Consider the following 144,179-nt stretch of genomic DNA (forward strand, 5'->3'; position numbering starts at 1 on the left):
AAAATCGGTAACCGACGAAATATCGTAATCATTTTCCAACTCATACACGTGATACATCAGCAATAACAACTCAAATATCAAGATAACAGCAGCTATAACCATCGAACACAAGCTGAAAATCAGGATTAAGTACAAGCAACATGAATTCTTCGAGCCGATTTCGATATCGGAATGTAGAAACGTCGAAGAACATATACATAGCATCAATATCTGATATCTACCAACTTTTGAGCTTCAAAACATGCCGAAATAAAGCAAGACTTACATCAAATCGAAGCCCTTGATTTAAGGATTCCAGAACACTTTTCGGAATTGAAATCGGACGATCGAATCAAAAGTTACAGCAATTTGAAAATCGGAAAAACAAAGAGAAAGGAAGGTCTCGGCCCTTTGTTCAGAATTTTTCTAAAATTATTTGCATATCACATGTATACATGCTGAGACATCAATTAAAATCTGATAACAGCAAGCCAAATTGCACTTTAGCCCCTCAGTTCTTCATAAATTACAATTCGGTCCTCGACCCTTATTTTAATTCAATTTTAATCCTAAATAATTTAAGAATATTAGAATTTAAATCGAAAATTTAAATATTCCCAAATTAAATATACTCGGATTAAAATTAAATTATCTCGGATTACATTAAATAATCCTGGATTAAATTAAATAATCATGGGCCTTACACAACACGCTTAGGAAAGGAATGAACACATCTTTGAGTGATGAAGAGTACGAAGAAGAAGAACATGAAGATGAAGAAAGCCATATTGCCTTATCTGCCCTCATGAAGAACAAGAAAAAGTTTCAAGTCAATCCTTTAGGTGTTGACACCTGCACACCTGGCCGCAACATCTCCCAAAGGTCAGTGTGTTTGAATTCCTCCATTACTGATAATATGTGTGATAATGATACATGTGAAGAGATAATGTCCATGGAAGAAGCTCGGATGATGTTTGAAGAATTACATACTGATTGGGTTGAAAGGAATAAGATGAATACTATTCTTTCAAAGAAAAATTCTGATCTAAAGGCTGATGTGTCAAGACTGGAAGTCATGCTGAGTAAGAAAGATATGAAATTAAGTCAAGTGAAGGAAGAACTCAGAAAATCAAATGCTACTTTGGCCAAGTTTAATTCAATTACTTCCAAACTTGATTCTCTACTTATGATGGGAAGAGATGGTACGGATGGTTTAGGTTATGAAAATAACATATTTGAGGTTGGTAAAAGTTTGGAAGACCCTGTGTTTGTCAAGGAAAGTTGCAGTACTGAAAGCTCAAATAAAAGGCCTCGCCAATTGTCCCTCCAAAACCAAAGCCATAGCCTGCTGCTCCTTCAATGTCTAGAAGGAAACGTAAGTACATTTGTCACTACTGTCATAGACCTAGTCACATCAAACCGTACTTTTTTAAGCTGCAAGAAGACTACAGGTATAGATCTGCATCGAAGGTGTTGCCTAAGGTGTTGCCAACACCTCCCACAACATCTCCAGAAACAGATCTTATGTAAAAAAGGTTTGGGTACCAAAAGCTGATATTCAATGTCATATGATTTATACTGCTTTGAGAACTAATGTTTCAGGTGCTTGGTACTTTGATAGCGGTAGCTCGCATCATATGACAGGTTCCAAGAAGTTCCTTACTGATTATGTCGAACAGAAAAGTGGAAAAGTAACCTATGGAGGAGGATCAAAAGGAAACATTGTTGGGAAGGGAACTCTGAATGTTGCTGGTTTGCCTAAGCTTCGCAATGTGCTTCATGTTGAAGGACTAACCGCAAATCTAATAAGCATAAGCCAACTTTGTGATGAAAATTTGCATGTGCAATTTGATAAGAAATTATGCAAAGTTTTTGATGATTAAAATCTCTGTGTCATGACAGGTACTAGGTCATCCGACAACTGCTATCAACTCGGAGAAGAGATGGCTTGTAGGCACACAAAAGTTAATGAGTTTGATCTATGGCATCAAAAACTGGGTCATGCAAATTTCAAGACATTAAAGAACTTAAGTAAGTTAGATGCTGTGAGAGGTATGCCTAACTTAAAATCTGGTATTCCATTTGTTTGTGAAGCGTGTCAGAAAGGGAAGCAGACTAAGGTGTCACACGAGGTGTTTCCAACATTTGTGACAACACACTGCCTTGAGGTTTTACATATGGACTTGATGGGTCCAATGGATGTTGAAAGCTTTGGTGGTAAGAAATATTATTTTGTTTGTGTGGATGATTTCTCACGATACACTTGGATAAATTTTCTGAGAGAAAAATCAGACACATTTGATGCCTTCAAGAAACTGCTCACTAAGATTTCGAACCTATACAATCTAAAGGTAATCAAAATTCATACTGACCATGATAAAGAGTTCGAAATTTCTTCTTTTGCTAGTTTGTGTGATAAGAAAGGTATTTCGCATGAATTCTTTGCTCCTAAAACTCCACAACAAAATGGAATTACTGAAAGAAAAAATAGGACTTTGCAAGAAATGGAAAGAGTGATGTTGAGTTTGAAAAATATTTCAAAACGTTTTTGGGCTGAAGCCTTGAATACTGCATGTCATATTTCAAATAGAGTTTATTTGAGGAATGGCACTACTATGACATCCTATGAAATCCTCATGGGAAAGAGGACAAACCTAAAATATTTTCATGTTTTTGGATGTGTATGTCACGTTTTGAATGATAGAGATCATCTTGCTAAGTTTGATGCAAAAAGTGATAAGTGTATGTTCTTGGGATATCCATCAAATAGCCGAGCCTATAGGATGTATAACTTGACAACAATGACTATTTTTGATTCAATTAATGTTGTTTTTTATGACCTTGCAGATCTAAAGAAGAAAAAAGCTGAGGATGAAGTTAATGATCTGCTGGATAATTCTGGAAATTCAGATGTTGTCAAAGGAGTGTTGTCAACACCTCATACAAAAAATCCAGAATCAAAAGTTGAAAAGCTTACTGATGAGAACAGTGAGGTAAACTGTAGCACCTAAAACCCAATATATTAAATCACATGCATTAAATCAAATAAATATTATGATTATTATTTTTAATTTTAATCGATTTAAAATTCTTTATCTTAATAATTTGTGTAATGTGTGTGTGTGTGTTTGGCTTTCATGAGCCTATGAGGGCTCGGGTTTGGCTTTGTGCCTTTCAACTTCTAGTTGGTGTTTTGAACTCATGGAAATGAATTTTTAGCACTTGAACAAAATTTACATGGTGAAATGGAAAAATTCAGAATGTAACATATTGAGTTTGATCCACATTTATGGGTGTTTGATTGGTTTTGAGCCTCACTTGATGTTAGGCAAGTCACATTGTGTTCATGTCTTGAAATGTTGTAAATTGTATTGAGTTTGTCGCTTTTAAATTGAAGTTTTGGAAGAAATGGATGAAAGGAGTGGAGGGGCTGCCCATGGAGTGTTCATGGGTCTTAAACATGTGTTTTTATTAACTTTTGGGTGGATTACGAGGCTGGTTGTTAGAATTTTGGTTGGGTTGTTAGCTAGTAGTGTTTTGAAGGCATTGAGTTAAGTGCTTCGGTCAAAAAGGAGGAGTTAAGTAGAGTCGAGCTAAAGCCTTGTCCAAGGGCCCTAGATGGTCATTTAGGGATGCTTACAAGTTTCTTGGATGGGTTTTTGGGGTGTTAGGGCATGAGGAGTGAATTTGGTAAGCCATATCCTTAAGAGTGCCAAAACAGAATTTTTATCGTCGCGTCAAGTCTAGGGAAAATGGTTCTGGTGAAGTCGGTTCTGGAGGGCTGGACAGTGGCTACCCCTGATATTCTTAAATTATAAGATTTTAGGATCGTGTCGGTGTAAATTGGGCCTATTTCGGATAAAAATCAATTGGGTTACGTACGTTTTAAGTTAGAGTGACGAGAGCAGATTTTTTCCTTGTTTACGGGCTGTCCGGGTGTCTAAGTTTTTGAGTTGGTTTGGCCCATTATAAAAATGTAAATACTGGTTATTAGAGTATTTTAAGGCGTGTTTGAGGTGCCGGTTTGAACGGGACGTCTTTTGGATTAATATAGGATGAGTTATGGAATTTATAGGTTGACCGCTCGAGTTAGGACCTTGTGAGCGTAAACTTAAGTAAAAAGGGAGTAAAAAGGGAGTAAAGCTTTAAGCCAAGGGTGCTCCCCTACACTCCAATCATCCATAAAATTTATGTTGTGCTATCTTTTGAGTTTGCTTTGTTTACCTTATTCAACGCCATATATTCGCGTGTGTGATTTTAAATCTACTTAAGATTCTATTCCCGAAGCCTTGTATTAAAAGAATGTTGTAAATGTAAATGTTGAATTGAGAAATGTTAAATGAATGAAAAGTTAAAGTATGAGGTGAATTGGTTGTGACTTAGACGTGCAATGTTGGGTCGGGGGATGCCTCGGCTCACTTGCCAATTGAGACGTGTAGTACGGTGTTTAACGGGAGACATCCCGGCATCCCTACCAAATTGAGACGTGTAGTATGGTGTTTAACGGGAGAAATCTCGGCATCCCTACAAAAATATAGAGGGGCAATGTGGTGTTTAACGGGAGAAATCTCGGCATCCTTACCGGCATAGTATACTATAGCCATTGATCGATCAAAATCATAGTCACAATCGAGGATCTAAATTCACAAGTAAAGGAAAAGGATAAATAAATCATGAATGTTACTTTTAATTGCATATTGAGATTGTTTCTACTTCGGGCATGTTATTACATTTTCCGTTTGTGTGAATTTCATTGTATACTTAGTACTACTTTAGTATGATGCATTATTTTGAACCCTTGCTGTATTATTTAAATCTTGCTGGGCTTTTAGGCTCATTACTTTGCTCGGTGCAGGTTGTACTTTGTTGAGCATGACTCTTGAGTGGACTGCGATGCGGGCACGGCACATCCCTCCGACCTATGCTATTCTTCCGCAGAAGTTTATTCAAACTTAAATATTATGAAATATTTATTTTGTTTATTCGGTAAATGTAAATGAAATGATTTTTAAGATTTTTTTCATGGTATGTAAGGATTAAATTGTAATATTTTGATGTTTTTGATTTTGAACATTTTCCCACAGTTTCTCTTTTATTTATTCTGGTCTAGTTTATCTGTATTGTTGGTTGCTTTTGTTGTTTGCTATCTGTGTCAGATGGGTTTTAAAACAAACAGATGGGTCATGCCGAAATTTTTTGAAAAATCCGCATTTTTATTTAAGTTTATTTAAATTATAATCTTTAGGGTCATTTCATAAACGAAGCTGGAAAGAATGTTCCAAGCAGAATTCAGAAGAATCATCCAACCTCACAGGTCATTAGAGATGTGCATGGAGACTTGCAAACTCGAAGGAAAGAGAAAGTGGATTATCGAAAGATGGCAGGTTTGTTGTGCATGAGTTCTATGTATTCTCAGGTAAGATTCTCTTGTTTCGTGTCAAACATTGAACCCAAAAAGGTTGAAGAGGCTTTAAAAGATGAATTTTGGGTCAATGCTATGCATGAAGAGTTAGAACAATTTGTTAGGAATGATGTTTGGTACTTGGTACCGTGTCCTGCTCATGGTAATGTTATAGGAACTAAATGGATTTTCAAAAATAAAACTGATGAGTCAAAAAAACATCATTAGAATAAAGCTAGGTTGGTAGCTCAAGGGTATACACAGGTTGAAGGGGTGGATTTTGATGAAACCTTTGCTCCTGTAGCCCGCATTGAGTCTGTCCGACTTTTGCTTGCTATTTCGTGTAACATGGGAATGAAACTCTTCCAAATGGATGTAAAAAGTGCCTTTTTAAATGGGATCCTAAATGAAGAAGTTTTTGTGAAATAACCTAAAGGGTTTGAGGATCCGAATCATCTTGATTATGTGTATTGAAAAAGGCATTGTATGGATTGAAGCAAGCACCACGTGCATGGTATGGGAGACTAACTGAGTATTTGCTCAATATTGGGTTCAAAAGAGGTGAATTTGATAAGACTTTCTTTGTGCAAAAGTCTCAAGGTAATATCTTAATTTTCCAAATTTATGTGGATGATATAATATTTTGTGCTTCAAATGATAAACTTGTTGATGATTTTGTGAATTGCATGTCTTCTACATTTGAGATGAGCATGGTTGGTGAGTTAACATATTTCTTGGGCTTGCAAGTGAAACAAATGCATGATGGTATATTTCTGTGTCAAAGAAAGTATGCTAAAAATCTTGTGAAGAAGTTTCTGAATGACAACACTAAACACATGCGCACACCTATGGGGTCTAATGAAAAACTATCTAGGGAGGATGTTGCCGAAGGTGTTGACAACACCCTCTACAAAAGCATGATTTGTAGTATTTTGTATTTAAGTGCTACGAGACCTGATATCATGTATAGTGTTTGTCTGTGTGCTAGATACCAGTCTAACCCAAAAGTTACTCATTTGAAGGCCGTAAAACGTATATTGAAATATGTGGCAGGTACTTTGAATTTGGGTTTGTGGTACACTAAAGAAATCAATTCGAATTTGGTAGGGTTTAGTGATGCTGACTGGGCTGGGGATTTAGATGAGATAAAGAGCACTTCGGGATGATGTTTTTACTTGGGGAATAACCTAGTGTCATGGTATAGTAAGAAACAAAACTATGTCTCACTTTCTACTGCCGAGTCTGGGTATGTTGTTGTTGGTAGTTGTTGCTCACAACTTCTTTGGATGAATCAAATTCTAAATGATTATGGTGTTAAGAGTGATACTCCTATTGTGCACTGTGATAATTCTAGTACCATTGATATATCCAAAAATCCAGTACAATACTCTCGAACCAAACACATTGACATTAGACATCACTTCATTCGAGATTTGGTCGAGAAAAGCATGATCTTAATTGATTTTGTTGGAACAAATAACCAATTAGCTGATATATTCACTAAAGCTTTGGATTTCGGGAGATTCTCCAGTTTAAGAAAGTCTCTCAGTATGTGTGCATTATAGACAGAAACTAGATGTTGTCAGGAGTGTTGCCAACACCCTGTGACAACACATTTTCTTGCATGTGCATTTTTAGTATCTTAGGCATATTGCATTCATGCATTCATTCTGTTATGTGTTTGAAACCTTGTAACCATCTACTGGTCTTCACTCAGGATTCTGTGCAAAATATTTTACAGCTTAATATGGATTAATTGAAGAGTTCTGACTAAGTCACGAAGTAGTGGAGGGACGTTCGTGTATTCCATGATCTTGTCCCAAATGAAAAGTGACTTTGCAAAATCAGGATAAACAAAGAACAAGGATGGCTAAGCTTGAATTGAGTCAATAATCAAATTTGATTGATAATCAGAAGCAAATGGAAAAAGGTACCTAAAGGGGTCCATTGAAGATCGTTCCTTTAGTGTGCAGGCTACCACTTCTGTAAAAATAATAAAGTGGATATCAAAAGTTTTCAAAATCCTGAAGTGTTGCTGGGAGATGTTACCAACATCGTGGATAACACTTCATTTGTCAACATTTATTTGTGCATATAATTGCATTTTATTTTTTTTGTCACACTCTGTTTTAGACATAATTAGGACATGCATATTTTTTTTTATTATTTTGTGAATATCTTTGACCGAAAGGTTATGAATTCTGATCAAATAAAAAATTTGAATTTTGCCCTATCCTATGAATTTTTGAATTTGAATGTGATTGGATTTTGTATCAGTGGTGTTATATTCTGATGATGAGTTAAATTTGGAATTATTGGTGAAATATTTGGGCCTAAATTATCGGTAAGAATCGAAGAGATTTGTTTCCTAATTTAATTCGATTTGTTATCGTTTTGGAGTGTTACCGTTGGAATTTATTACCGTTAGAGGAGCTGTAATTCGAGTAAGAATAGGAAGGGTTGTGTGTGGTATTTATTTGGGTAATTATCTGCTTTCGGAAATATTCTTACCATCTTAAGCCTTCGAATTTCTCATAGTTCCTTTGTCCCTGTTTTTTATCATTCATCTGCCCTAAAATTTTTTTGAGTGTTTACTCTCGCATATTCAAATGGCAGGAAAGGGTTTTGATCCCCCAAGATATTCGATCGGAGATGGGCCACACGGAAGATGCTGCTGAAGGTGTGAAAACACCTCTGTCACCACACCCTCTGTCCGAGCAAGCTCTGATTCCTGTTGCTGAGGAACCTGTGCTCCTGGACTCCATCGCTCCAGGAGAGCCAAGCAATGAGATTGATGTGGAGAATCTGCCAGATATGTCCGTACTAAACAAGGTGTTTCCCACGAAACCCTTGACCCGTAGATCCAAGAGACAGGCTGGGTATAACCCAGATTATACAGCTTCAAAGAGATTCCGAGGAAAGGGTCAACCTTCGAGACCTTCTATGATGGATACAGAGTACTCTTTGGGTGATGACAGTGATAATGCTGATTACAAGCTTATACATCGCAAAAGAGGAAAAGCTAGTGCCATGGAACCCTCTGTTCCAACCATCCCTGTTCCGTTTGAAACTGAGAAAAAATCAAAGGGGAGTTCATCATCTGACAGTGCATCCACCGAATCAGAAATTCCATCTGTTGCTGCTGTTGTTTAGAAAGATGTTTCTGCATCCATTCCTGTTCCTGAGGAACCATCATATACTGCTCCTATTCTGTCTGATGATGAGGAGATGTCGATAGCCGAGTTCATGGCTAAAAAGAATAAGTCTGCAAGCAAGAAGCCTACGTCTGCTGCTACAGCTCCTATTCATGAATTTGATGATGAACCAGATGAGAAGATGCTCAAGGAATTTGCTGATAACCGCCCACAACCTTCTGAAAGTTCCAGCTCTGATTCGAGTAAAGGTTCATATGCTGAGGAGGAATTGGAAGAAGAGTCAGTTTCTGATGACTCTGATGAAAATAAGAAGGTGCTAAGGATGGTGTTGCCGACACCCTGGACAACACCTTGGGTGAAGACTATCGGGTAAATGAGTCTTATTCCTCTGCTTTTTATTCCAAGGAGATTGCTGACTGCTGGGATAAATATGCTGATAGAGAGTTTCTTGAGGAACACAATATTGATTTAGAAAGCTATCAAGCTCAGAACATGGTGAAGTTATTTGAGGTAAGGAACATGTTGTCCACTATTACCACTGCTGGTCCATATTGCAGGACACTTGTTCGTAAATTTTATTGCAACCTCACTGAAGCCGTGAAAGATCCCAGATATGTCAAGTATGGTAAAGTGTATGTGCGAGGACAGATTTTCTCATTTAGTCCTGCTGTGATTAATAATTTCTTGCGAACACTGACTGTTGATGATGCTACTCTGCCTTCTTTGGATGAGATGACCTCTGTCATCACAGGTGGTCAGGTCACTGCATTTATCTCACATCCTAAGAAATTGCAGGCTGCCAAGATCACTTCTCTATACTCTGTTCTACACAAGACCGCTGTCAAGACATGGACTCCATCTGGAAATTCCACTGTTGTGACAAAGCACCAGGCTCCAGTCTTATATGCCATTGGAACATGAGCAAATTTCAACTATGGCCGACTTATGTTTGACACAGACATGGCCTTTGCAGATTGTGCTCAACCAACATTGAAGTTGCCTTATCCATCCCTAATCTATTCTATGATGTTGTCTCGAGAGATTGAGAATGATGATGATGAGCTACATACTGAGTCTGGGGAATTACTAAAGATCGCACCTGCTTTACTCAAAGGAAATAGGAAGATAGACTTTCCTTGGTCTGATTCAGATGTTGTCGCAGGTGTTGTGGCAGGTGCTGCCAACACCTTCTCTGCCACTACTGTTTTTTTACTCCCTACTGCTGCTGAAGATATTGATCCTACCTTTATTCAAGATCAACTGTTGCATGCTGAGCAGAAGATTACACAAGCGAAGGATGATCTAGCCTATTACGAAGGGTTGAAAGCTCACTATGAGTCTCTCTTAAGTGGAGCTGGCCCTTCTGAACAAAAAGGGGGGAGAAGAAAGTGAAGCTGAAGAGGCTGAAGCTGATGACTCATCCGAGAGCAATCAATTTTAGTTTTGTTTATTTTGGTTTTGCTAGTTTAGTTTACATTTTTTTGTTTGGTCTTAGGTATTGTGTTTTTTCTTTGATCCTAATCAAAACTGTTTTTTTTTATGTTAGCTCTGATATGATTTCTTGTTTCTGTTTCTCCTTGCACTTATGTTTTTCTGATTTGAAGTGTTGTAGCTAGATGTTGCCAACATCTCGTGACAACACCTCTGATTATACTTAGGGGGAGAATCTATTAAGGGGGAGTTTTGATTAAGGTGGAGTTTAGTTGATCTGTTTGTGAATTAAATGTGTTTTGTCCAAAAAAGGCAAAAATGGGGAGATTGAAAGGAATATTTTATTTCTTAAAATCATCTTATTTTGAAAAAGATTTTATTTAATATCTTTTTCCTTTCTTGAACATGAAGTAATTTTAAATAAGTTATTTACTTCCTTGTTTAACTTGATTTGAGATATGATTAATTTTATCATAATATTTATTATCTTATCTCTAATGATTTAATTCCTTTGATTTGATCAAAAAGAAACAAGATCTAGAGTCCTATGTCTACAAGAAAATAACTACAAGGAATGATTCTAGTCTATATATTGGAAATAAAGACCGATTAATTAAGAGGAACGATATAGCTTCAAAATACGTACGTTGAGAAGGAGCTGAAGATTTGTCTGAAGCTTTGATCGGTCGTCATAACTTGAAGCCTTGAAAAACACTCGAAGATTGGTGATCAAGAAGTGTGCTGCTCGTGTGAATTTTGGCTTCAACATTTTTTTTTCTCCTTACTTCGTTTTCGTTATTCTATTCTATATAGAATGTTTTAGGAGAACTTTTTACTATTTATTTTCTCACTTGTTTTGATAAATTGATTTTTACAATAATCACTAGTTTTAGGGTTTGTAAAACTCTTTGAAAGTTTTCTAGTGAAGTTTTGCCCTGAGGCGCTGCAAGAGTATTTTATACTCTTGCTTAAATCATTTGAGTATGTTTATTGGTTGCTTGTTTATTTTATTTACGTTTTAATTATATTTTGCTGTAAATTACTCAAGGTGTTATTGTAGGTGTTGTCAACACCTTGTGACAACACCTCAAACAGTTTATGTGCAACCCAATTCCCTTACACAATCAAATTGATAACATTTGTATGTGATCTTATCTCGGGAACCCTCAATAGATTGAGCTCATCCTGTGATGACACACGCATTCAATATTATCATGGAAAAGGTAGGATCATGCCCTTTGAGTTATACATACATACATGGATTCGAGTTGGCTGAAGCATTCCTACGTCTTGACAAGCACATCCCGACGCCCCGATTCATCATGGATAGTCCCTCGGTGAAGCATTCCCAACACTGTGTAGCATACAAAAGTAGTAGATTTGAGACAATCAGTCATCTTCATCAACTCATCGAAGCTGTAATGCTTGACCCCGCCATCCAAATCCCGTGCTCGAACGATTGGAAAACTGCATTTTTTTGCATCGTTCAAAATTAATTACAAAGTAGAGAGAAAGCGGGACGGACGAATCTAATTACCTTTGGTTTTGGTATGCATCAAAAATATCTGGATGAAACTCGTAAACATGACGAAGTAAATAAGGCGGTCGAGGGCGGATCATATCTTTCTGGAAGCAATAAGACTTCCAAGGTGCTGATTTCAACCTCTCCATAAACGATGACTCATTTTCATCTTCCTCCTTCGGAGTTGAATTCAAATCCATACCTGCGTTTCCCTTTTCCCCTTTCCGCTTCGCATCTACTTTGGAGGGAAAATTGGGGAAAGGGAGTCCTCCCTAATTTATTTTAAAAAAGGGATTCGTATATCGATTTACCATTTTGTTCTTTTGTTTAACTATTATTGTATATTTTAACATATTTTTTTAATTTTAAATTATTTGCTCTCTTCATTTTCTTTTCTCTCACTTTTCCTCTCTTTCCCCTAAACATGCGTTATCAGACCCAATCACAAGTGCTTGAGTTTGACCAAAATTGGTTAAACCGCAAGCACAAGTGTTTGGGTTGACCTAAGAAGTTTTTGCAGCGCGCTGCGAAAAGAAGCAATGCGTGCCGCAGAAAATACATGCACACAAAAATCAGGTGTCATTAAATTCAGGATGCGAAACATAATGAGTTAGGCTGATTATCAATATTATAATACAGTTTTTTGTAAAACATTTATTTGTATTTTTAACTGATCTGTTTGTCAAGAAAAATTAGGTAGTGAAATAATTTTTTCGCTGTCAATTTCACAAGTTTGACCAATATTTACATAATTTTGATCCGTAATTACATAATTTTGACCAATGTTGATAGTACATGTTGCAACATATGGATCCACTATTTCACAAGTTTGTTTTATAATCGTATACATTTTAACATATGGATCCACTAATTTCACAATTTTGACCGATAATTACATAATTTTGACACGTAATTACATAATTTGTCCAATGTTCATTGATAATTGTACATGTTTTAACAATTTATCCACTAATTTCACGAGTATGTTTTATATTCGTACATGTTAACGTATGAATCCGCGAATTTCACATGTATGTTTTAAAATTATACTTGTTTTAACATATGAATCCGCTAATATCACAAGCATATTGACATATAATCGTATATATTTTACAATATGAATCCGTTAATATCACAAATATATTCTATAATCGTACATGTTTTTAAAATATGAATCCATAATTTGACAAGTATGTTCTATAATCGTATATATTTTAACATATGAATGAAACAACTCGATCTAATAAAATACTAGAAATTTTTTTAAATAATAATAATAATAATAATAATATTCCCATACATATATGTATAAACACTTAAAATAAACATTAATTAAAACTTGATATAAATGATGTTCAAAATACTTAATAAAATTCTCGAATCATGCAGTAATAAATTAATATCTCAACTAAAAATCCATAAACCATACATCCATAATAAAATAATATCTTCAACCACCAAAAACGTGTAAATGCGAAAAACTTGTTTTAAAGTACTGATAAAATATCATGACATAAAGCACGGATAGCATCGGTCACGGGTGCCGTATGCGTGTGAACTCATAGGCCCTCACCGCCGGTCGGAGCAACCGTGTCATCAACTATACCATCATACTCACCTGCATCATATAAGCATAGTAAGCCTAGAGGCCCAACATGTTTTATCTCATAATAACAAAGTTTAAAATCATGCAAACACATAATCATACTAATACATATAATTTACATGAACATGCATGCATGATCTTGAAAATAATGCATCATAAATATCTGTCATCATCACTCCATACATATATCATACATAGCATAATTGAGCATGTCATAATCATAAAAACTAGGTATGTCATATCCATGAATATGACTAATAATTGTGCCGACTGATCAGCCTAAAAGAACCAACGTACGTGGCGGTGAATAAATCACCTCTATGCCGATAGTAGAACTACCTCTGAGCCGGTGGTAAACAACCTCTATGCCGTCACATTACTTCAATTTTCATAAAAATATTTTTTATGCTCAATTCTCAATCATTAACACATCATAAAAATATTTCATGTATGCATGCACTTAAAATATGTCCGTAATATATATTTAATTAATTTTCATAATAAATATACTAATACTTAAAATAAACTTCATGCATAAATAAATTAAATATATATTCCGGACTTAGTTATTTTCCATGGGATTATCCAGATTGCTGGTCCCCTAAAATTAAGCTCATAAATTCTAAGACTGGCCCATTAGCTTAGTTTAAGCCCAAATAGCATATTTAAGTCCTATATAAAATTCTTGGCTCAATAACTAGCACAAGCCCAATATAAACAACTGAAGGACCCAAATATTACAGACTGACCCAATAATTTCTATTGGCTTTCAAGCCCGTGAAAATTATCGGACTCACTTAAATAAATATTTTAAGACTTAAATAAATATTTTAAAAGCCCAAATAATATTTATAATAATTAACTTGGCCAAAAAATAACACTTAATCTAATAATTAAAAATAAAAATACCCAAGCCCGACTAACATAACCCGGACCCAAACCCAAATAACTTGACCCGACATATTTTAGACCCAGCCCGAAACCAACATGCACAGCCTGTTTCCCTAACTCCCCCAAAACCTGCGCAGACCACTCTTTTTTTAGCGGCATCGGCCGCCTTGCTCCGGCCACCACCGGCCAGAGTACCACCACTTACGTCTAGCCAACATCAAGACCTTTCCAAAAAAACAACCAAAACCGTGACCTATACTGCACAAACGACCCAATCTTCCAAGAACCCTAGTCCTAGCTGTGCCCTGGGCGCAACCCTCACATTTCGGCCGTTCGGCCGCCTAGATCCGGCCATCACTGGCCGGGCAACTATCGGTAAAACCTTCCCCTATGTCTTAGGGTTCTAACAGAACTAGAATCACCCTAAAACATGCTCTGTGGACCAAGAACGAGCCAATCTCCCAACCTCGCTCAACCTGCGCGATCTGCTGTGCATCAGAAGCTATGGCTTCGGTTCCAGCCCAGCCCATTCCATACCCAAACCCTGATCAAGCTCGACCCTAGGGACCCTAAGACAACACCTGAGCCATGTACCAGCAACCTTGGACAAGCCATATAAAAAAATGTGAATATTAAGCCATTAAGAAGGCAAAAACGTGAACTGCTCATGCATGTGGCATCTTTTCTTCATCTAAAACACATACTCAATGCAAGATCATTCAAAACATGGCAAAATCAGTATAATACACTTATATGGTGAGCAAAAAGAGAATTCAAACATGCCTTCGATTTTTATTTGATGCTTTAATGCGTGTACGAACTCTGGGACGACGGATCTACAAAAACTCAATAAAATTTCTTGAAGTCGGCTATGGAGTCTTGTGTTTCTGCTGGAAAAATGTGGGGGAAGGTGGAAGAATATGGAGGAGGCGGCTAGAGGAGAAACGTGAGATAGAGAGGGATTTAGGGTAGAAAATTTAAGATAATTACATATATTAAGATAATTAGTTTTTATATCTTAATAATACATTTAATAATAAAAATATAATTCTGATAAAACTTAACCCAAATCCCAAAATTACATAATAAGAAATTTTTAAAAGTTAATAAAAGTCATTAAAATGACTTATTTTGGGTAAAAATGGGCACATATATTTATATAATAATAAATACTATAATTTTTCATGAAACAATATCTTAAAATAATATTTTAAGGCTCCTAAAAATTCTCATAAAATATTTTGGATGAAAAACTAATATCTCGTCCGTCCACGGTCCCGTTTACACGATAAAATTAATCATTTACTAAAAAATCTAAAAATTTCATAATTGCTCGTTAAATATTAAAATAAACTTTAAATCATGCATATAATTCACATAATATCACATAAAATTATTTAACCCAAAATTTTAATTTTTAAAATAATTATTTTCTTAATAATGCATGTGAATTTACGTAATCGAATTTCCGGGCGTTACAATGAATCCATAAATTTCACAAGTTTGATCGATAATTACATAACTTTGACTCATAATTACACAATTTTTACCAATGTTGACCTATAATCGTACATATTTTAACATATGAATCCCCTAATTTGACAATTATGTTCTAAAATCATACATGTTTTAACATATGAATCCACGAATGTATGATGAATTTAGATCCCAGATTAAACAATATGTTATCCTATTTCTAATGTGTAATATGTTTAACAATGATAGATGACCAATAATTTCATTACTCTTTTTAATTGTACAGTGAAGATTCATGAGCATTTGTCATAATATAGCTTTTCCAAGCACATCGATCACCTGATATTAAAGTTAGATGATAGACTTGTAACTGAGTTTATATTTTTTTTAGCCAGTAATATGTTTGATAATTGATGGACATTGTTTAATTTGTTTTGATATTTAGTTTTTTTAATTTCAAATTGATGAATTTAAGGTTTGATATATGATTAAGAAATATGATTTCTAATTCTTAATTTCTAGAGATCACACCAGATTCCTCTAAACTCTCCGGAGATCTTAGAGAAATTCAAAAAATGGTACAATATTACAGTAATCAGCTGTATGAAATACCTCGACAGATTGGAGAAATCCTTAAAAAACAAGAAGAAATTCTTGTAACTCTAAAGGATCTTCAAACTAAAATTATAAATCTAGAACATACTTCTGGTTCTAAAAAGGGAAATACAGGAGGAAGGTTACCACTCTCGTTTGGTACCGAACCTCTGTTACATCAGAAAGGTAAAACCAAAATAGTTCAAAAACCTTTAACTGATGATGAATTGATGATTAATCTTATAAAGACAGTATCAGAGAAAAACAATATCTGATGACTACTTTAGAAAGATTAAATCTCGAGGATCTACAAGATCTTGCGGATTCTTTTTCGAATCTTAAAGTAGTAGATCTAAAAATGAATTCTCCTGAGGGTGAACAACCCATAGGGAATCCCCCGAGATATGTGGTTAAAACAGAAGAAACACATAGTGAGTTCCATGTTGGAGAAAATTCACATACAGCAGGAACCAGGTCAAGAAGGAGTAATATACCAATACATCAAACTTCTTATGGAAAAACCGTTTTAGACCCGATACATCCTTATGGGGTTATGTTAAACCTGGATGTTCTGGACTTCAAAAACAGAGAAGATCTCATAGATGATTGGACATCAGCTATGAGAATAGCAGCAGGAACTTTAGATCTCAATAAAGAAGGATTTATCAAACTTCTGAAAATGAGTCTAATGGGATCTGTCAAGATAGCTTGGGAAATTACCATGCCACAAACCAAGGAATCAATCTTAGCAGGAGAATCACTTAGCGAGATTGGAGGAAGAATGACCACCCTTTTTAAAGCACAATTCATAGGAGTAGACTATTTCAATAATCAAGATACAGAAAAAAAAAAAAAAAAAAAAAGAAGATATACTCAAGCTATGTATAGCCTCGAGTTACATGATATCTGTTTAGTTGATGAATATATTATGTTATTCACCAAATACAGATGGAATTCGGGAGTTGAAGAAAATGTAGCCATTCAGCTATTTTTAGCAAAAATGCCAAGCCCATGGAGAGAAATGCTGATAAAAGAATACGTTCCAGGTAATCTTGATACTTTGGCAAGATGCACCTCTTTTTTGAAAGGAAAATTGGCGGAATGGTGTCATATGACAGCATTACAGAAGAACTACAAGAAAATAAGGGGTATTAACAAGCATACTCCTCTATGTTGTAGAGAAAATGATCTCCCTACGGTTATAGGGAATAAATCACAGGGATTTAAAAGGAAGAAATTCAAAAATAATCCCTACAATAAAAGAATGAAAAGTTCTTGGAAACCAAGAACATTTTTGTCCAAACAAAAGGCCAGATCTTATAGATCAGGTAGAAGAAGTGGACCTACAAGAACATCCCCGGCAACAAACTCATCACAAGGAAGGGGAAGAACACCATCTAGAAGAACTTTTAGAAGAACTCATACGAGAGCAAGTGAAAGTTTCAAGGATTGCAACTGCTGGACATGTGGAGCAAGAGGACATATATCTACAAACTGTCCAGAAAACGAGAAAAAAGGGAGTTAAACTCTTTGAAGCAACACCAGATATGGATGATGCGGTATTCTTTCAAGATCTAGTCCAAGTACATCAATTTGAAGATATCCCCTCAGATGAAAGTATATACGAAGAAGAGATATTGTTTAGCCAACATGAATCTGAATCAGAATCAGAATCAGAATCAGAATCAGAATAAAGAAGAAGTGTTTCGACACGAAACACAAGAAAGTTTGGCTGGATTTTTTAGACAAACCACGATATCTCATAATATGGTCCAAAGGATTATGAGAGAAAATCCAACATTACAGAAGTACCAAGGATTTTCGGCAGGACAAGTAGAGAGGGTCTTAAGCAACCTAGGGCTAAGACAAAGAAGACATCATTTGATTTACAAAGTATCCAGAAGGGAAATGGAAATCCCGATGGAGTTAACAAGTAATCAAATAGAGATGCAGTTAATTCCTTTTGAAGAAGTAAGAGAGGAATTGCAAAAGCTGAAAAGTGAGGTAGCAAGAACGATGTCTTGGATTCATATTAGAGCAATCCAAATAATGATCAAGGCAAATTTAAAGAAGGAATAGATTCACCCATAGATATTGTAGTATGTGATAAAAGAATGAGGAATATCCAAGATGCTGTTCTGGGTACGATCTCAGGAAATCTATGTGTAGGAAAAATTGTAGGAGTAATTTATCCAAGAATAGCCTACAATTTAGCTGACAGAGACTTTAGTCGAGCCTTGACGTTGCATCAAAACTTCAAGGAAAAAATATTAATAAAGGAAGGTAATAGACCATATTCTATTACTTATCAAATTTCATATGCTCTTTTTAATACGCATCATTCTGAATTATTTATTGGAAATGAGTTTATTAAAATTCCAGAAATCTTTGAAAAAGTTGCTCAAGCAATATACCCGAAAAAAATCGAGTTTCCTTTAATTCAGGAAACAGACATTCAAATACAAGATAAACCGATTCTATACAGAGATCTAAAAATAGAACCCCGAAGGTTATCTTTCCAAGGTGACCGAATGACAAGTCGAAGGTGGGAAAAATCTCCTATTCAGAAAATTCCACCAGAAGAAAAGGAGTTTTCAATAATAGGAAAACTTAGATCTCCAGAAGGATGAAAAGAAGTCAAAATAGTATTCGAAATTACAAGTCACAGGAACCAATTTCCTTGTAACTCGATTTACTAATTAATAAATATTGGAGAATTGAAAGTTCAAATCTGTGGAATTCCTGGAAAAGAAGTGGATCAGCTCATTCTTGGCCTAGAGTTTCTGGAGGACCATAAACCATGAAAACGCCTTGAAAAAAGAATAGAGTTTATGGCAAAAGAAAAGACTTGAAGGATACAATAAGAATTCTACGAGATGAAAAACCAATAGAATTGGATAAGGAACAATCCCTTAATCAGATTCGAAAACTCTGTTTACAAACAGAGGAAGAAGCAATTGTTGAAATTAGAAAGTCATGAACATGATTTACTAGAACGCATTGAAGAAGTAGAAATGAGTAACCATACTCTACCTTCTGAGGCCTTAGGAAAACTAAAGGTAAATAGTCTTAATCGGATTACTGAGTTACAACACAGTCTGTTAAAAATGGCGGGGCCATTTAGTAATCCCTTTGAAAAATGACAACAAGTCCTTTCTCCATATACATTCCAATAGGGATGTTGTATGAACAATATAAGGCTAAATATTTTGCAGCTTATATTGACTCGGGAGCAGGAATTTGTACAGCAAAAAGAGGAGTCTTCCCTGAAGAATGTGAAGAAGAATTGCCAAAAATTGCTGGACGAGATTTCTCTCTCAGAATTTTAATTCTTTTCAAAGGAATAAAACAAGCAGAGATCCTTATAGGAGGAGCAGGTCAAACACCTTGGTACAAGGTAAAGACACCACCAATCTATTTTCATGATACATGAGCTGATATCCTGTTAGGAAATAACTTCTTACAAATGTTTAAGAAGTACACACAAGACAATAAGTCAAAAAGACTTATGTTCACTACAATTTGTGATCATAAAATTATCGTTCAACGACTCAAGGTTACTTTTTATCGACAAATACCGCTAATATTTTGCAGCCAGCATGGTGATAAATGACAACTTTTTCATCCAAAAATGAAAGATCCAAGAAGGTTTGGAGAAACTATGTTAAAAATAACAATAGAACAAGAACTCCAAACAGAGGATATGGAGCTTCTCAAAGTAACTCTAAATCACAGAGACATAGAGTTAGAAAATAAAGTATCCCTTGAAGATGTCAAAAAGAGGCTCAAAGAAAGTTACAACGAGCATCCTTTGGCATGGTGGGATAGAAATCAACTCAAAGCCAGTCTTACTCTAAAGGAAGGTAAAGAGTAAGAATTCGTCAGATATAAGCCTATCCCAATGAACATAACAAATCAAAGGGATATGAGAATGATTATCAAGGAACATTTGGACCTTGGTCTAATCAAAGAAGGAGTTTCACCATATAGCAGCCCAGGTTTTCTGGTCAAAAATCATGGTGAAATAAAAAGAGGAAAACTCAGGTTAGTTATTAACTACCAAGGTATTAATAAAATCCTGGAATTTGATGGGTACTTCATACCCAGTAGAGAACATCTAATTAGCTGTGTACGAAATGCTAGAGTATTTTCAAAATTTGATTGTAAGTCTGGATTTTACCAGATTCGAATGAAAGAAGGAAGTAAGAAATTCACAGCCTTCTCTACACCACAAAAACATTATATCTGGGAAGTTATGCCTATGGGATTGGCTAATGCACCCCAAATATTTCAAAGAAAGATGGATAATCTTTTTAAAGATTATTTCAACTTCATTTTTGTTTATATTGATGATATTCTTATAGCATCAAAAAACATAGATGAACATATTAAACATTTAGATATTTTCTCTAAAATTTGTACACAAGAAGGACTGGTTTTATCTGAAAAGAAAGCAGCCATAGCAACAAGGAAAATTGAATTCTTTGGAATTGAGATTGATGAAACTGGAATAATTCTACAACCTCATATTGTGAAAAAGGTAAAGAATTTTTCAGATAAACTCAAAGATATAAAACAACTCCAAAGTTTTTTAGGAGTAGTTAATTTTGCAGGGATGTTCATAAACAATCTGGCAATGTATAGAAAGGTGTTTAGTCCTTTGTTAAAAAAGGATGCAAGGTTTATATGGACCGATGAATATACTAAAGGGGTGAACCAATTAAAGAAGATATGTAAGAATCTCCCAAAAATGGCTATATCCGTGGATGAAGATGATCTGGTGTTATTTACAGACGCAAGTGACGAATGGTGGGCAGCAGTTCTTACTAAGATCACTCCGGATGGAGAAATACCATGCAGATACTGTAGCAGTCTTTTTTTAGAATCTGAGGCTATCAGATGGCATATCAACGAAAAGGAATTTTATGCAGTTAAAAGGGCTTTCGAAAAATGGCCATTATTTTTACTTGCTAAAAAATTCACTTTGAAGGTTGATAACACTCAGGTAAAAGCTTTCCTAAGGAATAAGATTGAATCTAAACCTGAGAAGGCTAGGTTATTAAGATGGCAAGCTTTATGTCAAAATTATATTTTTGATATTGTTATTATTAAATCTCATGTAAATATTCTTGCAGATTTCTTAACAAGAGATGGAAGGTAGTGACGTAGATTCCATCATGAAAATGCAGAGGCATCTCAGGAAACACCTTGGGTTGCTTCAAACTGAGTTCAACCAACTTGTCATAAGTGTAGATATGGCGGGCAGGTTACAACAAGCTGATCGGATCAAAGTATCCAATCGAATCACAGGATGTATGCAAACTCAAACTCAACTATGGGATGCTATTCAAGGGCCAATTATGCGTGCCATAGAAAAACCACTGGTTTCTCAAAAATAAAAAATACAGCCACCGGTTATAAAACAATATGTTGAGGATTTTAATACTCAAGAAACAAGCACTAATCTATCATCAGCTTTTGATGATCTAGATAAATCAACAATTGATGAGGATAACTCATCAAGTCAACCCTCCGCCTCTGGGGTAAAAGAGGAAGAGATCAATCTTAGGCCCCACACTGACAAGGGCAAATCTAAGATTGATACTAACCCATCTATAATTTCTCCATTTCAGGTTTATCAACAAAGATGGGAGAAATTAAGTACAAGAAGTGAAATCAACCCGATCACTTGCAGGGTTGATGTTGCAGGAATATATCCAAGGGTTTGGCTAAAAAACAATGTCAATCCTAAGGATGTAAAGCTATGGTATGAATTTGGGGCTCTAGCCTCAGTTTATACAACTTCACCAGGCTTCCAAAAAATATCACAACTACCAAAATGGATTCAGGAAGCAGTCCAAGAAACATGGGCAAATAATGATCATTTGTCCAGAGAAGATGTGCTCGAGTTATACTTCTTTAGTGCTGCTCCAGAACCAACAGGGAAAGGATCACACGAGCCCTTTCATTTCATCAAGCTAAGGAGACCTGACATGAATAATCAAAGATTTATCAAGGATCCTATATCTGAAGAAATACCATTGGTGTCCACCTTTGGAGAAAATGAAATTTTAACCAGAAGGGCATGGGGTATTTGGGTTTGTCTCACCGAGATAGATAAGGTCAAGTTTTCGTTCAAATTTTATCAAAATTCTGTGAACGGATCATTCCTGTTAAACACAATGACAGGAAAAACTATGGCTTTTGCGGAAGAACTCTTCGAAAAGAAGAGAAACTTTTTGTGGAACAACAAGCTGCCGGGGAGTAAAGAAACTCGCCGAAAATTTTGTAACATGGCTCATATCGGAAGATGGTCAGAGAATATCTGCCCAGAATGTCCAAACCAGAAGGATCCAGAATTCGGAAAAACCTTCAAACCCCGAACGGATCGAAAAGATTTTTCCGAGACAAGCAAAGGTGGACAGGGACCACCAAAACCGCGTTTTCCCAGGGGCCCACTGCAAAAGCAAAAGATGCCCCGACAACAATAAAGAAGGCATGTGAGGAGAATAAATTCAAAAGAAAAAGTCAAGCATGTGACTCCACTAGTAAAAGATGTCATCGAGCATGTGACTCCCACTAGCAAAAGATGCCATCAATAATGGCATAAAGAATTCAAGACAGCTGTAAGATTTCCTGAAGTTTCTCGGTGAAACGAGTGGAACTTCGGCTATAAATACCGAATTTTAAGGAAGCTGAAGACATCGATCATTTTCTTCAGTTTTTTTACAAATAAAACATTGTAATATTTCTCTTTCTATTAAGTTTTACTTTTATGTATTTCAAGAACAAGACTACTATGAGTAGCTAAACAAGTTATCTCCTCTTTTTTAAAGGAGGTTGATTTATGTTATAATATGTTGTCTGAATAAATTTCCAAAGCTCTTCTCTATCATGTTATTTTATTTAAAAAATTAAGCTTTTACTATACGCCCTAAGGTAGAAAACAAAATAGGGCTGTGCTAGCTGCTGCTGACGGAGTTTGTGTCAGGAACCATCAGTTGCGATCGCGTGGTTTGGTTGTGAGGAACAACCTGTAAAACCCGGTGGACATAACCCTGCAATAGTGTGATCAAAGAGGTATTCTGCTTTAATTTACTGACGAAAGCATGATGGGATTAAGCCTTTAAATTTTAAATAGGGAAATAAAGGGTAGAATGAGCATTATTTAGTTTTAAGGACAAATTCAAGAAACTATTTAATGAATCAGGGATATATTTGGAACATGAAAAGTGAAAGGGATATAATACGGAAAATGAAAAAGATACAGGGATATATTTAGGAATTGTCCCTTAGTATCCACAATTTATAACATTATATCCGTTATTTTCACGATTATGCTATATGATTATACATGTTGTAACATATTAATCGATTGATTTCACGATTATGTTATATGATTATACATATTGTAACATATCAATCAACTAATTTCACGATTTTGTTATATGATTATACACATTTTAATATAAGAATCAACTGATTTCACTATTATGTTATATGATTATACATATTTTAATATAAGAATCAACTGATTTCACGATTGTGTTATATGATTATACATATTATAACATATTAATTGACTAATTTCACGATTATGCTATATGATATATATATATTGTAACATATCGATTAATTTCATAATTATGTTATATAATTATACATACTTTAATATAAGAATTAACTGATAACGATTATGTTATATTTATATATTTTTTTAAAATAAATACAATACATACTCTACGGTCAACCAAAAAAATATTGGTCTACCCATGGTTGACCATGGTCTACCAAGAGAATTCTAAGTCTACCATAGTTTATCCAGAACTCTGGGTTTTTGAGTCGACTCATGGAGATTTCTTGGCATGGTCTACCAATGGCAGAATTGTCTACCCATTGCGGAAAATTAGGACAACTCGCAGCAGGAATCAAATAAAGTGATTAATTAGTTTAACTAATAAAAATTTGATTTTAATTCTAAGTTAAATGAGTCAACTACTTTTTTTCAAAAAAAAATAAGTCAAAGTCTTTTTTTAAAAAAATTTCTTATAAACTAATCCTACTTTTCTAATCAGCCCCTCCTTTGGATGTAAAAATGGCGGACGAGGGAAATTTTGGAAAAAAAGATCTGATTCTAAGTTATTTAAAAAAAATATCCACAAGTCAATTTACTTAATTATATCTCCTTGTATTTAATTTCAAATACACTTTATATATTGACACAAGTACTCGTTTTTTTTTTTTGAGCCAACAAGTACTCGTTTTTCAAACACTGACATTTGGTCTATTTTTTTTTTCTTTTTTTTAAGATTGACCTCCCCTAGTGCAATTCATATCACTTGGAGAGGTCAATTTTTTTATAAAAAATGTTGACCAAGATTAATTTTCAAATTTCCCGATTTCATTTTTCTGAAAAATGAAAATAATAAGATTTTCATGAAAATGAAATTATCATACAAGTTAAATGACAAAATTGAAAACAAAATACAAGTTATAAAACTATAAATGAAAATTTATCGAAACATGATAAAAAATTTGAAATATATGCAAATTACATTACTTTCACCGTTAATAAGATCAGTTTGAAAAATATGCAAATAATAGAACAAAAAATGTAGTTTCATTTTGATGTTTAAATAAAAATGAGATGGTGTCCTCTACCTTCCACAACTTAACAAGAATGTTCTATGGTTATTTTTTGGTTGTATTGAAAAGTTGATCGTTCCGCACCTCAAACATTAAAAATTTTAATAGCTTTAGTTTAAAGATCGTATAGTATATTTTATATTGTTTGTGACCTTTTCAAAAAAGACAAAAAAAAAAATCCTTGTATGAAATATTTGCAAGAAATGAGATATCTGATAAAGGTTAAACAAGAGCCTTCCAAGTCAGGTCCTACAATTTATGTCATAACAAAATTTATTACAACATTCGTAAATTTCCCTCAATTATTATTAGTTATTTTATTATCTATTATATATATATATATATATATATATAATATAATATAAACGTAGAAAAAAATTTATTATCTAGAGCAATTTCTTTTAAACAAGTTCAAAACAGAGATTAAGAAATTATTTTTGAAGTATCCTTAATTCATCTCAATCATATGATTAATTATAAATAAAAATTATTCAATTATTAAAAACCTATTTCTTTCTTTGTTTAGTTATTGATCAATTAATAGAATTTTTTAGATCAAATTTGTGTCCCCTTATCTAAGCAAAAAATTAAAAATTGTTATGCTAAAAAAACAGTCTTCAAGATGTCCTCAAGATGTCCTCGTCCCACACTCTCAACTGATGTTAACCTGGCCTCATGTCAATCTTATAATACACTGAAGTACCTTGAAGCTGATCAAATAGATAACCAATGCGTTGCAGCGAATACTTATTCTTTATCGTTACTTGGTTCAACTTTCTGTAATTGATACATACGTATAAAACCATCATTTTCTTGACGGACAACACTGGAGCCCCCAAAGGCAAAATGCTCAGACGAATGTAACATTTGTCCAACAAATCCCACAACTGCTGTTGCAACTTTCCATCTCTGACAGTACCAAACGATAAGGTGCACGAAAAATCGGTGCCGAACCTGACACAAGCCGATCCCAAACTCAACCTCTTGGACCGGAGGAAACCCTGGAATCTAATCTGAAAAAACTTTTGAGTACTCGCAAACCATTGACAACTCCTCAAGAGTACTACTCTCTATGGACATGTCAATCGCATATGTAGTAGCCCAACATAATATAATCATGTGTATTGATAGTAAAGTTTATGGATAGATCGTATTTTATAAAAAGTTTATAGAAGATTTAAAATTTATGAGTAGTTTATATAAATCTTAAACACCAAATAAAATTTATTTTTTAAAAAACTTAAAGTCCATGAAATCTCATTAAATCTTAATATTTTTTGTAATAATTTAAATAAAATCCAATGAAATCTCATAAAATATTCATATTATTTAGAATCTCATTTTACCAAACATTGAAATCTCATCCAAATCATTGTGTTCACACACGGTAGGAAGTTCCACTCGTTGTGTCACTACGAATTTATAAAAATGCTTCTCATGATTATCGAAGTCATATACAGCTTTCGATGTACTAATTGTTTTAAATTCAATCAAGTATATGTTATTAAAGGACGCTGACAGTAATCGATTGATTCTCATATATAATATTATAGAAAGTGTTCTAAAGGACGATATGACCGTCTAAGTGGCGCTTAGATGCTAGATGATTGCTCGCCATTTCGATTTTTAGATAATTGTAGTTTTTGGGATTTATTGCGTTAGTTAGCCATATAGGTCACCTTATCGCCACCTAAAAGACTCAAAATCATCTTATAATGTTTTATGTTGTTTAAATTTTAATTTTAATTTTTTAGTATTCGAAGCACAATGAAAATAATCCACCGCGGGCAGTTGAACTCATCACTACCTATTAATAAGATAAGACGAACCACTTCTCCAACTGACAGATAACTCAACATTAATAGCAGGTCTAATTATGACATTATTTCATGCATAGAATATTGTGCTGGAGGAGATCCCTGTTAGGATACGACCTATACATGTTTTGATTGGCTAGAGGTTTCGAACAGAGCTTTCATCCGAATTTAATACATAAGGACCAAAAAAAAAAAAACACACTTATCCGAGAGAATCAGTAAGAGATCTTCTGTAGTTTGTTAGGAGGGAAATGCAGCATCAAGTCCTTCAACTCCCTAACAATGTCCCCTATAGTTGGCTGCTCATCCAATTTCACTTTCAAACAATCTATAGCCAGAGTAGTGATGCGCAAAGCGACCTTCTCATTTATGTTAAAAGAGTAGTCCACTGCTGAATTTTTGAGATCATAGTTGAGAATTATGGATTCATCCCATATTTCTAAGGGAAGGTCTGGGTATTGTTGTTTGTTGATGAGCTCCAGAAGTAGAATACCAAAAGCAAAAATATCACATCTCATGGACCAGGGTGGGCCTACAAACAAGAACTCCAAATGTGTTGGCATTGAAACATGGTTGGACTAATAATTGTGAATGCATCATTCCCAGGGATGTGATGGACGTAGAAAAAAAGGAAGGAGGATGTGTTGTGCTTTATCATTTAGTTGATGAAAGACTTGGATAATCAAATGCCTCTTACGTACTCTAGTATCTTAACAAAATCATAGAATGGTTAAACCTGAAAGGAACAAACTATGACCATCGGACAAACTCTACGATTTTGATACAAATGGTTGATTACGGATTTAAAGAATGAAAGAATGCCTTGACATGATAAATTATCCCCATCTATTGACATTTACACTAGTAGAATTTTCAGCTTTTACTTCGCCATCATTTACTTCGTCAATTAAGAATTACGAAGTAATATGTAACAATACACTTCAGTAATTAGACTGCCGAAGTAAAAACACACATTTTACTTCGGATTTTAAAAAACCCGGGCTTCACTAATAATTTTGTGTCATATTTTACTTCGGCATATTATATTTGATGAAGTATAAAGGTTAAAAAATAAAAATATAATGATACTTGCTGAAGTAAATAGATGAACAGATCCTTAATCTCCCATTCACCTTTTAACTTTCTTATATATTTTCTATCGTACGTACAGTGAAAAAAACCCATCGCCATCGATCTTATTTCTTCTTCAACCCTACGGCCGCCGCTTTGCATCTCCAGCCGTCCACCACCGCTAGGAACTGCTCGTCAATGCCGTAATTGGAAAGCCCAAGGTCTGAATCCTAGCAGCACTGGCCGGTTCCTCCAGGTTTGATGTCCATAGCCAGAGATCTATTTCTTGTTTTTCATTTTCTGTATTTCTCGCTAGTACCCGAGCAGCCACAATATTTGGCTCGTATCTCTTTCATCCGGAGACGAAATTTCAAACGGTTTGACGGTTTTCTTCCTTACATCAGTAGCTTCGTTTTGGGCTATGAATCACTGTTTTTTATGATTATTAGTGCCGACACCGAGCCTTTTTGCGAGCTGTTTCCTTCACGCTGTTTCACCTGCGATTTTTCAATGATTCCAGCTTTGATTTTGGTGTTTCAGACCATCTTTAGTCTGTATTCGATGTATAAGACAACTTCCAGTGGAGCCCCACCATTTTCCAAATTTTCAGATGTTGTCTGCATCGCATCGAAGATTTATCTGATCTCGGTGCCGAAATCAATGAGTTATTCTGCTCTCAAATACTAATGCTTTCTGCTTCTTGTTTACCTTAGTTATGGCAGCAGAGCTAGTTCGTGCATCAAAATTTGAAACCGAAGGTGAGCCAAAGAAAGTAAGGTAACTATTTTCGTGAACCTACAATTATATCATTCAAATTTCCATAAAAGCCATTCTGTTTTGTTACTTTTGGTAATGTCATTTTTGTTACTTGTTGTTAGGTTCTACTACTACACAGCTGGCTCTGGGGGTGCTGGCCCGACTATATTATCCACAAGCTTTTTACTTCTGGGAGAGGAAGTTCTTGCATACAACAAAGGTTGATGATCAAATATGAGTTCTTGTTTTCACCATTTATGCATTTAAATATTTAACTGATTTTAGTAATTTAATTGACAAGATAGAAGGTCAAATTAAAACCTTATAGCGGGATGCTTAACATTAATTTTGGACTTGGAATTGGAAAGAAGGATGTTTTTCTCTTGTAAGTTTCTGGAAAATCATTTTATTCTGGATTTTGAAAAAGCTTATTCAGGAAATTACTATCCTGTTATTGTATTAGAATGCATGCTATTTTATTATTTTTATACTAAATTCTACCAAGAAGCGACAATCATTAGTCAGTTAAAAGAATATATTCTTTCAGAAATTTGCCTGAGGGCAGGAGCATTCACGAGGTCTTTGGAGTTCCAACTGTTAGCGCTCGGTTTGGAACTTCACCTTTCTTCTGGAATTGGGGAATGGGAGCAATGACAGATTTGCTTCCACCTGTATGTTTATCAAATTCTGAAAATTGAGATTTTACATGGATTGATTTAAAATTATATTTCGGCAGTCATGATAAGTTTGCTTCCCAAATGGTATATGATATTATTCAACTTAAAATAGTTTTTTGTGTGTAATGTTATTGATGATGTAAGATTATCTAAATTGAATGCATTTATTCAAGATTTGTATAATCTGCAGGAATTCCTGAGAGACAAAAGTAAAGTCCAGCAATTAGTTCAACTATTTGACCCTTTAGTGAGGGCAGTAGATGGATTTGCTGGAGAGAAGGTGTCGATGCGAGTACGCTTACTTTTTTAGTATATCTCATGTTGTTTCAATTTTGCTCCATATGATCGTTTTGACATATTTCCCCTTTCAATATTAACAGGTTGATTTGGAGTGCTCCGAGGGATACCACAGAATCGGGATATTCAGCCACAAGAAACTATCTGTGTAATTATTTTTTATTATTTGTTCAAACCATGCAAACGGTTATAATTATTATTTTTAATTGTATCTTTGTGATTTTAGGTCAGTGGGATTTTCAACAGCTGCTTTTGTCCTAGCCAAGTTGTGGCTAAGGGCTTTGAGAGTCTCTTATTGTAAACAATCTTTGTTTAATATAATTTACATTCATTAATGACATTTTATTTATATTTCTTCATAATGTTATATTGTGATATACTATTGTTGTTTTGATAAAGGCCTTGAATATACTATAGTGTAAGTAAGATGAGATAGTGAATAAAGAGAGATCACTATCATGAAACACATCTTATAGTCACTGTATATTCTAAACAGTTCCTAGTCAATTGAGCCGTCCGCAAATAAGGATAAGGATCGCTCGAGATCGAGACTAGCATTTGCGATTCCAAGTACCACGTTTCATTGGTATGGAACATAGAGATGTTCAAGCATGCAAATGGATATTCATATGATGAATGATCGAACTACCCTATTCGGACTTTTCAAGTGGTTATTATTAATTGAGTGGATAAGTCCGCGATTTTGATAAAGACCTTGAATATACTATAGTGTAAGTAAGATGAGATAGTGAATAAAGAGAGATCACTATCATGAAACACATCTTATAGTCACTGTATATTCTAAACAGTTTCTAGTCAATTGAGCCGTCCGCAAATAAGGATAAGGATCGCTCGAGATCGAGACTAGCATTTGCGATGCCAAGTACCACGTTTCATTGGTATGGAACATAGAGATGTTCAAAGCATGCAAATGGATATTCATATGATGAATGATCGAACTACCCTATTCGGACTTTCCAAGTGGTTATTATTAATTGAGTGGATAAGTCCGCGGTTTTGGTTGTACACCATTAGTCCTTACTACTTGAAACATCATGGAGACTCTATATGCTAGTACTATACTTTGACTCGTTTACCGACTCTATGAGGGTCATCAGGTGTCGGGATTGGGTACAGTTACGACACATATAGGAGTCGATGCTTTGTTGTCAATGATTCACCACACGCTTGCGAGTGTGGATATCCTATGCGATCTGAGGAGATATTAGTATGACAAATCTCTGGCCAGAGTACTCGATGTGATTTAGGTTACTTGGTTTCCTAGTAGCACATGCGACGTCACTATTTGATCTTCAAGATGCATTGCATAGTTATCGAATCTCGAACGACTCTCGATGTACTAATGGTTGTTGATTCGATCGGGATATATGGATGAAGGGACCGTACTGTACGCTAACCAAAACCTACTAGTTCTTGCAGGCACTATCAGTGATACCTAGGGAATCATGGGGCGATGTTGCTAGGCGCTCTTACCATGATTCGATGGGTAAGTCGAAAATTGTTGTTTCGAATCACAAGGAGCTGTGAGCCCACGGCTAGCTGTATCCCTGAACCATTGAGGGTCACACAAGTAATGGATTACTAATCCCCGTTGAGATAGTTAAATTTAAAGTGTTAAATTTAGCGAAAGAGAAGTTGGACTTCTTAACTAAAGGGAGTGGAATTTCCTAAAATGACATAGGGATGGACATTTTTGGAAATCACTGAATTCAGATTCAGAAAAATTATCTTGACAAAAAAAGCTGCAAAAATGGTTTCTATGCACAATGGTGAAATTGGTTTATCATTCTCAGTCACGATGAATTTTGTATTAATTTCTGAACATGCGGACTTTGCTTGTCAGGCTTGAACTTATGACTAATGGGCCCTAAGGTGTTAGCAGCCCACATTATAAATAAGTTATTGCAGTACAGAAATTGAACACACAACCTCATAATTGACAGAGCAATTTTCGAAAAACCTAGAAGAGTTCTAAGGAGAATTCGAAAATCCTGTCTCCCTTTTGAGAGAGAATTCAGTATCTTATTTTTGGAAAATTACATTCTAAATTGACAGATCAAATCTGTAAATCTCTTCGATAAACAACTGATTGATTTCTAGTGAAATCAATTAGAGGGTTTTAGTTTTCTGTTCGTGGACCTAATTCAGGAGATTGATCGAGCGAGTCATCAGTTCCTGGGATTTACAACAAGAGCAGATTAATCTGTTGGTGCCCATAATCAAGTCATAGCTTGAAGAGGTAAAATATTAATTGCTATTATTATTTTACATGTTGATTTTAATCGTTAGGATTTGATACCCAAAATAAAAAATTTTAAACTTTCGCTGCTCCGGGTATCATATCACACTGATCTGAAAACGTGTTCCAACAGTGGCGTCAGAGACAGGTTGCTCTCAGATCAAACGATTAAAATTTATCGATTATACAAAATTTTTAAGCCTCGGGTTTTTAGAAACAAAAACAAAATTTTTAAAAATAAATTTGAAGGGCAACACGGGCAGTGATCGTCGCTGCCCAAGGGCAGTAACAGGCTGCCCATGCTCGGGCCCCACGTGGGGGCGGGGCTGCCCGGGAACATCCCGGGCAGCCCGGAAAATTAAAAAAATTATTTTTAAGAATTTTAAATTTTTGAAATTTTAGTTTTTGGTCCGATCGAAAATTGTTTTGATTGGTCCACGAGGCATTGGATCAAATTGTTTGAGTCCGAAACTTTTAAACTTGATTTTTGGATAAATTTGAATTTTTGGAAAATTTATAAATTTTATCCGTTAAATTAGATTTTATAAAATTAATTATTTGGTACAATTGATGATAAGATATGATCTTATGAATATATTAGATAAAATTTGATTTTATCTTTTTAATTAAATTGTCATTGCATGTTATCTAATGATTTAATTATTGAATTAAATATTGGATAAAAGGATGATCGATTGTCATGACCAATTTTATAGGTGTATGTTAGGTTGTTTACATTTGGTTTTATTATTGTTGTTTAGTTTTATTAATGGGCTTGGTTTATGACCCAATTTGATTTGTCATTTGTAATAAAAAGTGGGTCTGGTTTATGGCCCGTTCCCACCCTTAAATATGTATCCCCTACTTGTAATCGAAATTTATTGTAAATTTATTAGACTTAGTGGGAGATAAAGATTTGAAGACAATGGTGGGCCCAGCAGACAATAAAGACCGAAGAAATGTAAATTGGAAAGTCAATGTAATAGGATTGCATTGCATACTTGCATATCACCTAGGATTGGACTTAGACTCGTGATTGACAACCATGGGTCGAATAGTTATTGGGGTCGATCATCCTTTATATAATATATATGATATTATTGTTGTATGCATGTTTAGACTAAATTGCATGAATCCCGCAAGCATACAAATTATTTAAAGATTAGACAATTTTCAAAATTAAAATTTCTCATTTTAAATATGATTTAAAATTGATATCAAGATAAATAAAAGGAAATTTAAATATTATTTAAATGTTCCTACCTTCCATCAACGATCAATGTATGAGATGCTACCCGCGGGCACGGTACTCATATTATTGGGGGGGCCCGTTCGTCGAAAAACTGTACATTGGATCGACACATGTTGTAAGTTGGATGGAACTCCGATGGGATTGGCTCATATTATTGGGGATCCACATAGCGACCGTCCATCACAACTTAATATTGATGGATCATCTTGACATGTCACAATAAACAGCGTCATATTATTGGGTTCTTATTGGACATGAGGTAAAAACATGGGGTTGCTTTGGAAGCAATTGGGCTCTACCTTTTGAAAATTATGGTTGGCTGATATTATTCGGGACTATGATTTGTCAATTGGACTCCATGTTTCCACTAAGGAAACCGGTTTCTCGTTTTCACTAGAGGGTAGTGAAATCGTTAAAATAGTGGGAGTGAAATTCATAAAATAAATCTCACCATATTTTATGTCTTAGTAAATTAATTAAGCAATCACTGATTATTGTCTGTTTCTTTTCAGCATTTCATTACAATGAATTCGCGCAATCCACTATTCTCGATTCTCGAACAAAACAAACTGACTGGCGCAAACTATACGGAATTGTTCCGTAAGTTAAAGATTGTTCTAAGTTCGGAAAAGGTTTTCTACGTGTTAGAAAAGCCTCCTCCGAAAGAAGCCCCGGCTGATGTGAGTCCGGAAGAATTGGCCAAACTTGACAAATGGTGGGACCATGATGTCAAGGCCAAATGTTACATGCAGGCTTCGATGTCTGATGAACTTCAGAGGCGATTTGAGAATGCAGTGAATGCTGCTGACATTCATGATACTCTCAAGGAACTTTTTGGAGCTCAGTCAAGATCGGAGAGGTATGCCACCGTCAAAGAGCTCATGACATGCCGTATGCGAGATGGGACTTCGGTCCGTGAGCATGGGGTACACATGATTGGGCTCATTGAAAAGTTGGTAACACTCGATTCGACATTGGAGCACGAACTGAATGCGGACTTGTTACTTCTTTCACTTCCTTCGTCGTTTGATGGTTTTGTGATGAACTTCAATATGAACAAGATAGAGGCCACCCTTGAAGAGATGGTCAATATGCTTGTCACATATGAGGCCACATTAAAGAAGGATAAACCGGTATTTTTTGTTGGTTCCTTTTCTAACTCTAAGAAGGGGCCAAGTGGAAAGGGTAAGAAACGTTCTGCCCCACCTAAGAAAACTGTGCCAAAGAAGAAGAACAAAACAAATGCTTCAAACGTGAACAGATCTGAAGATGTTTGCCATCACTGCAAGAAACTCGGTCATTGAAAACGTAACTGCAAAGAATATCTCGAGCAGTTGCGAACTGCAAAGGGTATGTTTTACATTGAAATAAATGTTTTACTTAATACTACTTCTTGGGTATTGGATACCGAATATGGATCTCACATTTGCAATGATTTGCAGGTGATGACAAGAAGTCGTAAGCTTAGGATGGGTGAGACCCAGCTAAGACTCGGAAATGGTTCTAGAGTTGAAGCCAAAGCTATGGGAGACGTTTATTTAGTTTTGCAGAACAATTTTAAGTTACTTTTGTGAGATGTTTTATTTGTGCCAGATTTGGTTAAAAACATTATTTCTGTTTCTATGCTTGATAGAGATGGTTTTTCTTGCAATTTTGTAAATGATATTTGCAATATTTACAAGAATGAATGTTTGATTGGATGTGGACAACTTGAAAATGATCTATATAACTTAAAATTAAAAGACGTACCAATTAATTATGTTGATAAACCGGCAACAACAAATAAAAGGATAAACGATAGTCAAAACCCGACAAACCTTTGGCATGCTAGGCTAGGTCATATTTTCTCAAGGAGGATGAACAAGCTAGTGGGAGAGGGCATGTTTGATATGTCTGATATTAACTCTCTACCAACTTGTGAATCCTGTCTAAAAGGAAAAAAGACTAAAACTCATTTCAAAGGAAAACCTGAGCGTAATCAAAATCTGTTGGATTTGATCCATACAGATGTTTGCGGCCCATTTAGTATTGGTACTAAATTTGGTCACACCTACTTCATTACCTTTACTGGTGATTATTCTAGGTACGGGTATTTATATTTGATGAAATATAATTTTGAATCATTTGAAAAGTTCAAAGAATTCAAGGCTGAAGTAGAAAACAAACTAGGTAAAAGTATTAAAGCACTTCGATCGGATCGAGGTGGAGAATACTTAAGTACCGAGTTTTTGGGCTATCTAAAAGAGAATGAGATTCTCTCTCAGTGGACTCCTCCTATGACACCTCAGCTAAATGGTGTTTCGGAGCGTCGTAATCGAACATTGTTGGACATGGTTCGATCTATGATGAGCTTCAGTGAGCTTCCACCTTCGTTTTGGGGCTATGCGCTTGAAACGGCGGTATTGTTGTTGAAAAATGTCCACACTAAAGCAGTGAACAAAACTCCATATGAATTATAGACTGGCAAAACTCATAAGTATTCGTACTTGAGGATTTGGGGATGTCCTGCTTATGTGAAGCAGACAGTGGGAGATAAGTTAGATAGTTGATCTACCTTATGTTATTTTGTAGGGTATCCGAAGAATTCAATCGGATATTATTTCTATCATCCTACTGAAACAAAAGTGTTTGTTTCGAGGAATGCCACCTTCATGGAGAAGGAGTTCTTACTTGATAAGAAAGGCAAGATGATGGAACTTGAAGAAATTCGAGAAGAACCCGAGATACAAAATAACGATCCCACACCTGAGAAACCATTAAACGACACGCCTCTTTCTAGAAGATCCGAGAGGACTTCTAGACCTCCTATTCGATATGGTTTACTTCTTGAAGGGGATCAAAGTGAACCCGACATTGGATGTGATCCAAGAAACTTCAAGGAAGCAATTTCTGATGCGGATTCGAATTTATGGCTTGAAGCTATGCAGTCGGAAATAGACTCGATGAATACAAACCAAGTTTGGTCTTTAGTAGATCCTCCCGATGGAATTGTTCCAATAGGGTGTAAATGGATATAAAAGAGAAAACTTGGGTTTGATGCTAAGGTATTGACCTACAAGGCACGATTGGTGGCAAAAGGTTATACTCAAAGACAAGGTGTTGATTATGATGAAACCTTTTCACCAGTCGCAATGTTCAAGTCCATAAGAATCCTTATTGTCATCGCAGCTTGGTATGACTATGAGATATGTCAAATGGATGTGAAGACTGCATTTCTTAATGGAAACATTAAGGAAGAGATCTATATGATGCAGCCCGAAGGATTCACATCCATGGGAAGCGAGCATATGGTATGCAAGCTTCAGAGATCAATTTATGGTCTCAAACAGGCATCAAGAAGTTGGAACCAGAAATTTGATGAAACAATAAAGGACTTTGGTTTTATCAAGAACCCGGAGGAACCATGCGTGTACAAGAAAGTAGTTACGGATGCTGTGACATTCTTAGTGCTTTATGTTGATGACATTCTACTCATTGGGAATGATATAGGGATGTTGCAGTCAACAAAGATATGGTTATCAGGTAGATTCTCGATGAAGGACTTAGGTGAGGTGTCCTATATTCTAGGAATACAGATCTATAGAGATAGATCTAAGAGAATGATAGGACTCACTCAAGCTACCTACATCGACACTATATTGAAGAGGTTCTCTATGGATGAGTTCAAGAGAGGACATCTACCTATGTGCCATGGAGTTTCTCTATCCAAGTCTATGCCTCCCAAGACTGACGAAGAGATAGAGAAAATTACACACATACCATATACATCAGCCATAGGTAGTATCATGTATGGGATGATATCTACCAGACCGGATGTAGCCTTTGCTCTGAGTGTCACGAGCAGATATCAGGCCAATCCCGGTCAAATGCATTGGAAAGCAGTGAGGGATATTCTAAAGTACTTGATAAGGACTAAGAATATATTCATGGTTTATGGAGGAAGAGAATTGAAATTGGAAGGCTATACCGACTCTAGCTTCCAAAGTAACGTGGATGACTCAAAATCAACCTCTGGATTTGTATTCATGCTCAATGGCGGTGCTGTCTCTTGGAAGAGTTCCAAGCAAGACACCACAGCGGATTCCACCACTGAGGCAGAATACATTGCAGCATCAGCTGCTGCTAAAGAGGCCGTTTGGATGAGGAATTTCGTCCAAGAGTTGGGTGTAATTCCTGAAGTTGTTGGTCCAGTCCCGTTGTACTGTGACAACACTGGTACCGTTGCTCAGGAAAAGGAACCAAGGTCTCATCAAAGTTCCAAACACATACTGAGAAAATACCACATCATCCGGGAGATCGTGGAAAGAGGAGACATCACTGTCGAGAGAGTGGCCTCTGCAGACAATATCGCTGATCCACTTACTAAGCCCTTGTCAGGACCATTGTTTGACAAACATCGCGAAGCAATGGGACTACGTAGTATGACTAGTTGGCTATAGGGCAAGTGGGAGATTGAAAGAGTTGATGCCCCCACTAGCCAAGTTGTGACTAAGGGCTTTGAGAGTCTCTTATTGTAAACAATCTTTGTTTAATATAATTTACATTCATTAATGACATTTTCTTTATCTTTCTTCATAAAGTTATATTGTGATATACTATTGTTGTTTTGATAAAGACCTTGAATATACTATAGTGTAAGTAAGATGAGATAGTGAATAAAAAGAGATCACTATCATGAAACACATCTTATAGTCACTGTATATTCTAAACAGTTTCTAGTCAATTGAGCCGTCCGCAAATAAGGATAAGGATCGCTCGAGATCGAGACTAGCATTTGCGATGCCAAGTACCACGTTTCATTGGTATGGAACATAGAGATGTTCAAAGCATGCAAATGGATATTCATATGATGAATGATCGAACTACCCTATTCGGACTTTCCAAGTGGTTATTATTAATTGAGTGGATAAGTCCGCGGTTTTGGTTGTACACCATTAGTCCTTACTACTTGAAACATCATGGAGACTCTATATGCTAGTACTATACTTTGACTCGTTTACCGACTCTATGAGGGTCATCAGGTGTCGGGATTGGGTACAGTTACGACACATATAGGAGTCGATGCTTTGTTGTCAAGGATTCACCACACGCTTGCGAGTGTGGATATCCTATGCGATCTGAGGAGATATTAGTATGACAAATCTCTGGCCAGAGTACTCGATGTGATTTAGGTTACTTGGTTTCCTAGTAGCACATGCGACGTCACTATTTGATCTTCAAGATGCATTGCATAGTTATCGAATCTCGAACGACTCTCGATGTACCAATGGTTGTTGATTCGATCGGGATATATGGATGAAGGGACCGTACTGTACGCTAACCAAAACCTACTAGTTCTTGCAGGCACTATCAGTGATACCTAGGGAATCATGGGGCGATGTTGCTAGGCGCTCTTACCATGATTCGATGGGTAAGTCGAAAATTGTTGTTTCGAATCACAAGGAGCTGTGAGCCCACGGCTAGCTGTATCCCTGAACCATTGAGGGTCACACAAGTAATGGATTACTAATTCCCGTTGAGATAGTTAAATTTAAAGAGTTAAATTTAGCGAAAGAGAAGTTGAACTTCTTAACTAAAGGGAGTGAAATTTCTTAAAATGACATAGGGATGGGCATTTTTGAAAATCACTGAATTCGGATTCAGAAAAATTATCTTGACTTTAAAAGCTGCAGAAATGGTTTCTATGCACAATGGTGAAATTGGTTTATCATTCTGAGTCCGATGAATTTTGTATTAATTTCTGAACATGCGGGTTTTGCTTGTCAGGCTTGAACTTATGACTAATGGGCCCTAAGGTGTTAGCAGCCCACATTATAAATAAGTTATTGCAGTACAAAAATTAGACACACAACCTCATAATTGACAGAGCAATTTTCGAAAATCCTAGAATAGTTCTAAGGAGAATTCGAAAATCCTGTAGTGCAATCAATCAGAGAGTTTTAGTTTTCTGTTCGTGGACCTAATTCAGGAGATTGATCGAGCGAGTCATCAGTTCTTGGGATTTACAACAAGAGCAGATTAATCTGTTGGTGTCCATAATCAAGCCAGCCAGCCATAGTTTGAAGAGGTAAAATATTAATTGCTATTATTATTTTACATGTTGATTTTAATCGTTAGGATTTGATATCCATGATATGGAATTGTTCCATATAAGAAAATAAAAAATTTTAAACTTTCGCTGCTCCGGATATCATATCACACTGATCTGAAAACGTGTTCCAACAAATTCTGCCAAGAAACTCGTACTCTAAGTCTTTTGAACATTATTACCATGGTGACTGCAATAAAAACTCTGGTTTTATACTTGTACAAGTTTGGGCAAGGAGAGGGAGAAAGGAGGAAGGGAAGGGTATGCTGGCTTTTAGCAGTAAATTTACCTTCTAAACTTCCAGTGGAAAAGCAAAGAATAGTGACAAAAGATAGGCAGCTAAATTCATAAATAACAAACACAGAATGAAGAAATGGATGCACATACCGTCCAAATATTTCCGATCATAAACGTAAAGATTCTTAACGATCTCCTCATACGTCTCCCGGTGTTTGAAGTATGAGAACTGGCCAAAGTCATACACCACCGCACTTTTGTCCTACACGATGGCAATGATGATTAGGATCATGACAAGACTTACTGGCAAGCAAGAGCTTTTGTAAAAGGATAACAGAAACAACAAAAGTGACGAAACCTCAGTGAGCAAGATTGTTTTAGAATGGACACCGGAATGGACAAGTCCCTTGTTGTGAAATGTTTCCAGCACGCTTGCCATTTCATTCGCCACCTTCATTCTGTCCCCCCAAGTAAAGTTATCTAGTAGAAAGCAGCCAGAAAAGAGTTATCAAGAATGATACATTGGTAATGTTTGGGAGAGCTTCTAACAAAATTTTGACTCACAAACACTAGCATAATGTTGCTAGGAAAAATGGGCTCACAGACCACAAGGAATAATCTGGTGCAAAAGTTGACTCACAAACACACGCATTCAATATTATCATAAAAAAGATAGGATCGTGCACTTTGAGTCATACATACATACATGGATTCGAGCTGTCTGATGATAGGATTGCCAAATGAAAGGCAAGAAAAATTCCCACGTCTTGACAAGCATGTCCCGACGCCCCGATTCATCGTGGATAGTCCCTCGGTGAAGCGTTCCTAAAACGGTGTAGCATACAAAAGTAGTAGAATTGAGACAATCATTCATCTTCATCAACTCATCGAAGCTGTAATGCTTGACCCCGCCATCAAAATCCCGTGCTCGAACGATTGGAAAACTGCATTTTTTTATCGTTCAAAATTAATTACAAAATTATTGATTTTTTCCTCAATTTCCAAACTCTTGAGATGATCAAACTGAAAGAAAAAAGAAAAAAAAAAAAGAAAAGAGGAGAAAAACAAAAATCAGATCATGACATCTAACACTTAATAATATAGTAAGATAACATGTCATATCTCAACATCACAAAAAGAATTAAAAGAAAGGAAAAATTCTATATCTAACCTTCCAAAACTTAATAGTTTTGTCATTCGTGGAAAGGAGAAAGAGTGCACCATTAGCTGTCTGACACCATCGAATCTTATTGATTTTTTCTTCAATTTCCAAACTCTTGAGATAATCAAACTGAAAGAAAAAATTTTTACGCGATGTTACTGCAATTAAAAATTCCTCCCTCGGGGAAAAGGAAGTAAAACGATGAAAGTAATCTTTAATCAATTTGTCCATTTGAAAATGGAAACCTCTCTGTTAATCAAGGCCTGAGCATTTGAAAAAATGATAAAATCTCAAAGGTAAACCCCATATAACGATAATTTGACAGTGGAAATTTTAATAAATACCTCTGGGTCATGGCTCTGAAATTCAGTTTTGTACCGAAACTCTGGATGTCTAATTGGATAGTCCATCATCTCTAAATCTCTACGATTCCCACCACGCTGCAATTTAAGCTAGTGAATATAATATATCTTTTTCAAAATGAATATGTCACCAATGAAATCAAAACATCAAATGTTGATCTTACCTCTTTCACGTCAGTCCTTTCAAATAAGACCACCCTTCCACCGCGGTCACCAGTAGCCTGATGATCACCAGTTTTGTCGAATTCTATCGCGGATATGATGTCAACTGTCATAAAAAAAATATAAAACAAAACAAAAAACAAAAGCACGGTCATGAGTTGCAACCCTAAAATTTGCAGTCGGACAGTTCCTATTAAATTATAACACAGCCAACCACTGGAAACATGATTCAGCAAACATTAAAAATATTCATACAAAACTGCTGCTATCATTGCTCTCATCTACCCAAGAAGAGGCACAAAGCCATAAAATAAGGGCAGTGTATCTGTACACTTTTCACTAAGTGGGAAACTGTAAGCCATGTAAAATAATAAAAGATTAAAATCTATAAGAAATTAGAAAAAATGTATTCGCATATCAAAGATAAAAAATTGGGCAAGAGGCTTATTGAAATTGAACTTCTTGAACTGCAGAATACTTGTCCTCACCGTGTCTTAAACAAATGACATTTCAAGTTATTTCAGGTTTAAAAAGTACACAGTAAAAACATGCACTTAAGAAGTCAGTAAAATTTCCAACTTGTCTTTCGAACAGTAGAAATCCAATTACGTATAACCATGAAATTTACAACACCATCATCACGTGTCTCAGCTTAAAAATGTGTGCAATTCTTACCATATGTGCAGATCGCAAGTTATTTTTGCAAAAGACAGATAATTAAAATCTATTGCTGATCCCAGTCCATTTAAGAATGATCAAACCTAGAACATAAGATCACAATTTTTCTTGTCGTTCCCCTACTCATTGCTCCCTCTACACAAACCAGTATCCTAATTTGAACCCACCCAAGGTATACACTAAACAGCATGACACATGATTGCAAATTAAATGACCCTGTAACAGTTGATAAATGTAGTGTACAAACGAAAAAAAAGAGACAACCTTCCCTTTTATGTGGAAACAAAAGTATAATAGAGTAAATGAAACAAATCCAGCTTAATATTAATAAATATCCATGGTGGTTCCTTCTACTGACCAGTATATCTATTCGAAATAAGCGTAGTATTCACGTTTGAATTCCATTCGAAACTCGAAATTTTTAATTTTTGTCTCGAATTCGAACAGGCTTAAATAAAATTTGGGGAACGGACTCAATTTATTTATAGCATACATGTAAAATTGAAAATGACGAAAACGAGGCAGTATTGGCCTAATATAAACGAGAATAATGCTAGATTTACAATCAATATATCGTATAGTGATACTTGCAACAATTACACCAGATTTTTATATAATATCGTGATATTTTATATTTAATATACCGTTAGATATGATAAATTAAAATTTTATATTAAATTTTTTGTGCCGTTGATCTATAAACTGTGGCCCAGAGCAACAAAGGCCCAGAACGAGACTACAGCCCAGAATGGTTGTCTGCGGTAGAGCATCAGAAGGGCTTAAATACTAAATTATTATGTCCAAAAATTTTATTGTGGGCTAGGATTCCTTTTTATTTTTATTCTTTCTTTTTCTAAGCCCATGACGAAGAAATATTTGGGCCCATGATCCATGTCTGCGGTAGAGCATCAGAAGGGCTTGGAGCTTACAAGGAGAGCAAAAAATGGGAAGAAGAATACTGAACGACGCCTTGAGAACCATCGTTAATGCAGAAAAGAGAGGTTTTGCTTCAACTGAGCTGAACCCCATCTCTAATGTCATGGCTTCTTTTCTTCAAATCATGAAATATAGAGGTATACTTGTATCTATTCTTGTTTACTGTTATAATTGATTAGCGACTCTGTATGCGTTCTTTGTTGATTTTGATTGGTGCCGATTACTAGATGAGCAAATGGATTGGATTCGTTCTTTGGACTGTTTCTAAAAGTTGATGCTTTTTTCAGATTTTTTGTGAGGGTGTGTTTGAGATTGGATTTTAGTGAAAATAAGAGCCGATTAAACGAATTTGATATTCTGAGAAACTTACTATTCGTATCCCTTGAAAAAGATTTTAAATTTCCAATTGGCAAACGGAAGGAATTAAGTGTTTATTGATTCTGCTTTTGTCTCACTTTCCCATCACTGAATTCTTAATCCAGTAGAGTGTGATGATTTTGAAATCACAGGATACATTAAAGATTTTCAAGTGCATGATCCACAAAGGGTGGGGAGGATAACTGTTGAGCTACTGGGGAGGGTTAAAGATTGTCGGGCTCTCACTTATAGACAAGACATTAAGTCTCAGGACATCGAGAAATACAAAACCCGTGCTCTTCCAACACACCAGGTTTGTGTGTTTTCCTTACATTTTTAGTTCGAGTGATTGTGATTGATTAGATTTTGTCATACCTAATGGAATTACGGTGAAATTGTGGGTTTTTTTTGGAGTTTGATTCGGTGTAGATGTTTTCTATATATTTGGTAGAATCATTTAGATGACCAATTAAATGAACTAATGACAGCGGGGAAGTGCATTTTTTGTTTTCTTTTAGATTACCAATTTCATCCCTTTATGACAGTTTCTAACATTGGAGTTGGAAGATTATCTATTAAGCACCTTTGTTGTAGAAAAAACGATATTATTTTTCGAGTTTCTCATTTTCTTGGTCTAAATATGATGTATGATGGGACATGGGTTATGGTTCTCAGATTAAGAACGAAAGGCTCTGACTTTTACTGTTTGGCTCTCGATCATGCCAGGGAATTCACTTGGTTTTGTACTGGGCTAGGTCATCCTGCAGAATTTAGTGACTCTGGTTTATTGCTCATGGATAAAACATGACTCTTCATGTGAATTTATCATATATACATCATATTTAAGCTATCAAATAATGTCATTCTTGCAATGTTATTAATCTTTAGTTTCCTGGTGTATCTGTTCACTTTTGATCTTTTTATAAAAGTTATTATCATGTTATTCTTGTATGAGGTATGTCTGCATCATGATCATCAAGTTATGAGGAAACATGTTGACCATCCCCAAGTTATTTTCTTCGCCTGCAGTGGGGCTATGTTGTAATCACAACTCCGAATGGAGTCTTGGATCATGAGGAAGCAATTCGACAAAATGTTGGTGGCCAAGTGCTGGGATATTTTTACTAGAGATCTGATAGTTGCTGGGAGAAGTTGAAGTAGAAACGGCAAGCCCCAGCCCTGCTTTCTTGACGTATTTTGTTCATTTTTTGAACATTAAATCATGTGGAAGCTCCATGGTCGTCAAAATATGTTTCGTCTTCCATTCACTAGCTATTTATCTGGATTATGTATTTCCGTTTGCAAATGTAGTTCGAATTAATACAGTTCTTTGTTTATTGGTGCACTGCGTTCAAGATAGCTAATACTTTTCGGCCAATAAAACAGTGAATCTTGTGAGAAGTGATTCATGGTGCTTGTGTTTGAGTTTAGTGCATGGTGATTGTTGGGCATTGTTTGGAGCAATTGTTGCAAATTTAGTTCCAATGCTGCCATGGTATATTTTCAAGTCTATAATCATATAGTTTTTTTCATGCGATGGATCAAATGGTTGAAATGTAAAGCATGATCTTGTAGCAGTTTGAGCTGTTTTTTTTTCAAGAACAAATCAGGAAACACATGAAGTGTGATATCGGGATTTGCATTGATTTATGAATTTATTTTTACCAATAACTCATCAATAGCAAAAAAGATCTCTTACAAGTCAATTTTGTAAGACAAATTTTTTATTTGAATTTTTATTTGAATATCTTTAAAAATATTATTTTTATGACAAAAATATTGTTTTTTATTGTAAAATAATAGTTGACTGGTAAATATTTATAAATAAATATTCTTGAGACAGTCTTACAAACAACCTACTTAAAAATAGTAGTAATGTTTATAAATTTGCGTTATTTGTGAATGAATATTTTTGTGATAATTCTACAGATTAATCTTTCTTATACATTTTTGGCATATTTTTACGTGAAAATTGATTCTGAGTTCCATCGGAATTAAATAATTTTTAATATTAAAAAAATGCTTAGTGTCAAATAATAATAATAATAATAATAATAATAATAATAATAATAATAATAATAATATAATTTGTGAAATCTTCTTAGACGCCTGAAAATTAAATTGTATATATAATATGATATGATTGGGAAGTTAAATCCATCTTAGTCAATCGAGTCGGCCAAAGGAAACATTACCCACCAACCCATCAAGGATAAGTGGAAAAATTGCTAGATAGCGAGGCAGTTGGGACTTTGAAATTTCAAAATCTCATTGTTTTATTTCAAAAGGGCAACGTCCAACGAATATGTTGCTAGAACAAGTGCGGCGCGTGCGGGAGAAAAAAATATCATCAAGAGGTTTTCAGGGTTCTAGAAAATATTTGAACTTAGTGAAAATTTCTATAAATCACTTATATATTTTTTTTCTAATTACTTGCTTTGTTGAATACTCTAGAATTCAGTAATCTACATCCAAAACGACTCGATTCCAATGATCTAGAGAATATCAATGAATATTTCATATATGAGTTGTGGAAAGTGAACCACCACCATAGGATTAGATTTATATTATTCGTTAATTCATAAGTTGAGTAGTATATATTGGGAATACATAAATAGAAACGAGAATAAAAACTGCAATAGTATATCTTTCGTTGAGCAGTTGAAGGCTTAATACGTAGTGATTCGTTACATGATCACGTATTAAACATACTTAGTCATGCAATGGATTGACCTCATAAGTTTTCAATTGCTGGAAAGCATAGACAATCACATGTCCAATATGTGTCAACACACATCCCAAACTCAGGAGATATGCATTTGTGTAGGTAAAGTAAAATATCCTTTGGAACCAGATGGCAAAGCAAGAACAAGCGTCAACTGTCAAGATATCTTTGAGAAATTCTCAATAAACTGTCGATAGTACACTGCTAAGCCCAAGAAGCTACGGATCTCGGAAGTGTCGTCGAACGTGACCAGCTCAGAATAGACTCTATCTTACTCGGATTTATTGAAACAACATCTCGAGAAATAATATGACCAAGAAACACCACTCGGACAATCCAGAACTCGCACTTGCTAAACATAGCGTGCCTCTCACAAAGAATCTGCACTACGACCCTCAAGTGATGCACATTGTAAGACCTCGATTCTAGTCGGCTAATATCGAATAATCAATAATTAAACATCATTAAATAAAAGCCAAAAGAAAAGATTTTTTTTTAAAATGAACAGTGCCGCGCTCGATCCTAGAAAATTCCAGGATCGAGCGCGCCATATTCCTGAACTCTCTGCCGAGAAAATAATAAGTGTCGCGCTCGATCCTATAAAATTTCAGGATTGAGCGCACCATCTGATCAAAGTTACTGCCTCAAAATAAACAGGGGCCGCGTTCGATCTCAGAAAATCGTAGGATCGAGCACACCCTGGGATCAGAATTTTTCCAGAAAACTGAACATGTTTCAAATCTCAAATCAACAATTCAACTCAATCTAATATCGATCTAACATGCTCAATTCCGAATCCAACAACATGTAATCAACATAAAAACTTCAATATTCATCATTCATAATCAATTCTAATATTCAACAACGCTCGAGTTCTAAACATGCTTTCAAAACATAAACTAGATTGGAATGCATTTCCAATTCTAACTCGAAGTCCCACTTCTATTCTTCATTCTCGTTCTAACTCTGTCGTCTCTGACTCGATCCTGCCCCATATGTTGCCAAGTACACATACAAACAAAGACAACAGCCGGATAATTCGGTGAGAATACTATTTCCAGTAAAAGAGACAATCATGCACTATCAGATAATCATTTCAAACAAAATACATCAACTTCCAGATATTCAAATATCAATCATGCAATTCCAAGACAAATCCAAATGCAATGCATGTCTTTAAAACTCTGGGATTATCAAGTCTGGATAATCAAAAAGTAAAGGTTCTCTGCTCTTTTCCTCTATTGGGATCCCGAGGATGAAATATCACACAAATCACACCGACTCTCCCCTCGAGGTGGATAGTGCATATTTCAATCCTCTAGACTCTGAAGCAACTATATAGAGTTAAGTCGGTCATTGCAGTAAATCTCCTGCCAATGCCCCCTACTATAGTTCTCAGAACGTCTAACTCAAAATGAAATAAAATCCATTGGCTCAATATGAATGCAGTACAAATTATAACTCATTCAATAAATGCAAGTAAATCAATTAACATGCAAGTATGTGATTTTTCCGGAACACTCGAATCAAGTCGGATTCGAGTCACTCGTTCCATTCCAGTATAAGTCATCTTATACCTCTTCTCTCTGATTGACGTAGTTGTAATCCGAACAAGTTACAAGCACAAAAGGCTCAATCAAACATCATTCGATACAAGTCAAGGAATAGAGTAACCTCGATACCAAACCTTGATCACTTCTTCAACGATTCGAAAGCTGCCAATTCTGAATTCCACGATCTTCAACTAATATGTACGGAGATAAAATCAATCCAATAACAATCCATTCAAAACAAGTAAATCCCAAAACTCAAACAAAAACTCCCAAAATTCTTAAAAATTCAAACCGGCGGCATAACGGCTATATTCTGATCAAACCGAAAACGCAAACAGCATAATATCAATCCAACAAACTCAATTCAACCAACAATCAACCAAAACAAACTGATTCCAGCAATCCTAAAATCCCATTTTTCGAATAAACTTCCAAAAATCATAACAATTCCGAACGACGCTCTTTTTCAAAACCGACAGATAATAAACGATCAAAACTCTGCCAAGAACAATATACTCGAATCTCGAACGATTCTAACAACATTCAAAAAATAGAATGAACCTGATCGTAGAAAGACTTACGATAGAACGAAGCTCTCGCAGCCGTGATCGCTAATCTGCCTTCAAAAATAATTTCCAACAGACGGATCGAGCTCGGGAAGAAATCTAGCAGCTCAAAGGGATGTACATGGCGTCTGGAGAGGGAGGAGGCGTGAGGGAGGTGATGAAGAATGAAGAAAATCAAGTCAAACATGATTAAATATCTAACAAAGTCCAAAATTGCATTTTAGTCCCTGAAAAATCCGAAATTTGCAAAAAGGACCCTGATCAAAATCAAGTCGGCTCTTGAACTCTGGAATCGCCGATTATCTCAAATAAAGTCAATTAATATAAAATAGGGGCGTTACAATTCTCCCCCTCTAAGAAAAGATTTCGTCCTCGAAATCAAACACGGTTCCAACACGAACTCTGTCTCCCTAATACTCCTTCAAGTCCGTCGATCAAAAGTCGACTCATTCTCGTCAGAATAATATTCCTCTTCTCAGTCACAATCCAAATCATCTCTGGTTCCAACTCAAGGCATACATCTAAGTTCGACTCTTCTGATCTGGCTGTCCGTCGTTCTGAGGATATCGAACTGAATAAGTTGAAATCAGAAAACAAAATCTCATCAAAGTCCTTGCCAAAAGAACGAGTGCATCAAGGATCTCTGTCTAAACTGACAGACTTCGGCAAAACATGACATCTGACGACCTCTGACAAGATATCAATCCTCTGATCTTGACTGAAAGTCATTCTGTACGGAATACGGTAGCAGATTCCAACAAACGGTCAATCGAATCAAATAGAAGATAAAATAATAACAACTCAAAACATCAGTTGCTGCATACAATTCCTCAGATATAGATTCGCAGTCAAAAATCTCATACAATCTACCCCTCTTCTCTGCCTCCAAATCAGTTCCGTCTACAAAAACATTTACTCCAACTCTTAAGATTAGAAAAGTTCACGGAAATCTCCTCGTAAGACAATAGATACAGATCTTCAAATCACTAAGATCATTGAGAGCTCGAAGTCCAGATTCAGACATTGAGTCTCGAGCGTCTTCAGTGTCTCGATGCATCAAGCTAATAAGTGATTCTTCTGAACAGTAGTATACCCCAGCCTCAATAAGAAGAAGTGTAAAGTACTTATAAGGTCATCAATACAAGAGAAATAAGGGATAAAGAAGCGCTGATAAATCTCTTCTTCAACAATAAGAACTGGTCTCATAAGATGGAGTCTAAACAGAAGAACATAATCTGCAGAGTAATCGGCTTTGCAACGATAAGAATTCCCCAAAAAAAAAAATCTGCGATAGAACTCATAAATCTTCAAATTTCAGGTAATAACGTCAATCTAGATCAATACAATTCGGTTCTAGTCTTGAGGTGATCCACCGAAATTCCATCTTCAGATATAAAAGATCGAGGAAAGGCAACTCGATCCCATCATAAATCATAAGTCGGTAGAATAGCATAACTGCCTGGCATGCAATCTGTAAACAACTCTCAAAAAGTCTGAAATATCAGTACGACTCTTCGAACGGATAAGGATTCATTGATAAGAACAGTCCCGAATTCATCTAAATATCTCTGAAGGATTTGACTCCTTAAATTCCTGAATGCTGCAGGAGCGTCTGTCTAATCAAATGGCACGACAAAGTCAACGCGTCGTACCTCTACATGAGTGCGGTCTAAGGAACACTACTTCTTAATTCTCAACTGCGATGTCCCGATCTCAAGTCGTTGCTAAACTAACCTCATGACTCGGAGGAAATCCAGAAATCTCATCTGGAATACGTCAGCAAACTCTCTAACCACTGGTTTATCAACCAATTCGGGCTAGATTAGAATATCAATTACAACAAAGAGAATTCCTCCGCACATCTCTGAAATCAAACAGTCAAAAGTGTCTGGGCTGAAGACAGACCTGATAGCTTCTTCGAATTCCACCAATTTTGCAATACCTGGAGTTGATGAGCTACTAATCGGATTCTTCGGTCATCTAAGTAGTCAAGAGAGTCAACCACTGATCGATTCTTCTATTCAACTTATGCCTCCATCAGCATTCTCAGTAGTAGTAGTACGATTTAGATCATTCGAAGGAGTTGCTGTTGGTTGTCGCCTGTTCAAACTCTTCAATAAGACGATTCTGATAATTCTAGATGATAGGGACACAATTATCTCCATCTCACAAATTCGGTGCCCAAAAATCTATGTTCGATAAGCTCATTCTACTCCAAAGGTGTTGAATATCGGATCTTAATCTGATTCTCATTCGCATCTCAAACAACCTCTGCTCTGCTTGCTCAAGCAATAGAAATTCGGATCCGAGATGAAATACAGTTCATATCTCAAATAATTCATGCTTTACAATTCAAATCACAAAATCATGTAATTCAATTAATTCTCAATTAATAAAGCATGCTCGCATGGTATTTAAATAAATCAATTTAAATAACTCAATCACATGCGAGAATTCAATTCATGCGGACTCGATCTACCCCGCTCACTTCTAAATTCAGTCCAAGATCTTATCGCTTTGATACCACTTAATATGAGATCTCGATTCTAGTCGGCTAATATCGAATAATCAATAATTAAAAATCATTAAATAAAAGCCAAAAGAAAAGAATTTTTTTTTTGAATGAACAGTACCGCGCTCGATCCTAGAAAATTCCAGGATCGAGCGCACTATATTCCTGAACTCTCTGCCGAGAAAATAATAAGTGACGCGCTCAATCCTATAAAATTTCAGGATCGAGCACACCATCTGATCAAAGTTACTGCCTCAAAATAAACAGGGGCCGCGCTCGATCTCAAAAAATCTTAGGATCAAGCGCACCCTGGGATCAGAATTTTTCCAGAAAACTGAACATGTTTCAAATCTCAAATCAACAATTCAACTCAATCTAATATCGATCTAACATGCTCAATTCCAAATCCAACAACATGTAATCAACATAAAAACTTCAATATTCATCATTCATAATCAATTCTAATATTCAACAACGCTCGAGTTCTAAACATGCTTTCAAAACATAAACTAGATTGGCATGCATTTCCAATTCTAACTCGAAGTCCCACTTCTATTCTTCATTCTTGCTCTAACCCTGTCGTCTCTGACTCGATCCTGCCCCACCTGTTGCCAAGTACACATACAAACAAAGACAACAACCGGATAATCCGGTGAGAATAATATTCTCAGTAAAAGAGACAAACATGCAATATCAGATAATCATTTCAAACGAAATACATCAACTTCCAGATATTCACATATCAATCATGCAATTCCAAGACAAATCCAAATGCAATGCATGTCTTTAAAACTCTGGGATTATCAAGTCTGGATAATCAAAAAGTAAAGGTTCTCTGCTCTTTTCCTCTATTGGGATCCCGAGGATGAAATATCATACAAATCACACCGACTCTTCCCTCGAGGTGGATAGTGCATATTTCAATCCTCTAGACTCTGAAGCAACTATATAGAGTTAAGTCGATCATTGCAGTAAATCTCCTGCCAATGCCCCCTACTATAGTTCTCAGAACGTCTAACTCAAAATGAAATAAAATTCATTGGCTCAATATGAATGCAATACAAATCATAACTCATTCAATAAATGCAAGTAAATCAATTAACATGCAAGTATGTGATTTTTCCGGAACACTTGAATCAAGTCGGATTCGAGTCACTCATTCCATTCCAGTCTAAGTCATCTTATACCTCTTCTCTCTGATTGACGTAGCTGTAATCCGATCAAGCTACAAGCACAAAAGGCTCAATCAAACATCATTCGATACAAGTCAAGGAATAGAGTAACCTCGATACCAAACCTTGATCACTTCTTCAACGATTCGAAAGCTGCCAATTCTGAACTCCACGATCTTCAACTAATCTGTACGGAGATAAAATCAATCCAATAACAATCCATTCAAAACAAGTAAATCCCAAAACTCAAACAAAAACTCCCAAAATTCTTAAAAATTCAAACCGGCGGCATAACGGCTATATTCTGATCAAACCGGAAACGCAGACAGCATAATATCAATCCAACAAACTCAATTCAACCAACAATCAACCAAAACAAACTGATTCCAACAAATCCTAAAATCCAATTTTTTGAATAAACTTCCAAAAATCATAACAATTCCGAACGACGCTCTTTTTCAAAACCGACAGATAATAAACGATCAAAACTATGCCAAGAACAACATACTCGAATCTCGAACGATTCTAACAAAATCCGAAAAATAGAATGAACCTGATCGTAGAAAGACTTACGATAGAACGAAGCTCTCGCAGCCGTGATCGCTAATCTGCCTTCAGAAATAATTTCCAATGGACGGATCGAGCTCGGGAAGAAATCTAGCAGCTCAAAGGGACATCCATGGCGTCTGGAGAGGGAGGAGGCGTGAGGGATGTGGGGACCTCGGGTTGCTAATCTCGTTTTAGGGCAATTAATGATTAATTAAATAATTAATCAAACAATTAAAGAATAATACATCAAGAGCAGAATTTTTTTTTCCTTCGAATCTGCTTCTAATCTTTTGTACTTTAATTCACTGAAAAGAATTCTTTCTGAGTTAATTTTCTCCTTAATCAAGGATCTGTTGAATATTCAACTTAACTCAGAATCGCTTCGCTATCTATTTCATTTGATTAAAGTACATGGAAAAAAAAAATCAAACTGATACTTCCTTAACTTGGATATGTGGAACAAATCAGATCCATCATATCAAGCTGAAAAGAAAATCATCAATTCTGTCTACTCATCTGTATTAAATTATTGCATCATCATCTATCATGCAATATAAACAGATATTTCAATACGAACAAAATAATCTTCAGTTTCAGTTCATCGAAGAAATAGTTTCATTCTTCAGTTCAATTCACACAGTCTCTTTTCTGATACAGAGGTGATCATATAATAAACTTTCAGCTATCATGAATCTATTGCACCAATAATAGACAGGTCAAAACAAAATAAATCTGTTACCTGAAATTTCATTCTCAGGTGCAATTTCATTCTGATTCTCTGTATACTTCTGGAATAGAAATTATAGCTAAATACGTGTTTCTCTCACACACTATAGCATCTTTACAATTTCAGTCCTTTTGCTTCATCATTCAGCTTCAGTTCTATTAAACAAGACTATGTCTTTCATAACATGTTTCAGTCGTCAACATTTATTCAGACATATTCTTCGAATTCAAGCCATAATTAAACAACTCAATCTTGAGCTTTTTCATCATCTCCAATTCAAAGAATTATAATAGGCTTGAAAATCTAATAAAACATTCTTCAATACTCAAAATATTCAGCTTCTAAAAGGTATATTTTTCCCTTTTCATCATTTCTATTTGTTGTGGCAAAGAAACATTAATAAAACTCTGTCCCAAGCACTTACCAACAAATAAATATACCTCTATTTTGTCAGAATTTCTTTGTCAAAATCTATCAGTTGGTTGCTAGGTCTTGAAGTTGGTAGACAGTCAATCTAATGCATCATTCATCGGTATCTTCTAGATATCTGAACAACTGATCAGTGCTTCAGAACAACTTCTACCTGCAATACATCTATTCATTCGCTGATATTCTGTTATGTTCAATCAGAGATATTTCATTCAACTGAGCAATAATACAGTTCTATTCAATCTGACCATACCATTCTGTTTAGTCTGACCATACAACTCTGTCAGTTTGGGGTGCTTACATCACCCAAAGAACAATATTCTCTTCGATTCTGGGTGCTTACATCACCCGGAGAAATTCTTAGAATAACATCGATAAGAATTTGAAAATTTACAAATTAGTAAATTAATCAATTCAATTTAAAAAGTAGATCCAGAGTACATGCAATTTATTAAATTATCGAATCAACTATTGCATAATCATGCAATACTATAAATGCATGTAACTCACTCTACCCCGCTCAGCTTCTATCTCATTCCAAGAAACTTACGCTCTGATACCACATTTTTACATCATATAAACGGCTTCATCTTGGTAGTTTCACAAATTATTCTTCCAAATCATGATCTCATTTCAATTTCTGGAGTTTCTAAACTATCACTGAACTAATCTGGTCAACGATTTGCAACTTCATCAGAAACTTTTTGTACGTTTAACTTCGAAAACATACTAATTCAGTTACATCTAGTTGCTTTATCTTCTGATAAAACAATTATTGGATGAATCCCAAATTCATTGTTGTGCATTTTCTTCAAAATCTGATATTTTTTTTCAGAAATATCAATCACAATCAGATAATCAATCATAATAGAATTCATTCATTCTTATCTGAGGCTTCAATTCATATCTCTATATGGCATTCTGTACTGAATTCTCATTGCTTCAGTTTACATTCTGTGTTTCTTTAATCTTCTAAACAGTTTTGGATTGCTTTCAATCAAAAATCATTTTGATTGGTCATATATTCATCTGAATATTCAAACCAGAATACACAAAATCTGAAATCAATTGATCGAATGCCTGTTTCGTTCTTCATTTCTATTTCTCAATTAAATTCTAATAACTTGATCTCATCTCAATGTGCTTTAATCCTTCAAAATCAATTCTCACTTAATTTGGATTACAGCAATTCGGACTGTTTTAGTATCTATCTCGATACTCAAGCACATAAATTCAAAAGATCAATCAATCACGCATTCATCTCTTCTCTTCGTTCTATTTCCCAAATCTCAATTGGAAATTCTATCAGTTACAAGTCATAAATATTATAATATACTAAATGTATACATCAACCAATCAGTAACTCTTGAAATTCATAATCAGGAAAACTCACTTAAGTCAAGGTCATCCACAGAACAATAATATGAATGACAATATGCTAAGTGAAAACAACTCACTAGCATCTCAACTCAAGATGAGTAGATCAAATCAGACTCTATAAAAAAATAAGAGTCAATCAAAATCGATTGAGGTCGGTACCAAAACCTCAAAATCAATATCAAGAATTTCAAAAATCATGATTTTATGATGTAATAACTTCAGTAAAATCAAATAAAAGACTCATCTGTAACTGATTTTCATATCATCATCTATTTTGTAAACCTCAAAAGCAGTAGTCAATTCACAAACTCATCAATTCTCTGATAAATTCCAGGTCACAACTTAAACTAAAGTCAAGAATCTTACTGAAATATATCTGCCATATCTACTCACGGCATATCTTTCAATTCTGGTTTAGATCATGAACATATCTAGTGCATTGAATATACTTATTTCAGAACATTTCTGTAATCAAACATCATATATCGAACCGAAATCACAGAATCTTAATTCGAGATTCTATATCATCATATTCAATTGCACATTATGTTCTTACTGATCTAATTTAATCGCTTCTTATCATCGCTAACATTTCACTCATATCTCAATTCAATCTTTGGTTATCAAAACTGATCCTAAAACATCAACCGACAGCGTAGCGATTGAAAATCGGGAACCGACTCGGTATCGAATTCCTTTCTAATCAATTCAGTCATTCGTATCACTTATATCAGCTGAATTCATCATTCAATTCATCATATCAGCAGCTAAATATATCAAATGTAAGCTGGACATCATAACAAGTTCATTCCTTAGTTCATTTTCATTCCAGTTTCGATATCTAACGGCATACGAATTCAAGAACACAAACATCAAGTCATAATCTGATCTCTACCAAATTTCGTTCTTAAAAACATGCCAAGATAACAAAATACTTACTTAAAATCTAAGCCCTCGTCGCAAAGATTCCAGAACATCTTTCAAAATTGAAATCGGACGAGCGAAACAAAAGTTATCGACGTTTGAAAATCGAAAAGCAAAGGAAATGGAAGAGGGTTCGAGCTCCTCTTTTCTCATTTCTGAATTTGATATTGACATACACGTATCAAGGCTGAGTAAGCTTCAGAAAATCGGATATGTATTGAATATTTGCAATTTAGTCCCTCAAGTCTTCATTAATTGCAATTCAGTCCTCGGCCTTCTTTTAATTCAATTTCAATCCAAAATAATTTAAGAATATTAGAATTAAAATCGAAACTCTAAATATTCCCAAATTAAATATACTCGGATTAAAATTAAATAAATTTGGATTAAATCAATAATCCCGGCCTTTTGCACTTTAGCCCTCGAATCTTCGATATTCTCCAATCAACCCCTGATCGGGTTTCATCTTCCAAATACATCTTCAATAATTTCCGAAATATGGAATTTAATCTTAAATCCCATAAATATTCAAATCGAATATTTATTCTTTTAATTTAAGAATTCTCGGAATTTAATTCTCAAAATCCGTAAATTCTCAAATTAAATATTTAACGTTGGTTACTGATTTTCAATCGCTACGCCGTCGATTCGAGTTTTTGGACCATTTTGATAGCCTATATCTGAGTTGAAGTTGTTATCTAGATGTTATGAATGTTATAGAATTTTTATTCTTCAATTTCAGTCGAGTTTGAAGGCCAACAATTCAAGACGCCGAGTTAAACCGAAGAAGAAAGAGTTGAGCTTTGAAATGAGTTTGATTGACGATCGATTAATGGTTTTGATTCGTTTTTGAAATAATAGTCTTGAATGAAGTTTGATATGAGTATTTTGGTTGTTATATTTTAGATTGAAGAGTTCAGAACCGAGATATTAGAAGGTATAATGACGACATCGCGAAGTAGGGTGTAAAACCCCGTTTTTATCTTAATTGAATTTATTTGAGTTAATCAGAGATTACAGAGTTCCCGAGCCGGTTTGATTTTGATCAGGGTCCTTTTTGCAAAAATTGGATTTTTTAGGGACTAAAACGCAAATTTTGATTTTTATATATTATCTACACATGGATTTTAATTTGGAGAAGCCTCCATCTTCCTCTCCAACCGTGAGCCTCCATTAGAGCCGCCCCTTTGGAGTTTTGAGCTTTCAGTTTTCCTCCCGAGCTCGATCCGTCCGTTGGAATTTATTTCTGAAGGCAGATTAGTGATCACTGCAGTGAGAGCTCTGTTATATCGTAAGTTCTTCTTCGATCCGATACATTCTAGTTTTTGGATGTTGTTAGAATCGTTTGAGATTCGAGTATGTTGTTCTCTACAGAGTTCTGATCGTTTATTATCTGTCGGTTTTGAATTAGAGTGACGTGCGGATTTGTTATGATTTTTGGAAGCCATTTTCGAAAATGTGGATTTTGAGATTGATGGGTTTGCTTTGTTTTGGTTGTCTTAGAATTTTTATGAGGTTATATAGCCGTTATGCCGTCGGTTTGAGTTTTGGGTTTTCGAATCGTTTTTGGTATTGAGTGAAGCCTTGGCTTGTGAATGATCGTGGTTGTTGATCAATTCTTGTATTCGTACAGATTCGTTGGAGTGTGTCGAGCCCTGTGTTAGCAGCATTGTTCGTCGAGAGTTGGATGAAGAACGGTAAAGAGATTTCCTTGAACCGTTGTTTGTTGTTTAGGTTGTCTAGTTGTTGATACAATCTTTTGTTGTAGCTTGTACGGAGTTGGATCTACGGCATTGAAAGGTAAAAGCAATCTTTGTAGCGGGATAGCATACTCGGGACAGTTGGTTCTCGAGTTTTCCTTGAAATCACATATTGTATTGATACTGGTTCTAGTTTATGGAACCTGTATTTTGTTGATTATTTGAATGAATTATATGGCTAAGTTCCTTTTGTTTCCATATGCATTCATATTGAGCCAGCACTATTGTTTTGATGGGCAGAACAGCCTTTTGTTAGACGTTTGGGAGCTATATTCGAGTGGCCTAGGACGTAGTCGTTGCGCCTAGTGCTAGCATACTCATTATAGTTGCTCAAAGTCTAGAGGAGTGGGATACGTGGCACCACCTCGATTGGGAGAGTCGGTGAGTCGTCACGTGATCTCATCCTCGGGATCCCAAAAGCACAGCAACAATCCTTTGTTATCAGATTTGATATCCCGGTTTAAAGACATGCATTTCATTACGTTGTTATTGATTTTGTTTTTGTCTTGGAAGCATGTTTATTGTTGTATTACTTGATATGTTGCTTTTACTGGGATTATCATTCTCACCGGTTATCCGGTTGTTGCTTTGTTTTGTATGTGTACTTGGAAACAGGAAGGGCAGGATCAAGTCAGCATAGACCTGGTTAGCGTCCAGAGCAAGAGATAGAAGTGAGACTCGTTTAGAATTCGAATCAGCATGTCAACCTAGTTATGTTTTGCGATCATGTTTAGTCATTCGAACTTCTCGTATATGTTTTGTAAGCAAGAAACGATGTAGGTGCTATCGAATTGAATGTTGCTCTCCCCTAAACCTTTCTTGTATTGTTATTGGAATATCAAATACTCTTAATGCAAGTGTTTAGGTTTTGATTGAGTTTATTACAGTGCCTTAACTTTTCTGGGCGAGGGGACGGCGCGGGCGCGCGATTGTTGGCGCGGGCGCGCGGCCTCTTTGCGAGGTATGAGCGCGGGTGCGCTGGGATTTGCGGGGCATAGGCGCGGGCGCGCTGATGTCAGCACGGGCGCGCGAGCCTCCTTTTAAAAAAAATAAATATTTTGGGTTCTTGATTACTTATCGCTTGTTGTCTGATATTAGTTGATTAGAAACGAGGTCTCACATTAAGTGGTATCAGAGAGTTAAGATTCTTGGTCGAACTAGAGTGAGCGGGTAGATCGAGTCTGCGTGTATTGGCTCCTCGCATGTGTTTGAATTATTTTAACTGTGTACTTAATTCCACGCGAGCATGCTTTATTATTGAGAATTATTGAATTACATGGTTATGTGATTTAATTTATAAAGCATGATCTACTTGAGATATAACTGTTTCTGTTACCGACTGGTATCCGGTATTCCAAGCGGTTGTAAGGGCACTGATTGTAGCGATTGAGATATCTCGTGTCCTAACCTTTGATTATCAGATGGGTCCTCGTCGAGTGATAAACAGAAACACACCGCCAGTTATCCCTGCGACTGAGCAAGCTAGCACTGAAGTTGATCAGTTGGATGCTTCAGCGACTCCTATGGAAACCTTGCTGAAGAGGTTTCAGTCGTTCAATCTGCCGTTGTTGATGGGTTCAGAAAATCCAGTTGACTGCGAGAGTTGGTTGGATGATATTGATCAGCTTTTCGATTCCATTGATTACACAGATGACCGCAGAATCAAGTTAGTCATTCATCAGCTATGTGGGGTTGCTAAGAGCTGGTGGATCATGACAAAGAAAGCAATGGAGAGTAGAGGTACGGAAGTTACTTGGACTCTTTTTAAATCTGAGTTTTATAAGCGGTTTTTTCCTATCTCGTATCGTAAAGATAAGGGAGCAGAGTTTGCCAACCTGAGGCAAGGGAATCTGAACATCGAAGAGTACGTGGCTAAGTTTGATAGTCTGTTGCGTTTTGCACCGCTAATTGCCGGAGATGAAGAAGCTAAGGCAGATCAGTTCATCAATGGTTTGAACCCCGACGTCTTCACGTTGGTAAACACCAACAGGCCTTACAACTTTGCGGATGCTATGAATTACGCAAAGGGAGCGGAAGCAGGCTTGTGGAGGCAAAGAGGTAACCAGGTAGTACCTCAGAAACAGAGGCAGTATCAGAACCCACCATCTCAGTATCAGAATCAGCCACCGCAGCATCAAAACCAGCAGCAAAGGTATGAAGGTGGAAACAGTGGGGGGAACAGAAAAGATCAGTACAAAGCAAGAGGTAAACAGTTCAAAAGGCAGGGGAACAGTTCGTCTAGTTCCAGTGGTTCGAAGCAATTCGGTTCAGGACAGAGTTTTGGATCTTTAGCCATGTACTGCAGCAAGTGTGGGGGAAGACACTCACCGGATCAGTGTGTGGGAGTCTTCGGTAATTGTAACACCTGTCAGCAACCGGGACACTTCTCTAAGGTGTGCCCTCAACGTAACAGAGATAGAGCTCAGAGTGGGAGTTCGTCTAGACCTGCAGCTCAGCCGGAGAGGCATTCGTCTGCAGTGCACTCTTTCCAACCTCAACAATAGTAGAACAGACAGGGAGGTAGCACTAGTGCGAACCAGCCTCCGAGACAGCAAGCACGAGTCTTTGCTCTGACAGAGGATCAGGCTCAAGCAGCACCTGATGATGTTATAGCAGGTAACTGTTCGATTTTCGGTTATTCTGCTTATGTCTTGATAGATACAGGTGCTTCCCAATCCTTTATCTCTGAGAAATTTGTGTTATTGCATGCTTTGCCAACTGAATTGATGCCTACAGTAGTAGCTGTTACTTCACCTTTGGGTGGAGGAATTGTTTCTGTCAGACTAGTTAGGAACTGTGAACTTTGTTTTGAGAGAAATTTGTTAGAATTCGACTGTGTTGTGCTTGGGTTGTCAGATTTTGATTGTATTGTCGGTATAGATGCTTGACCAAGTACAGGGCAACAGTTGATTGTTTTCTGAAGGTTGTCAGGTTCAGACCTGAAATGGCAGACGAGTGGAAATTCTTTGGTAAGGGTTCTCGATCTAGAATTCCTTTGATTTCAGTGTTATCTATGACTCGTTTGTTACAGAGAGGTACAGAAGGATTTTTGGTTTATGCGGTTGATGTACTGAAATCTAGCCCAGCTTTGGTCGATATACCAGTGGTTAGAGAATTTGCGGATGTGTTTCCGGAAGATGTTCCTGGATTGCCGCCTATTCGATAAATCGAATTCAGCATTGACTTAGTGCCAGGTACTCAACCTATTTCAAAAGATCCTTATCGTATGGCACTTGTTGAATTGAGAGAATTGAAGGAACAACTTGAGGATTTTATTGCCAAGGGATACATCAGACCTAGTGTATCGCCTTGGGGTGCTCCGGTGCTTTTTGTTCGGAAGAAGGATGGTTCTATGCGGCTCTGTATTGACTACCGCCAATTGAATCAGGCTACAGTTAAGAACAGGTATCCTTTACCCCGAATAGATGACCTTTTTGATCAACTGCAGGGTTCTTCTGTCTACTCTAAGATTGATCTGAGGTCAGGTTATCACCAGTTGAGAGTGCGAGAGGAAGACGTTTCTAAGACCGCATTCAGAACGAGGTATGGTCATTTTGAGTTTATAGTCATGCCGTTCGGTTTGACTAACGCTCCAGCGGTTTTTATGGGTTTGATTAACCGTATCTTTCAGCGTTTTTTAGATGAGTTCGTCATTATCTTTATCGATGATATTCTTATCTACTCGAAGAACCGTACTGACCATGCAGAGCACTTGAGGACCGTACTCCAGATTTTACGAGCTGAGCAGTTGTTTGCCAAGCTGTCTAAGTGTGAATTCTGGTTTGATCGAGTTGTCTTTCTCGGTCATATTATTTCTGAAGATGGGATTTCTGTCGATCCCAGCAAGATTGAAGCGGTTATGAATTGGCCTAGACCTACTTCAGTGCCGGAGATCCGAAGCTTCATGGGTTTAGCTGGTTATTACCGTCGTTTCATCGAGGGTTTCTCGTCTATTGCCAAGCCTATTACCCAGCTGACTCAGAATAATGCGCCTTTTGTCTGGACTGCAGATTGTGAGGCTAGCTTTGTTGATCTGAAGAGGAGACTGACCAGTGCTCCAATTCTTTCTATTCCGAAGGGTACTGGAGGTTTCACAGTCTATTGTGATGCTTCTAACCGAGGCTTGGGTTGTGTTCTTATGCAGCATAAGCATGTGGTAGCGTATGCATCGAGACAGCTGAAACCGCACGAGACTCGTTATCCGGTTCATGATCTTGAACTAGCTGCGATCGTCTTTGCTCTGTAGATCTGGCGTCACTATCTTTATGGTGAGTCTTTCGAGATCTTTTCTGACCATAAGAGCCTTAAGTACTTGTTTTCACAGGCAGAGCTGAATATGAGACAGAGAAGATGGTTAGACCTGTTGAAGGATTTCGACTGTGAAATCAAGTATTATCCGGGGAATTCGAATGCAGTTGCAGATGCCTTGAGCCGAAAGCTATGTTCTTTATCTCTTACTACTATTGGTGTTTCTCAGTTGATCGATGATTGTTGCACTTCTGGTTTAGAGTTTGAAACAGATAGGGAGACTATCAGAGTGTTTGCTATTCAAGCCGAACCGGAGTTGTTTGTTGCAATCAGAGAAGCACAGAAGTCTGAGCCGAGCATTCAGGTTTCAGTAGAGAAAGTCAGATCTAGGCATCAGTTTGAATTCCAGGTTAGAGATGATGTACTGTATGTGAATAACCGTATTGTTGTGCCTGATATTTCGGAGTTGAGGCAGCGTATTCTTCGAGAGGCTCATTGCAGTCGGTTTAGTATTCATCCTGGAGGTCTTAAGATGTACAACGATCTGAAGATTCAGTTTTGGTGGAAGGGAATGAAGAGCGACGTAGCGAGGTTTGTATATCGGTGTTTAAATTGTCAGCAGGTGAAAGCAGAACGGAAGCGACCAGGAGGTCTGTTGCACAGTCTATCTGTTCCTGAATGGAAGTGGGATCACATTTCCATGGATTTCGTCACGAAGCTACCACGGTCCGTTCAAGGATACGACGCCATTTGGGTAGTGATCGACCGATTGACGAAGTCTGCGTGTTTTATTCCGTACAGGATGACGTATCGTCATGATCAGATGGCTGAGTTGTATGTTAGCAATGTTGTGAGACTGCATGGTGTGCCAAAGTCGATTGTTTCAGACAGAGATCCTAGATTCACTTCTCACTTCTGGCACAGTCTTCAGGGGGCACTTGGTACTCGATTGCATCTGAGTACAGCTTATCATCCTCAGACCGATGGACAGTCAGAGCGGACTATCCAGACGTTAGAGGATATGCTGCGAGCGGTAGTGCTAGACTTTGGCACTAGTTGGCAGGATTCTTTGCCTCTTGTCAAGTTTTCTTACAACAACAGCTTCCAAGAGAGTATCGGTATGGCGCCTTTTGAGGCTTTGTATGGTAGAAAGTGCCGATCTCCGTTGTTTTGGGATGAATTGTCCGAGTCACCAGATTTGGGACCGGAGATGCTTAGAGATATGGCAGAGTAGGTTAAGATCATTCAGACCAGAATGAAGTCAGCTCAAGATAGACAGGCGAAGTATGCGAATGTCAGGCGTAGACCTCTGAGTTTTGATCAGGGAGACCGAGTCTTTCTGAAGATTTCACCTTTCAGAGGCACTGTCAGATTCGGTAAGAGAGGGAAGTTATCTCCGAGATTCATCGGGCCGTACGAGATTCTCGAGAAGATAGGCGATCTTGCCTACAGACTTGCACTTCCTCCGTCTTTATCTGGTATTCACGACGTTTTTCACGTCTCTATGCTGCGAAAGTATCAACCAGATATTTCTCATATCCTTCAGCCTGACGAAGCCGAGTTAGACGAGACTCTGAGCTACTTTGAGCGACCGATTCAGATCCTTGATCGGAAGGAGAAACAACTCAGAACCAAGTCGATCCCGTTAGTGAAAGTGCAGTGGAGCCGTCACGGCGTTGAGGAAGCGACTTGGGAGACAGAATCTGACATGAGACAGCGATTTTCGGAGTTATTCGGATGACGTGAGTTCTTATTACTGTCTTTAGTTCTTATTTCTAGCTTATGAGTTGTGGTTCTCGTTGATTTCGAGGACAAAATCTCTTCTTAGTGGGGGAGAATTGTAAAGCCCCGTTTTTATCTTAATTGAATTTATTTGAGTTAATCAGAGATTACAGAGTTCCCGGTTTGATTTTGATCAGGATCCTTTTTGCAAAAATTGGATTTTTCAGGGACTAAAACGCAAATTTTGATTTTTATATATTATCTACACATGGATTTTAATTTGGAGAAGCCTCCATCTTCCTCTCCAACCGTGAGCCTCCATTAGAGCCGCCCCTTTGGAGTTTTGAGCTTTCAGTTTTCCTCCCGAGCTCGATCCGTCCGTTGGAATTTATTTCTGAAGGCAGATTAGTGATCACTGCAGTGAGAGCTCTGTTATATCGTAAGTTCTTCTTCGATCCAATACATTCTAGTTTTTGGATGTTGTTAGAATCGTTTGAGATTCGAGTATGTTGTTCTCTACAGAGTTCTGATCGTTTATTATCTGTCGGTTTTGAATTAGAGCGACGTGCGGATTTGTTATGATTTTTGGAAGCCATTTTCGAAAATGTGGATTTTGAGATTGATGGGTTTGCTTTGTTTTGGTTGTCTTAGAATTTTTATGAGGTTATATCAGTATTGAACTGCTGTCTGCATTTCCGGTTTGTTCAGTTTATAGCCGTTATGTCGTCGATTTGAGTTTTGGGTTTTCGAATCGTTTTTGGTATTGAGTGAAGCCTTGGCTTGTGAATGATCGTGGTTGTTGATCAACTCTTGTATTCGTACAGATTCGTTGGAGTGTGTCGAGCCCTGTGTTAGCAGCATTGTTCGTCGAGAGTTGGACGAAGAACGGTAAAGAGATTTCCTTGAACCGTTGTTTGTTGTTTAGGTTGTCTAGTTGTTGATACAATCTTTTGTTGTAGCTTGTCCGGAGTTGGATCTACGACATTGAAAGGTAAAAGAAATATTTGTAGCGGGATAGCATACTCGGGACAGTTGGTTCTCGAGTTTCCCTTGAAATCACATATTGCATTGATACTGGTTCTAGTTTATGGAACCTGTATTTTGTTGATTATTTGAATGAATTATATGGCTAAGTTCCTTTTGTTTCCATATGCATTCATATTGAGCCAGAACTATTGTTTCGATGGGCAGAACAGCCTTTTGTTAGACGTTTGGGAGCTATATTCGAGTGGCCTAGGACGTAGTCGTTGCGCCTAGTGCTAGCATACTCATTATAGTTGCTCAAAGTCTAGAGGAGTGGGATACGTGGCACCACCTCGATTGGGAGAGTCGGTGAGTCGTCACGTGATCTCATCCTCGGGATCCCAAAAGAACAGCAGCAATCCTTTGTTATCAGATTTGATATCCCGGTTTAAAGACATGCATTTCATTACGTTGTTATTGATTTTGTTGTTGTCTTGGAAGCATGTTTATTGTTGTATTACTTGATATGTTGCTTTTACTGGGATTATCATTCTCACCGGTTATCCGGTTGTTGCTTTGTTTTGTATGTGTACTTGGCAACAGGAAGGGCAGGATCAAGTCAGCATAGACCTGGTTAGCGTCCAGAGCAAGAGATAGAAGTGAGAATCGTTTAGAAGTCGAATCAGCATGTCAACCTAGTTATGTTTTGCGATCATGTTTAGTCATTCGAACTTCTCGTATATGTTTTGTAAGCAAGAAACGATGTAGGTGCTATCGAATTGAATGTTGCTCTCCCCTAAACCTTTCTTGTATTGTTATTGGAATATCAAATACTCTTAATGCAAGTGTTTAGGTTTTGATTGAGTTTATTACAGTGCCTTAACTTTTCTGGGCGAGGGGACGGCGCGGGCGCGTGGCCTTTTTGCGAGGTATGAGCGCGGGCGCGCTTCCTTTGGCGCGGGCGCGCGAGCCTCCTTTTAAAAAAAATATATATATTTTGGGTTCTTGATTACTTATCGCTTGTTGTCTGATATTAGTTGATTAGAAATGAGGTCTCACATAGGGACTTTGAAACTCAAGAACGACTATTTTTGAGTTGGTCCATAAAAACCACATACTTGTTTATGTTTTTGATTTGATTGTGATGTTGTCGATCCATCCCAGGTAGTGGATCTTTAAATTTGAGTTGATATGATGCTATATTGAATTGATTCTATGCCAAGGTTGCTGTTAACCTTATTTGCGAGTCGGTTACGAACTCGTTAGATGGATATCTATGTCAAGATCATTTATGAATCTTGATGGCCTCGAAGTTATATGAATCAGTTCTTATGTGAAGCGTTAATTTATTCTATTTGTTGAGTCGAGTTTAAATAGAGTCGATATGATTTATTTAACGCTTTCTATATGTTGGTTATACTGAGATTGATTTCTCACCGGAGTGTATCCGGCTGTTGTCTTGTTTTGTGTGTGTGCACGACAACAGATGGGGCAGAAGCTGGTCATCGACATTATTGACAGTTAGGTGAGAGTCTAGCACGTGAGGACTTGGGTTGTAGATGAAGTTTTGAGATCTAAAAGCATCAAACCTTAGAACTTGTTGGTTTTGGAATGCATGTATGAAACTTGAGATAGTTTATGTCGTTTATCGTTATTTAGCGACTTGTTCGATGTAACAAATACATGTATAGATGTTTGAGACCTTGTTTATGCTTATATGTATGATTTGGACCTTATATACATGTTTTAGACTTGAATTTGATAGCTTGGAATGGATGGAAAGGATCAAGAATGGCTGCTGAAAAACAGGGTGAAATTCTGCCCAGGAAGCGCCCGAGCTGCAGTTTTTAGCAGCCCGAGCGCGAGCCTTCTGTTTTAGGAAAAATCAGGGGCGCCCGGGCGGTAGTTTTTGACCGCCCGAGCCCACCCCCCCTTTTGGAAAAAAAAAATTTCTTGATCCTTATTCTTTCCTTATTAGATTAATGATGCTTATTCATTAATTGCCCCTTAAGATTTGAGATTAGCAACCCGAGGCCCCACACAAGAACAACATACTCGAATCTCGAACGATTCTAACAACATCCAAAAAATAGAATGAACCTGATCGTAGAAAGACTTACGATAGAACGAAGCTCTCGCAGCCGTGATCGCTAATCTGCCTTCAGAAATAATTTCCAACGGACGGATCGAGCTCGGGATGAAATCTAGCAGCTCAAAGGGACGTCCATGGCGTCTGGAGAGGGAGGAGGCGTGAGGGAGGTGATGAATAATGAAGAAAATCAAGTCAAACATGCTTAAATATCTAACAAAGTCCAAAATTGCATTTTAGTCCCTGAAAAATCCGAAATTTTCAAAAAGGACCCTGATCAAAATCAAGTCGGCTCTTGAACTCTAGAATCGCCGATTATCTCAAATAAAGTCAATTAAGATAAATCGGGGCGTTACAATTCTCCCCCTCTAAGAAAAGATTTCGTCCTCGAAATCAAACACGGTTCCAACACGAACTCTGTCTCCCTAATACTCTTTCAAGTCCGTCGATCAAAATTCGACTCATTCTCATCAGAATAATATTCCTCTGCTCAGTCACAATCCAAATCATCTCTGGTTCCAACTCAAGGCATACATCTAAGTTCGACTCTTCTGATCTGGTTGTCCATCATTCTGAGGATATCGAACTGAATAAGTTGAAATCAGACAACAAAATCTCATCAAAGGTCCTTGCCGAAAGAACGAGTGCATCAAGGATCTCTCTCTAAACTGACAAACTTCGACAAAACATGACATCTGATGACCTCTGACAAGATATCAATCCTCTAGTCTTGAATGAAAGTCATTCTGTAGCAGATTCCAACAAACGGTCAATCGAATCAGATAGTAGATAAAATAATAACAACTCAAAACTTCAGTTGCTGCATACAATTCCTCAGATATAGATTCGCAGTCAGAAATCTCATACAATCTACCCCTCTTCTCTGCCTCCAAATCAGTTCCGTCTGCAAAAACATTTACTCCAACTCTTAAGATTAGAAAAAATCACGGAAATCTCCTCGTAAGACAATAGATACAGATCTTCAAATCACTAAGATCGTTGAGAGCTCGAAGTCCAGATTCAAACATTGAGTCTCAAGCGTCTTCAGTTGTCTCGATGCATCAAGCTAATAAGTGATTCTTCTGAAGAATAGTATACCCCAACCTCAATAAGAAGAAGTGTAAAGTACTTATAAGGTCATCAATACAAGAGAAATAAGGGATAAAGAAGCGCTGATAAATCTCTTCTTCAACAATAAGAACTGGTCTCATAAGATGGAGTCTAGACAGAAGAACATAATCTGCAGAGTAATCGGCTTTGCAACGATAAGAATTCCCCAAAAAAAAAATCTGCGATAGAACTCATATATCTTCAAATTTCAGGTAATAACGTACTGAGATAGGACAGGTGACTTGGGGAGATTTCTGTCAGCAGTTTCAGAAACTGTATTTTCCTCCAGCTGTTCGCCAGACATGATCGATGGAGTTGCTTACTCTGAGGCAAGGATCAATGACTATTGATCAATATCAGCAATGATTTCTTGATCTGCTACCTTTCAGTCCTCATATTAGTGACAGTGATGCATCGAAGTATGATATATTTCTGCAAGGCTTGAACCAAGATATCTACTCACAAGTTGTCGTCTGTGATGATTCGACATCTTATGAGACTTTGGTGAACCGTTGCCGTCAAGTGGAGAACAATAATAGGCGGGCACTGTTGATGATGCCAGGATAGCCTAGTGGATCTTTTGAGCCTAGGGAACAATCTGTTGTGCAATCTGGACCTATGTCTTCTTCTACTACTATTACTTCGTCTGGTTCTCATGGTTCACGAGGTACATTCCATTTCGGGAAGAAGAAGAAGGAGGAGGAGTTTTGCAGCCACTGTGGTGGGAAGCATCCTGCAGCTTCGTGTAGGAAGGCTACTGGGGCTTGTTATATTTGTGGTGAGCAGGGACATCTGCGGAGAGATTGTCCTCGGATTATGGGTTCTGCTAGTGGATCGGGATCACAGGTTGGATCTCAGGCTTCTACTTTTCCACGTCAGCAGCCAGCACCACAGAGTTCTTCTGGTTACCATCCACAGACTCAAGGGCAGGTGTTTGCTCTGTCTCAAGACCAGGCTACTGAGGGAAGCGATCGCATGTTGGCAGGTACCTTTTTGTTATGTGGTATTTCTGCACTTGTTTTAATTGATACTGGAGCATCACATTCCTTTATTTCAAGTCGTTTTGTTAAGAGACATATATTACCTTATTTATCATTAGATATGGATTTAGTTGTATCTACTCCGCTGGAGCAGGAGGTAGTAACTAAGCGTCTAGTGATGGGTTGCCTTCTAGAGTTTGAGGGTAATATGTTATCGGCTAATCTGATAATATTAGCGATGGCAGATTTTGATTGTATTTTGGGAATATATATGCTGACTTTGTATCACGCTACTGTGGATTGTTATCAGCGTTTGGTACAGTTTCATCCTGTTGAGGGTGATAGCTGGTATTTTTATGGTGAGGGTGCGCGACCTCCGATACCACTTGTTTCGGCTTTGAAGGCATGTCATGTCTTAGAGTCAGGTGGGGAGGGCTACCTCATCTATGCAGTTGATATGTCCATGAGTAGTCCAGGTATCGATCAACTACCGATAGTCAGTGAGTTTCCTTATGTATTCCCTGATGAGATTCCTGGTTTTTCTCCGGTTCGAGAGGTTGAATTTGGTATTGATCTAGTACGAGGAACTACGCCTATATCCTGAGCACCTTATCATCTGGCACCGTTAGAGATTAGGGAATTAAAACAGCAGTTGCAGGATCTGCTTGATAAGGGATATATTCGTCCGAGTGTTTCTCCGTGGGGAGCACCTGTTTTGTTTGTCAAGAAGAAGGATATATCGATGCGATTATGTATTGATTACAGGCAGTTGAATTGTGTCACCATCAAGAATAAGTATCCTTTGCCGTGGATTGATGATCTGTTCGATCAACTACAGGGTACTTCTGTCTACTCTAAGATAGATCTGAGATCGGGATACCATCAGATGCGGGTACGAGATTCAGATATTTCTAAGACTTCTTTTAGGACCAGATACGAGCATTATGAATTTTTGGTGATGCCATTCGGTTTGACGAATGCACCGACAGTCTTTATGAATCTGATTAATCAGGTATTTCGAGAATATTTGGATAGATTTGTCATCGTCTTCATTGATGATATTCTTGTCTATTCTCATGACAAGAATGAGCATGCACAGCATCTGAGGATTGTTTTACAGACGTTATGAGATAAGCAGTTGTATGCGAAATTGAGCAAGTGTGAATTCTAGCTTGATCGGGTAGTGTTTCTCGGTCATGTGATTTCTAGTAAAGGGATATCTGTTGATCCTAGTAAGATAGAGGCAGTGCTGAACTGGTCTCGTCCGACGACGGTTGCTGAGATTCATAGTTTCTTGGGTCTAGCTGGTTATTACCGTCGGTTCATCGAGAATTTTTCACAGTTGGCCAGGCCTTTGACTCAGCTTACTCGAAAAGATGTTACCTTCATATGGTTCTCGGATTGTGAGGAGTCATTTCACGAGCTGCGTAGACGTCTTACTACTGTACCTGTGCTAGCTCTACTTTCTGGATTAGGAGGTTATGTTGTCTTTACTGATGCCTCTGGTCAGGGGTTAGGATGTGTTCTGAAACAGCATGGACATGTTATTGCCTATGATTCTCGACAGTTGAAGACGCATGAGAATAATTATCCAGTGCATGATCTCGAGTTAGCCTCCATTGTATTTGCGCTCAAGATCTGGAGGTATTATCTTTATGGCGAGAAATTTGAGATATTCACGGACCACAAGAGTCTTAAGTATTTATTCACTCAGGCGGAGTTGAATATGCGACAGAGACGCTGGATGGATCTTTTGAAGGATTATGATTGTCAAATCATATATCATCCAGGTTTTGCTAATCTTACTGTTGATGCCTTGAGTCGGCAGGTGAGGCTTTCTGCACTTCAGACTAGTGAAGTATCTCATATGATTCAAGAATGCTGTTCATTGAGTTTTACGCTCAAGCACAGGAAAGAGAGGAATGAGATTCGATTGTATACTATTCTATCTGAGCCAGCATTGTATTCTCGGATCAGAGATGCTCAGATATCTGATGTTAAGACTCAGCGTTTGGCATGTCTAGCTAGTGGAGTTAATACATCTGGATTCCATTTCAGGCAGATGGTTTATTGTGCTTATCTAATAGAGTGGTTGTACCTAATATTGCGGAGCTCAGGAACGATATTCTTTCTCAAGCTCACAAGAGTCGATTATCAGTTCATCCTGGAAGTATGAAAATGTATAAGGACTTGCGAACCAGATTCTGGTGGAAAGGGATGAAGCATAGTGTTTATCAATTTGTTTCGAGATGTTTGGTTTGTCAACAAGTTAAGGCTGAACACCGACGACCAGGTGGATTACTGCAGAATCTTGAGATTCCCGAATGGAAGTGGGAGCACGTGACTATGGATTTTGTCACCCACTTGCCTATGACTTCACGTCAGTGTGATGCTATCTGGGTCGTTGTTGACTGTTTGACGAAATCAGCACATTTCATTCCTTACAACCGGGAGTATTCTTATGATCGCATGACACGCTTATACATCCAGGAGATAGTGCGATTGCATGGGATTCCAGTGAGTATAGTTAGTGATAGAGACTCGCTATTTACCTCACGTTTTTGGAGTAATTTTCACCAGGCGTTGGGTACCACTCTGAGTTTGAGTACTGCATATCATCCAGAGACTGACGGGCAGTCAGAGCGAACGATTCGTACATTGAAAGATATGCTACGTTCTTCTGTCATGGACTTTGGCTTATCTTGGCAGAATCAGTTACCTTTGATCGAATTTGCCTACAATAACAGTTATCATCGTAGTATTGATATGGCACCTTTCGAGGCATTGTATGGTCGACGATGTCATACTCCATTATTCTGGGATGAAGTCGGGGAACGACAAGTTGAGGGTCTTGAGTTGGTGCAGCAAATTGTAGACAAGGTAGATTTGATCAAGCGAAGGATTAAAGCTGCTCAAGATCGGCAAGCCAGTTACACTAATATTCACCGCAGGCCACTTCAGTTTGAGCCTGGTGAATATGTGTTTCTACAAGTATCACCTTTCAGGAAGGTGATGAGGTTCGGTGTGAAAGGCAAGTTGTCACCCCATTTCATTGGGCCTTTCCAGATACTGAAGAATATTGGAGATGTTGCTTATCGTTTGGCGTTACTGCCATCTCTTTCCAGTATACATAATGTTTTTCATATGTCGTTACTTCGACAATATATAGCTGATGAATCACATGTGATTCAGTCTACTGATTTTCAGTTACAACCAAATCTGTCTTATATTGAACGACCACTCCTTATCCTAGACAGGAAGGAGAAATTTCTTCGAAACAAGACTATACCACTTGTGATGGTACAGTGGCAGCGCCGAGGCATTGAGGAAGCAACTTAGGAAACTGAGAGTCATATGCGAGCAGAATATCCTGAGTTGTTTGCTTTGTACTTTTGATTACCATGTAAGATGTAATTACAGTTGTTGTAATAAAACATGGTTGGATGTTTTATATTGTTATCTTGATTTGTCTTTAGATGTTATTTCGCGGACGAAATATCTAAAGGTGGGGAGAATGTAGTAACTCAGACTTCATTTTAAGATAATAATATGTTAAACATGATTAAGGGTTAGTAATTAACCAATCTCGGAGTGTAACTGGACTTCAGAAGAAAAATTGGGCTTTTGACTTTTGGGCCGGATCGGAAGTTTCGAACCCAGATCGGAAGCTCCGATCCCAGTCACTTCAGAAGCCGATCGGAAGCACAGAGATCGGAAGCTCCGATCCAGGAACGGAAGTTCAGATCTCCAGCTGCCAGCAATGTTCGATGACTCAGCCACGAGTTTTGACAAGTGTTGAACGTAGAGCAGATCGGTAGCTCCGATCGCCCGATCGGAAGTTCCGATCCCGACGTGTCACGCATGCACGGATCGGAAGCTCCGATCCAAGTTCGGTAGTTCCGATCGTGGCCGAGAATTTCTCCTATAAATAGGGGTCTCCGGAGTTCATTTTTAATTACGAATTTCGAGTTTCCTTCTTCAGTTATATAGTGTGAGTTATACACTTGAGGGCCCTATCGGTTATAATAGAGGTTCTGGAATAACCAAGGTGTGGTTATAGTCATCCGGGACTAGCGACTCCAAAGGGCTATCTACGGACGAAGGTATGGTCCGGGAATCTATTTAAGTTTTGGGAGTAATTATTAGCTTAGTTAAGGCTTATAGAACTTGTGTAGTGATACAGTGAACTTTTGAATATAGGCTTGGAACCTAGGATCTATTATACTTGAACTAGCCTAGAGGTACGTACACATTGACTGAGATTGCCAGCGAGTATACATGTTTATATGTTGCATTTATTTGACATTATTATATGGCATGATATATGATTTACCGCTTTCTATACTCATATGTCATGTGCATATACACGTTGAGTCTATACCTTGTTATACCTGATTATAGAGCCGCTTAGCTCTATACTCGATAGTCTATCACTGAGAGTACCGCGACGACAGGGACATTTATGTCTGACTACTCTGGTGTACTAGACGAGTGTGGTTGCACCCAGAGGTTGATCCGCGCGGTGGCAGCACTCATGTGGCGCCGGTATTGAGCATGACTTTTCAGATGACCCTTTACCAGTCATCATGTTGCATGCATTATATACATATGTTTACTCATGTTTATGTACTGGGCGTTAGCGCTCACGTCCTAGTTGTTATCTTGGACACCTTATTTCACGGGGCAGGTCGCAGGATGGACGGAGCTGGTAGTTCAAGGCAGGACTAGGGAGCAGGGTCCTTGAAGAGTTAGTTATACAGCAGGATTCGATATAGCTGTATAATGTTTACTTTTAAGTTTTTCGATATGATTGTATTACTACAGTACTAAGCCTGGACTTGTTTTACTAAGCTGATATGTAAATTATGGATTTTGTTTCCGCACGTTTTACTCTGTTAAGTATTTTGCTGTATTAAGTTTAATGCATGCTATTAGTTGCCAGTTATTAGGTGATTCCATGCAGGGTCACTACAAGAAATACGTTGCATTATTTGATATATTTATCTATCAATTTATATCGAATGAAAAAGTGAAATATGTCATGTATTTCGAGTTGAATTCGATGACAAGAAATTATTGGAGAAATATTAAGATGAATAAGAATAATTATATATTTAAACTTAAGCATTTAGGCGATGGGTGACCGTCCGTCTACCGCTTTTTAGAACACTGATTATATACATTTTTAATGATACTAGTAAAAGTCACGTGCGATGCACGTGAAAATACTTTTTATTATCAATAAACGTTAATAATAAATGAGTTGAGATGAAAAGAAATAAACATGTCTTTAGTTAATAATCTCATGATATTTTAGTAAATATTAAATTCAATGTAATAGAATATTTACAACATGTATTATAGAATGAGTTCGAGAATCTTTGTTTAAAAATTTTATATATTAAAATTCTAATTAAATTTATAGGTGTTACAAATAATGGTTTTAACAAATAATATAATTTTGTATAAGAACGTTAGACATTAAGAAAAATATACAATTTGATGTTATGACATATTTAATAAATAAAATTTAAGAAAAAATATAATAAATAATTCATGGCATTGAAAAATAATTTTACCACTACTGATTTTGATTAAATAATAATAATAATAATAATAATAATAATAATAATAATAATAATAATAATATAGACAATGCATTATAAACTTTAAATTAATGTATTCATTGAGGAGAATTAATGACTTCTGTGGATTTTAGAAATTAGTGATATTCAATCATGACTTTTATATACTCTATAAAAATCTAGCGATATTCAAAATATATATTTTTTAGTTTTAAAAGTCAAGTAATATTCAAACTTGACTTTTAAAAACTCTAAAAAATGTCTTTGGTCTAACCCAAAGATTTGTATGAATTTCTAAAATTAAAACCCATAATTTTTTTTTCTTTCTCACATCTCCTCACTCCTCTCTATCTCACTTTCTCTCATATTGAAAATGTATATATATATATATATATATATATATATATATACATTTATTTTATTTATCTTCATTTATTTTTTTTCATTATTTTCCTATATTTTTTGGGATAGTTTAAAATAAAAATAAAAATATTATTCAAAACTTTGAAATTTTTGAACAATTTTGTGCTTTTTAATTTATGATTTATACCAATAATTATAATATTTAATGATAATAATATATGATTCAAAAAATTATAACATTATTTAATTCAAATATTTGAATATTCGGATAAAATATATGATAAAAATTAAAAATTAAATTTTTATGATATAATTGATAAAAAAATTTATAAATTATAATTTTTTATAAAAATTAACTTTACACAATCACAAATTTTTTAGTTTTTAATTTTGTTACATTAATATATATATATATATATACATTTAAAATAAATGAAATTCCTTTTCATCAATAAATTAAAAAAATATGTCAAATTTATTATTTATGTCAAATAATTATTACTTCAAAGAATTATAATAAGATGCATTAAAGATACAAATTCATTAATTGTATGAAAAGTTTACAAATCTCTATAAAAGTCATGCGAAAAGTCTACAAAGAATCCACGAAAATCTTTTTGTAAATCAGTGAGATTCTATAAAAGAAATAAAAATCCTTCAACTCCACAAAAGTCTATCATTTTAAAAAGTCACTAAAAGTCATTAAAACACTAGTTTGAATACATCCCACTAAATTATAGCATATTTATTTTTTATAACCATTTTTTCTTATTTCACGATTTTTTCGTTCGCCATCCATTATTTATTTTTAAAAAATAGTTTTCTCATCATCTTCAATAATAATTTTTGTGATGTTTTTTTCTAGGAAAAATTATTTTTTTGGTCCTATATGTTTGTCACTTTGCGATTTCAGTCCTTTATATTTTCAGATTTCAGTTTTAGTCCGCTATCTTTATTTTTTTAGCAATTTTAGTCCTTTTTCCGACGTGTCGCTGACGTAGTACCAATTCAGTGCTGATGTGGAACTGACGTGTACAGTGCCACGTAAGCATTTTCGAATAAAAAAGACCGAAATTGCCAAAAATCAAAACATGCAGGACTAAAACTGAAATGTGAAAACATAGAGGACCAAAATCGCAAAGTGACAAACATACCGGACTAAATTTGCAATTTTTCCTTTTTTCTATCAATTATTTTCATTTTATATCTATATTCATTGATTCTTTTGTTGGATTATGTTGAAATAAGATCTTTGCGAGATTATAAATAATTTCATTGTCTCCAACCTCTATTCTTGTGTTATTGTCTTCAATTACTTGTAAGTCAATACCGTTAATGATCAATGTGTTATTAGATTTTTTTATTTTTAATTTCATGCTATGTTATTAGAAATCCACTGTTGTAATAATTTTTGTTGCTAATTTTTTGCTCGGATTTTTAATGCTTTTAATTAAAAAAGTTAACATTCCATCTTTTATTTCAACTGTCTTTCCATTTTAAAAATAAATATATATATATTTTTAGGGGAAATAAGTTTTTGGTCTCTTGTAAATATTTTTCTTCATTAATTGCAAGACTATCTCATAATTTTTTTAATGGTTTAGCTTTTATGAAGATGAAAATTAGTTAAATTTTTTTATTTCAAATTTTTAATTTTGTCATTTATTTCAATTGTCTTATCCATTTTAAAAATAAATGTATATTTTTTAGGGAAAATAAGTTTTTGGTTTCTTGTAAATATATTCCTTCATTAATTGCAAGACAATGTCATAATTGTTTTTAATAGTTTTAGTTTTTATGAGGGTGAAAATTAGTTAATTTTTTTTTAATTCCAACTTTTATATAGATGATATGTGTGTTGGTGTGATTTTTATCTATTATTTTGGATTAAAACTTGACTCTACTTGAATTGATTTATTTCAACATTAGTGTGTAATTTAATTAACATACTAGTGTCTGTTGCACACGATGTGTGCATATACATAATTTTTTATGTTAATTAATTTTCATCTCAAGTTTCATCAATCAATTAAAAATTAATTAATTAGAGGGTCTCTACTATAATAATAATAATTTTCATTTCCTTTTTTTAACGAAGAAAATAAATAATAAATTGTAAAATTTAAAAATAATAAAAATATAATGTTTTTCTAAACAAATATTCACAAAAAATATATATATATCTTATAAAGTAAGTGTTATTTTTGTAAATAAAATAATATTAAAGAGCACAAAGTGAGCTTTTAATGACTAGAAAAGAGGAAACCATATAAAATAACTATTTTGCCCATTAATTTTGATTTTATTGAAAATTAAGTTAGGAGATAATGGTAATTTCAAATCAAGTTTCAACAATTAATTGAAAGTTTGTTAATTAGAGGTCTCTACTTTAATAATAATAATAATAATAATAATAATAATAATAATAATAATAATAATAATAATAATAATAATGACTTTTACAAATCTAATATTTGTATATATTTAAATATAAACTCATGATATAATTATTTATCTCAATAGGTCATTACACAAATTAAAATATATAATATTTTGTTAAAAATATGTTTATTCAGTCTACAAACAAATAAAAACCAAGTATTTGATGTTTTAATCTTTTAAGAAATTGAATAATATTGAATTAATATTTTGTGAAATTTTTTTAAAATATTTGTGGAAAAATATATCTTTACTTTATCTACAAGAAAATAAAAAACAAAGTATTTTGGTATTTCAATCTTTTTAAAAACTGAATACTTATCTAATATGCACACACTTTGTCAATTTCGACCTTATCATAATAATCGATTTTACATATAATATAAATATTGTTTTACGTTTATGTCCTAACTAAAATGTTGTTTTTACTTTTATAACCCTATATATTTTTATATGTTTTTACTTATAGTGTAAATAAAAGGACAAAGTTATTTCACAATGGTAAAAATTTAACATTTTATTCACACTTTTAGATAGATAGATAGAATAGATAGATAAATAATAGATTTAAGGAATCATGAGACGATCCTGGTACTACATAATCTTACAATAATTCAAAAGATCTCATCACTTATACGATTTGTTGATTCTATTTCCAACATGATGAAATTTATGTAAATTGGAGTGGAAAGGTTCTCATAAGTAGTCTCCGAAGTACAATGAAAAGGGCAGTTGAACTCATCACTACCAATTAACAAGATAAGACGAACCACTTCTCCAACTGACAGATAACACAACATTAATAGCAAGTCTAATTATGAAATTCTAATGATCAATATTTCATGCATAGAATATTGTGTTGGAGGAGATCCCTGTTAGGATACGACCTAGACATGTTTGATTGGCTAGAGGTTTCGAACAGAGCTTTCATCTGAATTTAATACATAAGGACCAAAAAACAAAAACACACACTTAGCCGAGAGAATCAGTAAGAGATCTTCTGTAGTTTGTTAGGTGGGAAATGCAGCATCAAGTCCTTCAACTCCCTAACAATGTCCCCTATAGTTGGCTGCTCATCCAATTTCACTTTCAAACAATCCATAGCCAGAGTAGTGATGCGCAAAGCGACCTTCTCATCTACGTTAAAAGCGTGATCCACTGCTGAATTTTTGAGATCGTAGTTGAGAATTGTGGATTCATCCCATATGTCTAAGGGAAGGTCTAGGTATTGCTGTTTGTTGATGAGCTCCAGAAGTAGAATACCAAAAGCAAAAATATCACATCTCATGGACCAGGGTGGGCCTACAAACAAGAACTCCAAATGTGTTGGCATTGAAACTTGGTTGGACTAATAATTGTGCATGGGATGTGATGGACGTGGAAAAGGGAAAAAAAAGGAAGAAGGATGTGCTGTGCTTTATCATTTAGTTGATGAATGACTTGGATAATCAAATGCCTCTTACATACTCTAGTATCATAACAAAATCATGGAATGCTTAAACCTGAAAAGGAACAAACTATGACTATTGGACAAACTCTACGATTTTGATACAAATGGTTGATTACGGATTTAAAGAATGAAAGAATGCCTTGACATGATAAATTATCCACATCTATTGACAGTTACCTGTGCAAATTCTGCCAAGAAACTCGTACTCTAAGTCTTTTGAACATTATTAATATGGTGAGAGCAATAAAAACTATGGTTTTATACTTGTCCGAGTTTGGGCAAGGAGAGGGAGAGGAGAAAGGAGGAAGGGCAGTGTATGCTGGCTTTTAGCAGTGAATTTACCTGCCAAACTTCCAGTGGAAATGCAAAGAATAGTGACAAATGATAGGCAGCTAAATTCATAGATAACAAGCACATAATGAAGAAATGGATGCATATACCGTCCAAATATGACGTATGTAAAATGTAAAGTTTCTCAATGATCTCCTCATACTTCTTCCGGTGTTCCAAGTATGAGAACTGCCCAAAGTCATACACCACCGCACTTTTGTCCTACACGATGGCAATGATGAGTAGGATCATGACAAGACTTACTGGCATGCAAGAGCTTTTGTAAAGGATAACAGAAACAACGAAAGTGACGAAACCTCAGTGAGCAAGATTGTTTTAGAATGGACACCGCAATGGACAAGTCCCTTGTTGTGAAATGTTTCCAGCACGCTTGCCATTTCATTCGACACCTTCATTCTGTCCTCCTAAGTAAAGTTATCTAGTAGAAAGCAGCCAGAAAAGAGTTATCAAGAATGATGCATTGGTAGTGTTTGAGAGAGCTTCTAACAAAATTTTGACTCACAAACACTAGCGTAATGTTGCTAGGAAAAATGGGATCACAGACCACAAGGAATAATATGGTGCAAAAGTTGGCGTGGTTCTCCTCCTCCCACATAGTCATATACAACCGCCAGTCGCCTTTCGCAATGGAATCCAATCAAATTGACAACATTTGGATGTGATCTTATCTCGGACACCCTCAATAGATTGAGCTCATCATGTGATGACACACGTACGCATTCAATATTATCATGAAAAAGGTAGGATCATGCACTATGAGTCATACATACATACATACATACATGGATTCGAGTTGGCTGATGATAGGATTGCCAAACGAAAGGCAAGAAAAATTCCCATGTCTTGACAAGCACGTCCCGACGCCCCGATTCATGGTGGATAGTCCCTCGGTGAAGCGTTCCCAAAACGGTGTAGCATAGAAAAGTAGTAGAATTGAGACAATCAGTCATCTTCATCAACTCATCGAAGCTGTAATGCTTGACCCCGCCATCCAAATCCCGTGCTCGAACGATTGGAAAACTGCATTTTTTGCATCGTTCAAAATTAATTACGAAGTAGAGAGAAAGCAGGACGGACGAATCTAATTACCTTTGGTTTTGGTATGCATCAAAAATATCTGGATGAAACCCGTAAACATGACGAGGTAAATAAGGCGATCGAGGGCGGATCATATCTTTCTGGAAGCAATAAGACTTCCAAGGTGCTGATTTCAACCTCTCCATAAACGATGACTCATTTTCATCTTCCTCCTTTGGAGTTGAATTCAAATCCATACCTGCGTTGGGTTTCCCCTTTCCTCTTTCGCTTCTCGACAAGAACGAGGGAAATTTTGGAATAAAGGGATCCGATTCGATTCTAAGCTTTACTTAAATACACAATTATATAGACGGCGTTGAATGGAAGTATTTCAAATCACTGAATTTTAAATGCATTTTTGTTGTTTAGATAAGTAGCACCACAAACATCAAATCCACTTCTTTTATGTTTATATGGTAATTCATGGTAGTTAGGATGGATTTTAAGTTCATCCAATAAAATGTTGTAAATAATTAAGCTATGAATTTGATATTTCTCGATGTTTCATGGTTAACACTAAAATTATAATCGAAATCCATCGATTTGAAATACTTCAATTCAAACCCAACCTAAGGCTATGTTTGATACTAGTGATTGAATGTGATTATGGGCTTTTTTTAAAATAATCTTATTTTTGGTACAATTTTAATTAAACCAACCGAATCTGTCACGGGAAGGATAGGGGTGTACTCAACTAGATAAAATAAAACCTTTTACTACCTCAATATTAATAAACCATACATTAATCATCTACGTTAATTCCTAGAATGCCCCTTACCCTAACCCAAAAAAACCCACCGTTCTCTTCGCTTACATTTCATTAATGGACCAAAAAAATTTTGGGTGCTTTGAAATTTCTTCTCTAACAGCTGCGAAATCTTCAGAAATCGGAGGAGTTCTCATCCGGCTAAAAATCACACATTAATGTCTTTCTGTCTCGGCAAATTATTGTGAAAAACTTTGTTTAATTTATTTTTGTATGGTGTCGCTAGGGTTAGGGAAAAATACCGAAATGCCGAAAATACCGTCATACCGTACCGAAAAATTTACCGAATATACCAAAAAATCGGTATACCAAAAATTTCGGTACGGTATAATACCGTACCGAAATTTTTGGTATCGGTAATGGTATATAAAATTTTTATTTCGTTATACCGAATATACCGAATTTATTTTTTTAAAATTTTTTTTCACGGTATACCAAAAAAAACTCGGTATACCGAAATTTTTTCGGTATACCGAATTTTTTTTATTTCCAATACGGTATTCGGTATCAAAATTCTCCATACCGAAAATTTGGTATACCGAAAATTCGGTATGCCGGTATAAAATTCTTCATACCGGTATGGTATGGTACGGTACGGTATACGGTAACCGATTTTCGGTACGGTATACCGTACCGACCCACCCCTAGGTGTTGCAAACATGAAATTTGGTTCCTGGTTTTTGGCGGAGGAACTATGATTTCGTTTTTCTCTCCTTTTTCACTTTATTTGTTTGCATTCAATGCGTTTATCTTTTTTTTTCTGAAATATCTATTTTTTATTGCTTTGTTTAATTTATTATGTTGCCTGTGCAAATGAAAATCTCATTAAATTTCATTATCAGGTTTGAAATTGCTGTTAAGTTAACTGTTATATGTGGAATTCAATCTTCTGCACAATACTGTAGGGTAGGTTTTTTTTGAAGTAATGGAGGAATCGTTGGGGAAGAAGTTTTAAAAAAAAAGGCTATTAATTTAATTATGCAATAAAAAATAAAGGGGTATTTTTGGCAAAAATATTTTAAACCATTATTTAATTTTATTCCTAAAATTCAAACCAAACACAATATAATTTTCAGCACAAATTACCAATCCTTATTTATCATATCTTTTATCATTCATTTAATAATCATTCAATAATCCCATCAATTGAACCAAACATAACCTAAACAGCATAACACATGATTGCAAATGAAATGACCCTAATGATCAAACCAAAAAAAGAGAGCCTTTATATTTTATATTATATTAATTTTTATAACTCACAACAAGTAGTACTGATTTTAGAGGGTGTTTGGCAGAGCTTAAAAGCTCTTTCAAACAGCTTATAAGTTGTTTTAGAGCTTTTAAGCTCTCAATATTTGTTTGGCAAAAAATTTTAAAAACAGCTTATAATCTGTCAAAATAAGCTGTTTGGTAGCTTATAAGCTGTTTTTAAAAAAGTAAGGGGGGATGTACTTTTTTCAATAAGATCTTATTTTAATATTTTATCTCTCTAAAATATCCTTGAATATTTTCATAAATCTCCATCATATCCTCTACCCATTAAATATTAAATATTACTTTTAAAAAAAATAAAAATCACATAAATTTTCTAAAGTAAAATATTAAAACAATTTTATATTTTTAATACTAAAACTATTTTCGTATATGTATAACTCGAAACATTACTTTCATATAATTATACCCTTTTTGGTAATTTTGACAATAAAAAGATATTATAATACCAAAATATTAACATCTTTAAGTTGTTTAAAATAAGTTTACCCAAATACTTTAACAACTTATTTTTAAAATAAGTTCTAACAGTTTATAAGCTCGTAAAACAGGTTTTAAGCTCTAAGAGCTTATAAGCTATTTTTAATAAGTTTAGCCAAACACCCTCTTAGTTGGTAAACAAATCAACTCGAGTTTAAGATTAATAAAAATTTATGGTGGTTCTTTCTTATTACCGTTATTTCTACTCGAATTAAGTGTATTTACCTTCAAATTTGAAATCAAAATTTTAATCTTTTTGGCTCGAATTCGATTTAAAATAAAGTTCAAGTTCAGTTCAAATATTCGAATATATTCGTGAGTTATTCAAACTATTGCTCAAATTTTAATATTTAGGAATGTTCAAAAACTTGAAAAGTTTGAAATATATATAATATGTAATTATATTATATTATAAACTTCAAAAAAACTATATTATTTTGATTCGAATTCAAAAAAAAATTTAAACATGTTCGAATTCATATCAAACCGGCTTAAAAAAAACTTGGAAACGGACTCGGTTTACTTACAATATATCCATGTAAAATTGAAAATGACGAAAACGAGGCTGTATTGGCCCAATATCAACGGTGGCCCAGAGCAACAAAGGTCCAAAAAGAGAGTAAAGCCCATAATTGTCTTCTGCCGTAGAAAATCAGAAGGGCTTCGCTGACGCACAAGGAGATTAAAAAATGGGAAGAAGAATTCTGAACGACGCATTGAGGACCATCGTCAATGCATAAAAGAGAGATTTCGCTTCAACTGAGCTCAACCCCATCTCTAATGTCATGACATCTTTTCTTCAAATCATGAGAACCATCGTCAATGCATAAAAGAGAGGTTTTGCTTCAACTGAGCTCAACCCCATCTCTAATGTCATGACATTTTTCTTCAAATCATGAAATACAATGATTGCTCTAGAAATTTAAAATACAATCAAAACAATTCTGGATGTTCATAATGCATCTCCCAAAGTCGTTTTCTCGGTGCCTCGACTGTGCATTCAAAATCATGACCAGAGAAATGCATTTATTCCAAAGTACCTTGTACTTTCTGTTAAGAATTCTAAGCGGTCTCTCCACGTATGAAAATCGTGTTCTAGCTATGACCTCTCATCTTCAATATACTGACGGACTAAAGACATGTGAAACACATTGTGAATAATAGAGAGATATGGTGGTAACACCAAATGACATGCCATATTCCCAACCTTCTCGAGTGGACCAATGAATCTAGGTGCTAAATTGTCTTTCAGGCCGAATCTCTTCACCTTTGGAAAGGCGATACTCGCACATTAAGCTTTGGAAGTCCTGTCACTTTTAACATTCATTTGACAACAATTATTTCTTTTGCACCTCTACATAGGTCACACGTCCAATATTTTGTTCCACATAATCAATGGAAAACTCATTTGACCCAGTCATGTGACGTGAACTACCACTGTCAAAATACCTATGCCCTGAAGTGTTAGTTGTTAATGAAGTATAAATGACAAAACAGTTATGTTTCACCTTTGGTGCCCTCCCCATTTTACCAGAAGATTATTTCTTATTGGTGTTGTGACTGGTGTTGCCCAACACCGGATACAACACTGGCCCGACATCCCACTTCATTTAGTATTTCTTCCACTTCACTAGGTAGTGGACACGGTGTTGTGAACCTGCGTGTCCCCACACGACGAACAAAAGAAAGCGACGAGACATTCTTCAACTGGAACTTGAAGTTTTCGATTGCTTTATCTTTAGAATTCTCTTCTCTCTCTCTTTCTCCTTACTTATATATGCAACAATCTCCTCTTCATACACATATATAATTTTTTCGCTTTTAAAGAGTGTTATAAGATGGAAACAAAAATATTTAAATCAAAAGTGATTCTCAAAAAATAAGAGATAGTATAATATATAAACCCTTAATAAAAAGATAATAATCTGATGATGTCGATTTTTTCCTCCGGGTTCGGTCTGGTAGAGTAGATCTCCAAATCTTCAATAAACCGGGTCGGTTCGGGTTCCACGTGCACTGCACAGACAAAAGCTGAGTTGGGGGGCGCCGAAAGTGTTTTTGGCGTGACCCCTCCGATGCCTAAGTCAGTGCTCGAAAGTGAAACATCTTGACTAAAAGTAATAACAAGGGAATATGCGTGCGTGAGTGTGTGAACAAGAAGTGAATAGAAGAGATGAATGAATAAACCATGAATCATAATTGTATTTATAGGGGCTTGGAGGGATAGGTTACCTTGTCAAGGTAGAACATGTTTTAGAGTAGGACTCTAATTGATGAGTCTGAAATCATATCAAATCTTGGATTCATAAGATATTGTCCTTATCTGTTGCGGATCTTCATGTGTCCGAGAGTACTGAAAGGTTCTAGATATTGGGCCCTTCCTGGGCTTGGGTCGGGCTCCAACCATACCAGTTAGGGCTCAAGCCCATGAATTTATAATCATGAGCTCATTCCCTAATAGGGCCATCCCAGACTGGGCTTCTCATAAAATAAGACTAGATGGGCCTCAAAGTATATTTCCAAAAATATGGATTATTGGGCTCGGGTCGGATTAGACTCGTATATTTTTTAGGGGCATCAATAGTACCTCCCCCTACTGGTCTAAAAGAAGTATGAAGTTTTAGACCATGTGGTCTGGTCGGATCCCGAGCCCATGTAATTTTTATATTAACCAAGTACAAGTAACATTCCCGAACCGGATGGGCTTTTGATGGAGGCCACGAGTTGCGTGGTAGGTGCCGAGCTTGGTCGTATTTTGAGATAACCACGAATGACGTGGGTTTACATATTGCCGAGCTGGTCGGGATTTTGAGATAACCACGAGTGGCGTGGGTTTACATATTGCCGAATTGGTCGGGCTTTTGAGATAACCACGAGTGGCATGGGTTTACATATTGCCGAGCTTGTCGGGCTTTTGAAATAACTACGAGTGGCATGGGTTTATATATTGCCGAGCTGGTCGGGCTTTTGAGATAACCACGAGTGGCATGAGTTTACATATTGCCGAGCTGGTCGGGCTTTTGAGATAACCACGAGTGGCGTGGGTTTACATATTGCCGAACTGGTCGGGATTTTGAGATAACCACGAGTGGCGAGAGTTTACATATTGCCGAGCTGGTCGGGATTTTGAGATAACCACGAGTGACGTGGGTTTACATATTGCCGACCTGGTCGGGCTTTTGAAATAACTACGAGTGGCGTGGGTTTACATATTGCCAAGCTGGTCGGGCTTTTGAGATAACCACGAGTGGCGTGGGTTTACATATTGCCGAGCTGGTCGGGCTTTTGAAATAACCACGAGTGGCATGGGTTTACATATTACCGAGCTGGTCGGGCTTTGATTTTTACCACGTGTGGCTTGGTGAGTGCCGAACTGATCGGTCTTTGATTTTGACCACGTATGGCGTGGTGAGTGCCGAACTGATCGAGCTTTTGTAGTTTGCCAAGTTGTGTTGGGCTTATAAAGTTTCAAGTCGTAGAGTAGTCCTTAGTGCTAAATTGCATGCCCGATGTGATATAATTGGGTCTTACTGCAAGATTGCATGCCCGATGTGATATAATTGGGTCTTACTGCAAGATTGCATGCCCAAAGACGTAAAATAACCCAAACAAAAATACATGGGAAGAGAAGTCCAACAAATTTGATCACAAGAAAACAAACATGTAATTTTGATAGTAGAAGATGCCTCAAAATATTATTAATAATGATAATAAATAATAATTTAATAATTTAATTCAAACATAAAGATGATTGAAATACTTATCTCGTTCATGCATTGTCGATGACATGACTTTGGATGTATAACAAGATAACATCTTCTATTCTTTGATCAAAGAACCAACTTGATTTAGGGATCAAAAATTGATCTTCACCGTCCATAATGTGTGCCAATATTTTTTTAACTCATGATAAAAATTTCAAATAATTTCAACGGTTAGATTTTTCAGAATGACTTTTTCAAGAACACTGCTCAGAAACTATGCAAGCAGATTGTGTTGCAGCTCGGCGGTCTGAGCCACCTTTCCCCAAGTCCCAAAATTCCGATCATGATCTTCACTATCCAGATACTAGATAACATAATTATAAATACTCATACCAAATTTTAATGCGATCCGAAGGTTTATTTAATTCCAATGATTTTTGCAAGGTTCTGATGCGCAAGCCATGCGAAAATATACAGAAACTGTGCGAGTGCGCAACTGCTGTTTGGATATCAAAATCCCATTGTAAAGCCTCCATTCATAATCTCCACCGTTCAGATCCTAGAAAACATATTAATAAATATGTCTGCACAATTTGAACTCGATCCGACGGTTCAATTAATCTTTATGATTTTTGCAAGTTTCTGATGCGCAAGCCATGCGAAAAACACATAGAAGCTGTGCAAGCAAGCAGCGTTTGTTTGGCGGTCCAGATCTGATTCTACAAGATACCAATCACAATCTTCACCGTTAATATCGTAGAAAACATATTAATAAACATGTCTGAAAAATTTGAACCCGATCTGACGGTTCAATTAATTCCTATGATTTTTTAAAGTTTCTAATGCGCAAGCCATGCGAAAAACACATAGAAGCTGTGCTAGCGAGAAGCGTCTGTTCGGCGGTCCAGATCTGATTCTACTAGTTACCAATCACAATATTCAACATTCAGATCCTAGAAAACATATTAATAAACATTTTTGCAAAATTTGAACCCGATCCAACGGTTCAATTAATTCTAATGAGTTTCGCAAGTTTGTGATGTGCAAGCCATGCGAGAATCCGAAATTTGTTTCTTCTCTTGTACTCAACATCTTAGCCCTTTGTTTTCAAATTCCCACAGACGGCGTCAATTATTGATGTCGATTTTTTCCTCCGGGTTTGGTCTGATAGATTAGATCTCCAAATCTTCAATAAATCGGGTCGGGTCGGGTCGGGTTCCACGTGCACTGCACAGACAAAAGCTGAGTTAGGGGGCGTCGAAAGTGTTTTCGGCGTGACCCCACCGATGCCTAAGTCAGTGCTCGAAAGTGAAAGAGCTTGACTAAAAGTAATAACAAGGGAATATGTGTGTGTGAGTGTGTGAACAAGAAGTGAATAGAAGAGATGAATGAATAAACCATGAACCATACCTGTATTTATAGGGGCTTGGAGGGGTAGGTTACCATGTCAAGGTAGAACATGTGTTAGAGTAGGACTCTAATTGACGAGTCTGAAATCATATCAAATCTTGGATTCATAAGATATTGTCCTTATTTGTTGCAGATCTTCATGTGTCCGAGAGTACTGGAAGGTTCTAGATATTGGGCCCTTCCTGGGCTCTGGTCGGGCTCCAACCATACCAGTTAGGGCTCAAGCCCATGAATTTATAATCATGAGCTCATTCCCTAATAGGGCCATCCCAGACTGGGCTTCTCATAAAATAAGACTAGATGAGCCTCAAAGTATATTTCCAAAAATATGGATTATTGGGCTCGGGTCGGATTAGACTCTTATATTTTTTAGGGACATCATAATCTTTATCATCAGAGATATTAAAATTCTAAGTAAGACAAAATATCTAAAATAAATTTTAATTAAACAAAAATAATCGAAAAAATTTTTAGAGTGAATTGTGAATAAATTCTCAAACCCAAACATTTCTTTCTCCCCACTCCTTACCTTTACGATTCTTTCTATTTAGTATCAGAGCTTTAAGTTAATTATTCAGACATAATATTATTCGTTAAATCATACTTTTCTTTGTTAAGGAAAAGATTTTCAACAAAAAAATGATTTCAAACGAAAGTTTGAATCAGATGGATTTCATTTAAATGAAATCTTATAAACAGGTGAATCTATTTAAAATAGATTCCTTACAACAGGTCTTAATTAAGCAGGCTCTGGGTTTGGTAGGCTCTAAAGGGATTAAGAAATATGATTTGATTTATAACTCCCAATTTCTAGAGATTACCACAGATTCCTCTAAACTCTCCGGAGATCTTAGAGAAATCCAAAAGACGGTACAATATTACAGTAATCAGCTGTATGAAATACCTTGGCAGATTGAAGAAATTCTTAAGAGGCAAGAAGAAATTCTTGCAACTCTAAAGGATCTTCAAACAAAGATAGAACAAATCTCTGGTTCTAGAAAAGGTAATACAGGAGGAACATTATCACTCTCGTTTGGTATTGAATCTTTGTTATATCAGAAAGGTAAAACCAAAATGGTACAAAAACCTTTGACTGATGAAAAAATGATGATCAACCTTATAAAAGCAATATCAGAGAAAAATAATATCTGATGACTACATTAGAAAGATTAGGTTTTGAGGATCTACAAGGTCTTGTAGATTCATTTGCAAATCTTAAAGTAGTAGATCTAAAGATGAATTCCCATGAAGGTGAACAACCTACAGGGAATCCTCCAAGATATGTAGTTAAAACAGAAGAACCACATAGTGAGTTTCAGGTTGGAAAAAATTTGCATCCAGCAGGAACTAGGTCGAGAAAGAGTAGAATTTCACTCCACCAAAATCCTTATGAAAAAAATATTTTAGATCTGATACATCCTTATGGGGTTATGTTAAACCTCGATGTTCTGGATTTCAAAAACAGAGAAGATCTTATAAATGATTGGACGTCAGCTATGAGAATCGCAGCATGAACTTTAGATCTCAATAAAGAAGGATTCAGTAAACTGCTAGAAATAAGGCTCATGGGATCAGTTAAGATAACGTGGGAAATGACAATGTCTGAGACTAAGGAATCAGTCTTAGCAGAAGAATCCCTAAGTGATATTGGAGGAAGAATGACTACCCTATTTAAAGCACAATTTATAGGAGTAGACTACTTCAATAATCAAGATACAAAAAAGAAAATAAGATATACTCAAGTTCTGTATAGTCTCGAATTGCACGATATCTGTTTAGTAGATGAATACATTATGTTATTCACTAAATACAGATGTAATTTGGGAGTTGAGGAAAATGTAGCTATTCAACTATTTTTTTGCAAAAAATGTCAAGTCCCTGGAGAGAAATGCTTATGAAAAAATATATCCCATGTAATCTAGACACGCTGGCAAGACGAGCCTATTTTCTTAAAGGAAAATTGGCAGAATGGTGCCACATGACAGCATTACAAAAGAACTACAAAAAAATAAGGGGTATTAATAAACATACTCCTCTATGTAGTAGAGAAAACGATCTCCCAACAGTAATTGAAAATAGATCACAGGGATTTAAGAGGAAGAAATTCAGAAATAATCCCTAGAATAAAAGAATGAGGAGTTCTTGGAAACCAAGAACAGTTTGGTCTAAACAAAAGGCCAGATCCTATAGGTCAGAAAAAAGAAGTGGACCTACAAGAATCAAGATTTCATCTCCAGCAATAAGTTCGTCTCAAAGCCAGGGAAGAACGCCATACAGAAAAACTTTCAGGAGAACTCATATGAGAGCAATTGAAAGTTTCAAGGATTGCAACTGCTGGACATGTGGAGCAAGATGAAATATTCCAACAAATTGTCCAGAGAATGAAAAGAAAGGAGTCAAACTCTTTGAAGCAACAACTGATATGGATGATGCTGTCTTCTTTCAAGATCTTGTCCAAGTATATCAGTTTGAGGATATTCCCTCAGACGAAAGCATATACGAAGAAGAGATAATTTTCAGTCAAGAAGGATCTGATGATAGATCAGAATCAGAATAAGGAAGAAGTGTTTCGACATAAAACACATGAAAGTTTGGCTGGTTTCTTTAGTCAAACCACAATATCTCATAATATGGTCCAAAGGATAATGAGAGAAAATCCTACTTTACAGAAGTATCAAGGATTGTTAGCAGGACAAGTAGAAAGAGTCTTAGGAAACCTGGGGCTTAGACAAAAAAGACATAATTTGATTTACAAGGTATCCATAAGGGAAATGACAATCCCTATGGAGTTAACCAGTAACCAAATAGAGATGCAGCTAATTTCTTTTGAAGAAATAAGAGAGGAATTACAGAAATTGAAAAATGAAGTAGCGAGGACAATGTTTTGGATTCATATTGGTGCAATTCAGATAATTCTCAAAGCAACTTTTAAAAAAGGAATAGATTCACCCATAGATATCGTAGTATGCAATAACAGAATGAGGAATATTCAAGATGCTAATCTAGGGACTATCTCAGGAAATTTATGCGCAGGAAAAATTGTAGGAGTTATTTATCCAAGAATAGCCTAAAATTTAGCTGACAAAGACTTTAGTCGAGCCTTGACGTTGCATCAAAACTTCAAGGAAAAACGATTAATGAAGAAAGGTAATAGACCATACTCTATTACATATCAAATTTCATATTCTCTTTCTAATACTCATCATTTAGAGTTATTTATTAAAAATGATTTTATTAAAATACCAGAGATTTTTTGAAAAGTTGCTCAAGCAATTTATCCATAAATAATCGAGTTTCCTATAATACAGAAAACAGACATTCAAATTCAGGATAGACCGGTTCTATACAGAGATCTAAAAATAGAACCCCGAAGGTTGTCTTTTCAAGACGACAGAATTACAAGCCGAAAATGGGAAAAACCTCCTATTCAGGAAATTCAAACAGAAGAAAGAGAGTTTTCCATAATAGAAAAACTTAGATCTCAGAAGGTTGGAAAGAAGTCAAAATAATATTCAAAATTACAAGTCATAGGAATCAATTCCCTTGTAACTCTATTTACTATTTAGAACAATAGGTAAAAGGAACTTACCAAAGACTAATAATTAGGTGAATTGGAAGTTCAAATTTCTGGAATTCCAGGAAAAGAAGCGGATCGATTAATTCTAGGCTTAGAATTTCTGGAAGATCATAAACCATGGAAACGCCTTGAAAAGGAATAGAGTTTATGACAAAAGAAATAACTTGGAGAATTCAATAAGAATTCTACGAGATGGAAAACCAAGAGAATTGGATAAGGGACAACCCCTTAATTAGATTTGAAAACTCTGTTCACAAACATAGAAAGAAACAACTTTTGAAATTAGTAAATCATGAGCATGATTTACTAGGACGCATTGAAGAAGTAGAAAGGAGTAACAATACTATACCTACTGAGGTCTTATAAACATTAAGGCTAAATAGTATTCATCGGATTACTGAGTTACAATACAGTTTACTAAAAATGGCAGAGCCATTTAGTAATCCCTTTAAGTAAAATGACAACAAGTCCTTTCTCCATCTACATTCCAATTGGGATGTTGTACGAACAATACAAGGCTGAATACTTTGCAGCTTATGTTGAATCGGGAACATGAATTTGTACAGCAAAAAGAGGAGTCTTCTCAAAAGAATGTGAAAAGTACTTGCCAAAAATTACTGGACGAGATTTCTCTCGAAGAATTTTAATTCTTTGCAAAGAAATAAAACAAGCAGAGATCCTTCTGGGAGGAGCGGGTCAAACAACTTGGTACAAGGTAAAGACACCACCAATCTATTTCCACTATACATGAGCCGATATCCTGTTAGGAAATAACTTCTTACAAATGTTTAAGAAGTACACACAAGACAATGAGTCAAGACAAATTATGTTCACTATAATTTATGATCATAAAATTATCGTTCAAAGACTCAAGGTTGCTTTTTATCGACAATTGCCGATAATATTTTGCAGTTAGCGTGGTGATAAAGGACAACTTTTTCACCCCAAAAATGAAAGATTCAAGAAGGTTTGGAGAAACAATCTTGAAAATAGCAACAGAACAAGAACTCCAAACAGAGAAAATGAAATTTCGCAAGGTTACTCAAAATCACAGAGATATAGAGTTGAAAAAAAAAGTCTCCATCGAAGATGTCAAAAAGAATCTCAAAGAAAGTTATAATGAGCATCCCTTGGCATGGTGGGACAAAAATCAACTCAAAGTCAGCCTTACTTTAAAGGAAGGCAAAGAGTATGAATTCGTTAGATATAAGCCTATCCCGATGAACATAATCAATCAAAGGGATATGAGAATGATTATCAAGGAATATTTGGACCTTGGTTTAATTAAAGAAGGAGTTTCACCATATAGCAGCCTAAGTTTCCTGGTTAGAAATCATGGTGAAATAAAAAGAGGAAAACCTAGGCTAGTTATTAACTATCAAGGTATTAATAAAATCCTGAAGTTTGATGGGTACTTTATACCCAGTAGATAACATTTAATAAGCTGCGTACGAAATGCTAAAGTGTTCTTGAAGTTTGATTGTAAGTCTGGTTTTTATCAAATTCAGATGGAAGAAGGTAATAAAAAATTCACAGTCTTCTCTACCCACAAGGACACTATATTTGGAAAGTTATGCCTATGGGATTGGCTAATGCACCCCAAATATTTCAAAGAAAGATGGATAACCTTTTTAAAGATTATTTCAACTTTATGTTTGTTTATATTGATGATATTCTTATAACATCAAAAAACATAGACGAACACGTTAAACACTTAGAGATTTCCTCTAAGATTTGTAAACAAAAGAACTGGTTTTATCTGAAAAAAAAAGCAGTCATAACAACAAGGAAAATAGAGTTCATTGGCATTGAGATTGATGAATCTGGAAGAATTCTACAGCCCCATATTGTGAAAAAGGTGCAGAATTTCCCAGATAAACTCAAAGATGTAAAACAACTCCAGAGTTTTATCCGAGTGGTTAATTTTGCAGGGATGTTCATAAATAACCTTTCAATATACAGGAAGGTGTTCAGTCCTTTGTTTAAAAATGATGCTAGGTTTATATGGACCGATGAACATATTAAAGGGGTATACCAACTAAAGGGTATATGCAAGAAACTTCCAAAAATGGCTATACCCGTATATGAGGATGATTTGGTGTTATTTACAGATTCCAGCGACGATTGGTGTGCAGGAGTTCTTACGAAGCTCACTCCAGAAGGAGAAGTACTGTGCAGATACTGTAGCGGCCTTTTTACAGAATCTGATGGTATTAGATGACATATCAACGAAAAGAAATTTTCTGCAGTTAAAAAGACTTTTGAAAAATGGTCTTTATTCTTACTTGCTAAAAAATTTACCTTAAAAGTTGATAATACCAGGTAAAAGCTTTCTTAAAGAATAAGATTGAATCTAAACTAGAAAGCTAGATTATTAAGATGGCAAGCTTTATGTCAAAATTATATTTTTGATATTGTTATTATTAAATCTCATGAAAATATTCTTGCAGATTTTTTAACAAGAGATGGAAGGCAATGACGTGGATTTCATCATGATAATGCAGAGGCATCTTAGGGAACACCTTGGATTGCTTCAAACCGAGTTCAACCAGTTAGTCATTAATTCTGAAATGGCTGGCAGGTTACAACAAGCTGATCGGATCAAAGTATCTAATCAAATTACTGGATGTTTGCAAGCTCAAACTCAACTATGAGCTGCTATTCAAGGGCCAATTGTGAAGGCTATAGAGAAACCATTGGTTTCTCATAAATAGGAAATAATAAAACCATTGGTTTTACAAGAAGAAAAAAATACAGCCACTGGTTGTAGAACAAAAGGTTGGGGATTCCAAAACCCAAGAAACAAGTGCTAATCTATCATCAGCCTTTGATGAATTGGATGAAGCAACAATTGATGAGCAAAACTCATCAAGTCAATCCTCCGACTCTGGGGTAAAAGAGGAAGAGATCAATCTTAGGCCCAACACTGACAAGGGAAAATCTAAGATTGATACTAATCCAGATATTATTTCTCCATTTCAGTTTTATTAACAGAGGTGGGAGAAATTGAATACAAAGAGTGAAATCAACCCGAACACTTGCAGGGTTGATGTTGCAGGAATATATCCAAGGGTTTGGCTAAAAAACAATGTCAATTCTAAGGATGTAAAGCTTTGGTATGAATTTGGGGCTTTGACCTCAGTTTATACAACATCACCAAGCTTCCCAAAAATATCACAGTTACAAATGGATCCAGGAAGCAGTCCAAGAAACATGGGCAAATAATGATCATTTGTCCAGAGGAGATGTGCTAGAATTATATTTCTTCAGTGCAGCTCCAGAACCAGCAGGGAAAGGATCACACGAACCCTTTCATTTCATCAAGCTGAGGAGACCTGATATAACTGGTCATAAATTTATCAAGGATCCTAAAATTGAAGAAATACCCTTGGTGTCCACTTTTGAAGAAAATGAAATATCAACCATAAGGGCATGGGGTATTTGGGTCTGTCTTACCGAGATGGACAAAGTTAAATTTCCGTTCAAATTCTACCAGAATTCTATAAATCGATCGTTCCTGTTAAACAAAATGACAGGAAAAACTATAGCTTTCGCGGAAGAACTCTTCGAAAAGAAAAGAAACTTTTTGTGAAACAACAAGCTGTCGGGGGGTAAAGAAACTCGCCGAAAATTTTGTAACATGGCTCACATAGGAAGATGGTTAGAGGTTATCTGCCCAGAATGTCCAAATCAAAAGGAGCCAGAGTTCGGAAAAACAATCAGACCCCAAACGGATCGAAAGGATTTTTCCGAGACCAGCAAAGGTGGACAGGGACCACCAAAGATACGTTTTTCAAGGGGACCATTGCAAAAGCCAAAGATGCTCCGACAACAATAAAAGAGGCATGTGAGGATAATAAAGCTAGAAGAAAAAGACAAGCATGTGACTCATCCACCAGCAAAATATGCCATCAATAATGGCATAAAAAGACAAAAAAAATAGCTGTAAGATTCCCTGAAGTTTTTTGGTAAAACGAGTGAAATCACAACTATAAATATAGGTGTTCAAGGAAGCTAAATACAACAATCATTCTCTTTAGTTTTCTTTAAAATAAATTGTTGTAATATTTCTCTCTCTATTATAATAAGTTTTTTTTATGTATTTCAAGAACAAGGCTACTATGAGTAGCTAAACAAGTTGTCTTCTCCTCCTCAAAGGAGTTGATTTATGTAATAATATTATGTCTGAAAAAATTTCCTAAGTCTCTTGTTCTTCCATGCTCACATTTTATAATTAAATTTATATACCATACGCCTTAAGGTAGAAAACGAATTAAGGCTGCGCTGAGTGTCAATGAAGGAGATTGTGCAGAAACCATATGTTGCAACTACGTGGTTAGAGTGTGAGGAGCACTTCGTAAAACTTGGCAGATATGATCAGACGACATTATGGTCAAAGAGATATTAAAATTTAATTCATTTTACGGAAGCATGTTGGACCCTAATCCTGAGTATATCGACTCAAAACCTTGTGTAACCAATAGTTCTTCATGACATGAACTGGTTCGATAGGTAAAACAATGTCAAGTACGAAAGATTAGTTAAATCATTTTAAAATAAAAATTGGGGACCATTAGGGAGTGAAAACAAAAAAATTTGAATGTAGGGAGTTAGGAGAAAGTTATGTTTGGGTTTGAGAATTTTTAAATAATTACCCCAAATTTTTATGTCTTTGAAGAAATATATATTTTCTTTTAAGATCGTATGTCCTGAATAGACTTGTTTGTCATTTTTAACAAACTTGTTATATTTACTTACCAAGCATATCACAGACTTGTTTCTCATTTTAAAATTCCAATTGCTGTCAAATTTATCATTATGGCCCATTAATCCACTAAAAGCCCAATAAATTAGGGTTTGTTCCACGTATATTATATATATATATGTCGTCGCTGCTTTCTTCTCAACAGGTTCTTAGTTCTCTTTCCTTCCTCTCATGTAGGCAGCCTTTCTCAGCTTCTCTGTAACGATTTCGGCGTCCGTGGCTTTCTTAATCTCTGCAGTTCTTTAACGATTTCACCTAATCGTACTCCGTTCGTTAAAGAACGACAGAATAATCAAAATCTATTATTTTTTTCAAGATTGGACAATTTTATTTGATTTATTTTTTTCTATTGGATTGAGGGTATGATTCGACATAGTCGTGTTTGCTTTTCATACAACGAAAATTCATATCAGAAAGTCTTCTTGTTTGTGTATTCTTCTTGTTTTATTGAAAGGGATGACAATTTTTCCCACGGGTTCGGAGATCCGCGGGTAAAATCCGAAACAGGATGGGTATGGGCGATATTTTTTCGGTATGAGTTAGGTTTTAAAGATTTTTAGAAATCCCCAAATCATATTGGGCGAGTATGGAAATACTATCTCCATCCTTAAACCCTCTCCGATAATAATAATAATAATAATAATAATAATAATAATAATAATAATAATAATAATAATAATAATAATAATAATAATATTGAAGTATGAATATTTTTAATTTATCAAATTTGAATAATATATAAATTATAGTAAATATTAAAATTAAAAATAATAGTATTTATTAGTTTGTACTATTTCTAAAAAAAATTCATTCAATTTAAAAATAATCTTGATTGATAGGAATATTTCTAATTCAAGATACTGCGATGAATGTTAAATTTTAATTTTACAATCAAAATTTTTACACCAAATTTTTTCATGTATTTTACAATAAAATTGACTAATAACATATAAATAAATAAATAAATAAATAAATAAATAAATAAATAAATAAATAAATAAATACATTCGGGTAAAAGTACGGGGAATAGGATCAAGTCCCCGCGGGTATGGGGATGGAGAATCCCCGATTGAAAATAACAGGGAATGGGGCGGGTATGGGGACCGGTTTCGTATTCATGGACAAGGACGGGGATGAGGAAAACATTTGACTTTGGTGTACGTATTTCTTGTGTTTTTACCTTTATTTCTTGCAAACTACCTGTTCATGCATTTGAATTTTAGTGTACGTGAACTTATGTATGGTTTTTCCGCAGAATGATCTGCGATTAAACTTGAGAAACATTAACAAGATTTTATTGGTCAAAGTAAAAATTATATTTTTCCCCTCGTTTTCTTGTCTTTTTGGCATCGCAATGGTAACCATGTCTGATTCTCAGATCTTTCGGCTGCTTTAGGCCGGTCTTTCATTTCTCATCCCTTCTTTTCCAAATGATGTTTGTACACATCAGTGCCGTCAATGACTCTGGTATGACAGATTTACTAAAGGATTCACACCTTCCCCTACTGCCCCAAACTACAAATCACAATAACAAGATTTCGAAAAAATTCTGTCACGTGTTTTTAGTGTCGACTATATATTATTTGAGACAATTTGCAATATCTTTTGCACGAGAAATTGTGGTATGGTGGCAACATCGGAATCCACCACATATGTAGCCACCACAGGTGGAGGAGGACACAGAGATGAATAGAGTTGAGGGTGCCCATCAGAATCTGAGAATGCTCGTAAAAGAGACCAATGATTACATTGCCTTTATTGGCACAAGCCAAGTCTTCACAGCAGCATACAATATAGGGTTGATAGATGAGGAGAGGCTTTTGGATTTAACGGAAGACTTAATAGTTTGACTAATGGATTCAAAATTATTGAGAAATATTTGGATCTAAGGAGGTAGTTTAGGTACTTCGTTTGTATTCCCCTTTGTATCACTTTTAGCGGTATTTTATGTGAGACCTCGGTTCTAAACATATAATCTCGGGATAAACGATAAATAAGCATACAATATCTAAGATTAAAAGCAAAGGAAAGTTTTTTTTTTTTAAAAAAAAAATAGTTCTCGCTCGATCGGTAAAACATTACCGATCGAGCGGCCCATTAATTTCCAAGTCTCTGCCGAGACTTAACAAAGGCCCCCGCTCGATCGGTAAAATCTTACCGATCGAGCGGGCACAAAAATGCCCGACTTCCTGTCTCAGTTCAGGGGTGCTCGCTCGATCGGTAAGATTCAACCGATCGAGCGGCACAAATCTGCAGAAAAGAAAACAGATTATTCGATCCAATCAACTCCAACTCTTCTAAAATAAATTCATTCAACATTCATAAATCAATACAAGGTAGTTATAGAGTCATACAATCTCAAACTAATAGAACATGCTTCAGTCTAGCTTATTTAATGCAATAGAATTCAATACAAGTTCGAATACAATCTAAGTTCGATTACGTATACGAATTCTACAACAACAAGGCCTCACTCTATCAACGCGTCCATCTAGCCATGCGATCTCTGACTCGGTCCTGCCCCACATGTTGCCAAGTACGCATACAAACAAAGACAACAACCGGATAATCCGGTGAGAATACAATTCTCAGTAAAAGAGACTAACATGCAATATCACACAAACATATCAAGTCATGATATGAATTCATTCCTCATATAATCAATTAATCCATTCAAGTACTGAATTAAAATGATATGCATGTCTTTGGGTTTCAAAAATTATCTGTCAAGATAATCAAAGGAATTTCTTCTTGTAAATTGGGATCCCGAGGCCAAGATATTCCCACGACTCACCGACTCTCCCAATCGAGGTGAATGCGGTATACCTTGCATCCTCTAGACTTTGGAGCATTATAGAGAGTTATCCAGGTCATTGGAGTTCGTCTCTACTACCAACGCCCCTCAACTATAATCCCCAAATCGTCTATTTCTATCTGAGAACGAATCAATAGCTCAATATGAATGCATATTTAATCTCATGCATTATAAATTCAAGTAAGCATTCAAACATGCAAGTATGTGATTTTCTTCTAGGACACTCGAATCAATCCGGATTCAAGTTAATCGTCCTATTCCATTACAAAGTTGTCTTATACCTTATTCACTTCGAAGGTACTTCAATATGAAAAACAATAATAAGGATAATAATCAATATCCTAACAAATTCATTCAAAACACAATCAAACTTCTTCGATTGATAAAAAGACAATCGATACTGTACCGACTTCAATCTTCCAACTGACTAAAGTTGCTATCTCGCAACTCTGCTGACTTCAATTCAATCTATCAGAAGAAGTCAATAAGGATCAATATCGACATCAAAAGCTCAATCAAACTTGATACGATCAAAACATCGAAACGATATCCAAACTCAAACTGACGGCATAACGGCTATAAACTGACCAAACCAAAAACGCAGACAGCAATTCAACAATCCAATAAACTCATTTCAATCAATACATATCATTTCCAATATAATCCCAACAGATCTCAAATACAAGGATTTTGAAAATCACTAAGAAAATCATAACAATTCCAATCGACGCTCTATTTCGAAACCGACAGAGAATAAACGATCAGAACTCTGCCAAGAACAACATACTAGCAACTCAATCGATTCTAACAACATCCCAAAACTAGAATGTATCTGATCGTAGAAAAACTTACTATAGAATGAAGCTCTCGCAGCCGTGATCGCTAATCTGCCTTCAGAATTAAATTCCAACGGACGGATCGAGCTCGGGAGGAAATCTGGAAGCTCGAAGAACATGGGAGGCGCTACAATGGAGGGTGGAGGCGATGGGGAAGGAGAAGAAGTGATGAGGAGACTAGTAAAGGCCTCCAATAATATAACAAATCCACAATTTGCGTTTCAGTCCCTGAATTTTCAAAAATTGCAAAATAGACCCTGATCAAAATCAAGTCGGCTCTTGAACTCTGGAATCTCCGATTATCTCAAATAAAGTCAATTAAGATAAAATCGGGGCGTTACAATTCTCCCCCTCTAAGAAAAGATTTCGTCCTCGAAATCAAAGCGGTTCAATCTCCAAAGAAAGGAGATACGCTCCCCAGCTGCCAAAGGATTATTCTCTCAGTAAAAACTCTAAAAAAGCTGCTCCAATCAAACTCCGATTCTCAAATTGCTTCTTCAAATATGTATCGGCTCAATCACTGCCACAACTGAAATGGTTGGGCTTTGGAGATGCTACTCTGTTCGGTCGGAACTCTGAATCGGTCGCCTCAAACAAACTGGCTATTCATCAAATTCTGTCTCAGCATCAAAAGAAATCTGAAAATTCGACAACAAAAGACGTGAAGTACGTCAAGAATACCCGAAAGATTATGGAAGGACGAAGTCGTAGAATTCTTAGAAGAGCTGAAGGAGTAAAAGCCAGTAGGCGAGATCGCCTAACTCCTCTAAAATCTCCTAAGACTCGGTCAATCTCGGAGATGATTCCCCTCTTCTCGAATCAGACCAACTATCTGAAAATAGAATTCTTATAAGTTATTCGGTCTCTCAAATCAAAAATAAAGAGATCTGCGTCTGAATTCGAAAACTTTATTCATCTAATCCAAGTCATCTTCATTCTAGACAGGAATCTCCATCTGTCTTCTATAAAAGTCTCGAATCAACTCTGGTCCCAAGTCAAGGGACTCAGAAAATCATCCCAATTCGAATGAGATTCTTATTTCTTCTCGTACAACTCCCCGAGGAGAACGATATCACGATACTCATCTGATATCTGAGGGTACACAATTCCTTAAGAAACAAGAATTCTGCCAACTAGTGCTTCAAGTCAAGCACTCAAAACTCATGGCATATCCTCAAAAGTCGGAATTGTCTATTCTGGCTGTCCGTCGTTCTGAGGACAAATAACTGAACTCATATATAATCCAATAGCAAAAATCTCTCCATTATTGAGTTCAAGGTGAGAATTTTACTCAAAATCTCATTCTGAAATGACAGACTTCAACAAGTCAACTAACTGACAATCTTCCTGACAACAATCCCAATCATCTTTTCGTGTCTGAAATTCGTTTTGTACGGAAAACAGAAACAGATTACAGTAATCTCTCAATCAAAATCAGATAGCATCTCCAACTTAGACAGTTCTAAAGCTCCACGACAAACATGTCTAATAATCCCCAATTCTATTCTGAACAGATAAACTGTACAACCGACTATCAAATCATTCTCTCTCTCATCTATCAACTACGGACAGTTCAGAACTTCTGAATTAATACTTCGAACCTCATTTCTCCTCTGGTCCTAAAAGAATTAATTCCTAGATTCTCTGAATATCTTCTGGTCATCTGAAAGAATAATGAATACATTGCAAGTGCCAATCTCAAAATACTCTGCCTCGAACCGAAAAATCTGGCTCAACAAAACAATTACTCACAAACTGAGACATCGGCACTGCCGTGAAACTCAAACTGTGACCAGATCTGACTCTTTTTCCTCAAATTCTGAAAGAAACGAATTCACATTCCTAATGTTCTCAATCTTCTCAATCAACTCTGATTCGGCTCGGATACAAGAACTTTGGTAATCATCTTATCCGTTTCAAGTCTAAATCGAACTGCATCAATCATCAATCAAGGAGAATTTCCGATAGTTGTAGCGACCCTACTCGGATCCACTACCTAATCAGAGCGATTAGCGCAAGCAACAACAATTAAAGCGTTAAATAGCGGATAATTCCAAAGTACAACAAATCCAATCGGCAGAATACAACCGACGATAGAAACAGTGTATAATTCTTTATACAACCAAATCAAAATTAGGGTATCAGAATCCTTAACAAACTACCTCTGCAAGGTAGCAACCTCAACCCTGCTGGGAACCACCGGGACCGTCCAGCCTCAGACCTGACTCGCCACAAGGTGTCCCAAAACACGAAACATAAAGGGCATGAGCGACTACGCTCAATACGGAAGCAATGATATAAATACAAATATGAGCATGCACATGACTTTAAAAATCAGGGTTAAATCACTTTACTCATGGCGCCTGGAATACACAGTACCGGGCAAGAGAGCGACTCCGCGTGGTACTCGTATATTCCCAAGACACGAATCCTCAGAAAGAATTGCCTCGACTGATGGAAACTGTCATGACTCACATCATACCCGATGCAATCTCCGTAAAAACATATGCATGTGCTAAAAATAGTAAAACATAGCCAATATAGCACATACATCATGCATCACACACATATGTATAAATATCATGTCGGCTATCTCGGTCAGTACTTACGTACCTCTAACACTGCAGGTCAACTCCTAGCACACCCATCTAGGTCCAAAGCCTACAAGTCTGCTCTACTGCGTCTACACATGCAAAAGTCCATGCATCATTATAAACGCTCTAAAAGCCTTAACTAAGCTATTTCATACTCCTAAATATTTTTAGGAAGCCAAATTATACCTTCGTCCGTCGTCAGCCCGCTGGTGTAGAATCGCCTCAAAACTTAGGCACACCTCCGCTACGACGTCGGGATCGCTAGGCAACTTCCGGATTCCCAATAGGATGCCTAGAACTCTGTAGATCTAAGTAAGAAGGTTCGAAAACCAGAGGAAAGGAGGGGAAATCGGTGCACAGAATGAGGGCTCGGACCCCTTATTTATAGATGGCGATCGAAACGTCCGATCCCTCATCGGAACGTCCGATCGCGAATGGAGCGTCCGATCGTGACATCGGAACGTCCGATGTCACCTCACGTGCATAATCAGTGACTTCATCTTGCTGACGTCGGTGATGACGCCAGCCCTAGCCAGAACGGAACGTCCGATCCTCCAACGGAACGTCCGATCCCGATCGGAGCTTCCGATCTGTGCTTCGGAGCTTCCGATCCACTTCGGATAATTTTAGGCAAAATTTAGTAATTAATTTCCTTAATTACCTTGATTAATTGCGGGTCACTACATTCTCCCCCACTTAAGAAATTTCGTCCTCAAAATTACATTTTAAGGAAAACATAGTACGCAAAAATCAATGCTCTTATTACAACTGAACAATATACATTCGATACAACAGAGTACAAAATCTTAAAACAACTCGGGGTGCTTGGCTAACATCCGACTCTCCAACTCCCAAGTAGCTTCCTCTGTACCTCTGCGTTGCCACTGTACCATCACCAACGGTATGCGCTTGTTACGAAGCACCTTGTCCTTCCTGTCGAGAATCCTGAGAGGTTTCTCCACATATGACAAATCGTGGTCTAGTTGCACCTCAGTCGGACGCAAGATGTGGGACTGATTCGCCACGTACTGTCTTAACAAAGACACGTGAAACACATCATGAATCTTTGAAAGATTTGTTGGCAAGGCTAGACGATAAGCCACGTCTCCAACTTTCTCGAGAATCTCGAAAGGACCAATGAATCTTGGTGAAAACTTACCCTTGAGACCGAACCTCATCACCTTCCGGAAAGGTGATACACGCAAGAATACATACTCTCCTTCTTCAAAATGAAGTGGCCTGCGGTGAGTGTTCGCGTAGCTAGCCTGTCAATCCTGGGATGCCTTAATCCTGCGTCGGATCAATTCTACTGCATCAGTCATCTGCTGAATCATCTGAGGACCCTCCACCTGCCGCTCACCAACTTCATCCCAAAACAAAGGTGTACGACAACGACGTCCATAAAGAGCCTCAAATGGTGCCATGCCAATGCTGCTATGGTAGCTATTGTTATAAGAGAACTCCACCAATGGCAAATGATCGTGCCATGCTGGGCCAAAATCCATTACGATAGCTCGAAGCATGTCCTCGAGAGTACGGATAGTCCTCTCCGATTGTCCATCAGTCTCTGGATGATACGCTGTGCTCAAACTCAAAGTGGTACCAAGAGCACGCTGAAAACTCCCCCAAAATCTTGAGGTGAAACGAGGATCTCTGTCGCTCACAATAATCAGTGGAATACCATGCAAACGGACAATTTCTTGCACATACAGCCATGCCATCCTGTCAAAGGTGAAATCCCGGTTATATGGTAAGAAATGCGCGGATTTCGACAATCGGTCAACAACAACCCAAATCGCGTCGCAATTCCTGGAAGACATTGGCAAGTGGGTGACAAAGTCCATCGTCACATGCTCCCACTTCCACTCAGGAATATCGAGATTGTGAAGTAGACCTCCGGGTCGACGATACTCTGCCTTGACCTGCTGACACACAAGGCATCGGGATACGAACTGATAAACGCTGCGCTTCATTCCTTTCCACCAAAATCGAGTACGTAGATCCTTGTACATCTTCATGCTGCCAGGATGTACTGAGAACCTACTATGATGAGCTTGCGATAAGATCTCGTCTCTAAGTGTGGAATCATCAGGCACAACCACACGGCCAGAAAGATACAACAAACCATCCGCCTGAAATGGAAACCAGCTGAATTCTCACCCTCAGTGAATCGGGCTAATCTCTGCATCTTGGGATCAACACCATGTGCCTCACGAATACGTCTATACAAGGCTGGCTCGGCAAGCATAGACGCAACACGAACTCCCTGTTGTTCCTTCTTATGACGGAAATTGAAACCCAAGGAAAAACACTCTTCGACCATTCGTGACACTGTACTGGTACGAAGGGAACTCAAATAAATCTTGCGACTAAGCGCATCAGCAACCGGATTAGAAGATCCTGGATGGTAATTGATTTCGCAATCATAATCCTTCAGCAAGTCCATCCAACGGCGCTGTCGCATGTTCAACTTTGCCTGAGTGAACAGGTACTTCAAACTCTTATGATCAGTAAAAATCTGGAATCGTTCACCGTACAAATAATGACGCCATATCTTCAGAGCAAAGACAATGGCTGCAAGCTCTAGATCATGTACGGGATAATTCCCCTCGTGAGTCTTTAGTTTCCTGGAGGCATAGGCAATCGCATGCCCATTTTGAGTCAACACACACCCCAAACCCTGAAGAAAAGCATCGGTGTGGACTACAAAACCACCAGATCCAGTCGGCAAGGATAGCACTGGAGTAGTCGTCAATCTATGTCTCAACTCACGAAAACTGTCTTCGCACGCGGAAGACCACTCAAAAGAAACATCCTTTCGCGTCAACTGTGTCAAAGGTAGTATCCGGCCAAACCCAAGAAACTACGAATCTCAGATGCTGTCGTCGGGCACGACCAATTAAGAATAGCCTCTGTCTTGCTAGGATCCACTGATACTCCATCTCTAGAAATGACATGACCAAGGAACACAACTCGGTCAATCCAGAAGTCACACTTGCTGAGCTTAGCATACAACTGATGCTCTCGCAAGGTCTGTAAAACAGTACGAAGATGAAAGACATGCTCATCCATGCTACGAGAATACACAAGGATGTCATCGATGAACACTACAACGAACTTATCCAAGAGCTCTCGGAAAACCCTGTTCATCAAATCCATGAAAACAGCTGGAGCATTCGTCAGACCAAATGGCATCACTAAGAACTCATAGTGCCCATATCGAGTACGAAATGCTGTCTTCGAAACATCCTCGTCTCTAACTCGCAACTGATGATACCCAGAACGCAAGTTGATCTTGGAATAGACAGAAGTACCCTGCAATTGATCAAACAGATCGTCAATCCGCGGGAGAGGATACTTGTTCTTTACTGTCACTTTGTTCAACTGATGATAGTCAATGCACAAACGCATCGAACCATCCTTCTTCTTGACGAATAGAACCGGGGCTCCCCAAGGTGAAACACTGGGTCGAATGTAGCCCTTATCAAGAAGATCCTGCAACTGCTGCTGCAACTCTCGCATCTTAGATGGAGCTAATCGGTACAGTGCTTGGGAAATCGGTGCTGTCCCTGGCAACAAGTCAATGCCAAACTCAATCTCTCGCACAGGTGGTAACCCTGGAATTTCGTCGGGAAACACATCCGGGAACTCACTGACTACTGGTATCTCCTCCATGTCCGGACCCTCTAAGGATGCATCAATCGCATAGATCAGGTAGCCTTCCCCGCCAGACTCTAAAGCACGTCGGGCTTTCAGAGCAAAAACCACCGGCATCGGGGGTCGCGCTCCCTCACCATAGAAATACCAAGAATCCTCAGCCTCGGGGCGAAACTGGACAAATATCTGGTAGCAATCCACTACCGCTCGATACGAAGTCAGAAGATCAATCCCGATGATACCATCAAAGTCATCCATCGCTAAAACCATCAGGTTAGCGCTCAACAAATGTCCCTCAAATCCCAAAATACAACCCAAAACAAGACGCTTAGCTAAGACTTCCTGACCCATCGGAGTCTAAACCGCTAACAAGACGTCTAAGGAAACAAAAGGTAATCTATGCCTCTTAACAAACCGAGCTGATATGAATGAATGCGAAGCACCGGTATCGATCAAAAGATAAGCAGGAAAACCGCACAAACTAAAAGTACCTGCAATCATGTTCTCACTGTCTGCCTGAGCCTGCTCCTGGTTCAGCGCAAACACCTGCCCCTGAGCATGCGGGCGCAATGACTGTCCTCTCGAAGAAGACTGAGAATGATGTCGCTGCGATGGCTGCGACTACTGATGCTGCTACGGCGAAGGCTGCTTCTGATACTGCGGTGGCTGATAGATAGTGGTCTGAGAACCACCAACACTCCCCGAACCACTCACTGTACCGGCCAAAGTGGGACAATCTCTCTTCATGTGACCCTCCTGGCCGCACTGAAAACAAACACCAGTGATATGAGGACACGGTCTTGGGTGATGCTTCCATTTGCACTGACGACAACATCGTGAATCACCAAAACGATGAACACCGCCAGATCCGGAAGAAGAAGAAGAAGAAGTACCACCCTGTCTCTTAAAAGACTGGGCCCTTGGACCCAAAGAGCTAGATGGTCTGGATGCAGAAGATCCGAAAGTCCTGTTCCTCTGTAGACTGTCCTCTGCCTGGTGACAATTGTTCACCAAATTCTCGAAGTTCCTCTCTCTGCCCACGATAACCAACTGATGAATGTCAGGGTTAAGGACCGAAGAAATAGATTGTGCATTGTCTCTGAGCTACTCGCAATATAGGGACTGAAAGAAAGAAGCTCAAAGAATTTCTGCTGGTGCTCATCAATGGTCATAGTACCCTGTCGCAAACTCGGCAACTCGCTCGCCTTCATCTGACGCAAAGCTGGAGGAAAGTAATGCTTCTAGAAGGAAGACTTAAACTCAGCCCAAGTAGCGGTACCCCTGGCGGCAATAAACGGAGTAGAAGTAGCTCTCCACCACCTCTTCGCATTTCCCTCTAGAACAAAAGCTAAAGTCTCCATCTTCTGGGCTTCAGTACACTGATACTCCCGAAAACAACTCTCCATACGCTCCAACCAGTCCTCAGCAACTGCGGGAGCCTCGCCACCCACCAATGGCTTAGGAGCCATCTGAAGAAAACGGTTCATACTAAAATGCCTATGATCCTCATGATGATGTCTATGGTGATGTCTCCTTGGTGGATCACCCCAACGACCACCGCTAGCCTGACTCTCGTAATCATCATCTGCCATCTGTCAATAACAACAGACAACTCTTAAAATCCGTTTTACTAATTCCCAGTTGCAATGCGCTCTGATACCAATAAATGTAGCGACCCTACCCGGATCCACTACCTAATCAGAGCGATTAGCGCAAGCAACAACAATTAAAGAGTTAAATAGCGGATAATTCCAAAGTACAACAAATCCAATCAGCAGAATACAACCGACGATAGAAACAGTGTATAATTCTTCATACAACCAAATCGAAATTAGGGTATCAGAATCCCTAACAAACTACCTCTGCAAGGTAGCAACCTCAACCCTGCTGGGAACCACCAGGACCGTCCAGCCTCAGACCTGACTCGCCACAAGGTGTCCCAAAACACGAAACATAAAGGGCGTGAGCGACTACGCTCAATACGGAAGCAATGATATAAATACAAATATGAGCATGAACATGACTTTAAAAATCAGGGTTAAATCACTTTACTCATGGCGCCTGGAATACACAGTACCGGGCAAGAGAGCGACTCCGCGTGGTGCTCGTATATTCCCAAGACACGAATCCTCAGGAAGAATCGTCTCAACTGATGGAAACTGTCATGACTCATATCATACCCGATGCAGTCTCCGTAAAAACATATGCATGTGCTAAAAACAGTAAAACATAGCCAATACAGCACATACATCATGCATCACACACATATGTATAAATATCATGCCGGCTATCTCGGTCAGTACTTACGTACCTCTAACACTGCATGTCAACTCCTAGCACACCCGTCTAGGTCCAAAGCCTACAAGTTTGCTCTACTGCGTCTACACATGCAAAAGTCCATGCATCACTATAAACTCTCTAAAAGCCTTAACTAAGCTATTTCATACTCCTAAATATTTTTAAGAAGCCAAATTATACCTTCGTCCGTCGTCAGCCCGCTGGTGTAGAATCGCCTCAAAACTTAGGCACACCTTCGCTACGACGCCGGGATCGCTAGGCAACTTCCGGATTCCCAATAGGATGCCTAGAACTCCGTAGATCTAAGTAAGAAGGTTCGAAAACCAGAGGAAATGAGGGGAAATCGATGCACAGAATGAGGGCTCGGACCCCTTATTTATAGACGACGATCGGAACGTCCGATCCCTCATCGGAACGTCCGATTGCGAACGGAGCGTCCGATCGTGACATCGGAACGTTCGATGTCACCTCACGTGCGTAAGAAGTGACATCATCTTGCTACATCGGTGATGACGCCAGCCCTAGCCAGAACGGAACGTCCGATCCTCCAACAGAACGTCCGATCCCGATCGGAGCTTCCGATCTGTGCTTCGGAGCTTCCGATCCACTTCGGATAATTTTAGGCAAAATTTAGTAATTAATTTCCTTAATTACCTTGATTAATTGCTGGTCACTACAATAGTAGATAAAATAAGAACAGATCTACACTCCAATCAAAAGTGAATAAACCATCGGTCAAAGTGGATAACTGTAGTAGATAAAATAAGGATAAATCTTTTGACTCAAACATCAGCTGCTGCAATCAATTCCTCATCTAAAAAGATTCGCAGTCGGAAATCCTCACAGTCTAATCCTCTTCTCTGTTTCTAAATTCCGTTCAGTCTGCGAAACAATTACTTCAACTTCTAAAATCAAAATATATTATTGAAATCTTCTCATAGGAAAAGGACGCCAGATCTTCCAATCAATAAGATCGCTTCGAGCTCAGAATCAAGAACCAGACATTGAGTCTCGAGCGTTTCCAGCTGCTTCGATGCTAGACTAATGCGATTACTCTGATGAGAATAAACCAATTCTCGATAAGAAAAAATTAATGTACTACACGATCATCAGTACAGAAAGGAATAAAAGAACACTGAAGCGCTGTCAATCTCCTCTTCAACCAATAAAACTGGTCTCATAAGATTCGGTTCAGATGAAAGACGCATCCTTCATAGACAGTTGAATAATCGGCTTTACAACAATAATAATTCCTAGAATAATCCGCGATAGCAACTTGCTATTCCCAAAAATTCTTCAAATTCCAGATACGGAGGTCTATCTAGATCAAATCATATCGGCTTCGGTCTTGAGGTGATCAGTAGGATTTCTAGTTCCAGAGATAATGATCAAGGAAAAACAACTCAATCCAATAGAATTCAGACGTCTAAAGAATAGCATACTACTGCTCTTCACACAATCTGTAAGAAGATTCTCCAAGGCTCTGTACGATTAGTACAATTCTCGCTCCGAAAAGGACAAGAACAACGATAAGAAATTCTAAATGCATCTAAAACTTCTGAAAGATTCAGTTCCTAAAAACTCAAGAACACTGCAGCAACGCTTGTGAAATCTAACGTCAAGACCAAAATTCAAACAACTAAACCTCATTCTGAAAACGATCATGAGGATGTTATCTTCTCGAACCCTTAGTTGATGACATCCTGATCTCCAATCAGCGCATAATTCTATCTGACAATCGGGATCAAAATTAGAAACTCATTCTGACAACGTCAGCAATTCTATAACTACTGGTGTATCGACCAGATCGGGTTACAAAAAGTGACATCAACTGCAATTCATTGAGAACTCTTCCGTACAATCCTGTAACAATTGATCATTCGACAAAACAACTATCAAGAATCCTAGAATCAAAAATTCTTACCAGAGGATTCCCTATCGTTTGTCGATTCGGATCTGAATCTTACAACTTTCTAAAATAATTCACCGATGCACTGTACAGATTAAAGTAGTTAAAAAGACAATAAATTAAGATCTGATACTGCAGTACCAAACTGCTCAGTTCAATCACATTCCTATCACAATCAAAATTCAAAACTTCAGAATTACCCTGCCATAATTCATCCCTATTCTCACAGGCGAAGAAAAGCAACTACTGAATTCGAAAGCTCAAAGACAAGACAAACCATAAAAAAATTCTTCAATAAGAAGATAAGGGACTCGCCACTATCAATCAGTCAGAATTTAGAAAACAAAAACGAACTGTTACCTGCTAAATCATCGTCGGGTGCAGTCCGAGTCTGCTGATCCTCGCTAAGAGAAAGGACTAAAGTCTGAGGTAACGGAGGTTGATTCGAGTGAACCAAAGCAACTTGTTGCTTCTGCTGAAATATCGGTCTAAAAGAACTCCCGGTCTGAGATTCGATGGTGTTACGCTGAGGACATTTTCTAGCATAGTGTCCTGTCTGATGGCAGAAATAGCATTTTCCAAAAATTCCACGACAAAGATAACTGAGATGTCGACCTCCACAATCTCTGCAATTCATACTTGAAGTTCCTGTACTCTGTCTTGAGCCAAACTATTTCGATTCATCAGAGCTAGAAGAACTACTTCCTAACTTCTTGAATTGTTTTCCTCTCGCTTGTAGGTGATCTCTAGTAGTACTTCCTCTAAATCGGGTTAATGGGTAGAAAGGAATCTGCTGCATAAATTCGGATTTAAACAGACTCCAAGAAATAGTCATACCTTGATTCTCTAACGCTTTCTTCCTAGAGATCCACCAAGTCTTAGCAATACCTTGAAGTTGATACATTACTAACCGGATGCGACAGTCATCAGGGTATGCCAAAGAATCAAACAAGATTCGGTGGGTTAAAGGATTGAAACCTCATCAACAAGGTCTCCATCGGCGTCGGGGTGACATCCATCTGATCAATCGTAGTACTATCTTGTTCAAACGGAGAGGTTTCTGCTGATTGCTTCCTGCTCAAAACTCTTCGAGGATACAGATCTGCTAATCAACTGGTTAAGAAATAAAATCTCAAAATCTTAATCCCAACTATCTAGTAACCATCCATCCCCACACGACAAACTCAGTCGACCCCAAGAGTATTCGAGAACAAGCAGAAAATTTACAGTTCATATCTCAATTAATTCATGCTTTATAATTTAAATCACATAATCATGTAATTCAAATAATTTTTCCACTAATAAAGCATGCTCGCATGGTATTTAATAAATCAATTAATAAGTCAATCACATGCAAGAATTCAATTCATGCAGACTCGATCTACCCCGCTCGCTTCTAAATTCAGTCCAAGATCTTATCGCTCTGATACCACTTAATGTGAGACCTCGGTTCTAAACATATAATCTCGGGATAAACGATAAATAAGCATACAAGATCTAAGATTAAAAGCAAAGGAAAGTTTTTTTTTTTTTAAAATAGTTCTCGCTCGATCGGTAAAACATTACCGATCGAGCGGCCCATTAATTTCCAAGTCTCTGCCGAGACTTAACAAAGGCCCCCACTCGATCGGTAAAATCTTATCGATCGAGCGGGCACAAAAATGCCCGACTTCCTGTCTCAGTTTAGGGGTGCTCGCTCGATCGGTAAGATTCAACCGATCGAGCGGCACAAATCTGCAGAAAAGAAAACAGATTATTCGATCCAATCAACTCCAACTCTTCTAAACTAAATTCATTCAACATTCATAAATCAATACAAGGTAGTTATAGAGTCATACAATCTCAAACTAATAGAACATGCTTCAGTCTAGCTTATTTAATGCAATAGAATTCAATACAAGTTCGAATACAATCTAAGTTCGATTACTTATACGACTTCTACAACAACAAGGCCTCACTCTATCAATGCGTTCATCTAGCCATGCGATCTCTAACTCGGTCCTGCCCCACCTGTTGCCAAGTACGCATACAAACAAAGACAACAGCTGGATAATCCGGTGAGAATACAATTCCCAGTAAAAGAGACTAACATGCAATATCACACAAACATATCAAGTCATGATATGAATTCATTCCTCATATAATCAATTAATCCATTCAAGTACTGAATTAAAATGATATGCATGTCTTTGGGGTTCAAAAATTATCTGTCAAGATAATCAAAGGAATTTCTTCTTGTAAATTGGGATCCCGAGGCCAAGATATTCCCACGACTCACCAACTCTCCCAATCGAGGTAAATGCGGTATACCTTGCGTCCTCTAGACTTTGGAGTATTATAGAGAGTTACCCAGGTCATTGGAGTTCGTCTCTACTACCAATGCCCCTCAACTATAATCCCCAAATCGTCTATTTCTATCTGAGAACGAATCAATGGCTCAATATGAATGCATATTTAATCTCATGAATTCGAATATAATTTTCAATTATAAATTCAAGTAAGCATTCAAACATGCAAGTATGTGATTTTCTTCTAGGACACTCGAATCAATCCGGATTCAAGTTAATCATCCTATTCCATTCCAAAGTCGTCTTATACCTTATTCACTTCGAAGGTACTTCAATCTGAAAAACAATAATAAGGATAATAATCAATATCCTAACAAATTCATTCAAAACACAATCAAACTTCTTCGATTGATAAAAAGGCAATCGATACTGTACCAACTTCAATCTTCCAACTGACCAAAGTTGCTATCTCGCAACTCTGCTGACTTCAATTCAATCTATCAGAAGAAGTCAATAAGGATCAATATCGACATCAAAAGCTCAATCAAACTTGATACGATCAAAACATCGAAACGATATCCAAACTCAAACTGACGGCATAACGGCTATAAACTGATCAAACCGAAAACGCAGACAGCAATTCAACAATCCAATAAACTCATTCAATCAATACATATCATTTCCAATCTAATCCCAACAGATCTCAAATACAAGGATTTCGAAAATCACTAAGAAAATCATAACAATTCCAATCGACGCTCTATTTCGAAACCGACAGAGAATAAACGATCAGAACTCTGCCAAGAACAACATACTAGCAACTCAATCGATTCTAACGACATTCCAAAACTAGAATTTATCTGATCGTATAAAAACTTACTATAGAATGAAGCTTTCGCAGCCCTGATCGCTAATCTGCCTTCAGAATTAAATTCCAACGAACGGATCGAGCTCGGGAGGAAATCTGGAAGCTCGAAGAACATGGGAGGCGCTACAATGGAGGGAGAAGGCGATGGGGAAGGAGAAGAAGTGATGAGGAGACTAGTCAAGGCCTCCAATAATATAAAAAAATCCACAATTTGCGTTTCAATCCCTGAAATTTCCGAAAATTTCAAAATAGACCCTGATCAAAATCAAGTCGGCTCTTGAACTCTGGAATCTCCGATTATCTCAAATAAAGTCAATTAAGATAAAATTGGGGCGTTATATTTTAGTTATGAACTTACACAGATCTTGAGTTTCAATTTTCTCTAGTTTGGGGCGGGTTCGGTGATGGAGATAACATCCCCATACCCGCCCCAATATGCTTCTGGGATTTTGAAAAGTCCCCAAAACTAAACTTGATCGAGCAAATACTACCACATAAAATCAACTCAAATATGTCTATCAATTAAGCTCGAATAAATCGCAAGTGCACGAGTCAAGTAATAATATAATATACATGAGTACGAGTATCGTCCCACAGAGATTGATGTTTGACAAAATTACCTCAAGTATGATTCTTTAATTAATTAAAATGATAGATGGAGAATAAATTAATAAACTAAAATAAAAATAATAATAAAAGCAAAACAATAAATTAAGCTCAGAAAATAAATAAACGATTGTTAGGATCTCGGTTCACCTACCCCTTTCTTCTCTAATGATTGAATTTCAATTCTCAAGTCATGCTTTTGACGGAATTCTCTAATCTATCAATATACTCTCTCGAGATTTATTAATCTAATTAACAAATTGTAATAACCAAGTCTCCTTGCGTTATTTAACAATTGCAATTGCATTAACGATTTATGAAATCCTCTAGCTTTTGACTTGGTGGACTATGACTATCAACATGTATCCAACCTCATATCTCTATGCAAGTTGTAGATCCATGGATTATATTACCCTCTTTCATGTCATAAAATCTCCTCTCGATATCAATTATAACACATAAAATCAATAAAAAGTTGATCAAACTCCAAAATTTCAATAAACACAATAATATAATCAAGAACGCTTAAAAATCAAATTCAATCTTCAAGAATAAATCAAAATATAGTTTTAGGAGTAGGATCCCCTAAATCCCAACAAATGGAAAGTAATCTAAGAAGAAAAGAAGGAAATCACTTCTCTTCGGTTGTTGTTCTTCCTTAAGTTCTTCACCCTCTTGATGGCCGCCTACTCTACGTTTCTGATGTGTTTGGAACCCTTAAAACGTCAGAATTTTTTCTATTTATAGTGCCCAAGAGTTCTTTCCATGTAAAACACCCAAAATATAATATTTCCAAATTTACGCGCGGGCGCTCGGTCTGTGAAATTCTACCGACCGAGCGCCCACAATTTCTTCACTCGCTGCCCATTTTTTTTTCAGCGGGCGCTCGGTCTGCCAAAAAGAGCGGACCGAGCGCCTCTTTTTCTTCCCAGCGCGCGACATTTTTGAAAAATTCATAAATTAAGTTCTAACCGTCGGATTGAGCTGAAAGTTTGACACCATCTTTAAAACATCTTGAAATTAAATTTGAACGGTGAAAATTTTATTTGGAGCTGTGTAAAATTAAATTTGAATTTTTGACCAAGGCTGCTCCGTAATTCATTCTTCAAAAATTCATTTTCCTACAAAATTAACCCGAGGAATGAAATACACAAGCATGCACTAAAACAAATAAAAACACATAAAAATAATATGAATGCACACAAAATAGACATAAACATATTACAAAATAATGCACACAAAATGCACTTATCAAAACTCATACTCGAAAAAACTCCACCCATAAAAATATGGGAGCTCACTTCATTTGGGTGTCGTTGAAGGAGCTTGTGCAGAAACCATCTGTTGCGACTACGTGGTTGGAGTGTGAGAAACACTTCGTAAAACTCGGGAGATATGATCCGACAAAATTATGGTCAAAGAGATATTAAAATTTAATTCATTTTACGGAAGCATGTTGGATCCTAATCCTGAGTATATCGGCTCGAAACCTTGTGTAACCAATAGTTCTTCATGACATGAACTGGTTCGATAGGTAAAACAATGTCAAGTACAAAATATTAGTTAAATCATTTTAAAATCAAAATTGGGGACCATTAGGGAGTGAAAACAAAGAAATTTGAATGTAGGGAGTTATGAGAAATTTATGTTTGGGTTTGGGGATTTTTAAATAATTACCCCAAATTTTTATGTCTTGGAAGCAAATATATATTTTCTTTTAAGATCGTATGTCCTGAATGAACTTGTTTGTCATTTTTAACAAACTTGTTATATTTACTTACCAAGCATATCACAGACTTGTTTCTCATTTTAAAATTTCAACTGCTGTCAAATTTATCATTATGGCTCATTAATCCACTAAAAGCCCAATAAATTAGGGTTTGTTCCACGTATATTATATATATATATATATGTCGTCGCTGCTTTCTTTTCCACAGGTTCTTAGTTCTCTTTCCTTCCTCTCACGTAGGCAGCCTTTCTCAGCTTCTCTGTAATGATTTCGGCGTCCGTGGCTTTCCTAATCTCTGTTGTTCTTTAACGATTTCACCTAATAGTACGCCTCTCGTTAAAGAATGACAGAATAATCAAAATTTATTATTTGTTTCAAGATTGTGCAATTTTATTTGATTTCTTTTTGTCTATTGGATTGAGGGTATGATTCGACATAGTCGTGTTAGCTTTTCATACAACGAAAATTCATATTAGAAAGTTTTCTTGTTCGTGTATTCTTCTTGTTTTATTGATAGGGATGACAATTTTTCCCACGGGTTCGAGGATCCATGGGTAAAACCCGAAACGAGACGGGTATGGGGGAGCTTTTTCGGGTATGGGTTAGGTTTTGAATATTTTTCAAAATTCCCGAAGCATATTGGGGCGAGTATGGAAAGGCTATTTCCATCCTTGAACCCTTCCCGATAATAATAATAATAATAATAATAATAATAATAATAATAATAATAATAATAATAATAATAATAATAATAATAATAATAATAATAATAATAATAATAATAATAATAATAATAATAATAATAATAATATAATAATATTATTATTATTATTATTATTATTATTATTATTATTATTATTATTATTATTATTATTATTATTATTATTATTGTAGTATGAATATTTTTTATTTATCAAATTTGAATAATATATAAATTATAGTAAATATTAAAATAAAAAATAATAGAATTTATTAGTTTGTATTATTTCTTTAAAAAATTCATTCAATTTAAAAATAATCTTGATTGATAGGAATATTTCAAATTCAAGATATTGCGATCAATGTTAAATTTTAATTTTACAATCAAAATTTTTTACACCAATTTTTTTAATGTATTTTACAATAAAATTGACTAATAAAATATAAATAAATAAATATATTCGGGTATAAGTACGGGGAAGGGGATCAAGTCCCTGCGGGTATGGGGATGGGGAATCCACGATTGAAAATAACAGAGAATGGGGCGGGTATGGAGACCGGTTTTGTATTCATGGACAAGGACGGAGATGGGAAAGACATTTGACTTTGGTGTACGTATTTCTTGTGTCTTTACCTTCATTTCTTCCAAACTACCTGTTCATGCATTTGAATTTTAGTGTACATGAGCTTATTTATGGTTTTGCTGCTGAATGATTTGCAATTAAACTTGAAAAACATTAACAAGATTTTATTGTTCAAAGTAAAAATTAAATTTTTTCCCCTCCTTTTCTTTTTTTTTTGGCATTGCAATGGTAACCATGTCTTATTCTCAGATATTCCGGCTGCTTTTGGCCGGTTTTTCATTTTTGTGTTACTAGAATGCGTTTTACTACTTCAAGGTCATGCCCGTGTCCCAGAAGTTGATAGAAAGTTACACTAAAAATGCTCTTTTTGGAGGGGGCTGATTATGTGGGCAATATGGACGGGTTTATTGCAAGTGATGGTTGGTGTGGAGCGATATCTTCAACCGCACGAAGGTACATTTTAGGGAAAATTGGGTTTCGTGGCATTGAGGGCTCCGAGAATGATCATATTTCCCTCTTTATCAGTTTTATGTTCTCAGTTTCTCACTGATAAAGACGGAAGTGATCAGGTTCTCACAAATAAATATGGAGCAGTGTTTTTCAGTTTTTTGTCTATATCTTCCCTTCTTCTTCTTCAGATGATGTTTGTACATATCAGTGTCGTTAATGACTCTGGTATGACTGATTTACTAGAGGCTTCACACCTTCCCCTACTGCCCCAAATTACAAATCACAATAACAAGATTTCAAATTATATTAAATATTAAAATAAAAAATAATAGTATTTATTAGTTTGTATTATTTCTTTAAAAAAATTCATTCAATTTAAAAATAATCTTGATTGATAGGAATATTTCTAATTCAAGATATTGCGATCAATGTTAAATTTTAATTTTACAATCAAAATTTTTTACACCAATTTTTTTAATGTATTTTACAATAAAATTGACTAATAAAATATAAATAAATAAATATATTCGGGTATAAGTACGGGGAAGGGGATCAAGTCCCTGAGGGTATGGGGATGGGGAATCCACGATTGAAAATAACAGAGAATGGGGCGGGTATGGAGACCGGTTTTGTATTCATGGACAAGGACGGAGATGGGAAAGACATTTGACTTTGGTGTACGTATTTCTTGTGTCTTTACCTTCATTTCTTCCAAACTACCTGTTCATGCATTTGAATTTTAGTGTACATGAGCTTATTTATGGTTTTGCTGCTGAATGATTTGCAAATAAACTTGAAAAACATTAACAAGATTTTATTGTTCAAAGTAAAAATTAAATTTTTTCCCCTCGTTTTCTTTTTTTTTTGGCATTGCAATGGTAACCATGTCTTATTCTTAGATCTTCCGGCTGCTTTTGGCCGGTTTTTCATTTTTGTGTTACTAGAATGCGTTTTACTACTTCAAGGTCATGCCCGTGTCCCAGAAGTTGATAGAAAGTTACACTAAAAATGCTCTTTTTGGAGGGGGCTGATTATGTGGGCAATATGGACGGGTTTATTGCAAGTGATGGTTGGTGTGGAGCGATATCTTCAACCGCACGAAGGTACATTTTAGGGAAAATTGGGTTTCGTGGCATTGAGGGCTCCGAGAATGATCATATTTCCCTCTTTATCAGTTTTATGTTCTCAGTTTCTCACTGATAAAGACGGAAGTGATCAGGTTCTCACAAATAAAGATGGAGCAGTGTTTTTCAGTTTTTTATCTATATCTTCCCTTCTTCTTCTTCAGATGATGTTTGTACATATCAGTGTCGTTAATGACTCTGGTATGACTGATTTACTAGAGGCTTCACACCTTCCCCTACTGCCCCAAACTACAAATCACAATAACAAGATTTCAAATTATATTAAATATTAAAATAAAAAATAATAGTATTTATTAGTTTGTATTATTTCTTTAAAAAAATTCATTCAATTTAAAAATAATCTTGATTGATAGGAATATTTCTAATTCAAGATATTGCGATCAATGTTAAATTTTAATTTTACAATCAAAATTTTTTACACCAATTTTTTTAATGTATTTTACAATAAAATTGACTAATAACATATAAATAAATAAATATATTCGGGTATAAGTACGGGGAAGGGGATCAAGTCCCTGCGGGTATGGGGATGGGGAATCCACGATTGAAAATAACAAGGAATGGGGCGGGTATGGAGACCGGTTTTGTATTCATGGACAAAGACGGGGATGGGGAAAACATTTGACTTTGGTGTACGTATTTCTTGTGTCTTTACCTTCATTTCTTCCAAACTACCTGTTCATGCATTTGAATTTTAGTGTACATGAGCTTATGTATGGTTTTGCTGCTGAATGATTTGCAATTAAACTTGAGAATTATTAACAAGATTTTATTGTTCAAAGTAAAAATTAAATTTTTTCCCCTTGTTTTCTTGTCTTTATGGCATTGCAATGTTAACCATGTCTGATTCTCAGATCTTCCGGCTGCTTTTGGCCGGTTTTTCATTTTTGTGTTACTAGAATGCGTTTTACTACTTCAAGGTCATGCCCGTGTCCCAGAAGTTGATAGAAAGTTACACTGAAAATGCTTTTTTTGGATGGGGCTGATTATATGGGCAATATGGACGGGTTTATTGCGAGTGATGGCTCGTGTGAAGCGATATCTTCAATCGCACGAAAGTACATTTTAGGGAAAATTGGGTTTCGTGGCATTGAGGGCTCCGAGAATGATCATATTTCCCTCTTTATCAGTTTTACGTTCTCAGTTTCTCACTGATAAAGACGGAAGTAATTTGATCTCACAAATAAAGATGGAGCAGTGGTTTTCAGGTTTTTGTCTATCTCTTCCCTTCTTCTTCAGATGATGTTTGTACACATCAGTGCCGTCAATGACTGTGGTATGATTGATTTACTAGAGGCTTCACACCTTCCCCTACTGCCACAAACTACTAATCACAATAACAAGATTTCGAAAAAAATTCTTTCACGTGCTTTTAGTGTCGACTATATATTATTTGAGACAGTTTGCAATATCTTTTGCACGAGAAATTGTGGTATGGTGGCAACGTCGGAATCCACCACATGTGTTGCCACCACAAGTGGAGGAGGACACAGAGATGAATAGAGTTGAGGGTGCCCATCAGAATCTGAGAATACTCGTTAAAGAGACCAATGATTACATTGCCTTTACTGGCACAAGCCAAGTTTTCACAGCAGCATACAATATAGGGTTGATAGATGAGGAGAGGATTTTAGATCTAACGAAAGACTTAATAGTTTGACTAATGAAGTCAAAAATATATGGATCTAAGGAGGTAGTTTAGGTACTTCGTTTGAATTCCTCTTTGTATCATTTTTAGCAGTATTTTAGGTATGAACTTACACAGATCCTGAGTTTCAATTTTCTCCAGTTTGGGGTGGATTTGGGGATGGAGATAGCATCCCTATACCCACCCCTATATGCTTCGGGGATTTTGAAAAATCCCCAAAACCAAACTCATACTAAAAAAAACTCCCCATAAAAATATGGGAGCTCACTTCATTTGGGTGTCATTGAAGTAGCTTGTGCAGAATCCATCTGTTGCGACTACGTGATTGAAGTGTGAGAAGCACTTCTTAAAACTCGGCAGATATGATCCGACGACATTATGGTCAAAGAGATATTAAAATTTAATTCATTTTACGGAAGCATGTTGCACCCTAATCCTGAGTATATCGGCTGGAAACCTTGTGTAACCAATAGTTCTTCATGACATGAACTGGTTCGATAAATAAAACAATGTCAAGTACAAAAGATTGGTTAAATCATTTTAAAATCAAAATTGGGGACTATTAGGTAGTGAAAACAAAGAAATTTGAATGTAGGGAGTTAGGATAAAGTTATGTTTGGGTTTGGGGATTTTAAAATAATTACCTCAAATTTTTATGTCTTGGAAGCAAATATGTATTTTCTTTTAAGATAGTATGCCCTGAATGGACTTGTTTGTCATTTTTAACAAACTTGTTATATTTACTTACCAAGCATATCACGGACTTGTTCGTCATTTTAAAATTCCAACTGCTGTCAAATTTATCATTACGGCCCATTAATCCACTAAAAGCCCAATAAATTAGGGTTTATTAGGGTTTGTTGACTTGTTCCACGTATATTATAAATAAATATGTCGTTCGCTGCTTTTTTTTAAACAGGTTCTTAGTTTTCTTTCCTTCCTCTCGCGTATGCAGCCTTTCTCAGCTTCTCTGTAACGATTTCGGCGTCCGTGGCTTTCCTAATTTCTGCCGTTCTTTAACGATTTCACCTAATCGTACGCTGTTTGTTAAAGAACGACAAAATAATAAAAATCTATTATTTGTTTCAAGACTGAAAAATTTTATTTGTTTTATTTTTGCCTATTGGATTGAGGGTACGATTCGACATAGTCGTGTTTGCTTTTCATACAACAAAAATTCATATTAGAAAGTCTTCTTGTTTGTGTATTTTTTTTGTTTTATTGATATGGATGACAATTTTTCCCACGGGTTCGAAGATCCGCCGGTAAAACCCGAAACGGGACGGGTATGGGGGAGATTTTTCCGGTATCAGTTAGGTTTTGAAGATTTTTCAAAATCCCCGAAGCATATTGGGGTGAGTATGGAAATGCTATCTCCATCCTCGAACCTTTCTCGATAATAATATTAATAATAATAATAATAATAATAATAATAATAATAATAATAATAATAATAATAATAATAATAATAATAATAATAATAATAAGAATAATAATAATAATAATATTGAAGAATGAATATTTTTTATTTACCAAATTTGAATAATTTATAAATTATAGTAAATATTAAAATTAAAAATTATAGTATTTATTAGTTTGTTCTATTTCTAAAAGAAATTCATTCAATTTAAAAATAATTTTGATTGATATGAATATTTCTAATTCAAGATATTGCGATCAATGTTAAATTTTAATTTTACAATCAAAATTTTTTACACCAATTTTTTTAATGTATTTTACAATAAAATTTACTAATAACATATAAATAAATAAATAAATATATTCGGGTATAAGTACGGGGAAGAGGATCAAGTCCCCGCGGGTATGGAGATGGAGAATCCCCGATTGAAAATAACAGGGAATGGGGCGGGTATGTGGACCGGTTTCGTATTCATGGACAAGGACGGGAATGGAGAAAATATTTGACTTTGGTGTGCGTATTTCTTGTGTCTTTACCTTCATTTTTTGCAAACTACCTGTTCATGTATTTGAATTTTAGTGTACGTGATCTTATGTATGGTTTTGCTGCTAAATGATCTGCGATAAAACTTGAGAAACATTAACAAGATTTTATTGGTCAAAGTAAAAATTATATTTTTTCCCCTCGTTTTCTTGCCTTTTTGGCATTGCAATGGTAACCATGTCTGATTCTCAGATCTTTCGGCTGCTTTTGGGCGGTCTTTCATTTTTGTGTTACTACAATGCGTTTTACTACTTCAAGGTCATGCCCGTGTCCTAGAAATTGATAGAAAGTTACACTGAAAATACTCTTTTTGGAGTGGCTGATTATGTGGGTAGTATTGACGGGTTTATTACAAGTGATGGCTGGTGTGGAGCGATATCTTCAACCGCACGAAGGTACATTTTAGGGAAAATTGGTTTTCGTGGCATTGAGGGCTTAGGGAATGATCATCTGTCCCTCTTTATCAGTTTTATGTTCTCAGTTTCTTACTTATAAAGACGGAAGTGATTAGGTTCTCTCAAATAAAGATGGAGCAGTGGTTTACGGGTTTTTTTCTATCTCTTTCCTTCTTCTCCAGATGATGTTTGTACACATCAGTGCTCTCAATGACTCTGGTATGATGTTTGGAGCGAGTATGGAAATAATATCTCCATCCTCAAACCCTCCCTGATAATAAAATAATAATAATAATAATAATAATAATAATAATAATAATAATAATAATAATAATAATAATAATAATAATAATATTGAAGTATGAATATTTTTTATTTATCAAATTTGAATAATATATAAATTATAGTAAGTATTAAAATTAAAAATAATAGTATTTATTAATTTTTACTATTTCTAAAAAAAATTCATTCAATTTAGAAATAATCTTGATTGATAGGAATATTTCTAATTCAAGATATTGCGATGAATGTTAAATTTTAATTTTACAATCAAAATTTTTACACCAAATTTTTTCATTATTTTACAATAAAATTGACTAATAACATATAAATAAATAAATAAATAAATAAATAAATACATTCGGGTATAAGTACGGGGAAGAGGATCAAGTCCCCGTGGGTATGGGGATGGAGAATCCCGGATTGAAAATAACAGGGAATTGGGCGGGTATGGGACCGGTTTTGTATTCATGGACAAGGACGGGGATGGGGAAAATTTGACTTTGGTGTACGTATTTCTTGTGTCTTTACCTTCATTTCTTGCAAACTACATGTTCATGCATTTGAATTTTAATGTACGTGAGCTTATGTATGGTTTTGCTGCTGAATGATCTGCGATTAAACTTGAGAAACATTAACAAGATTTTATTGGTCAAAGTAAAAATTATATTTTTTCCCCTCGTTTCCTTGTCTTTTTGGCATTGTAATGGTAACCATGTCTGATTCTCAGATCTTCCGGCTGCTTTTGGCCGGTCTTTCATTTCTTTTCCCTTCTTCTCCAAATGATGTTTGTACACATCAGTGCCGTCAATGACTCTGGTATGACAGATTTACTAGAGGATTCACACCTTCCCCTACTGCCCCAAACTACAAATCACAATAACAATATTTCAAAAAAATTCTGTCACGTGTTTTAAGTGTCGACTATATATTATTTGAGACAATTTGCAATATCTTTTGCACGAGAAATTGTGGTATGGTGGCAACGTCGGAATCTACCACATGTGTTGCCACCACAGGTGGAGGAGGACACAAAGACGAATAGAGACTATAGAGTTGAGGGTGCCCATCAGAATCTGAGAATGCTCATAAAAGATACCAATGATTACATTGCCTTTACTGGCATAAACCAAATCTTCACAACAGCATACAATATAGGGTTGATAGATGAGGAGAGGCTTTTGGATTTAACGGAAGACTTAATAGTTTGACTAATGGATTCAAAATTATTGAGAAATATCTGGATCTAAGGAGGTAGTTTAGGTACTTCGTTTGTATTCCCCTTTGTATCACTTTTAGCAGTATTTTAGGTATGAACTTACATAGATCTTGAGTTTCAATTTTCTCTAGTTTGGGGTGGGTTCGAGGATGGAGATAACATCCCCATACCCGCCCCTATCTGCTTTTGGGATTTTGAAAAGTTCCCAAAGCCAAACTCATACTCATAAAAACTCCCCCATAAAAATATGGGAGTTCACTTCATTTGGGTGTCGTTGAAGGAGCTTGTGCAGAAACCATCTGTTGCGACTACGTGATTGGAGTGTGAGGAGCACTTCGTAAAACTCGGCAGATATGATCCGACGAAATTATGGTCAAAGAGATATTAAAATTTAATTTATTTTACGGAAGCATGTTGGATCCTAATCCAGAGTATATCGACTCGAAACGTTGTGTATCCAATAGTTCTTCATGACATGAATTGGTTCGATAGGTAAAACAATGTTAAGTACAAAAGATTAGTTAAATCATTTTAAAATCAAAATTGACGACCATTAGGCTGCGTTTACTTTAAGAGATTAGATTGTGAAATGATATATTAAAATGTGATTATTAGTATAATTTAATAGGATAAGGAGTGGTTATGGAAAAATAATAATATGTTTAGTCTGATGGATTAATTTGAGATTGATTTTTTTTTTCTTTTCACCATGTTCAAATTTATAATCCCTTCTAAAATTTAGGATTAAGAATCATTTCTAAATTCCATTATTAACAGGCTTAAGGATTTATAATTATTTTCAATTTTGAAACTAAACATAGGATTAGTCGGTATTAATAATGTTATCCCTCGTTTATCAAAGCAAGTAAACGCAGCCTTAGGGAGTGAAAACAAAGAAATTTGAATGTAGGGAGTTAGGAGAAAGTTATGTTTGGGTTTGGGGATTTTTAAATAATAATAATAATTATTATTATTATTATTATTATTATTATTATTATTATTATTATTATTATTATTATTATTATTATTATTGAAGTATGAATATTTTTATTTATCAAATTTGAATAATATATAAATTAGAGTAAATATTAAAATTAAAAATAATAGTATTTATTAGTTTGTATTATTTCTTTAAAACATTCATTCAATTTAAAAATAATCTTGATTGATAGGAATATTTCTAATTCAAGATATTGCGATCAATGTTAAATTTTAATTTTACAATCAAAATTTTTTACACCAATTTTTTTAATATATTTTACACTAAAATTGACTAATAACATATAAATAAATAAATAAATAAATATATTCGGGTATAAGTACAGGGAAGGGGATCAAGTCCCCGCGGGTATGGGGATGGGGAATTCACGATTGAAAATAACAGGGAATGGGGCGGGTATGGAGACCAGTTTTGTATTCATGGACAAGGACGGGGATGGGGAAGAAATTTGACTTTGGTAAACGTATTTCTTGTGTCTTTACCTTCATTTCTTCCAAAATACATGTTCATGGATTTGAATTTTAGTGTGCGTGAGCTTATGTATGGTTTTGCTGCTGAATGATTTGCAATTAAACTTGAGAAACATTAACAAGATTTTATTGTTCAAAGTAAAAATTAAATTTTTTTCCCCTCGTTTTCTTGTCTTTTTGGCATTGCAATGGTAACCATGTCTGATTCTCAGATCTTCCGGCTTCTTTTGGCCGGTTTTTCATTTTTGTGTTACTAGAATGCGTTTTACTATTTCAAGGCCATGCCCGTGTCCCAGAAGTTGATAGAAAGTTACACTGAAAATGCTCTTTTTGGAGGGGGCTGATTATGTGGGCAATATGGACGGGTTTATTGCGAGTGATGGCTGGTGTGGAGCGATATCTTCAACTGCATGAAGGTACATTTAGGGAAAATTGGGTTTCGTGGCATTGAGGGCTCCAAGAATGATCATATTTCCCTCTTTATCAGTTTTTTGTTCTCAGTTTCTCATTGATAAAGACGGAAGTGATCAGGTTCTCACAAATAAAGATGGAGCAGTGGTTTTCAGGTATTTGTCTATCTCTTCCCTTCTTCTTCAGATGATGTTAATACACATCAGTGCCGTCAATGACTGTGGTATGATTGATTTACTAAAGGCTTCACACCTTCCCCTACTGCCCCAAACTACTAATCACAATAACAAGATTTCAAAAAATTCTTTCACGTGCTTTTAGTGTCGACTATATATTATTTGAGACAGTTTGCAATATATTTCGCACGAGAAATTGTGGTATGGTGGCAACGTCGGAATCCACCACATGTGTTGCCACCACAAGTGGAGGAGGACACAGAGATGAATAGAGTTGAGGGTGCCCATCAGAATCTGAGAATGCTCGTTAAAGAGACCAATGATTACATTGTCTTTACTGGCACAAGCCAATTTTTCACAGCAGCATACAATATAGGGTTGATAGATGAGGAGAGACTTTTGGATCTAACGAAAGGCTTAATAGTTTGACTAATGAAGTCAAAATTGTTGAGAAATATCTGGATCTAAGGAGGTAGTTTAGGTACTTCGTTTGAATTCCTCTTTGTATAACTTTTAACAGTATTTTAGGTATGAACTTACACAGATCCTGAGTTTCAATTTTCTCTAGTTTGGGGCGGATTTGGGGATGGAGATAGCATCCCTATACCCGCCCCAATATGCTTCGGGGATTTTGAAAAATCCACAAAACCAAACTCATACTAATAAAAACTCCCCATAAAAATATGGGAGCTCACTTCATTTGGGTGTCGTTGAAGTAGCTTGTGTAGAATCCATTTGTTGCGACTACATGGTTGGAGTGTGAGAAGCACTTCGTAAAACTCGGCAGATAAGATCCGATGACATTATGGTCAAAGAGATATTAAAATTTAATTCATTTTACGAAAGCATGTTGGACCCTAATCCCTAGTATATCGGCTGAAAACCTTGTTTAACCAATAGTTTTTCATGACATGAACTGGTTCGATAGATAAAACAATGTCAAGTACAAAAGATTGGTTAAATCATTTTAAAATAAAAATTGGGGACTATTAGGGAGTGAAAACAAAGAAATTTTAATGTAGGGAGTTAGGATAAAGTTATGTTTGGGTTTGGGGATTTTAAAATAATTACCTTAAATTTTTATGTCTTGGAAACAAATATGTATTTTCTTTTAAGATCGTATGTCCTGAATGGACATGTTTCTCATTTTTAACAAACTTGTTATATTTACTTACCAAGCATATCAGAGACTTGTTTCTCACTTTAAAATTCCAACTACTATCAAATTTATCATTATGACTCATTAATCCACTAAAAGCCGTATAAATTAGGGTTTGTTCCACGTATATTATATATATATATATATATATATATATATATATATATATATATGTCGTCGCTGCTTTCTTTTCAACAGATTCTTAGTTCTCTTTCCTTCCTCTCACGTAGGTAGCCTTTCTCAGCTTCTCTGTAACGATTTCGGCGTCTGTGGCTTTCCTAATCTCTGCCGTTCTTTAACGATTTCACCTAATCGTACCGTGCTCGTTAAAGAACGACATAATAATCAAAATCTATTATTTGTTTCAAGATTGAGAAATTTTATTTGTTTTATTTTTGTCTATTGGATTGAGGGTACGATTCTACATAGTCGTGTTTGTTTTTTATACAACAAAAATTCATATCAGAAAGTCTTCTTGTTTGTGTATTTTGCTTGTTTTATTTATATGGATGACAATTTTTCCCACGGGTTCGAGGATCCGCCAGTAAAACACGAAACGGAACGGGTATAGGGGAGATTTTTCGGGTATCGGTTAGGTTTTGAAGATTTTTCAAAATCCCCGAAGCATATTGGGGTGAGTATGAAAATGCTATCTCCATCCTCGAACCTTTCTCGATAATAATAATAATAATAATAATAATAATAATAATAATAATAATAATAATAATAATAATAATAATAATAATAATAATAATAATAATAATAATAATATTGAAGTAAGAATATTTTTTATTTATCAAATTTGAATAATATACAAATTATAGTAAATATTAAAATTAAAAATTATAGTATTTATTAGTTTGTACTATTTCTAAAAGAAATTCATTCAATTTAAAAAAAAAATTGATTGATATGAATATTTCTAATTCAAAATATTGCGATTAATGTTAAATTTTAATTTTACAATCAAAATTTTTTACACCAATTTTTTTAATGTATTTTACAATAAAATTTACTAATAACATATAAATAAATAAATAAATATCAGGAACTGGCTTTCAGAAAGACCTGAACTTACTAAAGGAATTCTAATTCAAAAAGCTAGTCTCTCTCTACTGGATTTCTTTTGTATTACTCAATCAACGTGAAGGCTCATCTCAGGAATTAATTTATAATAATAGTCTGAGATTACCTATAGTCAGAAACTATTCAATATAATTTCCATTCCTAGGCTATAGGCAACAAGAAGGCGGCTATTGGAGAGTATCATGGCTACGGGGACGTAAATAAGCCCTGAAATATAAAGCGGTCAAATGATTGAATACATTGACTTGGTTGTCCAGGTACCAGAAAAAGGACCGCTATGGCCTCTCCGTCTTGCTTAGTAACAATGAAGGCAAGACAAGCTATACTCGACGACGTTGGCTCCATACGGAATACAATTACCTGTTATGCATGAAAACAGAGAGAGCAATGATAATATACTTAAATAAATAAATAAATAAATATATTCGGGTATAAGTACGGGGAAGGGGATCAAGTCCCCGCAGGTATGGGGATGGAGAATCACCGATTGAAAATAACAGGGAATGGGGCGGGTATGGGGACCGGTTTCGTATTCATGGACAAGGACGGGGATGGGGAAAACATTAGACTTTGGTGTACATATTTCTTGTGTCTTTACCTTCATTTCTTGCAAACTACCTTTTCATGCATTTGAATTTTAGTGTACGTGAGCTTATGTATGGTTTTGCTGCTGAATGATCTGCGATTAAACTTGAGAAACGTTAACAAGATTTATTGGTCAAAGTAAAAATTATATTTTTTCCCCTCGTTTTCTTGTCTTTTTGGCATTGCAATGGTAACCATGTCTGATTCTCAGATCTTCTGGATGCTTTTGGCAGGTCTTTCATTTTTGTGTTACTACAATGCTTTTTACTACTTCAAGGTCATGCCCGTGTCCCAGAAGTTGATAGAAAGTTACACTGAAAATGCTCTTTTTGGAGGTGGCTGATTATGTGGGTAGTATGGACGTGTTTATTGCAAGTGATGGCTGGTGTGGAGCGATATCTTCAATCGCACGAAGGTACATTTTAGGGAAAATTGGGTTTCGTGGCATTGAGGTCTCCGGGAATGATCATCTGTCCCTCTTTATCAGTTTTATGTTCTCAGTTTCTCAATTATAAAGACGGAAGTAATCAAGTTCTCACAAATAAAGATGGAGCAGTGGTTTACGGGTTTTTGTCTATCTCTTCCCTTTTTCTCCAGATGATGTTTGTACACATCAGTGCCGTCAATGACTCTGGTATGATTGATTTACTAATGGTTTCACACCTTCCCCTACTGCCCCAAACTACAAATCACAATAATAAGATTTCGAAAAAATTTTGTCACGTGCTTTTAGTATCAACTATATATTATTTGAGACAGTTTGCAATATCTTTCGCACGAGAAATTGTGGTATGGTGGCAACATCGGAATCCACCACATATGTTGCCACCACAGGTGGAGGGTGACACTGAGATGAATAGAGTTGAAGGGTGCCCATCAGAATCTGAGAATGCTCGTAAAAGAGACCAATGATTACATTGCCTTTACTGGCACAAGCCAAGTCTTCACATCAGCATACAATATAGGGTTGATAGATGAGGAGAGGCTTTTGGATTTAACGAAAGACTTAATAGTTTGACTAATGGAGTCAAAATTGTTGAGAAATATTTGGATCTAAGGAAGTAGTTTAGGTACTTAGTTTGTATTCCCCTATGTATCACTTTTAGCAGTATTTTAGGTATGAACTTACACAGATCCTGAGTTTCAATTTTCTCTCATTTGGGGCGGGTTTGGGGATGGAGATAGCATCCTCATACACGTCCCAATATGCTTCGAAGATTTTGAAAAGTCCCCAAAATCAAACTCATACTCGAAAAAACTCCCCTATAAAAATATGGGAGCTTACTTCATTTGGGTGTCGTTGAAGGAGCTTGTGCAGAAACCATCTATTGCGACTACGTGGTTGGATTGTGAGGAGCACTTCATAAAAGTCGGCAGATATGATCCGACGACATTATGGTCAAAGAGATATTAAAATTTAATTCATTTTACGGAAGCAAGTTGGACCCTAATCCTGAGTATATCAGCTGGAAACCTTGTGTAGCCAATATTTCTTCATGACATGAACTGGTTCGATAGGTAAAACAATGTCAAATATAAAAGATTAGTTAAATCATTTTAAAATCAAAATTGGTGACCATTAGGGAGTGAAAATAAATAAATTTGAATGTAGAGAGTTAGGAGAAAGTTATGTTTGGGTTTGGAAATTTTTAAATAATTACCCAAATTTTTATGTCTTGGAAGCAAATATATATATTTTTTTAAGATCGTATGTCCTGAATGGACTTGTTTGTTATTTTTAACAAAATTGTTATATTTACTTACCAAGCATATCACGAACTTGTTTGTCATTTTAAAAATCCAACTGCTGTCAAATTTATCATTATGACCCATTAATCCACTAAAAGCCCCATAAATTAGGGTTTATTAGGGTTTGTTCCACGTATATTATATATATATGTCGTCCGCTGCTTTCTGTTCAACAGGTTCTTAGTTCTCTTTCCTTTCTCTCGCGTAGGCAGCCTTTCTCAGCTTCTCTGTAAGGATTTCGGCGTCCGTGGTTTTCTTAATCTTTGCCGTTCTTTAACGATTTTACCTAATCGTACGCCGCTTGTTAAAGAATGACAGAATAATCAAAATCTATTATTTGTTTCAAGATTGGACAATTTTATTTGATTTCTTTTTGTCTATTGGATTGAGGGTACGATTCGACATAGTCGTGTTTGCTTTTCATGCAACGAAAATTCATATCAGAAAGTTTTCTTGTTCGTGTATTCTTCTTGTTTTATTGATAGGGATGACAATTTTTCCCACGGGTTCGAGAATCCGCGGGTAAAACCCAAAACGGGTTCGGTATGAGGGAGCTTTTTCGGGTATGGGTTAGGTTTTGAAGATTTTTCAAAATCCCGAAGCATATTGGGGCGAGTATGAAAATGTTATCTCCATCCTCGAACCCTCCCCGATAATAATAATAATAATAATAATAATAATAATAATAATAATAATAATAATAATAATAATAATAATAATAATAATAATAATAATAATAATATTGTAGTATGAATATTTTTTATTTATCAAATTTGAATAATATATAAATTATAGTAAATATTAAAATTAAAAATAATTGTATTTATTAGTTTGTAGTATTTCTAAATTAAATTCATTCAATTTAAAAATAATCTTGATTGATAGTAATATTTCTAATTCAAGATATTGCGATCAATGTTAAATTTTAATTTTACAATCAAAATTTTTTACACCAATTTTTTTAATGTATTTTACAATAAAATTGACTAATAACATATAAATAAATAAATATATTCAGGTATAAGTACGGGGAAGAAGATCAAGTCCCCGCGGGTATGGAGATGGGGAATTCCCGATTGAAAATAACAGGTAATGGGGTATGGGGACCGGTTGCGTATTCGGGGACAAGGACGGGGATGGGAAAGACATTTGACTTTAGTATACGTATTTCTTGTATCTTTACCTTCATTTTCTGCATAATACCTATTCATGCATTTGAATTTTAGTGTACGTGAGCTTATGTATGGTTTTGCTGCTGAATGATTTGCGATTAAACTTGAGAAACATTAACAAGATTTTTTTGTTCAAAGTAAAAATTATATTTTTTTCCCTCATTTTCTTGTCTTTTTGGCATTGCAATGGTAACTATGTATGATTCTCATATCTTCCGGCTGCTTTTGGCCGATCTTTCATTTTTGTCTTACTACAATGCATTTTACTAATTCAAGGTCATGCCCGTGTCCCAGAAGTTGATAGAAAGTTACACTGAAAATGCTCTTTTTGGAGGGGGCTGATTATGTGGGTAGTATGGACGCGTTTATTGCGAGTGATGGCTGGTGTGGAGTGATATCTTCAACCGCACGAAGGTACATTTTAGGGAAAATTGGGTTTCGTGGCATTGAGGGCTCCGAGAACGATCATTTGTCCTTTTTTATCAGTTTTATGTTCTCAGTTTCTCACTTATAAAGACGGAAGTGATCAGGTTCTCACAAATAAAGATGGAGCAGTGGTTTTCGGGTTTTTGTCTATCTCTTCCCTTCTTCTCCAGATGATGTTTGTACACATCAGTGTCGTCAATGACTCTGGTATGATTGATTTACTAGAGGCTTCACATCTTCCCCTACTGCCCCAAACTAAAAATCACAATAACAAGATTTCGAAAAAATTCTGTCACGTGTTTTTAGTGTCGACTATACATTATTTGAGACAGTTTGCAATATCTTTCGCACGAGAAATTGTGGTATGGTGGCAACGTTGGAATCCACCACATGTTGCCACCACAGGTGGAGGAGGACACAAAGATGAATAGAGTTGAGGGTGCCCATCAGAATCTGAGAATGCTCGTTAAAGAGACCAATGATTACATTGCCTTTACTGGCACAAGCCAAATCTTCACAGCAGCATACAATATAGGCTTGATAGATGAGGAGAGGCTTTTGGATTTAACGGAAGACTTAATAGTTTGACTAATAGAGTTAAAATTGTTGAGAAATATAAGTGTAACGCCCCGTTTTTATCTTAAATGAGTTTATTTGAGTTAATCGGAGATTACAGAGTTCAAGTGCCGATTTGATTTTGATCAGGGTCTATTTTGAAAATTTTGGATTTTTCAGGGAATAAAATGCAAATAATGGATTTTATATATTATCTACTCCTTTCTTGACTTGTCTAAGTCTCCATCATCTTCTTCCTTGCACGCCATCTCCATTGTAGTCGCCCCTTTGAGCTTTCAAGCTCCCAGATTTCAATCCGAGCTCGATCCGGCCGTTGGAATTTATTTCTGAAGGCAGTTTAGCGATCACTGCAGCGAGAGCTCCGTTATATCATAAGTTTTTCTACGATCGGATACATTCTACTTTTCGAATGTTGTTAGAATCATTCGAGATTCAAGTATGTTGTTCTTGACAGAGTTATGATCGTTTATTATCTGTCGGTTTTGAAATAGAGCGACGTTCGGAATTGTTATGATTTTTGGAAGCCATTTTCGAAAAAGAGGTTTTGAGATTTGTTGGAATTGCCTTGTTATTGTTGTATTAGCATTGATTCGAGTTGTTATCGATATTGAACTGCTGTCTGCATTTCCGGTTTGTTCAGTTATAGCCGTTATGCCGCCTATTTGAGTTTTGGATTTTCGTATCGTTTTTGAGTTATTGAACTTTGGCTTGTGAGTTGATCGTCGTTGTTGATAATCTCTTATCTTCGTACAGATTCGTTTGGAGTTTGTCGAGCCCTGTGTTGACACCTTTTGGTTGTCAAGAGTTGGACGAAGAACGGTAAAGATATTTTCCTTGAGTCTTTGATTGTTGTTTAGGTTGTATAGTTGTTGATACAATATTTTGTTGTAGCTTACCCAGAGTTGGAGATACTTGCCTTGAAAGGTAAAAGCAGTCATCGTTAGCAGGATATCATACTCGGGACAGTTGGTTCTCGAGTTTTCCTTAAAATCACATACTTGCATCAATACTTGTTCTAGCATGTGGAACTTGTATTTTGTTTATTGATTGAACTTTTGTTATGTGGCTTATGTTTTATGTTATGTTATGCATTCATCTTGATCCAACTTTGGTTTCAGCGGGCAGAACATCCCTTTTTTTTTAGAAGTTTTGGGGGCTATACTGTGAGCTGCCTGGGTGTAGAGGTTCACCTAGAGTCAGCATACTCCTTATAGTCGCATCAAAGTCTAGGGGAGTGGGATACGTGGCACCCACCTCGATTGGGAGAGTCGGTGAGTATAGTGGCCTATATCCAGAATTAACGATAATGTGTAATTATCGTGTGATCATGTTAGATTTAGTAAAATGTGATTAATGAGACTTCTAAATGGATTAACGGAGCCCGGAAATAGACCCAAAATGATCAAAAATGGTCCGGAGGGTCAGACAGATCGGAAGCTCCGAAGTTAGGATCGGATGCTCCGAAGGTGATTGGAAGCTCCGATGAACGATCGGAAGCTCCGATCAAATTACGTCATCCATGATGTGTGGTTGATCGGAAGCTCCGAACAGGATCGGAAGCTCCGATCACCCCTATCCGAAGTCAACCAGTGAGATTTTGGCACGTGGCAGATAAGGATGTTCGGAAGCTCCGATGGCAGGATCGGACGTTTCGATCAAGGATCGGAAGTTCCAATCGAGGATCGGAGGTTCCGATTGATGCCTATAAATATAAGGTCCGAGGCATTCATTTCTTGCCAATTCCGAATTCTCTACTTCGCCCTCGTGGTCCTATTTTAGGGCTTTGGGTACTCTTATTTTAGAGTTGGAGTAGGATAATTGTTTTAGTATAGTCAGACAATGTCTGACATAGTAGCGGAGCAGTGCTCGTGTTGTAGAGCCGTGTTCGGGGCTGTGAATTCGCAGCAGGGGAGTGCCTTAGTTGCGGGATAGTCGCCATCAGTGGGCTGACGGCGGACGCAGGTATAGCTATGGTCTCCTTAAATTATTTAGGAGTATGCAATAGCTTAGTTAAGACTTTTAGAGCTTATTGAATGATGCATGGGTATTTGCATTGTAGACTTGATGATAGGCTTGGAACCTAGAGTGGGACTACTAGGACTGCCTTAGAAAGGTACGTAAGTACTGACTGAGATTGCCAGCGGATATGCATGCTTATATGTTGCATTTATGTGTTTGAATGTTATTATTGTTATGCGGCATGTGCATATCATCTTGTGCCTGTACATCTGTATATCTTTCGAGATGAGCCAGTTAGGGTTGCTCAGCCCTGTTAGGACGTTTGATATCGAGTACCCTTAGGTACTGATACCTGAAGGACTCCGTGGTCCACGTCCGTGATTCGGGAATGAGTGGTCGCACACAGTGGTTAGCTACCCCGATGTGACGAGCTTATGTCCCAGGCGCCAGTCTGAGCAGTTCGTATACAGTTATCCCAGATATGGATACCCTGTCATTTGCATGCATCATATTTGTATGTTTATCCGTGCTTTCGTATTGAGCTTAGAGCTCATGTCCAGTATTTTCTGTGTATCTGGATACCCTATTCGACGGGGGCAGGTGTAAGTGCAGGATTGAGCATCAGGAGCCTGGAGGAGCCAGCGACCTTGAAGACAGCAGTATTTAGCTGTAGGTTTTTATCTAAGTAATTCGATTGGGTTGTATAAATCGAGTTTGTTAGCCGGTTGTATTCTGCCGGTCTGCTTGTATTTAAGTCTTCCGCAACGATTTTATTTAATGCATGCTTAATTATGCTCTTAACTCTGATTAGGTAGTGGAGCCGGGTCGGATCTCTAAATTTATTGGTATCAAAGCTGCATGCAAGGGACTTAGGAAATTGATAATAAGACTTCTTGATTATCCTTGTAGGATTTATTGAGGCCTAGCGAAAAGAGATTTGGTTCTTCATTGCCAAGGTTTGTGGCAGAAGTTTTTACTATAAGGAATGCAACAGTGATGAGAACACCAGTAGTAGCATATCGATAGATAGACTGACTGCTGTGGACGATTCATCATTCGATGCATTGGGATGTTGATCGAAGAACATATGGTTTCCAGCCAAGGAAGACTGGAAGAGAAGATCGGGTATATCGCGTCAGATATCTTTGAGGGCTTTTTGGAACGAATGGTGTATAATAAACCATGTGGTTTCAGTCCAAAGAGATTCTCCACTCGTAGCTGGAGAGATTTTCAGATAGACCTTCACAGGAGATACCTTGAATGCCTAAGGCATGACATGTTTCGAGCGTAAGGTCTGTAAACTCATGCAGAACATGGTTTTGCCGGTATGCTTGTATCAATGCTTTTGGTAGGCATACGGGAAACTTCATGTTCAAAAGCATGATTTGGGTACAAGAAGAACGCTGATGGTAGATCGTGAGCAGAAGAAGTCGACTGACATGCACTGACGCAGAGCATAGCTGGTTAGCTATCACGTGCCATTTCTCCGGAGTTCTTCGCTGGAGGACATGTAGAGAGACTTGGACGGAAGTATGCTTGTATCGATGCGTGTGTCGATTAGAAGCTTCATGCTCAAGAAACAAGACTAGTATGATGATTTTAAATACTGTATTGATGTAGTTGTAAACATTATTTCAGTTGTAATATATCATAAGAATTTGGTTGTATCATATCAAGTTAATGGATGTACATCTTTTTTTATTTTTGGGATATTGTAATGTATTACATGGGATTGTAATAAAGAAATTGTACAAACTTGAAGTAATGATACATGTGTTACTTATTCAGCAATTCGTGATTGATTGCAAGTAATTTTATAAAGTTTGGCTTGGAATTAGTTGACTAATCAACTAGGATAGCTCATGGATTTTGAGTAAGCCAGCTGTAACGGATCGACATGGAGTTAGTCTAGGTGTTTTCCTAGGATTGATCTAATTAGTCGTTCGACTGGGTTAGTGCCAGTGATGAGGTGATTCATCTGGGAGTATGGAAATATTGATCTTGTTTAGAATTTTGAGTTTCGTTCTAGGTTGTTTCCGTAGAACAGTAGCTTGATTGACCTTCATAGGTTGGGAATTCGTGATGATGGAATTTCATCAGGAACCAGTTGAGTACATATCGAGAGTTGTGGACTATGATCATGACTAGACATGATGGAGCGCGACCCTATGCCAGTGTTACTCTGGGAGTCTTTTGTACTTCGGAGAATACCTGGAAGCCTTCGTGCTTCAGGATTGACGGTGGGAAGGCTACCTAGTCTAGAGTTTTGGTAACAGTCACGACGGGGTATGACTTTGGATTAGATGACTGGTTATGTATCAGTGGTTTAGATATCGTCTGACTGTCGTCAGAGATATTGGTTTGTAGTTTTGTCATAAGGAACAGTCTTGGAGGGATTTCCTTGACAAGTGCGTACTCTGAGCAGATAGTTCTAGCCTATTGGATACTGCTAGACTAGTGGATCTAGTCGGTGTTTGGATGCTCTTGTGATAAGGGTTATCCAGGAGATGGGTTTGTGAACTTCCTGGAACATTTGACTCGGGGATGAGTATTTTTCAGCAATGATGGTTTTCTTCAGTGATAGATTATATCTGATGCTAAGGATTGTACATGACTATTTGAGGCATGAGGATAGCGTGATTTATGCCAGTGTACACTTGGTGGTGATTTCAGGTGGGACACCGCGGCAAGTAACCTCCGTTTCGATTTGTTGCAGTTTTAGCAAGAGATATAGTTATCAGGAGCATGTTCAGCGATAGTTGAAATCTTTCGGACTTGTATTGCGACTTGGGTTGAACGAGTCCTTATGATCATCTTGAATGAATATAGACAGTGGATAGTATGTCTAGACTGGTGCAGGTTTAGCACTAGTGACTACTTGTAACTGTTGTCTGACTTTGTCAAAGATGAATGATTGAATCAGCGGTGATTCTTTTGATTCCAAGTAGTTGGGATCTGCGGACGTGTGACAATGAGATCATCGATATTGATCGGCCATGAGAGTTTCATCGATCAATGATTGTCTGATTAGAATTGGTACCGTCAGGAATGGTGAGAGCTACAGTATATCGATTTGATTTATCAGATTATTCCAATCGGTACTGATTGGGATATAGTGAATCAAGAAGTACTGGGAATAGTACTTAAGTATGGTATGCTTTGATATAGCGATTCAAGTGCATTTAGGGAATTCTTTAGTTGCTAAGGAATCTCCAGGGATGCGATAATCAGGGCTTTTTGGATTTTGCAGATCATGAGAATAGTCATAGGTTGGCTCTTGTGATCATTTTCTAGTTAATAGCATTACTGAGATTACCATTGACGGATGTTGATATAAACATTGCTTGGTTTTAGCAATGATTTATCCAATTTGCGGAAATAGGATTCAGTGATTGTCCCAGGATTGTCAGTGGACAAATTTTGGGGACTGTTAGTCAGAATGTTTAGCTTGAGGGCTTCCACCAGATTTCTCGAGAGTTGTTCTTGAGAGACGATTCGACGAGTGCTTATGGATTTCAATGAGCATTAGCAGGTTAGCATTATTTGTTTCATGGGATGAGACAGCAGCTGAGACTTGTGTTTCTGAGTCTGGCAGGATTGTTTCCACTGATATTCCAGTGCTTTCTGATATGCTGTGTCATTGAAAGGATTAGATAACGTAATTGCCACTAGTATTGATAGATTCTGTGCGGGATCAAGGTGAATCAGTTTGGTTATCCCCGCTAGTGGGCCAAGGGTTTGGTTATCTGGAACAGGATAATCGGAATCGTTTTCGTCGATACTATCTCTAGTTCCGAGATAGAAGTAAGCATTCGATATAGGCTACTAATGCTGAGGGTGGTGTTGGTCCATCTGAGGGTTTCAGCAGGATGGTAGTGAATTTCGAGGCGATGACCTCGAAGGATGCATTTAAACAAGAAATTGTATATAAAGATTTTGTCATCTGTTTACTTAGTTGGTGTTCTTTGGGAAACATTCATCGGGCAGAGTGAGTACTGAAAGTACGTACTATGACGCCAGGAATTGTCAGGATCTTGTTGTTATCCATGGAAGGATGACTAATGCCATCGAGTAGATGCTATCTACGATAGCGGGATTCGGATCAAGGTTTATCGCAATCAATCTGAGGATTTCAGATGGTTAGAGTGGTGGCAATGATGCGATTGCTTTGCGAACTGGTGGCCGGTAGTTGCCATTTCTATTCGCATAAGGTACTATTTTGGGAAGAAATATTTTATCCTTAGTGATAAAGAGTAACTCATATGAGTTCTTGGAAGAAGGATATCTAGGATTTGACCGAAATTCAAATCTAGATCAATTTGTTTAGAACTTTGCGATAACGTCAAGGGATGCGATGTTACCGTTAGACCAGTGAAATACAATGTGTTGTATCTGGTTTTATCGTGGGCAGCGATGGAGTTCGTGCATATCTAGAGAATAGCTGATGGCTAGTTACGATCTTAGCAGGAGTGTCATCGCTAAGATTTGTAGGCAGTGTGGCTGATACAGTCGGCAATTTGGACCGAAGGTGCCGTGTTGTTACGGTTATCGATGGATAACTGACGATAGTCAGTATTGTTACTCGATTCTCGCAGGATTGCTGATAAGAAGGCAGTGATTTCCATAGTGATCATTAAAAGCGTGCGAGTTTGAAATCAGTGCGAATTATAAATCGAGTTTATGTTCTGATGTGGTTCAGTGAATGAACAGACCTTGCAGGTTTAGCGAGATTTGGTATGGTCGAAGGTTATTTGACCAGATGTTTTGAACCGAAACTACTAATAATTGGACGAATGGTTTATACTATAGTCCCGAGGTTTACCTTAGATTTCGAGGAAAAAATCCTTTTAAGGTGGTGGGAATGTAGTGGTCCATATCCAGAATTAACGATAATGAGTAATTATCGTGTGATCATGTTAGATTTAGTAAAACGTGATTAATGAGACTTTTAAATGGATTAACGGAGCCCGGAATTAGACCCAAAATGATCAAAAATGGTCCGGAGGGTCAGACAGATCGAAAGCTCCGAAGTTAGGATCGGATGCTCCGAAAGTGATCGGAAGCTCCGATGAACGATCGGAAGCTCCGATCGAATTACGTCATCCATGACGTGTGGTTGATCGGAAGCTCCGAACAGGATCGGAAGCTCCGATCACCCCTATCCGAAGTCAACCAGTGAGATTTTGACATGTGGCAGATAAGGATGTTCGGAAGCTCCTATGGCAGGATCGGAGGTTCCGATCGATGCCTATTAATATAAGGTCCAAGGCATTCATTTCTTGCCAATTTCGAATTCTCTCCTTCGCCCTCGTGGTCCTATTTTAGAGCTTTGGGTACTCTTATTTTAGAGTTGGAGTAGGATAATTGTTTTAGTATAGTTAGACAGTGTCTGACATAGTAGCGGAGCAGTGCTCGTGTTGTAGAGCCGTGTTCGGGGCTGTGGATTCGCAGCAGGGGAGTGCCCTAGTTGCGGGATAGTCGCCATCAGTGGGCTGACGATGGACGCAGGTATAGCTATGGTCTCCTTAAATTATTTAGGAGTATGCAATAGCTTAGTTAAGGCTTTTAGATCTTATTGAATGATGCATGAGTATTTGCATTGTAGACTTGATGGTAGGCTTGGAACCTAGAGTGGGACTACTAGGACTGCCTTAGAAAGGTACGTAAGTACTGACTGAGATTGCCAGCGGATATGCATGCTTATATGTTGCATTTATGTGTTTGCATGTTATTATTGTTATGCGGCATGTGCATATCATCTTGTGCCTGTACATCTGTATATCTTTCGAGATGAGCTAGTTAGGATTGCTCAGCCCTGTTAGGACGTTTGATATCGAGTACCCTTAGGTACTGATACCTGAAGGACTCCGTGGTCCGCATCCGTGATTCGGGAATGAGTGGTCGCACACAGTGGTTAGCTACCCCGATGTGACGAGCTTATGTCCCAGGCGCCAGTCTGAGCAGTTCGTATATAGTTATCCCAGATATGGATACCCTGTCATTTGCATGCATCATATTTGTATGTTTATCCGTGCTTTCGTATTGAGCTTAGAGCTCACGTCTAATATTTTTTGTGTATCTGGATACCCTATTCGACGGGGCAGGTGTAGGTGCAGGATTGAGCACCAGGAGCTTGGAGGAGCTAGCGACCTTGAAGACAGCAGTATTTAGCTGTAGGTTTTTATCTAAGTAATTCGATTGGGTTGTATAAATCGAGTTTGTTAGCCGGTTGTATTCTGCCGGTCTGCTTGTATTTAAGTCTTCTGCAGCGATTTTATTTAATGCATGCTTAATTATGCTCTTAACTCTGATTAGGTAGTGGATCCGGGTCGGGTCGCTACAGTGAGTCGTTACGTGATCTCATCCTTGGGATCCCAAAAAGCACATCAGCAATCCATCGTTTATCAGAACTGATATCCCGATTTAAAGACATGCATTTCATTACGTTGATATTGGTTACGTTGTTACCTTGAAAGCATGTTTGTTGTTGTATTACTTGTTATGTTGCTTTTACTGGGATTATCATTATCACCGGTTTATTCGGCTGTTGCTTTGTTTTGTATGTGTACTTGGCAGCAAGTGGGGCAGGATCGAGTCAACGAAGACCTGGTTAAAATCAAGAGGGAGAGTTAGTAGTGGGACTCGGTTTAGAAGTCGAATCAACATGTTTATCTAGTTTAAGATTGAAGCATGTTAAAACTCAAACTTGTTATGTTTTGTTATTCGAATTTGTTTTGTATTCGGATTGTAATCTAGAATCGAAGCATGTTGGTGTTGTATCGATTTAGATTCTTGTTGATCTTAGGCTTTATGAAAACATGTTTGATTTTGTGTATTCTCTACACCCTATGTTAGTGTTTGTATTTGAATGCACGTCGGAAGCAAGCGCGGGATCTTTTTATTTTAGCCTGAGCATTTCTGACCAGGCCTTCCACGCGCGAGCGAGGGGGCACCTCGCGCGCGCGTGAGGAATTCCAGGGGGCTCGGGTTTTTTGGCCCGCGCGCGCGCGAGCATCGCACCTCGCACGGGTGCGAGCCCTCGGTTGGGCTCGGGATGAGAAGCCTGCGCGCACGCGAGATGGCTATCTCGCGCGGGCGCGAGGCGTTCCTTTTTTTAAAAAAAATTTGACTTGCTTTTAAACTTGGGCTCTGGTTTGATTATTTGTTGTTTAATCCGAGATTAGTTGTTTAGGAACGAGGTGTCACATTAAGTGGTATCAGAGAGTTAAGATTCTTGGTTGAACTAGAGTGAGCGGGGTAGTTCGAGTCCGCTTGTATTGGTTCATTGCATGTGTTTGAGTTATTTATATTGTTTATTTAATTCCATGCGAGCATGCTTTATTATTTGAGAATTAAGTGAATTACATGATTTTGTGATTTAATATATAAAGCATGAACTACTTGAAATATAACTGCTTCTGTTATCGACTGGTATCCGGTATTCCAAGCGGTTGTAAGGACACCAAATTGTAGCGATTGAGGTATATCGTGTCCTAACCTTTGATTATCAGATGGGTCCTCGTCGAGTGATTAACAGAAACCCACCGCCAGTTATTCCTACGACTGAGCAAGCTAGTACTGAAACTGTTCAAATGGATGCTACAGCGACTCCTATGGAAACCTTGCTGAAGAGGTTCCAGTCGTTTAATCCACCGTTGTTGATGGGTACAGAAAATTCAGTCGACTGTGAGAGTTGGTTGGATGAAATTGATCAGTTGTTCGATTCCATTGATTACACAGATGACCGCCGAACCAGGTTAGTCATTCATCAGCTTCGTGGAGTTGCCAAAAACTGGTGGATCACGACCAAGAGATCCATGGAGAACAGAGGTACAGTTGTGGATTGGTCTCTTTTCAAAACTGGGTTTTATAAGCGGTTTTTCCCTGTTTCGTACCGAAAGGACAAGGGAGCAGAGTTTGCCAATCTAAGGCAATGGAATATGAACATTGAAGAGTACGTAGCCAAGTTCGATAGCTTGTTGAATTTTGCACCGCATATTGCTGACAATGAAGAAGCCAAGGCTGACCAATTCATTAACGGCTTGAATCCTGATATCTTCACCCTTGTGAACACTGCTAGGCCTGATAACTTTGCGGATGCCATGAATCACGCAAAGGGAGCTGAAGCGGGTTTTTGGAGACAGAGAGGTAATCAGATGGTACCTCAGCAGCAGAGACAGTCTCAGAACCAATCGTCTCAGTATTAGAATCAGTCACCTCAGTATCAGAACCAGCAACCGAGGTATGAAGGTGGAAGCAGTGGGGGAAACAGAAAGGATCAGTACAAAGCAAGAGGGAAACAGTTCAAGAGGCAAGGGAACAGTTCTTCTAGTTCCAGTGGTTCCAAGCAGTTCGGTTCAGGACAGAGTTCTGGATCATTATCCTTGTATTGGAGCAAGTGTGGAGGTAGACACTCACCAGATCAGTGTGTGGGAGTCTTTGGTAACTGCAACACCTGTCAGCAACCGGGACACTTTTCTAAGGTGTGCCCTCAGCATAACAGAGATCGAGCTCAGAGTGGAAGTTCATCTTGACCTACAGCACAGCTTGAGAGGCAGTATTTTGCAGTGAATTCTTTCCAGCCTCAGCAGCAGAACAGGCAGGGAGGTAACCCTAATGCGAACCAGCCTCCGAGACAGCAGGCATGAGTCTTTGCTCTGACAGAGGATCAGGCTCAAGCAGCTCCTGACGATGTTATAGCAGGTAACTGTTCGATTTTCGGTTACTCTGCTCATGTTTTGATAGATACAGGTTCTTCCCATTCCTTTATCTCTGAGAAATTTGTGTTATTGCATGCTTTGCCTACTGAGTTGTTGCCTACTGTAGTAGCTGTTACTTCACCTTTGGGTGGAGGAATTGTTTCTGTCAGATTAGTCAGGAACTGTGAACTTTGTTTTGAAGGGAATTTGTTAGAGTTCGAATGTATTGTACTTGGGCTGTCAGATTTTGACTGTATTGTTGGTATAGATGCTTTAACCAAGTATAGGGCAACAGTCGATTGTTTTCAGAAGGTTGTCAGGTTCAGACCTGATATGGCAGACGAGTGAAAATTTTTTGGTAAGGGTTCTCGATCTAGAATTCCTTTGATTTCAGTGTTATCTATGATTCGTTTGTTATAGAGAGGTGCAGAAGGATTTTTGGTTTATGCAATCGATGTACTGAAATATAGCCCTGAATTGGTTGATATACCAGTGGTTAGATATTTTGCTGATGTGTTTCCGGAAGATGTTCCTGGTTTGCCGCCTATTCGAGAGATCGAATTCATTATTGATTTGGTGTCAAGTACTCAACCTATTTCCAAAGCTCCTTATCGTATGACATCTATTGAATTGAGAGAGTTGAAGGATCAGCTTGAGGGTTTGATTGCCAAGGGATACATCAGACCTAGTGTATTGCCTCGGGGCGCTCCTGTTCTGTTTGTTTGGAAGAATGATGGTTCTATGCGTCTCTGTATTGATTACCGTCAATTGAATCAGGCTACAGTCAAGAACAGGTATCCTTTACCCCGTATAGATGACCTTTTTGATCAGCTGCATGGTTCTTCTGTCTATTCGAAGATTGATCTGAGTTCAGGTTATCATCAGCTGAGAGTGCGAGAGGAAGATGTTCCTAAGACCACATTCAGAACGAGGTATGGTCATTTCGAGTTTATAGTCATGCCATTCGGTTTGACTAACGCTCAAGCAGTTTTTATGGGTTTGATGAACCGTATCTTTCAGCGTTATTTAGATGAGTTTGTTATTATCTTCATCGATGATATTCTTATCTACTTGAAGAACCGTACTAACCATGCAGAGCATTTGAGGACCGTATTGCAGATTTTGCGAGTTGAGCAGTTGTTTGCCAAGTTGTCTAAGTGTGAATTCTGGTTGGATCGAGTTGTCTTTCTTGGTCATATTATTTCTGGAGATGGGATTTCTGTCGATCCCAGCAAGATTGAAGTGGTTATGAATTGGCCTAGACC

General features: G+C 36.7%; 4 protein-coding genes across 5 annotated transcripts; 2 read left to right on the top strand and 2 right to left on the bottom strand.

Moving 5' to 3' along the window:
• Positions 1 to 11,086: 11,086 nt before the first annotated feature.
• On the bottom strand, positions 11,087 to 41,309 carry LOC140865786 (serine/threonine protein phosphatase 2A 55 kDa regulatory subunit B beta isoform-like). The gene is made up of 5 exons (XM_073270557.1): positions 40,845 to 41,309; positions 40,663 to 40,758; positions 40,328 to 40,447; positions 39,863 to 40,179; positions 11,087 to 11,151 (listed from the first exon to the last, which is right to left on the bottom strand). Exons 1-4 carry the CDS (start codon positions 40,995 to 40,997, stop codon positions 40,111 to 40,113), a joined length of 438 nt encoding a protein of 145 aa, XP_073126658.1. The 5' UTR covers positions 40,998 to 41,309; the 3' UTR covers positions 11,087 to 11,151; positions 39,863 to 40,110.
• Positions 26,581 to 79,745, bottom strand: LOC140865785 (serine/threonine-protein kinase-like protein At5g23170). Its single transcript, XM_073270556.1, has 6 exons — positions 79,500 to 79,745; positions 79,192 to 79,430; positions 78,955 to 79,107; positions 39,515 to 39,636; positions 39,307 to 39,418; positions 26,581 to 27,050 (listed from the first exon to the last, which is right to left on the bottom strand). The coding sequence occupies exons 1-6, from the start codon at positions 79,682 to 79,684 to the stop codon at positions 26,734 to 26,736; spliced, it is 1,128 nt and encodes a 375-aa protein (XP_073126657.1). The 5' UTR covers positions 79,685 to 79,745; the 3' UTR covers positions 26,581 to 26,733.
• LOC140867422 (uncharacterized) lies at positions 28,663 to 29,471 on the top strand. The gene is made up of 4 exons (XM_073272494.1): positions 28,663 to 28,730; positions 28,893 to 29,016; positions 29,213 to 29,314; positions 29,403 to 29,471. Exons 1-4 carry the CDS (start codon positions 28,678 to 28,680, stop codon positions 29,469 to 29,471), a joined length of 348 nt encoding a protein of 115 aa, XP_073128595.1. The 5' UTR covers positions 28,663 to 28,677.
• LOC140866612 (small ribosomal subunit protein uS8my-like) lies at positions 42,424 to 44,254 on the top strand. Of its 2 annotated transcripts, none has more exons than XM_073271639.1 (3): positions 42,424 to 42,593; positions 42,966 to 43,126; positions 43,824 to 44,254. In XM_073271639.1, exons 1-3 carry the CDS (start codon positions 42,464 to 42,466, stop codon positions 43,887 to 43,889), a joined length of 357 nt encoding a protein of 118 aa, XP_073127740.1. In that variant the 5' UTR covers positions 42,424 to 42,463; the 3' UTR covers positions 43,890 to 44,254. The 2 variants fall into 2 exon arrangements, with proteins under 2 accessions (XP_073127740.1, XP_073127739.1); XM_073271638.1 differs by having other exon boundaries at positions 42,439 to 42,593; positions 43,843 to 44,254.
• Positions 79,746 to 144,179: the final 64,434 nt, after the last annotated feature.

The sequence above is a fragment of the Henckelia pumila genome, chromosome 4, assembly GCF_033568475.1.
Source record: "Henckelia pumila isolate YLH828 chromosome 4, ASM3356847v2, whole genome shotgun sequence".
Classification (NCBI taxonomy): Eukaryota; Viridiplantae; Streptophyta; class Magnoliopsida; order Lamiales; family Gesneriaceae; genus Henckelia; species Henckelia pumila.

Excerpts from the sequence above, each read along its gene's own strand:
- LOC140867422 (XM_073272494.1), top strand. The coding sequence starts at position 28,678 with ATGCTTAACATTAATTTTGGACTTGGAATTGGAAAGAAGGATGTTTTT. Across the intron at positions 28,731-28,892 it reads AAGAAGGATGTTTTTCTCTT|AAATTTGCCTGAGGGCAGGA; the intron begins GTAAGTTTCTGG and ends ATATTCTTTCAG. Across the intron at positions 29,315-29,402 it reads GAGAGAAGGTGTCGATGCGA|GTTGATTTGGAGTGCTCCGA; the intron begins GTACGCTTACTT and ends CAATATTAACAG.
- LOC140865786 (XM_073270557.1), bottom strand. The coding sequence starts at position 40,997 with ATGACCGTGCTTTTGTTTTTTGTTTTGTTTTATATTTTTTTTATGACA. Across the intron at positions 40,759-40,844 it reads AAAGGACTGACGTGAAAGAG|CGTGGTGGGAATCGTAGAGA; the intron begins GTAAGATCAACA and ends CTTAAATTGCAG. Across the intron at positions 40,180-40,327 it reads AAACTATTAAGTTTTGGAAG|TTTGATCATCTCAAGAGTTT; the intron begins GTTAGATATAGA and ends TTTTTCTTTCAG.
- LOC140866612 (XM_073271638.1), top strand. The coding sequence starts at position 42,464 with ATGGGAAGAAGAATACTGAACGACGCCTTGAGAACCATCGTTAATGCA. Across the intron at positions 42,594-42,965 it reads TCAAATCATGAAATATAGAG|GATACATTAAAGATTTTCAA; the intron begins GTATACTTGTAT and ends TTGAAATCACAG. Across the intron at positions 43,127-43,842 it reads GTGCTCTTCCAACACACCAG|TGGGGCTATGTTGTAATCAC; the intron begins GTTTGTGTGTTT and ends CTTCGCCTGCAG.
- LOC140865785 (XM_073270556.1), bottom strand. The coding sequence starts at position 79,684 with ATGGATTTGAATTCAACTCCAAAGGAGGAAGATGAAAATGAGTCATCG. Across the intron at positions 39,419-39,514 it reads AAACAATCTTGCTCACTGAG|GACAAAAGTGCGGTGGTGTA; the intron begins GTTTCGTCACTT and ends GCCATCGTGTAG. Across the intron at positions 27,051-39,306 it reads TGATCGGAAATATTTGGACG|GCCCACCCTGGTCCATGAGA; the intron begins GTATGTGCATCC and ends TCTTGTTTGTAG.